Source organism: Ursus maritimus, unplaced genomic scaffold (genome assembly GCF_017311325.1).
Source record: "Ursus maritimus isolate PB19 unplaced genomic scaffold, ASM1731132v1 scaffold_1, whole genome shotgun sequence".
In the NCBI taxonomy this organism is placed as follows: domain Eukaryota; kingdom Metazoa; phylum Chordata; class Mammalia; order Carnivora; family Ursidae; genus Ursus; species Ursus maritimus.
Genome location: NW_024423343.1, coordinates 67160696 through 67304874, shown reverse-complemented (window position 1 = coordinate 67304874; position 144179 = coordinate 67160696). Strand labels below are relative to the sequence as shown.

At 38.0% G+C, this 144179-nt stretch overlaps 3 protein-coding genes across 3 annotated transcripts in view; all 3 read right to left on the bottom strand.

The window, feature by feature from the left end:
* Nucleotides 1-3518: 3518 nt before the first annotated feature.
* On the bottom strand, nucleotides 3519-8825 carry GCG (glucagon). The gene is made up of 4 exons (XM_008687029.2): nucleotides 8734-8825; nucleotides 7042-7203; nucleotides 5246-5383; nucleotides 3519-3666 (listed from the first exon to the last, which is right to left on the bottom strand). The coding sequence occupies exons 1-4, from the start codon at nucleotides 8823-8825 to the stop codon at nucleotides 3519-3521; spliced, it is 540 nt and encodes a 179-aa protein (XP_008685251.1).
* A 25688-nt stretch (nucleotides 8826-34513) lies between these two features.
* LOC103659507 (fibroblast activation protein alpha) lies at nucleotides 34514-104457 on the bottom strand. The gene is made up of 26 exons (XM_008687030.2): nucleotides 104333-104457; nucleotides 103919-104003; nucleotides 88855-88953; nucleotides 87837-87931; nucleotides 86602-86676; nucleotides 85061-85113; nucleotides 81581-81653; nucleotides 80783-80903; nucleotides 79721-79875; nucleotides 77627-77730; nucleotides 75355-75490; nucleotides 72110-72154; nucleotides 66044-66148; nucleotides 65875-65945; nucleotides 64027-64080; nucleotides 61955-62079; nucleotides 57822-57869; nucleotides 52403-52501; nucleotides 51855-51924; nucleotides 50921-51115; nucleotides 46077-46131; nucleotides 38373-38472; nucleotides 37245-37309; nucleotides 36671-36743; nucleotides 36335-36408; nucleotides 34514-34908 (listed from the first exon to the last, which is right to left on the bottom strand). Exons 1-26 carry the CDS (start codon nucleotides 104336-104338, stop codon nucleotides 34807-34809), a joined length of 2283 nt encoding a protein of 760 aa, XP_008685252.2. The 5' UTR covers nucleotides 104339-104457; the 3' UTR covers nucleotides 34514-34806.
* A 23124-nt stretch (nucleotides 104458-127581) lies between these two features.
* Nucleotides 127582-144179, bottom strand: part of IFIH1 (interferon induced with helicase C domain 1) — a 52514-nt gene continuing 35916 nt past the window's right edge. Inside the window, exons 6-16 of the mRNA XM_008687031.2 lie at nucleotides 142477-142687; nucleotides 141232-141449; nucleotides 139910-140026; nucleotides 137927-138050; nucleotides 137149-137421; nucleotides 136515-136774; nucleotides 133827-133976; nucleotides 132225-132386; nucleotides 128794-128984; nucleotides 128184-128277; nucleotides 127582-128085 (exon numbers count right to left, since the gene is read on the bottom strand). Of these exons, the coding sequence (XP_008685253.1) occupies nucleotides 127906-128085; nucleotides 128184-128277; nucleotides 128794-128984; nucleotides 132225-132386; nucleotides 133827-133976; nucleotides 136515-136774; nucleotides 137149-137421; nucleotides 137927-138050; nucleotides 139910-140026; nucleotides 141232-141449; nucleotides 142477-142687 (1980 nt within the window). The 3' untranslated portion in view covers nucleotides 127582-127905. The remainder of the gene's footprint in view (nucleotides 128086-128183; nucleotides 128278-128793; nucleotides 128985-132224; nucleotides 132387-133826; nucleotides 133977-136514; nucleotides 136775-137148; nucleotides 137422-137926; nucleotides 138051-139909; nucleotides 140027-141231; nucleotides 141450-142476; nucleotides 142688-144179) is intronic.

The following is a 144179-nucleotide window of genomic DNA, read 5'->3' as shown; positions in this document are numbered from 1 at the left end:
CACACAGTTAAACATATACATAACTAATAAATTCAACTTCGTTTCTACACTTACATGTCTTCTTCCGTAGCTTTATTTCCCATTGTCATCCCTTAGTTTGCCTTTTGAACTTAAGGGAAGATTAATTTTCTCTGCTTTTGACTTTGGGCATTCCTTTGGGCTTGACTCACATTTTCTGTCTTATCCTCCCCTTCTCCATTCATCTCAACCACATGGTAATTTTCTTAGCTGACTACTTCTCCTCCTTTGTATGAGAATATTCCATACTTCTGAAGGCTGCCGCTTAACTGGAACATACAGAGACGTTCTCAAGCTTTTGACTCTGATATAGTGAGAATACAGTTTCTAAACCAAATTTCAGTTCCAAATGGAGCCTTTTAAGTCATCCATAGGTACATGGGTTCTGGAGTGGTAAAGACAACAGTTTGCATACAAGAAAGCATGGTAGACAACCCCCATCAGGCTCGCAGGCACTCTCAATGCTCCAAGTGCTAAACCCACACCTCCCTCAACTCTACGCCTGGTCCCTGGCATGTGCTCCTTAGTGCAGTGTGTGAGAGAGCCAGCTCTGGTAAATGGAGTGCACTCAGAAAATCAGACCAGGGTCTGTGAGCAAGGGAGAAACCACAAACTGGAGCTGTAGTGCCACCTTTTGGAAAACAAAAGATAGGTTTTCAGTAGCCAGCCTGGTGAATCATAAGAACCAGAGAAGACACAAAAGCTTAAGAATTCTTCCACAAGAGGAAGTAAGAAGTGTGGAGAGAGTGTACCCATAGAAGGTCAGAGGAGCCCCTCATTTAATAGGACCAACAAACAATATATCCCTATATCCCACCTGAAGGCAACTAGTGAAAATTTGAGAGTCTATCTACTACCTTGAATGTGAAAGCGGCAATGCAGAACTTTAAAAGCATGAAGAATCAAGGACACCAAAAGATAATAATCGTCCAATTGTTGAGAACTCAAAGACACAGAATTCTGCAGTCTAGCTGTTAAATAATTCTAAACTGCTATTTTAAGGTAACTCAACCAGTTATAAGAAAACATGAAAAGACAATTCAACGAAATCAGGAAAGCAATAAATAACAAAATGAGAAATTTAGCAAAGAGACAGAAATCGTAAAAAAGGACAAAACAGAAATTCTAGAGCTGAAGAATTAGTGAATGAAATGAAAAATGCAACAGGAAGAATCTACAGAAAAGTAGCTACCACCATTTGTTAACAAACACAAAAATATAAAAAAGGTAAATTGTGACATCAAAGATATAAAAGGGGAGGAGTAAAAGGGTAGAGCTTTTGTATGCAATTGAAGTTAGGTTGTTATTAAGTTAAAATGGACTGTTTTATCTTTGAGATGTTTTCATATGAGCCTTATGGCAACCAAAAAGCAAAAAACTAGAGTAGATTTAACAATGGACAGATTTTCCAGACATGTAGTCAACTACAAAATGGTGAACTTGAACCGTACATTAGACTAAATTGACCTAAGACAGTTCTAGAACACTCTGTCCAACAGCAGCAGAATACACATTCTTCTCAAGTGCATATGGAACATTTTCCAGAATAGGTCATATAATAGGCCACAAAACAAATCTCAGCAAATTTAAGCAGATAGTGGCATGAAACTAGAAATCAGTAGCATGAAACTAGAAATCAGTAACAAGAGGAGAGCTGAAAAATTTACAAGCATGTGGAAACTAAACCACACATTCCTGAACAATCAATAGACCAAAGAAGAAATCAAAAAGGAAATTTTTAAAAAATCATGAAACAAATGAAAAGGGAAACAACACATCAAAATGCATGGGAGGCTGCAAAAGCAGTTCTTAGAGGGAAGGAGAAAGTGATAAATGCATATATTGAGAAAATCAAAAGATCTCAAATAAACAACCAACTTTACATCTCAAGATCTAGAAAAACAAGAAAAAGTAAGCCCAAAGTTGGCAATAGGAATGAAATAACAAAGATCAGAGTGGAAATAAATAAAGTAGAGAGCAGAGAAACAATTGAAAGACCAACAAAACTAAATGCTGTTTTGTTTTCTTTTTTAAGATAAACAAAATTGACTAAGAGCCTGTGCCCCCTCGGAAGGGTGCAGCTGGTGCTTAGCTCCAGCAGAGATTTGTCTTGTAGGTCTGATATTGCCTGACGATTTTTTTATTTTTTTTTAAAATAAGCCAGAAATCAATATGTTTATATAAAATACATCGACTTTTCAGTGTGCGCCCAAAATGTTAAAGCCCCGTGCCGCCATTCAAATCATGAAGCCATGTCCCGGCACTAGATTTGGCTCATGGGCTATGAGCTTAGGAAGAAAGGGTGTTTGGAAGCAGTGGGGTCACGAAGAAGACAGAAAACAGACAATGGTAAAGAAGCTTGAAAATTTTATTTATCTACCTTTGATATATTGAAAGCAGAGCACTTTTATGACAAACGTTTCAAGAGGAATGTCTCTTTCCTGTTGTAACACTGTGGCTACTAGTCTGCCCTTATCCTACCATTACAATGCAGATATATTGTGATTGAAATAATTTATATGTACAAATTAAACCACAGAAAAATAATTTCATTGCTAATGTAAGCAGGTTAGGGTATTTCATCCAAAATAAGAAAATGAGAGAATTCTGCATTTTCATATTTTAAAGTTGGTATTTTAGCAATATTTTGACAATGGTTTATTCCATTTACCATCTTTGGCTACACAACATTAAAAGAAAATTTATTTATTGGCGTGCAAAGCAATATGGTTTCAGAATACACCTCTTAAATTTACAGAACTTAAAGTTTCAAATATCCCACGTGGCCGGCAGGTGATGTGAAGGTGATCTTGAAGAGTGACATACTTACTTCCTAGGAATTAAAAAAAAACGGCAGTGATTTAGCATAGCTATAAGACTGAGATGATGTAATTAATTTATCCAGGAAATATTTCAGTGATTTACTTTGATAAAACTTGTTTGTCAATCTTTTCATTTTATAAATCCCTTACTCTTTTGAACTCTTCAAACATTTGCATTCAGAGATGACTTATCCTAAAGTTCCCCTATCAAGAAATATAAAGTTTATGAATAATCATAAAAAACGCTTATAACTTATCAAAATAAATGCTTAAGTTTTGGTGTTTAGATTTTTACTACGATGCTTATTACATTCAGTCTCTAATACCGTGTATGCTGGTATTTTACTTTGTGCTAAAGTGTCAACATATATAGATAGCAATTTTTAATGTGACGTTAATATGCGAATGACTTCGCATCTCCATGTTTTATTACTATCTGTGTTCTTAATGCCTTGTCCCTTGTTGACACTCAGGAAATGTTTTTGGAATAAATGGGTGAATGGAGAGGACTGTAATGGTCAAAAATGAATATAATAATGTTTTCTTAAATGATTCCTAATTTTGATTATATACCAAGAGACTAAAAAAAGACCCTCTCCCCGACGTCGGGAACAACCTGTAGCCTGTGTGATAATATTTATGGAAGTTTTGATGGTTTCAGAATTAACTAGAATACAGTCACCTCTCAGTAATTTTGGTCTGAAGCAGCCAGTTTATAAAGTCCCGGGTGGCAAGATCATCGAGAACTGTGTTCATCTCATCAGAGAAAGAGCCGTCGGCGTGTCTGCGGCGTAATTCTTCGACAATGGCGACTTCCTCTGGGAAGCTGAGAAGAAATTAAATAAGTTAAATAAGTTAATAAAATAAGTTAAATAAGTGCTTGGTTAATGTTTTAGGTAAGTCCTTACTGATTGCATATCCCTGGTAAGTCTCATGGGGACAACTGAGAAAACAGTTTCTATTTCCACGGGCCTACCAGGAAAAAGCATCACAGAAACTTCCATGTGGGAAAGGGAATGATTTAGGTAGGAAAGAGCAGAGCTGGGATCTGAGACCAAAACTATGTAGCGTCATGCCCTTTTCAATATTCCAGGCTACTTCAAAGATTTTAGTGTATTGGCAGCACAGATGTTATTACTGAGACTTAATTTGTCTATAATTCAGAAAAGTGTACTATGTCTCATAAAACTAGTGATTATTTGAACAGCCTTGCGACATGCAGTATGAAAGGATTAAAACTAGTCTATACAACAGTTTCTTTTTGAATGGTTTAGTATAGCAGAATTTTGGCATTATGACGTTAAAACACCATAACATATCCTCAAGTGTAAGCGACTATTTTACCATTAGTTTTATCGGTTTGGTCATTCATGTTTTAAAAGTCAGCGACAATACTAGTTTCCTTTTGTCTTAAGATCTCTTTAAGTCTCAGTGAGCTTGTTTTAAATCTCACTAAAAAAAAACAGAGTTGAACATGAATTTCCTGCCTCTCATATTTCAAATGTCAATCAAAATGATCAGGAGAAAATGAGATGGTTCAGGAATCTGTTTGGTTGTGGTAAGTTCCAAGAAAGTCCCAAAAGGCTTTAGCTTCATTTTCAACTTTGACAATTTAGTGGTTGTCTATATGACAGCCCTATTAAAAAATGGGCATATTGTTAAATCTATGGGTGTTTCCACCTCTCTGTACTTTGAGTGGCAATTCATTACACATCTTAAGTTTTGTTCCTTTTCGTCTTCATCACGTTTTTACCTGAAACCTGACACACACGTATATGTGATCCCACGTGTAAATATTTACAGTCAGACTTTCAGTTTTCAGCCCTATGTCTTCTTTTTCCTTATCTCTAGTTTTCCAGAGACAGTTCTAGTTTAAGCTTGTTGTCCTGGTACAGTTATCAAAAGCATTCTCTTTGTTATCAAGAGTGTCGTGGGTTGACAAATGAATACCTTAATTATTTTTTTTAAAAGATTTTGTTTATTTATTTGACTGAGATAGAGACAGCCAGCGGGAGAGGGAACACAAGCAGGGGGAGTGGGAGAGGAAGAAGCAGGCTCACAGCGGAGGAGCCTGATGTGGGGCTCGATCCCAGAACGCCGGGATCACGCCCTGAGCCGAAGGCAGACGCTTAACCGCTGTGCCACCCAGGCGCCCCCTAAATACCTTAATTATAACACAACTATACTAGAAGATGATTATTAATTATAAATATTATTAATATTTTCTATCAAAAATAAAACAGACTAGACTTTTATAGACTGTCTCCCACCGATTCGAGTTATTTCCTCACTTTGTGAGACTATACTAATTGCTTCTGTAATCCAGATCCATATATAGATAACTGTAGTCTAAGTTTTCAGCATCATGCAAAAAAAAAATGTTAAATAAGAATGTACAGACTTACTCTCGCCTTCCCCGGCCTTTCACCAGCCAAGCAATGAATTCCTTGGCAGCTTGGCCTTCCAAATAAGAACTTACATCACTGGTAAAGGTCCCTTCAGCATGTCTCTCAAATTCATCATGACGTTTGGCAATGTTATTCCTGAAAGAAATGTGAAAGTTAAGTTGAAGATCTGTCTCTTTAGCAATATGGTTCTCACCTTTAAGCAGTGCAGCTTTGGGTTCGGGATCCTATGTACAAGGGGCTTAGGGAGATTTGGGAGATGACGGTGGCCAGGGGATTATTCTGAAGCTACATTTATTACCTGGATCCAGGGTTGATGGGATAGGGCTAATAACAATTGAGGCAGGCTAAGGCCCCTCCACTCTACCCGGCATCCCATTTTCGCCTCCCCTGCTTGTCTGTGCCATTGATTATTAAAGCTGCGTTTACCTCAGTCTCAATATATGTGGGCTCTGCCCTGTGCTGTGCTACTCTCAAGCAAGGCAGCTGTTTATTAGTCCATATGGGGGTCAGAGTTAATGAAGCGATTCAAGGGAAAGTAAAGGATTATCTCAAAATATCATCAAAGGGACCACATGATAATGGATTAAAGAAATGTGTGATGGACCAGCCATGAGGAAAGCTAAGAAGAAGACTCCATTTCCCCCTCAAGGGTGTGCAGAGCTCTTGTGTAGGGGGGTGACTAGCTTCCCTCAGTTTCCCCTACATATATTGCCCCAGAAGGTTGATCTTAAACACACAACAGAAACCGCCTGAGAAAAAAATTGTTTCCCGTTAGTTAAACACGTTGTGGCATTCCCCTTCTAGAAATGAGGACAGTTGTTTTCATTTTCTCAAATTTGTGATTTCCCACATTTTGCCAATGGTCTCATCTGTAGTCTTTGGCAGGGACTTCTCCCAGTGTCTGCTCTGGCCGTGACCGCCATCTTTCCTGCAGCTGTAACTTCCACTTTAAGAACTTTAGGTCAACTACTCTGTTGCTCCTGTTTCTCCTGCTGGCTCTGTTCACTCTCTTGCTCTCACTTCCTCTCTCCCTTCTCTATTCTATCCAGACAAATCTATGCCCTTTTCCTGATTTTTAGATTCCTTCAGCTACTTTGTATGCATAACTCCCTTCCCCTTGTGGGCCACCCTCCAAAGAAATTGTGAAATTCCACCATCTCTGTGAAACCCTTGCGGATGATTTCCTCCAGTAGCCTAGATGTAGCAAAAAACCCAACACTGTCAAAGAAAATCCAGCATTAAAATGTATGCCTTATGATAGGCTTGTGTTCTTATTTGCCTTCTTCTCTCTCTATGCTGTGCAGCTAGGCTGTAATTTTAAATGTGTATCTTGGATTGTATTCTACAAGAAAAAGACTGCATCTGTTTCCATCCCTTACCATGATTAACTTCGCTAGAGGATACTTTGAATGTGATCACAGTCATGAGTTTGAACCCTACAAGGGAATGTTGAATTTGCTCTATCCTTTGGTCAGAAATTACATGCCTAACCTTGTGGCTCCACAGAAGTCGACTTCTGATTTTAAAGGGAAATGGACCAAGACACAGTTGGGAATATCATTTAAAGTCCATGTCCCATTGGAGGATAGGTAAGGGGATTGGAGGTGTGGAGGGGGAGGGGACATTCCGAGGAATAATACAAAGGACAGCATCATCAACCTTGAAAATGATCAAAATTGGAAGAGTTTATGGGCACGATTTGAGGAACACGATAAAAAAAAGCCAGGAGAAATTGTAGACCTATTTCTGTAACACATTTGTGTGCAACTTTTGGACCAGGTTCAGACCCTTACTTGTTCCTCTTGGTGCTCATCAACCACTGCACAAAATCCTGGGCACGCCTGGAGTCCAGATACTTGCTGTAGTCACTGGTGAATGTGCCCTGAGAATGGCGCTTGTCTTCGTTCATCTGATCCGGATCATTGAGCGGGTCTGTCTGAGGAGCTGGGAATGATCTGTGAAGAACAGTAATTGGTGCAAGTAAATCTCTCCCCAAGAGTAGAGTCACTTGAACAGCATCGTCTCCATAAAACGCTGCACTTCTGAAGCTGGAAGGCAGGTGCCTTGAGTATTTCAGTGGGTAGTTCAGAGACACCTTTAGCTTGCCATGGGAATTCCACAGTTTAATTGGAATTGAATACACTCTGATTCTGAATTCTAGTAGTAGATTTCTCAACTGGCTTCTTTTTTCTGAAATGGGATTAAAGGAGTCTTTTTTTCCCTTTAATGCATCTACTCATGATTATGCTCATAATGATGGAAGAGATCAATGGCTTCACTATTTTAAAAGAATAAAAAATTCCCGCCTGTTTGTCGGGCAGCAGCAGACTTTTGTTCCTAATTGTGTTTTTGCATATATTAATATAAAAAGCTAGCTCACTTACCTGGTTATATGGCAGCTAATGGTGGAAGAAAGACAATTAAACACTCAAAAAAAGACAAGAAAAAGTGGACTTGGTAATCTGAAACTGTATAGTGGATAATATGCATGCCAATAATCAACAGTTGGTTGGCATGGTAAATATGGGGAAATAGTCAATGTGATTAATACTCAGAAATAGAAATGAGATACTATTTTTACCTGTCAAATTAGCAGGGATTAAACACAGGGAAGGATAGTGTGAGAGAAGTATTTCTATACTGCTGATGGGAGTGTGTTATGTGTGTGACTTTTCTGGAAAGCAAGTTGGCAAGATAATATAAAAAATTTAGACTCATTCAAACCCTTTGACATAGTAATTCTACTACTAGAAATCTATCCTCAGAAAATAGTAAGAAACATAGGGGAAAATGTTATTTGCAACATTCTTTGTGGGAAAATTGGAAGAATTATTAAGTGTTCAATAAAGGAGGAATAGCTAAATAAATACTATACATTTATGAGATGAAATAGTATGCAGTCATTAAAGGTCATACATTTAATAGATATTTTTAATGATATAAGAAAAAAACAAATAATAAAAGAGAAAAAACAGTATCTGGGATATATTTATATACAGTGAACATAAAATACAGGAAAGTAATACACCAAATTTTAGAATTATGAATAGTTTTCTCTGAATAGTGAAGCTTGAGTACTGGAAAAAATTTTGCATGTTTTTAAAATATTTTCTATCATGAACGCATATGACTTTCCCAATTAGCAACTAACCGCTATTTTTTAAAAGGAGTAAAAGAGACACAAGGTTGGTATGAACAATTAAAATAATCTACTCTACAGTGTGGAATGAATGGATAGATGGGATCAGCTGAAGATTTCAAAGAGATAATTTCCCGTGTAACGAATTTGCAACATTGCCCTCCCCTTTGGTTATGAGATAGCACATACTCTGATCTATGCCGCAGAAAAGCCTTTATCACAGTGATACCTTGACCATTTGGAAAACGAACTAAGTATTTTACTGAGACCTACTCCCTGATCATAGTTTTTACAGGCTCTATTCTAACCATAATGGTATGTTAGTTCAAGTCTAGGGATTTAATACCTGGATTTCTCCTCTGTGTCTTGAAGGGAACGTTGCCAGCTGCCTTGTACCAACATTACAAACAATCCAGCCACAAAGTAAATGCTTTTCATTTTTGCTGCCTGTGGGAACAGTCAGGGGCAGGGGTTAGAGGGTAGGAGGAGACCAGCAACCATATTTAAACCTGTCAGATTAAATTAGTTCGTTTTTGACTAAGTAAATATTACAAATAGAAAGAATAAACTAGTCATCAATTTTACTCCGACAGTATTTCCAGCTTAATTTCAAATAGTGGATTATATTTTTCCCCAGATTTTGTTTGGTAATAAAAAGGATACAAAAGATATGTTCCACCCAATTAAAAAAAGAAGATATGTACCACCAACTAAGCTTTTTCATTAGTGCAGGACACTTGTGTTAATGATTAGAAGACTCATTTCCAGACTTGAAATTAAAAATGTCCATGATAAACATTTAAAATATCTACTGTGGATGATACGCTACATATGGTTAGCCTGAATGGCACCTTATCCATAATGCCACCCCCTTCACTATCAGTCTGGCTTTCAATTAATAGTCCTCCACTTCCAAGCATTTACATTATACTGCATTTCAACCATCTTAAAGCAGCCTCAGGCTACAACTTGGCATACCAGCTGTCGGTTCAGATGTATTATTCATTTATATTTTAAATAGTGTAACTTGGTCTAGACTTTGTAATTATAAAGCGACCAACAGATTTGAGGTATTTTAGGGTGCTTTGACCTGTTCTAAATTAAAGGGAAAAATCATTTTAAAGACAAGCAATTTGCAACAAGAACTAATGCTTCTGGCAACTTGAACAATCACAACTAAGAAACTAAGAGATCAGTGTCATAAAGAAAATTAATGCTTGCTTCTGAAGTCTTGAAGTCCCCAGGTTGTTTTATAATTGGACTTAGTCCAGGACATGTCATTCACTGCTACTGACACCCTAGGCCTGGTTGTACGATACACCTGGTTGCTTGTCTCCGCAGCTCAAGCAGATGCCCCGTGAAGCCATTGGATGCCAAGGCCATGATGATGCGGCGTGGATGGGGTGGGGATCAGTATGAATGGGGGCGGCGGCAGGTGCCCACGGGGCAAACTCCTCTAGTCACTGCGTGGAAACTTTGAGTCCGGTGTTTGTCATGAACTTCTCTCTGCTACTTTCAAAGACCGACCGTGTTTACTTTGAGAAGTGGGGATTTCAATCCAAGTTTGATTATGCTTACCCATAAATAATTTGAATGAGTATTTTTAGCACATGGCATTTGGTTTGAAATAAGGATTTTACAAATATTATCATTTTAAACTATCAATCTTTTCTTTAACATCCTCGCCATATTTACTATCTGTCTTTGGCACTAAAACACGGAGACCGTAGTTCCTGCAGTGGTATTTTTTTTTTCTTTCTTTGAAATATTGTCTTTGTGGAGTAAGTGGTCAATTAGACAAAGCAACACAGTAGGAATCACACATGCACCCTTCTTCATTCATCAGTATTAAGTTACTAATTAGGCATTTCGCTCCGCTTCAGCTTACCTAGTCGGCAAACTTGGGAAACTTTGTCACATATGCAGGTAGTGTCTTCTGATTATAATTCTCAACTGTAAATTCAGTCTTTGGGGAATTTTAAAAAAATTACAGCAAGCATTTCTTTTTAGGGTTAACTTACTGTTAAAAAGTCAGTTTAGTCCTAAATAATTCCTTTTTTGCAAAGTTCCAAAAGATTTGACAGTATTTTCTAGTATGTTCTAGTATGTCCTCTATAGGCAATAAAATGAGTTCTACTGAAAAGAACTGATTTTTAAAAATTTCATTCATTCATTTAGTGGAAGCCTACAGAGTTGTGAAAATTTTAAGAGTAATATTAAGTGTTTGAATACGACTACTGAGAAAGCAAATATTTATGTTATTTTGGGTCAGGTTCCTACTCAATAAGAGAAGAATTTTAATCACCCCCCTTTTGGTAGTCTAAGGAAAGAACCTGCAGTTTTTTAAGAACCACACATTTCTACTCAAATTTAAGGGAAAATATCATAACAATAGTATTCTTTGTACAGGAAGTCTTTTACGAAGATACACCTTAGACCTCGGCAAGGTGTCATTATACTATATCCCCAAATATATTGGTGTTGTAGGCCAAATAAGTACTCTTCAAATGGGTTGGCTCATTTCTTCTTATAGGTCCTTCATATGTGGGGCAAAAACACACACTTAATCATTTTCAGCTTTTGAGGATCTTTGCAAAATTGTTCTTTGTCCTTAAGAACTTAAATAGGTACTTTAGAACATCTGTTTTTTTCCTAAAGATATTTACTAAAATTTCATTTCAGAATGTGAACATTTTAGATATATTATTTATTATTATTGGTTTTTAATACATAGTAAGGGATTATTAATCCGTGGTTTTACGCAGTTCCATCCAAAGGCTTCCCAATCCTTGAGTCTATTTTTCTCGCACCAGATATGCTATGTCTCATTTATGAAGAGCTGATTTCATGGCTTTGATTTTGTTGATAGACTTATCAGAAATTTGAATATTTGAAAGATGATGTTGGTTCTGCTCTTTTAGAAAGCCGTAAGTTTTCATTGGTAAGGAGCAATTGCTGTTATAGCTTCTCTAATGGACACATTTCTGCTGAATTTAAAAGGCGCCTTCTGTTCAAAGTAGTATACACATTTATCAAACCCAAGGAAAATATTTATTTTTCAAAATGTTACCACTTATTTTAAAAAAGCAGTTCTCCTAACAGTTAAATCTTATAACAAGTGCATTGATTCGAATCTTTATTTTTCTTTCTATTTTATATCTTTGCATTGGATTATTTATCCAAGTCACTTTTCAGCTTCATGACGTTAAAATAAATATATGTAAATATATCTTATATCACTTTTTCATCTCCATTCTGCCCCTTGAATTATTAGCAATAAGGTATAAGATGAAATAACAGCTCTTAATTCATAATACTTTGCCCCCCTAAAAATACCTAACTGTACCCCAAACAGGATTGACAGTCTTGCAATCACTCCCTCTTAATCTTACCTTCTGACACCGTGACTGGAGCAGAGCAGGTGGGGAGAGAGCGAGCCCTCTTTGCGGACCTTTGGCTGTGCTGTGTCCTAAGCTCTGTACTTCTGCAGCAGAACGCATTGCATTTATATACTCTCCGCGTCGTTCAGACTCACAGATATTACGCTGACAATATAAATTTCTCATCTGTAAATAATGAGTTTTTGTTACAAACGATTTCACTCGCCCACTCACTTTGCTCATCTGCATTCTATGCTTACGTTGGGTGGGACCTCTGAGACCAGGAAACTGTATTTACTCTCCTGCTTTTTTTTCTTGTTGTTGGGAATGGAAAGGGCAGTTTGGAAATTCACCCTTCACTCTCATTCAGGCATGAAAATCACTTAAGTACTCTAAAGTGAATTCTGATACCGAAGGAAAAAAAAAAAAACCCTTGAAATTGCATAGTTTATGGCTAACCCCACTTTGAGCAGGGCCTCATTTGGGGGTCTTAGAAGTCCTTCCTTTTGCTGTTTAGTTATGATGCACTTATCTGAATGCAATAATCAGTTCATTCTATTACCTATCCAAATAATAAATCATTCACTCAACACATACTTAATAAGAATCTTCTCATCCCCACCCTATGGAATTAATTTGTATTATTTTGGAGGAGAATTAAAAAAAATGTATCAATTAAGACCTAATGTGTCCTGTTGTAGTAAATTGGATTCAGGCAGAAAAGATAAAGCAAAATAAGGATTAAACATCCAAGATAGGTGATGATAGTAGGACGGGGACTAGTATTTCTTTTTTCTTCTCATGGATATATGAAGACTAACTCTGTTGATAAGAGACCTGGACACCAATTCACGAAAGAAAGAATGTGGGGGAAACTCTTGACATGAGATGCATACTGTCACGTTTCCTGGGTTTCGTGATCCACCACTTAGGACTTTAATGGTCTATAGGACTTCGCAGATATGAGTCTGGTCATTTTAGAGAAAGAGAAGAATGCGAAATGACCTGGACAGGCAGCATAAGAACAGTTGTCAGTGTAATTAGATTTTTGGTCTGGCTGCTATCAACACACTGTGTGACTATGGTCAAGTCACACACTCTCCTTGTGCCCCAGCTTTCTCACCTGCAAAATGAGAGGGTTGGTTAAATGACTCTTGTAAGATAAAACTGTGACTCCATATGACAAAATCATTGCGATATCTCCTGGCTAGATTCTAGTATTTGACTACCATCAACCGCATGAGAAAGCTGATGACTTGTACGGAAGTAAATCATGGAAGCAACCGGAGAACTTAAACTCTTCAATTGTGAATTGGACCCAGTGTTGAATGTAGAGCCAGTTAAAGGCCATAGAGATCAGTTCTATATGAAATTGGGAGACCTCAGGAAGAGGGTTTGTGCTGGTGGTTACGATGGTGTAAAGCCACGCCGTTCAAAGTGTGGTCCAAAAACCAGCACGACCTGGGAGCTTGCTAGGAATGCAGACTCTTAGGCCCAAGCCCAGACTTAATAAGAATCTGTATTTTACCAAGATTCCCAAGGAATTCATGTGCATATTAAAATCTGAGAAGTATGGCTGCAGAAAATACCTACCTCGTTTTCTTCATCTTCTCCCCAGTGCTTGCTGCTGTTTTCACCTGAGGACCATGCCTTAGCACTGCCAGCAGAGGGGGCGAAAGAGCAGAGAAAGGTGGCCTCCTCTGGACAGTATGGATGAACACTTCGGGATACAGTAATGGCTTCAAAGTGTGGATTAGTTTACTATCAAATTGTTCTTCCCTCTTACCTCAATCCTCATGAGTATACTGGCTATATTTGTATTAATCGTTTGACATTCAGTTCTATTTTTTCTCTTTGCCTATTTGATAGATGTCTCTTCACCCCTCTGTGTCTGTCTTTTCAGATGTTATCTGTTTATGGAGCAGTCCTAAGAAGGGGGCTCTGTGGGGATGTATATAAAGCCCTTAACACAGCATCTGGCTTTGCTCTCCACCATATCTTACTACAAAACTTGTTTCCCTCCACTGCACTTGCTTTCTATTTTATCAGAAGGAACTGTCCCAAGTTCTTTGAGGAAATTTCCTCTAGCTTCATGTCCAGCCCACCAACACTGATTCTTGGCAGTCCCCAACACCACTAATAAGAACATTCCGAAAACGCAGAAGCATTCTAAGCCTCGTTGTACAGAGCTCTGTTCTCTTACTTAGCAGAGCAGAGCAGGCTCCTGAATGGACATTGTATAATCAGACATTAAGACAGACATCAGTGCAATTGTGGATTTGTGGATCTTCTTCCAACGACTGTCCCAACACCAGCCTCAATTTGGCCTTCAATTCCCATCACTGCAGTTATTTGGTCATTCAGATGTGAGGAAGAGAAAGTGGGGGTCCTTATATTTAAATGACTAGTGTTAAATAGTTTGTCTGGAAGCAGGGGAATTCTGGGATATGCCATCTAGAGTTCTCCCATCAGACTATTGGAGGTACCTGGTGGCTGCCAGGGAGCATTGCCCCATAATACTATGATATAGCTTCCTGAAAGATCAATTTGACTTGATATAAGTAATATAAAATGTAATTATTATATGGAGTAGTACAAAAATATGCATCAAGTTTTAAGGTAAAATAAGGTATTTATTCAAAGATTTCTTTCTTTCTTTATGATGCTTAGGACCAGGGATAACTTTTATGGCTTAAAAGCTATGCTGTTGCGTGAGGCCACATGTTTAGAAGGGCCCTGTGCTTGGCTTAATACTCTACTCTGATCATCTTGAAATTCTTAATAACTTTTGAACAAGGACTCTGCATTTTTATTTTGCCCTTGGCCCCACAAATAATGGAGTGGGTTCTTCTTAGGACCTCACCTGATGAAATCATGGAGTGTAGGATTTTTGCATGTTTATTTTCCTCAGCTCTTCAGAATAGTTGGATTGAAATGTTTGAGAATGGCAAAGATCACTACACTCTGGCAGCAAGACTATGGACAAGGGGATCTCTCTTGCATTGCTCAGGGGAGCACAAAATGTTACAGCATGTTTGGGGGCACAATTTACTAATATTACAAAATTACAAATACCTATAACCCTTGGCCTCATAAGGCTAAAGCACCATTCTGAACATCTGTCCCAATTTTATTACTACATATATATGTAATGATGTAGATACAAGGATCTTCGCTGCAGCATTGTGTAGAATAGTAACAAGTCGGAGCCAATCCAAGGAGCCATCAATAGAGCTGGGTTTAGAAAAAACAATGAAGAAGCTATTTATTCACCAATACAGAAAGACTCTAAGATATGTAGATAGGTGAAAATAGGGAGGTGCATTATGGATATCTAGTAGGCCACTTTTGTGTTAGGAGAGGGAATGGGACAAAACATGTTTATTTAATCATCACTGCATTTAAAAATAATTGGAAGAATGCACAAGAAATTAATGGAAGCACTTACCTGCGGGAGGCAGTATGGAACAGTGAGGTAGACAGAAACAAGGTGCCAAGAACACTTCTCAATATATACTTGTTGTACTTTGGGGTTTTTTGTCCACTTGACTTAATTATCTATTCAAAATGACAAAGAAATGCAATATAAAAAGAAGTGACAGCACAACCACTTTGGGAAGAGGTTAAACTTTAAAGCTAAATGAACAACTACCTTCTGACCTAGTAATTTCACCCTAAGAGAAATGAAAACATTTATCTACAAAAAGACTCATACAAAAATATTCACAGCAGCTTTCTAGCTGTGGCTAGAACTGGAAACAACTCAACCTTCTGTCAGAAAATAAAATAATAGACAAATTGTGGCATGGAATTTATATAATGGAATACTACTAAACAACAATAACAAAAAAAGAATGAAAAACTGGTACTGGCAGCAATGTGGATGGATTTCACAGATACTATGCTGAGTGAAAGAAGCTGGACACACAAAAACACTGCATACTGTACCAACTCGTTTTTAGAAGTTCAAGAACAGGCAAACTAAGGTTTAAAAAATCAGATTTATATAAATTTGACTTACATAAATTTTAACTAAAATAAAAAAGTTATATAATTTAAAAAGAAGGGGCACCTGGGTGGTGCATTAGGTTAGACGTCCAACTCTTGGTTTCAGTTCAGGTCATGATCTTGGAGTCCTGGGATCAAACCCTGCATTGGGCTCCACACTCGATGTGGAGTCTGCCTGATTCTCTCTCTCCCTCTCCCTCTGCCCCTCCTGCTTGTGCTGTCTCTCTAAAATAAAGAAATGAGATCTTTAAAAAAAAAAATGAAAATAAAAAGAGCTGTTGGTGGAAGTATAAATCATATTAGCGTGGCTGAATATTAATAATTGTTGAGTTAGCTGATTAGTAAACAGGGTTTAATATGTGATTCTGCTTATACTATATAAGTATGGAATTTTCAAAAAAAAAGTTAAATGAAAACTGCAATAAAATAAGTGTGGGGTGGGGCATTAGCACCTATTAATCAGTTACTTTGAAAGCTAACGAATTTGACCCTTTACCCTGTGGGACAATATCATGTGAAATAATACCCACATTATAATGGTCCCAGAAGAGGAAGAAGAAGAGAGAAAGGATAGAAAAATTATTTGAAAAAATAATAGCTGGAAACTTCCCTAAACTAGGGAAGGAAACAGACATCCAGCTCCAGAAAGCACAGAGAGTTCTAAGCAAGATGAACCCAAAGAGATCCATACCAAGACATGTTATAATCAAACTGTCAAAAGTTAAAGAGAAAGAGAGAATATTAAAAGCAGTAAGAAAAAAAAAACAACTTGCTATATACAGGGGAACCCCTGTAAGACAATCAGCTGATATTTCAGCAAAAATTTTGTAGGCCAGTGGGAGTGGCTAAAAGGAAATGTTCCATGTACACTAAAGAAGAATATATATTCTGCTGCTTTTGGATAGAATGTTCTGTATATACCTATTAAGTCCATTTGGTCTAATTGCTTTTCTCTCTGGATGGTCTATCCATTGATATAAGTGGGGTATTAAAGTCCTCTGCTATTATTGCATTGCTGTCCATTTCACCTGTTAGGTCTGTTAATATTTGCTTTATAGATTTAGGTCCTCCTATATTGGGTTAATAAATATTTACAAATGTTATATCCTCTTGTTGGATTGACCTCTTTATCATTATGCAATGCCCTTCTTTGTCTTTTATCATAGTCTTTATTTAAAAACCTATTTTGTCTGATACAAATCTAGCCACACCAGCTTTCTTTTTGCTTCCTTTTGCATGAAATATCTTTTTTCATCCCTTCACTTTCAGTCTGTGTGTGTTGTTAGATCTGAAGTGAGTCTTTTGTAGGTAACACATAGATGGGTCTTTGTTTTTTTTCCCTCAGCCACTCTACCTTTTCATTGGAAAATTTGGTCCATTTACATTTAAAGTAATTATCGACAGGAATGTATTTATTGTCATTTTGTTGATTGTATTCTGGCTGTTTTGTAGTTCCTCTTTGTTCCTTTTTTCTTGTCTTGTTTTCTTTCCCGGTGGTTTGGTGATTTTCTTTAGTGTTATGTTTGGATTCCTTTCTCATTGTCATTTGTGTATCTACTATAGATTTTTGCTTTGTATGTATGTATAGATTTTTATTTTGTTTCTTAACTAATTATTATACTTACAATTTTACTATTCTCTGTCTTTTAACCTTCATATGAAAGTTGAAGTTGAAGTGGACTTATATTTAAACTGCCCTCTTAAAACTATTTTTGCTGTATTCCACAGATTTTGAACTGTTGTATTTCCATTTTTATTTGTCTCCAGGTATTTTTAAATTTATCCTTTGATTTCTTTGTTGAATCATTGGTTGTTCAGTACCATATTGTTTAATCTCCACATATTTGTGATTTTTCTAGTTTTCTTTTTGTAACTGATTTTTAGTTTTATACCATTGTGGTCTGAAAAGATGTTTGAGACAATTTCAATATTACTAAGTTTATTGAGACTTGTTTTCTGACCTAATATATTATCTATCCCCCCAAAATAAGAGTTTATCATCACTAAAGTGACCTCACAAGAAATGGTAAAGGGACTTCTTTAAGCTGAAAAGAAAAAGCACAAACTAGTAACTACATATAAAGGTAAATATCTCACTGGCAAAGGCAAATATCTAATAAAGTTAGTGGATTAACCACTTCAACAAAACAAGAAAAATCTCAAATAAACAATCTAGCTCTACACCTCAAAGAACTAAGAAAAAAAAAAAGAAAAAACAAAGCACAAAGTTAGCAGAAGGAAGGAAATAATAAAGATCAGAGGAGAAATAAATGAAATAGAAACTAAAAAGACAATAGAAAAGATCAACAAACCTAAGAGCTGGTCTTTGAAAAAATAAAAAGAATTAGCAAACCTTTAAATAGACTCACCAGGAGAAAAAAGAGGGCTCAAAAAATAAAATCAGAAAAAAAAAGAGAAGATGTATGATACTAAAACAAAAGCGAAGGCACAAATAAATGGAAAGATCGTCTATGTTCAAGGACTGATAGAATTAACATTATTAAAATGTTCATAGTATCCAAAGCAATCTACATGTTCAATGAAATCCCTATCAAAATTCCTATGGCATTCCTATGGCATTTTTCACAGACCTAGAACAAATAATGTAAAAATTTGTACGGCGCTGCAAATGATATAGCCAAAGAAATCTTGAGAAAGAACAAAGCTGGTTATATCATGCTCCCTAATTTCAAACTATACTACAAGACTATAGTAATCAAACAGTATGGTATTGGCATAACAACAGACACATAGATCAATGAAACAGAATAGAGTCCAGAAATAAAATCACGCACATACGGTCAATTAATCTATAACGAAGGAGGCAAAAATATACAAATAATGAAAAGACAGTCTCTTCAAGAAATGGTGTTGGAAAACTGAACAGCCACATGCAAAAAATAAAAATGGACCACTATCTTACACCATATACAAAAATTAACTCAAAATGAATTAAAGACTTGAATATAAGACCTGAAACCATGAAAATCCTAGAAGAAAACACAAGTGGTAAGCCCCAATATCTTGGCAATGTTTTTTTGGATCCAACTCCAGAGGCAAGAGCAACAAAACCAAAAATGAACAAATAGGACTTCATGGGACTACATCAAACTGAAAAGCCTCTGCACACTGGAGGAAACCATCAACAAAACAAAAAGACAACTACTAAATGGGAGAAGATATTTGTAAATCATATATCTGATGGGGGTTAATATTCAAAATAGACAAACAACTCACACACCTCAACAATGAAAGAACAGCTCGATTTAAAAACTGGGCAAAGGATCCGAATAGACGTTTTTCCAAAGACATACAGATGGCCAATAGGTACATGCAAACATGTTTAACATCACTAATTATCAAGGAAATGCAAATCAAAACTACAATGAGATATCACCTCACATCTATCAAACTGGCTATTATCAAAAAGACAAGAAACAACAAGTGTTGGAGAGGATGTGGAGAAAAGGGAACCCTTGTGCACTGCTGCTGGGAATGTAAATTAGTGCAGCCACTAGGGAAAGCAGTGTGGAGATTCCTCACGAAATTAAAGATAGAACTACCATATGATACAGCTATTCCACGTCTGAGTATTTATCCAAAGAATATGAAAACACTAATTTGAAAACATGTATGTACCCCATGCTGATTATTTTTTTTAAGATTTTTTTATTTATTTATGTGACAGAGAGACAGCCAGCGACAGAGGGAACATAGCAGGGGGAGTGGGAGAGGAAGAAGCAGGCTCCCAGAGGAGGAGCCCAATGCGGGACTCGATCCCGGAACGCCGGGATCACGCCCTGAGCCGAAGGCAGCCACCTAACTACTGCGCTACCCAGGCGCCCCCGCTATGCTGATTATTAGTTACAATAGCCAAGGTATGGAAACAACTTAAGAGTCCATTGATAAATGAATGGATTCCACACACAATAGAATAAAGACATAAAGACACACAGACACACAGACACAGACACAGACACAGACACACACACACACACACACACACACACAAAGGAATACTGCTCAGCTATAAAAAAAGAAGAAAAGCTTGTCATATGTGACAACATGGATGGACTTTCAGGGTATTATGTTAAGTGAAACAAGTCCGATGGAGAGAGCAAATACCATATGATTTCACTTATATGTGAAATCTGAAAAACAAAACAAATGAACAAAGAAAATAAAAACAAACACAGATACAGAGATTATATTGGTGATTTTCAGAGGGGGAGGGGATTGGGGGCAGGTGGAGGAGTGAAGGGGCTCAGTTGTAAGGTAGTGGATCGTAACTAGACTTGTGATCACTCTGTAGTGTGTACAAATATTGAATTACACTGTTGTACGCTTGAAACTTACATAACGTTCTATACCGATTTAATCGTAAGGAAAAAAAAAAGAGTTTGACCCTTTTGTTACTAAGTAGGAGCTAGGTAAAATAAATGTAGTTTGGAGATACGGTAGCAACAAAACCTAGAGGTGACATGGTAGCCAGGACAGGACCTGGATAACAGAGAAACAACTGCAGGCAAGGCAGGGCGAGGGAGCCACCGTTCCCAGGTAAGGGAGTGACTGTTACAGCTCCCTCCTCCTCTCTCCTCTCCCAGGCCTGTCCTGAGAGTGCGCCTCTGCCTCGTTATATAAGCCTCAGGAGTGAGGCTAAAATTGCCTTGAGTTTGAGGTTCATTTTTGCTTCTCAGAGGTAATCCTCTCAATACACCATGTTCTTCCTAGGTTAGTACTCTTTTCCACAACAACGGTCCTCTGAAAACAGGTGTGAACCTACATAAATAAATAAGTAAATAAAGTATAATACATGAGAGAAAAGTTCACATTGAGGTGTACTTTTTTTGTTTTGTTTTGTTTTTTTATTTTTTGGGTTTTTTTTTTTAGCTTTGAAGAAAAAAGTATAGTCATTTGACCATAGCTTTTGACAATGTAAAAATTGAGCACACGGAATGGCATAATCAAACGTCTTTACCTGTTTATGAGTGACTTGATGGCCTCGGACATCCAGGGGCCGTGAAGGAAGAACTTGCAGGGGGTGTTCTGAGTTTGCCAGAAGATGGGAGAAGTATCCTTACTGAGGAACACTGAAGAAACAGTTCGTGACCCACCCATCTGGAAGGATTCAGAGGAAGCCTGCTGGGTCAGGGAATATTCAGTAATGAGACCACCGGACAGTCTTCCTGCCCCAAGGCTCGGAGACCCTGGAGAGAGCCCCGCTGCCAAGTCGGAGCAGGGGATTGTGTCTCATCACGGCTTTGCATACATTGATTTTATCTTTTGCTAGATCCCTGGTATAATGAGATGTTTAAAATTGTTCTAAGTTTCAGTTGTTATTTTTATTCATAAAGGGAACAAGAAAGAGAAAGAAAACAAAATCACATTTGTACAAAATAATCTTATCTCATAATTTATAAGCAGAATATATATTTATATGTATAAATACATATATATCATTGAATACATGTGTTATGCTTCTATTTTTCGCATATTGTAGCTATAAAAAACAAACCATATGTCATTACATTTATCCAACCTCTTGCTCATCTGGAAAGACTTTTTTCTTCAAGCTTCTAAGAGTCTTTAATGTGAACCAATTAAAACATTGCAATTTTTCAAAGGCTTCTGTAAAAGGAAGTAACTTCAGCCATTAGAAAATTAAAATTTGAAGTCTGTATCCTAAAAAAATACAGAGAATGCAAAATGGAGTTATGAACACTTTTTTCTATTCATTATGCCTTATAAGCAGACTTGCCCCCTGCCTGAAACTTGCTCAGTGCTGCCAATTCACATTTTATCTGATGTATTGTAAAGATATGCCCTGTTTTTTGGTGATATTAAAATAATAAAATCATAGAGTGGAGGAGAATTCACAAAGCCCTCTAGGCTATTATCCTATTTTAAAATGAAGTTTTATTTCCTTTATTACAATTCGTTGTTTAGCTCTTTCAGTCTTCAAACACAAAGAATTAATATCTACAATTTCATTTTGTAAGAAATCACCAAAAATAATTTGTTCCTGCACCTAGAAATAGTTCTATGGTCCAGAAGTCCTCAGTACTGTGCTCTAATCCCAACTCTTTCTTGCTAAAACGTAAATCATTTCTTTGTGGGCACATTATCAGAGGAAGTAAAGACTGATGTTTTTACTTTAATAAAAATCTTTTTCTCTTCATAGAGCCCACCAGAGTATTAATAGTGGGCCCTTTCTAATGCTGCAGAAAGATGAATTCTCCCCATCTCATAGATCTGGTTCACCATCAGTAGTATCCTTCTCCATAAACACTGATCCGCTAAATTCTGGAAGTCAAAGACCCTGACTCTTACACCATTTTTGGGCATCTTTCCTCTCAATACTAGGCGCAATGTGTAGCAAAAAATGCTATCTCAAAATTTGGTTTGAATTCTTAAGCACCGATTTGCATTTAATGTTTTTTCTGGGCACTTGTCCTACATAAATGTATCATGTAGGACAGTTGATGTTTATGAAAACAATCAAGTATAAATTAATTTCAGGGCTACATTTGACTGAACACTTGAAAGTGTCTCAGCCATTCCTTCTGGTGGTTACCATGTAGCACCAACCAATTTATTAGGTGATAACTTTTTTTTTTTCATTTTTCACCTGGAATTCATATAGTCTTAATTGTAGGCAATCAATTTAGAAAACAACAATAATTTGAATGAAATAGAAAATTTTTCTATTGTTTAAAGCCAGATTATTTTAGACTTCAAGTCCCTTAATATAACGGAAATAGCTACCAGGGACTGAATGCCTACTACGGGCAAAGCTCTCTGAATACATTATTGTCTAATTTTTATAAGACACAGTAAGTTAAATTTGTTTGACCCTGTTTTACAAATAATGAGATGGGGGCTTAGAATAGGCAATCAAGTTGCTTAAAGCCACATCTGGATCTGAATCCAGACCCCACTGCCGTTCTAGAGCAAGCCTGAAAAGAAGTGGTGGGAGTTCAGGCAAAATCTTGTTACCTCCGCAGAATCTGCCTTGACTACTGTCTGAAACCATTCACAGCTACCAGATGGCTAAGATAGCAAGACGTCTAAAGATTAAACAATTGGCAATTCCAGGTATTTTGTAGTTTAGCTTTTAAAAGTGTATGATTCAGTAGGTTTTAGTGCATTCATACTGTTGTATAACTATCATCTCTATCTACTTCCAGTACTTTTTCATCACCCCCAAAAGAAACCCTGTGTCCATTAGCAGTTGTTCCCCTGTCCCTTTCCCAACTCTTAATGATCACTAATTTATTTTTTTCTTAAAATTTTTTTATTATGTAATGTTAGTCACCATACAGTACATCATTAGTTTTTGATGTAGTGTTCCATAATTCATTGTTTGCGCATAACACCCAGTGCTCCATGCAATACATGCCCTCCTTAATACCCATCACCGGGCTAACCCATCCCCCCACTCCCCTCTATATATTTGCATATTCTGTACATTTCATATAAATGGAATCACTCAGTATATGGCTTTTTGCATCTGACTTCTTTTACTTAGCATAATATTTTCAAGATTCATCAATGTTGGGGCACCTGGGTGGGTCAGTCTGTTAAGTGTCTGCCTTCGGCTCAGGTCATGATCTCAGGGTCCTGGGATCGAGCCCCGCAACGGGATCCCTGCTCAGCAGGGAGTCTGCTTCTCCCTCTCCCTCTGCCTCTGTGCGCTCTCTCTCTCAAATTAATTAATTAATTAATTTAAAAATCATCAACATTGTAGCATGTGTCAGTATTTCACTCCTTTATATGACTGAATAATATTCCATTAAATATCTATACTACATTTTGTTTAACTGTTTGTCAATTGATGGACATTTGAGTTGTTTCCACTTTCAGTTATTATGAATAATGCTGCTGTAAACATTCAAGTACACGGTTTTTGTCTGGACTGTTTTTGGTTCTCTTAGGTGAAGCAGAATTCTAGAAGAGCTCTAAATATAAGAATTCTAGAAGTAAAATTTCTGGGTTATATGATAACTCTATGTTTACTAATTTGAGGGCCTTCCAAACTGCTTTCCAAAAAAACTGGACATTCCATTTTTTTTTTTAAGAATCAGATCCATAGTTTAGGACATGTTACACAATAAGATTTCACCCTTTCAAAGTGCTGCAGATTTCACTTTCTGATGAAAAAGCTGGGGGTATGAAAAGAGCATAGGATTCAGAGCAGGGCATAGGAGTGGGACAGGTGTTGGCAAGGAGAAGAGCCCGTTCTTACTGTTTTCCTGAAAATTTATGAGGAGGCAGGAATGGAGGGACCAAGAAGGTGGCAGGCTGAGGTTAGGTATTTGAAAACATTGTTTTGAAAGAGCCACTGTGCCTACAGCAGTTGAGCAAGAAGTTAGAGGACCAGAATTTAAAAGTCAGACAAGGGAATTCCTGGTATTTGAGATGTCTAAATGTTTGGATTGCTCATGAGGTGTCAGGTATGGATCTGTAATGACTGAAGGGGGTAGTGAATCTTATGGGTTTCCTCTCTTCTGTGTCCAGAGGTGTGGTGGTGTGAATGGCAACTGGTTAAAATAGATTTAACAAATTTTAATTTTTCTTTAATTGAGAATGAAAATATTCCTTTCATTAGCAAGGAAGATGGACCAAAATAAATATTTATAAAACACCCAAGAGCCTAATTTCCTGGAATATACTCTTCTATCGAAATCTTGAGTCTATTGATTCTAGAAATGACACCATAATTATTATAGATTACTTATACTGAAAATCTTTACAAATGAAGTTTTTTCAAACAGATTTTTATAAATTTATTGAGAGGAAATTCACATAACAAAATCAGATCTTTTATAGTGAATAATTTAGTGGCATTTAGCACATTCACTATGTTGCGCAACCAACCACCTCCATCTAGCACCAAAACTTTTCCATCACTCCAAAATAAAACTCTCTATTATTATGCAGTTTCTCCCCATTTCCTCCTTCCTCTATCCTCTGGCAACCACCAGTCTGCATTCTATCTCTGTGGCTTTACCCAGTGTGGATAGTTCATATAAACAGAATCATACAATAGCCCATTGTGTTTGGCTTCTGTCACTTAGACTGTTTTTGTGGCTCATTCATGTAGCCTGTATCAGTGCTTCATTCCTTTTTATAACCAAATAGTATTCCATTGTAAGCATCTGCCACAATTTGTTCATGCATTCACCCATTGATGGACATTTGAGCTGCTTCCCCCTTTGACTGTTGTGAATAGCGCTGCTGTGAAGGTGCTTGTACATATATTTGTTTGAGAACCTGTTTTCAGTTCTTCGGGGTATGTATTTAAGAGTGGAAGTGCTGGGTTGTATGGTAGGTAGTTCCATGTTTAACGTTTTGAAGAGCTGCTAAGCTGTTTTCCACAGCAACTGAACCACCAGCAAAGTGCATCCTTGCCAATGCTTCTTTCCTTTTCTTTTTTTAAAAATAGTCATCTTTGTTGGTGTGATGCGGTACTTCATCGTGGTTTTGATTTGTATTTCCCTAATGACTAAGGATATTGAACATCTTTTCATGTGCTTGTTGGCCGTTTGTAGATATTTTTTGGAGAAATATGTCTATTAAAGTCCTTTGCCTATTTTTAACTTGCTACTGAATTTTAAGAGTTCTGTATATATTCTAGATACTGGACCCTACAAATTATTATATATGTATATATATGCAACATATATGCAACATATATGCATATATATACATATATGTATATGTAAACATGCATAGAATACATATAAAACATAAATATCTAATATATACAAAATTCTTTTTCAAAAAAGAGTAAAATTTTAATGAAAAAACTTAAACATTTTAAATTACACATCTTAACAATTGTATTCATGGTTTCTATGACTTATTTTCTGGGAAATATGGCGCATGGATGATGGATTTTAAATTACACATCTTAACAATTGTATTCATGGTTTCTATGACTTATTTTCTGGGAAATATGGCGCATGGATGATGTGAATATTGAGTAGCTATTTATAAGTTTTTCCACAAGTTTTTACCACTTTGATAATGATAAATTCCTAATATTCATGCAAAGGAAATACCACGCGGAAGAGTCTAAGTCTGTATCAAAGAACTGATAGAAGGGTTTCCTATAGCGGGTTTCACTGGGCATGGCTTTTTCTCCAAAGATTATGTAAACAATATTTTATGGCTCCTGATACTGTATCTTGAAAAAGTAAATAATAAAAGTACTCCAGATATGCTGACAGTGCTTTGGCAACCCGGAGACACACGAATTTATTTTTTTTTTTTAAAGCATACGTTGATAGCTACCAACTAAAAACAGGGGAGAGATACAAAATACTTATTTTACATGGAGTCTTTTAAATTTTACTTTTTGCTTTTCTAAAAACCTAATCTGGAGAAATAAAGCCTTAGGTTTACACTTTCATTGTTCTTTATTTCTGGAGCCTCTGCTTTGGCAGCCTCAGTACTGTTGGCAAGACACAACTGATGCCAACTTGGAGACCATTCTTGTGCGATATTTTAGAAGCGTCCCCACCATCCTGCCCCCTTCTGTAGCTCCATGGCCATGGTGTGGGAGTTGGTAGGAGAACAGGTGTGGGAAGACACAGAGCAGGGGTAACATTAGAGAAAAGTCATCTAGAAGAAATACTGATGAGTGGAGACGAGGTGATGGGAAGATTGGAAAGCTAACATCATTCTGAGTCCAGACACGAATTAGATTTACATATTGGATGGCTTGCCTGTACATACACAAAATTTTACTAGGGCCAGAAACAAGATGCAAGCCCTGTAGAAGTTACCAAGTTATAGAGGGAGGCACAGAACTCCATTTTCAAAGCCACCCTGCAAATATTTACTTAAGCAGGCACTTAATGGCTACTTCATTAAGTGCACTTAAATTCTAATAATGACTGATAAGAGCACACTACCAGGGCTCTGTTTATTTATACTCTATATTGAACATTTGATTAATGATGGTAATATAACAAAAGAAAAGGCATTCCACATCCTCCTTCTGGAATGGTACGCCTGTATTACGTGGAGGTGTGGAAGTGGGAGGAAAACTATGGTTAAAGCCACAGAACCTTAGGTAAGTTCCATAATTTTACCTCATTCTCTGAAACAGAAATGCACATACTTTAATTTCTAATTTACAGAGTTTGGAGATTTAAATGGAATAATGTCTGTGGAGTACTTGGTATATAATTGAAACCCAAAAAAAAGGCAATTAAATTATTACTTAAAATAGAAATTGATATCCATAGGCCAAATCTGGCACACAGATAAGTTTTCTTGCCTCATAAATTAGTTGTTAAGAGTTCAAAATTGAGAGGGAGTTTCCATTTAAATATCCTTTTTTTTTTTTCTGGTTTCTCTTGACAAAAATCAAGCTGGGAAATAATAGGCCTAGTTTCCACATGGCAACAGTTTGAACCTGTGGTTGTTATGCCTTTAAATGTACTCACCAGCTCGCCAGAATCCCACACTTAGGTTACTGGAGACCTTGTTAACCCCCTCCTTGGTTTCCTTCATTCATTCTGACGGCCTGGCTGGCCTCAGCTGTTGTGTGGGATTGGGAACTCTACGCCGAGGCATCCATTACATTTGTCCAGTACAAGATTCTCAACTAACAGTTTCACTGATATCAAATCAGTCTCATCAAAAAAGTTAATGGATGGTGATGCTGATGACAATTCCCTTGAGAATGCTCTCATACCAGCATCAAGCAAGGTACCATGGTGGATCCCTGGTCTCACATTTACCACCTGAGCAGGGAGAACGCTTCAGCCACAGTGTTTCTAGGGGATCTAAGATTGTTACTCTACACCATCTCTTCAAATAGTGCCCAAGAGACCTGAGAGAGAGAGAGCTCTGTATTAAGAGGAAACAGAAATCCTCAGCATAACCACTATAATCCCAGAAGATGATGAGATCCAGAGGAGAAAAGAGTGAATTAAAACATGGGATTAACTTCTATTATCTGACCTATGGTTCTCAGTTGTTGGAAGATGATTTAAGGCCTTATTGCCTACTGGGACACAGAGGAATTCTTAGGTCTTGCAAAGCCATGAATCTAGCCCAATAAGTGCGGCACATGGAGGGAACAATGGAATGTCAGGAAGATAAGAAGCTTGTCAAAATCACAAGATTCAGAATTCAATTTTCTCAATTCTGTTTGGCAATCTTGCAGATACATAAGGCTACACTCAGTTGTATCAGTGAGACCCTAGAAAGTTCAGTTCACCCATGTTGAGTCGTCGGCTAGAAAATATGATCTAAATTGTTCAACTTTTGGAAGATATATTTCGCTGGCTTATTTTTGATGACAGCAGTTGATATTCTGATTTTAAAAGACTCAACCAACCAAACTTCCAAGGTTTGAACTTGTGACCTATCTAACCAGGAGATAGAAACAATATAAAGCATGGTATTCTTGTTTTATTAGGTGAGAGAAACTATTAGTACTTGAAACACATTTAAGATAAGATGTATTTTAAAAACTACTGTGGTTTTTTTTTTTTTTAATAAAAGCTGCTAGAGTAATCAATAGCATTCCAGAGAATTGTTTGACTTTTCCTGGTCTGTACATTTTGTGCCAAATTTCCTCAGTCTGCGGTGTCCTGGTGATTGATCTTGAAGCAGCGATATCTGGGATAGGGCAGTGGACTCTGTTCCATTTCCTGACCCAAATCATTTTTGTTTCATAGACCAACCTCTTTTATATCTCTTGCTTAAATTCATGTCTTTCCTAACCCCATTCTTCTGACTGTGGTCCACTTGGTGCTCAGGGATTTTTCTCTCTCTTTACTTTGAGGGGGAAACAGCAAGTTCCTATCACATGTTAAGTTCCAGAAAGGAAGTGATCTGTTTCCATTGTGAGACCACACATAAGGGTGCTAGTTTCATGGGCCCTTCTATCCACAAAACATGGGAACACATTTGGCAAATATTTACCAAGCTCCTCCTACCTTATTCCAGGGTTATCTAGGCCCTGGGTGCAAAAAGGTAAAAACACAGACAGAGTCACTACTCAAAGGGAGCTTATATTCAAAAGGGAGAAATACATACCAGATGAACACCATAAATAAAATAATTTCTGATGCTTATAAGTGCTATCGAGAAAGCAAATTTAGATAATGTAGTTGGGAGTCTCTGGTTATGATAGAAACAACCTTAGATCCTGTGATGAGACTGGATGGTGACACCTGAGCTGAGACCAGGATAACAAGCACAGAGACAAGTGAAAATATGAGAAAACCACATTCCAGGCCCTGAAACAGAAATGATACTGGCCTTTACAACAAAACAAAACAAAACAAAACAAAACAAAACAAAACAAAACAAAACAGAAAGGAGGCTCATGGGGCTGGCGTGTTTGGAGGACAATGGGAGCACGGTGGAGACAGGAGCAAGGTGGAAGATCTGTGCGGTACTTTGGAGGCTGTGCATGAGGCTGGGTGAGCAAACCATTTGTGTCCTTCAGCTGCACGTTTCCCAGGCAGTATGTCTTCCCCAACAGTGTTTCCATCGCTGCTGGCAAATATTCGACTCCTCAGACAGGTATTGAGATGTGGGGTTGAACAACTCATTTAAGAGAAGGTATCAAGGTTGATGAGCTTCCCTGGACATTCATGATTTCTATATTAGTTATTCCTAAAAGGCCACATTGTTGCAGAGAACATAGAGATTCCTTTATAAGTGATTAATGAGTCTCACACTTATACTAAATTCACTGATACGGAAAAGAAACTATTGGCTTCTGATTTAGACTATTAATTTCTTTTTTTAAAAATTTTAATTCCAGTATATTTAACATACAGTGTTATATTAGTTTCAGGTGTACAATTCAACAATTCTATACATTTCTCAGTGCTTATCAGGATAAGAGTACCCCTAATCCCCTTTACCTATTTCGCCATACCCTCTACCCACTCCCTTCTGGTAAACATCAGTGTGTTCTCTATAGTTAAGAGTCTGTTTTTTGGTTTGTCTCTTTTTTCTTTGTTCCTTTGTTTTGTTTCTTAAACTCCACATATGAGAGAAATCATATGGTATTTGTCTTTCTCTGACTGACTTCACTTAGGATTATACCTTCTAGACCCATCCATGTTGTTGCAAATAGCAAGATTTCATTCTTTTTTAATGGCTGAATAATATTCCATTATACATACCACATCTTCTTTATCCATTTTTCTATCAATGAACACTTGGGCAGCTTCTATAATTTGGATATTGTCAGTAATGCTGCAATAAACATCAGACTATTAATTCCTTGAAAATTAATTCATTGAAAATGCCAACTAAAAAGGGGTTTACTTTATATATCTAGCAAACTCTTACAAAATGCTTACTATACGTCTGATACTGTTAGTTCTATGAATAACAACTAAGTTAGACCTCCAAACAACCTTATGGGATAGGGACTATTATTATCCCCAACTTCATATATAAGGAAGCTGAAGCAGGAAGAATTTATAATGACTGAGCAACGTCACACAGCTAATATGTTACTGAGTTGGAATTCACACCAGGTAATCTACTTTTGTATCTGTGCCCTTACTTATTGAAGCCCACTATGTCTAAAATGAGTTATAATGAACATATATTATATTTGAAAGAATTGACATATGAACTATCTTGTATATTATTTGATAGGAAGAAATTTGTAATATTACAAAATATTTCTTCAATCTTCAGACAGTAACATTGTTTCTTTTGGTTATATAACATGCTTATACATATTAAGCCATCATTACTTTTTATCATTTCTCAAAGCTGGAGATTTAGCTTAGTGCTGGTGTGATATAAACACATTTTATGACATATTTAAAATTTCTATTATGACCATGAATATTGGAAAGGATGTCTCAATAACAAGCTGAATCTGTGTGAATGGATGCTAGTTTTTAACATATGAATGATTTTTCTACCATCCTCAATTTTTCATTAAGACATATATCTCAAAAATTTAGCCCCTGTAACAGTGAGAAAAACTTCTGCCCCCAATAATTAATGGCTAGCAAAGATGCTTCTGTCTTTGCTTGCCAATGGACAGTACTTAGGAAAGAAGGAAGATGAGTTGTCAAACCATGGTGCCCTGCCCTTTGCTTCATTTTTGCTCTCTCTTATTCACAGGGTATAGATTCTGTACAACTAAGTATGAGGGATATAATGCTGTACCAACAAGTATTTGTTAAAACACATACTGTCAAAGCAATTTTTTAAGTAAGTAGAGTAAGTAATGGAATATTAATTGGAGGCCAATAGAGTGAAATTATACTGTGCTAACCTGCCTAAGATATTACCTGTGTGTCAAAAAGAACAGTTTATGATCGGCATGTTAGCATCACATGCCAATAATCTGAGCAGGTGGTCATTAGAGATTTTGCTAGAAGCCAGATTGTTTCCCCCTTGAATAGCTTGGTAAAGTCCAACCACTTATTTTTCCCTGAATTAGAAATCATTCCCCTTCAAATTACTAAGGTACCTGTCCATAATGCCAAGGGAGTGTTTTAGCAGTTCTTTCACAAGCTGAGAATGATTCACCATGTTCAGAATTTTTAAATCTGTTTTATTGGATAAACTCAAAATATCTGCTTTATTGGATAAATTTAAAATATCTGTTAGGTGTCTTCTTTCTTCTTTACAAACAGCATAATTGAAAGCATTGTTTTGGTAAAATCTTCTCAGAAGACCACATAATCACCATTTAAATTAGTCCTAATTCATTTTACATTTGCTTATTTTACTGTTAACTTTCCCAGAACTGTAATTTTTTTTTTTACAATTAGAACATCTGAATTTTAATTACATTACCATCAAGAAGCTCATTAAAGTCACTTAATTGGCAACATTTCCAAAAAAACCTTAGCTGGGTTTAATATATTTTAAAGAGTTACTGTCAAAGTATAATTTCACCATTACAAACAGCTTGGCAACAACATTTGCATAAAGATCTGTCAGTTTCTGAAAAATGCTCAAATGTTGGGAAAATCAGATTCGTTAAGTCGCCTTTACTGAAACAGTCTAGAAATGGAGAAATTGTACATACATTCATCTTTGTAATACCCCTCACCCCTGCGGACCCAGAGTACTGCCAGGCACAGCATAGGTATTCAAAAAATGTTTCTTGAAGGAAATAATTCATACATTTTATGCTTTTGAGCAGACTTAAAAAAATTTTTTAAAGCCTCAATACAAGTTCGTTCATTTATGTTAAATTTAACAAAATACCCATTTTCTTACTACTTCTTTCTCATTCACACTAGGATATAGGAGATGGTCACTTAGAATTTTGAAACCATTTAAAAGAGCTCTAAGGTTAGCATCGCAGGACTAACATTGCAGATTATTTTGAGTTGATAACATTTTTTATGATTTCCCTCTTATACATATTAGAATCCGACCCCTGTATGACTGGTGTCATTTGAACTTTCATTGTAGTTACATTCATTTTTCACCTGTACAAGACTTCAAGTTTTGCCTATAGACATGTATTTTGTTTCATATACATGCATTTTGGGGGGGGTGGAGGGTCCCCTCTAGTACCCAGAACAGTGGCTTGCAATTACATTTGTCCAACGGATGAGGGAAAATCTCAAGTTTGTGATAGACGAAGCGTGATTATACTTTCACCGTCAGTTACGGTGTTGGGACACCCTCCTCCCCAAATCTCATAAGCAAGAATAAAATGTGGTTAAAGGATAGTTATTAGTACGATTTGCTTCCTACAAATGGAAAAGGTCAGATGTTTATAATCATCCCTTTTGGTTTGGTATTTTTCTATTAAATCTTTCCCCTTTGTAATTTATGTATCTTTTATCCTCCACACCAAAAGAAGAGTCTAGTAAAGCTGTACAAAATGTGAACATTAAAAAAACCCCAACTGCCTCTCAAGTTGCTGCCTTGCTTTTCGCTATATCCTTAAAGTCTTGCACAGTGTCTGGTATACAGACAGACTCAACAAATACTTGTTGAATGAACGAATAAATACATAAACACATACTGAATGTCTGAGGAGCACCTGGATGACTCTGCCTGACGAGGTCAGGGGAGGCTTTAGCAACAGTAATGTAGAAAAATGAATCTTCCACAAACATAGATGCATTCACTCATTTATCAGTCACTGAGCTTCTACCATATGCTATGTTCCAAGATACGGTCTGTGAAGATTGCTAGGACAGCACCATCCCATAGCACTGTATGTGATGATGGAAATGTTCTACATCTAACATCTCCAATGTTATTTTGTAGACTGCGGAGAAGACTGGAGGCTTCCACCTGGAATAATGGCACGTTTCGATTTGTCTTTTAGAAGTTGCCGCTGCAGCAGTGGAAACAGAGGTGTGAGGCTGGAGACCACTTATTGCATGTTGATATTAAACAACAGCTTTGCAGAATTCTACAAGGCAGAAAAGACGTGGAAGGAACAAGATTCTTATTCTTTGCACTTGCCCTGTTGTCCGCCTTCAGTATTAAGAAAGAACTTTGCTTAGTCTCCTCTCCCCAGCTGGAGGGAGTAGAGGATCAGGATATTTTAAGGACATCTTCTGGGCTCACTTCGGAGGCTGCTGCGGGCAGAACACAAGGGGAAGGGAATAGCTCCTCTCTGCCCCTCAGGGCATCGGCAGTGGCATAGATATGGGGAGGAGGGGCCATGGCCAGCCCTGAATCTGTGCGGGTGCTGCCCAAACTTCCTGACCGAGCACCCCTTCCTGACAGGTGCAGTGGGACTCTGTGGCCTGAGTGGGAGGCATGATTTCAGAAAGCAGTAGTGGAGAGAGCATTGGACAGAGAAATGTCTGACAATTCTATCGGAGGCTGTGGTCTCTGATTTTCGAGGCCCCTTCCTGCTATAACACTGCATGCCCGGATTGGTTCTTCCGGCTATAGGGCATGAGAAAAGGTGCAAGGGTCTTCTACCTGCAACTAGGAAGAATCAAGCTAGGGATGGGGAGAAATCTTCCAGAGCAATCTAGCGCCAGGAAACACAGGAATGAAAAGTGCCCTAGGGAGTGGCTTCACAGACACTTCCAACATTCATTTAAGAACTATCTTCTGGTGACCTGATCTTTTTTAATTCGGTGGCAGTCACAGAGATGGAAGGTGCCCATGACTTTCTGACTGATGGGGACGTTACTGGCAGAGCACCACCTTCGGGATCGCAAGCACTGTGGCTTTTTTTTTTTTTTCTTTTTCAAAATGAGCTTAGTAATGTCAAACTCAAACCCCAGAAAAATCTCGTAGATACGACACTTTTCCTTTCTAGCTGTGAATGTGCTTTTTATTTCTTTGTTTTGTTTGTTTACTTTGGTGCAGGTTAGCAATCTGAAGGCAGTCACCATTGCTGATTCTTGAAAGGGATACAAAATAGAAATGCTTCTAAATTTGAAGCGTTTATTAAAAGGAGCCTGAATTCAAAATTCTGACTTTATCCTTATCAAATGCTTTTGGCCACGTTGAAGAAATCTGGGAGAAATTAAATAAACATTTCTTGGAGGGCCAGCATAGAGTGCAAACACCAGGACTGCTCTCCAAATGCATCTCGAACTTGATTTCTGAGCAAGGCTTTTGCGTTCTCTGAACTATTCACTCCAGCATTTGGAATTCTAATTACAAAAATCCAAACTCTTCTAGATTCTTCTTCTCCATCACCACCTAACGTTACTCATGTGCGTGCCTAGCACAAGCGTTTATTTTCCGTGATAAAACTGGTAGCCGAAATTAATGCACACAGACAAAATAACAGCGCTTTAACTTCTGACTTTATTATTTTCCTCAAATGAACAGGTGATAAAACACTGTCTGTGTCCAAAAGCGAAAGGCACGGTTCCCTCTTCTCTTCTTTCAGAGAGTGCCAGAAAATGTAAACAATATTTGGGTTGAACTTCTGAGTCTTAATCTTCCGCCAGCCTTTAGAACATCATTCATTTGTTTGTTTGTACCAGGATTTAACAGCATAAAGAGTAAAACAAGCAAATGGTCTGAGGCATTTATACGAAGTGTTCCGACTGTGATACAGGCTTGCGTCTGTGTCGTTTTTAGTCGGACAAAGAAAAACACTGCTTTAGGAAGTGGGTCATGTGGGTGTACAAGTGCTTCGTGGACAGGCCGGATATGCCATGGTTCTGGTCAGAGTACCACTGAAAGGCAAAGAGCAGACGCGGGTGTCACTCCCACAGCCACACAATGCACCCAGCTTTGACTTTTTAACGCTCGCAGCTCCTGACAATTTCTCTAATATTGTGATTGAAATTCTACTTAAGAGCACTTAATAAGATAGCTCACACACAGACATTTAGAACAGGAAGACAATAAAAGCCTTTTATCCAACCCGGACTATTCTTTCGTATTCTTTGAGCTTGTCTTTTCGATCTTGGTGGCTGAGCTCTCACAATGGCCAGCCTCCTGGGGGACCAGGAGGCAGGCATGTGTTCCAGAGCTGGTGTGCTGGGTCTGTTGCTCTGCTTCTCGGGAGCTTGGTTGCCTCATTTGAAAAAATGAGGAGGTTGGATTTGATTTTCTCTGAGGCTCCTTCTAGCTCAAAAATTCTATGAGGCTTTTAGCCTCTGAATCCAATTCCTCTCTGCTGCAGAAAATCCACAACACATGTAACTGTGAACACCTTTCACAGGAGTTAAACATAGTATCATTAAAAACACCCAGGAAGATGACATTGTAAAACTTCATTGTTGGAGAGATGCTGGTGAGATGATTGTTTTCACCGAATAAAGGTGGACAGTGGTCATGATGGAATGCTATATGCCCAGAAGGTGAATTTACCTCGGGGGTCACGATAAAAAAGATCAGAAAAATCTCCCATCCCCTTTTGTAAATTATTTTAAAAAGCCCAATTTCCAAAAATGGGGTTTTCCTTTTCGAGGTTCTTGTTCAGGAAAAGCAAGTGAGGGAGAGCTTCTGCTCCCTGAAGAGGGGAAGCAGCTGTCAGGGCTTGTCACCCTTGCCTTGGTGACCTTCCTTTTCTCTCTGTTGTCATTTCCTAGTCCTTGTGTCACCCGGCTTCTCCAGCGAGCTCGTTCATTCATTTGCTCGGGGAACACTCCAGCTTCTGTGCTGGGCCAGGCTTGTGTCAGGCACTGAGAACACATGTAGGAAAGGGTTCTCTAACTCTGAGTGGAGCCGCCCGACTTCGGGAAGCCTCTGTGGCCGCTGATAACATTCCCCAATCACTCCTTACTAAATACATAGAATCTTTTAGCTGCTTTGGGACTCCCGGCTTTTGTGGGGACACTAAGCCTGCAGCAACACTATGTAAGCAGGATCACAGAACTCTTGGATGTTCGAGCTAGAAGATCATAATCTCACGGATGCCTTTATTTCATATCAGACTCAACTGGGATCCCCACAGGGGACATGGCTCGCCTCGTGTCTTTCAGGGAGTTCACGAAAGATCTAAGACTCACTTGCTAAGGTTTTGCCTACTCGACCCCACAGCCCTTGTGCCAGGTTTTTGTAAAAAAAAAAATAATAATACTAATGAAAAAATCAGATTCCTCCTTGGAGCTTAGGGTCTAAGGCCGCGAACAGGAGTAAAACGAAATTATGTACCATTGCCTGGAAATCCACTTGCGCACTAACCAGAGCTTTTGCAATCTGTGCTGAGTTTTGAAAGTGCACATTATCTGCAACAAAGAGAGAGAGTTAAAGTGCTGCTAAATACCAGAAAGCATCGAGTGACAAGGTGCCGCCTGCAAATGAACACCGACAATTATCTAGTCATGCGGTTGACATTGTCAGCAGTGAGTCATCGCACTCATTTGTGGAAATGTCCCTGACTCTTAGGTACTGACCCTGAGCACAGGCATAGGAGGATGCTTAATGTTTCTTAAACAAAGTGATGTTGGCTCAGTATTTTTATGTGTAAGAGTCTTGCTTAAACCTCACCATCTGCTGTTCCGTGGATGAGAAGATAGTCTACATTTCTGAAATATTCTGCTCTTGCCATCACAGTTGAATTCTGGAAAAGAGGAAAAATTAACATTTTAGTTGCTGCAAGTTCTAATAGAAAACTAGCTAAATCATTGTGCGATGGACTTAGCACCAATACTGAAATTATGTATTGCTTTGGTTGATAAATATTTAAGAGTCAGTGCAACACATTTTCATCATCATTTGCATTACTTCCATCTGATTCTTAGTTTGAAAAACGGGAAGTTTATGTGTCATATGTTACATATGAGTGAGACCTTAGGCATAAATGATGCCCGCTCAAGCTGTGTAGGGGTTGGGGGTGGGCAGGAGGATGGGGAAAAGGGAGGTGAGGGAAGGGAGGATGGGGAAAGAAAGAAGAGAATCCAAAGAGAGTAAATGTCTTCCTAGTGAGGTGTTTTGCAGCTAACAAAAGATCAGCGTATTTGCTTGGGGACCCAGCAAAAGTGAAAACTCTGAATGACTGCTTCAAAATTATTTCGCACGTTTGCAAGAAATCAATGACCTAAATGAAACAGTAAATGCTTACTTTATAGTGCTCGAGGTTATCGTTCTTTGTTGGGAGGCCCATGAATCGCTCTGTGTAGATAGATGCTATAAAATACATAAGAATATGCTGTTTACATGTGATATCGGTCATTTCATTAACCAACAAGACCCCTCGGTTTGAGAACTGCTCGTCCTTTTCCCCGCGGAGCTGCCGAGGAAGGTTCTTGCTTTCCTTTACTGTAACGCTCCACCCAAGACATTTGCTCTGCGATTTGCCTCAACAGGGCTAAAGAAGCAAAGGAGGAGACAGGCACAGCTAACATTAGAAAGGACTGATCTTAAGCTTTTTCTCTTCCACCCTTCCGTGGGGGGAATGTTGAGCTAGGGAGGACCTTACAGAATGGCCTCATTGTATTTTAAAAGAGATCACAAATGCAGCCACCTCTAGTACTTTTGCTGTTTTCTAAAGTAATCTGGGATGAAACTATGTGCCCCAAATCCTCCTCTCCCAACACACACACACACACACACACACACACACACACACACACTTTTTTTTTGTTTTCTGAATAAAGATTCTCTGCGAGTTAAAGTTGTCTCATTTCTACCCCAACACAGGGACAAGGATCTGATGAAGGCTAATTTTTGCACAATTATTTGAGTTAATTCCGAACAATCATCCTGCATTAATGTTAATCATAAAAATAGGCACACATGGGAGACGTATTTCTTAACAATTTTTTTTGTGGCTCTGGTTTCTGGAGCAATGGATCTGGCCGCTGCAAACTGTGGCTTGGAGGTGAATAGCTTGGCTCCGCCCAACTTTGCCTAAGATGTGCTTGCAGGCCAGTCATGCTGCACCTGTGCGCCTGCAAAAATGCAGACTTGGCTCTGGTTTTAAAGGTTTGGTTTAGCAGGAGGCACCAGGTTTCAGGGAGAGGATAACATACACTGGGTTTTGGAAGAGTCCTTCCTCACTCTTAAGATTTCTTTGATTGTTGCAACACGATTACAATGAATCACATAAACCACCTCGTTTATAGATTATACTTTCCCCAGTGAAGCTGGGGTGAATTTTACTGCATAATTTGTTTTCCTAGCAACCTCAAATATAGAGTAATTATGTGTTAAATGTTTTCGCAGCAACATTCATGAAATGTTTCCATACCGTAATATTCCCAGCTGGAGACAGGAGCCACTGCTATCCCACATTTGAAGAGACCGGTTCCTGAAGCAAGGGCCAGCGATGAAACATAGCCTCCATAGGACTGTGGAGACATCATTACAAGTCAGTACCAGGTTTGCTTTCAGAAAGTCTCCATCATCGTTTTACAGCAACTCTGCTCACAATAAGTACTGATGCGAGCCGGGGATACGCATGGGGTAGATTAAATGTCTATCTTGGCCCTTGGAAGCAAGCTCCACCTGACACAGCATTTCACCCCTAGTAAACTAAAAATACTTGGTGTTCTGATCAGAGCATGGTAGGGCAGTTTAAGAGATATTTATAATTGCAACTTTTCTGCCAAATTTTTTTCCCTCTTATATTTTTCCAGTGAGGACCTTGCCGGAGCAAAACCAGGATTTTACTTGAGAGAAAGGCACAAAGAAAGGAGATTATTCCCGAAAGGTAAAAACGAGATACTTCCCACAGTCTGCAAAAGTCCTGTAAGACAATACTCACATCTGTGTATTTACTTATTGGTTTTCATAATAGAACAACAAGGGAAGGACATAAGAACCTTTTGGAGAGTTGAAAACATGGCCAGAGTTTGTGTATAATGTAGTGTTACATATTCTGTTCTGAAGATTTCTGGCATAGCAGCTCAAAGAAGAAAAAGGCATTGGTGTCTTTAAAAGTCCTACATAGCCCCCCACAAATTTAATGGAAAACAAAGAAATGCAAGAGGAGTCACGGGTAGGGTTGGCTCTCATCAGTTTTCTTCCCCAAGGAATCAGGCAGATGATTCAGAAATGTGACCCTGATAATAGATGTCTGCCCATGTCATTTGGAAATTTGAAACTTTTCCTAAAAGTGAAGAAATGAACACAATAAGACGGCATCTCCCCCAGAAGTGAAATTTGGGCTATAGAAACATGCTTGAGAGAGATGCTTCTCCTGGGAATGTGGACTGAACAGTGCTCTGTGTCCTGAACCCCCCAAAATGTGTGGGATAGATCAGGAAGTGATTCTCAGTGCATATTCTTGCCCCAACACAGGAACATCCCCACAAGTCCCCAGAGGACAGTGGGATTTTTCCAACTAGGAATGTGCCTTGTATTTAGGACCTCATTACCACAAACCTCTGGCAGCCATTTTCCCTTAGGTCAGCAGAGATCATATCACCCTTTGCCACAGAAAAGTCAGTCTTTAGAGAGGGTGAAAGAGTGAGAGGGAGAGCTTTACAGAGTGAGAAACAGACAGGCAGACAGACAGACAGCCATGCTAATGAGGGCAGGTCAGTGGGAGGGGTCTATTCTTAACCATGAAATACACGGAATGGGGGATAAGCTAAACAATCTTGCTGAGTTCATGAGTTAAAGGAAGAACAAAATCTTTTAACTAGTGTACGGTCGTATGTGTCCAGTTCTGGGGAATTTTATTGAGGACCCTTGGCGACAAAACACAGAATAGAAGAGGCAGCTCCAATTATATCATGGCCTCTTTTTATTATACTTAGAGGAGAACTAAAACATGTTCTAATAGGGGAAAATATATTTTAAAAACGGAAGGAATCGTGGGTTTAAAAATCATTTTGGTAAGTGAAAATTTTCACTGATAAAAATGATTTGCTTTGATTCATAGGTTAGCGACGACTATTACTGAAATGGAAGTCCTCTCCTTCTTTCTTGATTCTAGGTTCAAATGAGAGGACAGTAAGCCTGAGTTAGAAATATTATTGTTTGTGGTTTTATTGGAAAAGGGGGTTCACTACAAGTAACAACGGTGGGTCCCGCTGAAATAGCATGAAGTGAGATTTGAAGTGGAAAGCATTTACACATAGTAAAAAGGGTTTGAACATTACTGTTTGAAATCTTACAAATTATTAACCTGTATCTACTCAGTGATTAGAGAGTAGTGCTGCACGAAATAAATGTCCGTGTTTCCAGGATGAATACGAATTGTCTCTAGGAATTTGTAAGAGCAAAACGAGTGTAGCAGCAGCAAAACAAAAGTAGGTGTTCTTTAAATTCTCAGGCAGCTTAGAAAAGCGATTCCTATTGTAGAAATGAAGAGGAAATAAAATAAACCCGCGTTGACTTTTTTCTGCTCTCCCATGGGTGGGGCTCCAAGGCAGAGTGGGTGGCTGTCGCAAGAACGGAACCCACGGAGCAGATTGGCCATGAGAATTCTAGAATTTTGTCCTTTGCACTTAGATGCCTTGCCATTTTGTTTAAACGAAGGATATCTTTAAAAACATTCTTAGAAGGGCACAGAATTTTGAGGGGTTTATAGAACGCTTTTATGTGAGCCATAATGCACACTGGAACATTTTACCGACAGGCAATAATAACGAATAGCTAACGTTTGTACGGCCAAGGCTCTTGCAGCCTTCTTGGAGGACCCACACGCTCTGCTTCCCTTCTCCCTCCTCAGATATTCCCCTGCTTGTCAGCTCTCCCCGTGCTGTCTGGACTCTCCAGGCACAAGCTAGCCCCGGGACTTTCACAAATGCTGCTGCCCTCTGCCTAGAACACTCTTTCCCTGGATACGGCCATGGCTCGCTTCCTCCCCATTGCAAGTCTTAACTCAGAGAGAGTCGCACCTGTCCTTCTCATCTACAATGCCCAACCCTGCATCACGCTCCTTCCTTCTTTTGTTTTGTTTTTCACCAGACAGCTCATCATCATCTAACATCCTATTCTTTGTACTTATTTGTCCTGCTTATTGTCTTTCTTCCCAACTGTTCCCAAGCCCATAAGGGTAGACGTTTTCATCTGTCTTGTTAATGAATGTATCCCCAGCACTGACAACGTGGCCGGGAACACAGAGGGGAGCAGAATCGATATTTGTCAAATATATCACTTTCCTGTTAACTCAGTTCATCCTCAAGGTGAGCCGGTGAGGAAATCATGGCTGCCTTTCACGACAAGGAAGCCGTGGCTCGGAGGGAACCAAGAGGGCTCTGGGAGTCAGGAAGCAGCAGAGCTGGGACTCAAAGCCAGGACACCTGCCCCTACAACCCATGACTTTCCTCTCTGTCCTTGTGCTGGGGCAAACCTCATCAGGCAACTTTAAGTTTGGAATCTAATGTAGTCTCATTAGAGGTGCATTTGTCCTACTTTTACATCGTTGATCACACATAGCAATTCAAATTGCTTATAATTAGTCACTGGAAGAGAAAGGAACTAAGATTAAATCATGAACTAATGCTTATTCAACACCACCTGGCTAGGCCTATATTAACAAAGCAAGGCCCACAAATGAGGTTGTTATTCTAATAATTTAGGCAAAACCCCTGCTGCTCTTCAATTGTCAGAATAATTACTTCAACTTTTCTTCACATAAACCAGGGTTTTGCAACCTCGGCACGGTTGACATTTGGGGCTGGAGAATTCTTTTTTGTGGGGAACTGTCCTGTGCATCATGGGATATTTAACAGCATCTCTGGCCTCGACTCACTAGCTGCCAGTAGCACTCCGCCAGTTGTGACAACCAAAAGTGACTCCAGACATTGCCAAATGTCCCCTGAGGGGCATAATGGCCTGGTGAAGAACCAGGTATAGCAGACACTTCCTAGGCCTGGTGCTGGCCTAGTGGAGATCTAATAAACAGCTAAAAACACAGCTACTGGATTTTGGTTTGTGTGAGCCAGAAGAATAAAAGGGTAAGATAAAAATGCCACCTCTCCCCTTCTTAATCAGGATTATGGAGGGAAACATAGATTTGCAGCTTATTCGCCAATTGACTACCAAAAATGTATGGGGTTAGCTATGGTATATGTCTCAGACCGCAAACCTGCCTAACACTGCATGGAAACAGATACTTCCTTCCTTGGTATGAAACACAATAACAGCTAAGTAACGCTCTTGGTCATTCTCAGTATCTTCCTCTTTCGCATCTCCAGTTTGCCCCAGGTCCCCGCTTATTATACTGGAAAACGGCCCTCGGAGCTCTGACCTCTTCCCACCTCCTACTTCTCTGCCTAAATTAGGCCCTTGGTATTTGTTGCCAATATTACTGCTCACCTAGCTCCTTAGCCCACTCCCTCCCCTACCTCAGGCCACCCTTCACCCCTGCCACCAAGAGTATCTTTCTAAGACACCAGTTCTATTCCTTATTGACTTCAAGAGCACATTTTAAAAAAGTATCCATGGAATCAAATACCTTTTGATAATACTGTATTAATCAAAATTTAACAGGATTCTTCACTGTTCCTTTAAAGAGCCGATATACACTATTATGTAGAATTCATGATTTACCAAATTATTAGACCCAGAGGACCTTTTTCCAGAAAAATTCCTTGGTACTAATAAGATACATTTGGGGAAACATTGACTTATAGGATTAAATTTAGTTTAAATAACATCATTGGTGTGTGGGATGGCCAAGTATTATGCTAAACATTTGAGAAAAAATTTTAAAAAAAGACAGTCTTTTTTAACATGAGCTTACATTCTCACGGGAGAAACCAATAGACAAAATAAAATATGGTAATTCCTAGAAGAGCAGTATAAAGAACTACTGCAGCACAAAGGAAGTCATATCTGAGTTGGGTTTTAAAGAATAAGTAGGAGTTTTCCATTTCGGAGGCAGAGGAGCAGAATGGAAGAAGAGGGACACATTGCAGGTGCAGGGAACGGGATTCACGAAAGCACGGAGCAAGGGAGCACAGACAGCAGTCAAAGTATTTTCATAAGGCATGGGGAAAAGTGGAAAGAGATGAGGTTACGGCCAGGTTGTCAAGCACTTTGCATGTAAGGAAATAAGTTTGGGCACCAGGTCAAGGTCAATGTGAGGCCTTAGAAAATATAGAAGCATATAAACAGGAAAACATCATAGTAAGAGTTGTGTTTGGGACAGCAACTTCATTAGCAACACGGCAGCTTGCGAGGTCAAAGCAGGAAGGCTAGTTAAGATGCAATCGGAACAGTTAAACCGGTACCACCCAACGGTCCACGGACCCAAAGAATCAGCGTGGGATCTTGTTAGAAATGCAAATCCTTGGGGCTCACCCTGGGCTACTGAATCAGAATCTCTGGTGGTAGGGCCTGGGAATTGTTTCCACAAGTTCTCCAGGTGCTGCTTATGTAAGCTAAGGTTAGAGAAGTTTTGATCTAAATTACATACAAAGAAATTCGAGGTAAAGCCCTGACAGTGGGGATGATGAGAACGGATTTGGATGTTGACAGAACTTACTAACCGATTGGAACATTGGAGTTGGGGAGCAAACGAAGTTGAATACGGCTCTGAATTTACTAATTTGGATGACTAGGTGTGTGGTGAGGTCCTTTAAGAAAGATGAGGACTTGTTTTAAGTTGGCTATAACAAGTTTAGCTTCTGTGGCTTAGGTTTGAGGCTCCAATCAGGCACTTGGGATAGATGGTCAGTGAGCATTTGAAACGTGGAGCTCAGAAGAGAGGCGGGGGCTAGGGGCATAGATCTGACAGTCATCACCATCTTTGAAATTACGTGGGTTTCCCCAAGGAAGTGTAAAACAATGAGAGTCACAGCCAGACCTTGAGAAACACTGACACTGAAAGAATGAATGGAGTATAATGATCATGGAGACACAGAAAAGTAAGAGAAATGTGTTGCAGAGCCCTGGATCGAGTCCATTCTCCTTTACGCAGTCTAAAAGGCCTCCTGTTATCTGGCTACCTCCCTACCCAAACTCCTTTCCTTCACCTTCCTCACTGAGCACCTTACACTTCTGAAGTACCAACCACGGCCTACTCATTGTTACCTCAGGCCCCGGGCAAGGTTGTCTTTAGTCTCTGGAATGCACCATTACGGACCTATCTTCACTACCTCACTCCTGAATTTCCCCTTAGGTCTCACAGCCAGAATTAACCACCCGGCTCCCCCACATTTTCCACTGCAAGATGTATCTGTCTTAACACTTGGAACATTGCTGAGCAATTGCTTTTTTGCTCTCTGTTTTATCTAATAGATGGCCGAAGCTATAACTTATTCATCTTTTCATCTTCTAAAGAACATAATACCAGACTTAGTTAAGATCCAATAAAAATTTACTACATTGGTGAAAGAATGCACGAGTCAGTGATCAGATGGTTGGTTAAATAAATCGTAAAGGACTGAGGAAAAAAAAAACCCAGTATAGTATTAAGGTCTTTTTCCTTCAGGATCTTTTGGGTCCTGCTGATTTAGGGGCTGCTCCGATGTTCCAACCATCGGCAGTTCACTTATTCCTTCTTCTGCCTGTGCTCTCAGGGTATACCTCACAATCGCTGCCTTGTTAGAAAGTAAGTAATAAAGGGGACCTAATATACTACGTCTTCTAGAAGCATTTGCATAGCCATGGTGAGAATCTCTTATTGAAGAATTTCAGACTGATATGGATGTATTTTGGGGTGCTGACTGGGTTCTTTAAATCATCCCACATCGATGGTTCTCTACCATACTAATACCAGGATGTTCTAGAAATGAAATTAAAAGTTCCACCTTATGGTTATTTCAAAGCCTGCAGTAAAAGCAAAGTAAAACTATAAGAGAAATGTTAATGATTATATGTAAGTGTTCAGCGCGAAATCGGAATCTTTCAAAAATCTACTTTAGGCAATTTCATAAAAATGGATGGTAGGAGAGATCTTATCTGAAATATTTCACTATAAAAATATTTCATTTATTTCCACCCATTTGAATTCCATTCTGTTTAGATATTTAACATTTGATAGTTTTAAAAAGGACCAAATGGCTTGAAGTAACAACTTTCCACAAATTCATAACAGCTCTTCATCTGGTCACTGAGCTGAGCGCGGAGCCGGAGCCTGCAGACTCCCTTCAATATTGGGTTTCATTCCCTCCATCTTGTGCAGGCCGCTCTCAGAGAAAACAGCCAAGAAAAACAACCCAAGCACAAACGGCTGCAAATTGACTTGCAAATGTACAAATTCAGACCAAAAAGTGAAACAGGAAATCTTCTTTGAAGGGTAATTATCATAATTTATAATGGGCAAACCTAAACTCTTTCCAATATTTCTCTAAACTTTCCAGTGACTTCATTGCCCGTGATTGGGAAGTTTTGCCACTTCTTTTAATGTGTATTTTGAGAACCGGCACAGCTCCTCAAACTTGGGCAGTTATCTTCATGACCTATAACTCAGAAACTAAATTGTACTTCTCTCCCGTTGGTACAAATTAATATTGGGTCTGATAAAATAATTTGATTACAAAAATAAAGAGGAAGAAAGAAAGAAAGAGAAAGAAAGAAAGAAAAGAAAGAAGGAAAGAAAGAAAAGAAAGGAATCAAAACAGCCAAGACATGACTGGGATAGGCTAGGTACTAGGGAATTTATATTTTAAAATTTCCTGTGATTTCAAACGTTAGCTTAGCTTTTCATGAAAACGAAATGATGAAATATAAAAGATATACATTAACTCTAAAATAACAAAAGAAATTAAACCTTTGATGACTATAGTTCCCTTCAGTAGACTCGAATAAAAAAAAAGTAAAAATGCATCAACTATGAGTTAATTTACTATATGAGGAAGAAATTAATGATTGGAAAAAAGGAACACTTAAAGCCACCACTTTGAAGCCTAGATGATCCAAACTGACTGTTTCCATTGACAGATTAGATGATGTTGCAACATTAACATTTCATGAGAAACCTTATAAGAGCACACTTTAGAAAATTATGATTGCTGAACTGAGTAACAGGCATAAAACATATAAAACAACTCACCCAGCCCCATATGGCTATTCTTTTTTCATCAATGAAACCCATTTCTATGAATTTTCTAAAGTAAAAGAAACAAATTTTTAGAATTTTAAGTGTGTACACATGACATTTACCTCATTACACAAGCATATTTGATCCAAAGATTTAATAGAAACGCTCCGTTTTCTTTGTTTAAACACATGCATAATAACACTGCACTTACAAATAATTAAAAGAATATTATCGTGTTTTCGGCAAAGGATAAAACGGATCCTTTAGACTCTACTGTACATCTATTGAGTGGTTCTTCCCCGGCTGCAGGTCTAGCATTCTGACTGTGTGAGTGAGTTACTTGGGAATCAGAGAGGTCAAGACCCAGGCTTACAGTAACACAGGAAATCATAGCACCACGACTAGGACCAAATTTCCAAATCCTCAGATTTTGGAAAAAAAAGATTTTTGTTATTGCTGCTTTAAATTTTATCAATCTTAAATGCTTAGATGTTAATGATAATCATCACCTCGTTTTGGTCACTTTCATCCACCAAAAAATATCCATCCCTCTCCCATTTCATACTTAGGTACCCTCAATTTATCATGGTATGGATAATTATATGTTTTAGGATATGGACATGATTCATTTGAGTTCCATCACAGAAGAGCCTTCCTTTGAAAACTATTTTTGAAAACAAGTATCTTCTTAGGAGCAAGGGACCATGCTGAAGGGTAACCCTTAAAAAGGCATGGGAAGTCCTCAGAAATGCAACCTCGCAAAGCTGGTACAAAATAGGAATGTGTTAGGCCAATGTATCCCATGCCTCCTTGAGGGGTGGTGTTCTAGAGCCATTGTGATTTATTTTGGGAATGGTTTGATAAATACTCGGGGAACTCTCTGAAAAACAGAAGCGGTGGAAGAAAAAAGCAAGGGGGATGAGCCATTGCAGAGACCCGGATGCTACAGTAACAGGAAGGAGGGGAGGAGAACAAAGTAACACACAGGGAGCCAGAAAAATACTTTTGTTGTTGTTGTTGTTCCCTTTAGTTATGTTAATGCCCTTTCTCCTTCTTCTCTGGAAGTAAAATGGAATGGTTTCATTAGTTGAATAATGGAGTTTCTTATAGGAATTTCACAGCAACCATTTTGCTCCTTGCATTGATTCAACATGCACGTTTCCAATGCACAGAGGAGTTGGGCAAATGCCCGGGACCAACAGATGGGAAGAAGTCCCGTCAGTCGCAGCTTACCCTACACCGATTCTGAGGGACACTGAGGAGTCTACGGGGGAGAAATGCAGCAGCAAATGGAAAGTTGCTACCTGTGTGGATGCTGTTCATGGTAAAACAGAGAAAATGTGCAGCAAACTGTGGCATTTCAGCAATTCTTCCATAAACTTCAAAAGCCAAATGAAAGGGGAGAGGGTTCACTTTCTTTGTTAGAAAAAAATCTTTCCACTAGTGCTGGAAGACAGTTCTGAGCCATAAAATCAATTTCGATTTTATGATCTCCCAGAAGCTAACAATCATATTGCCTTGCATCTGGGGTAAAAGCAAATAGCAGGTGATACATGGGAGCAGGAAATTCTTAACAGCTCCCTTCCTCGGTTTATTCTGGAAGGATGACATTTACTGGAAATGATAGTGCAATAGTTAACATGGAAATGAAACATTAACACTTAATGTGGCAGGACTAGGTTAAAGGTTAGCTAGATAATCTGAGCACTTCGGGGCCAACAAGGCTCCATAAAATTTACCTCCAAATTCTGAAGCGCTCTCAGATGGTTATAAGAAACATTGTTGATAATGTGGTGAAATAAAGAAAAATGTTAGTAACAAATGAAAAAGCATTTTGGAGGCTGATCTGAACTTTACAACTTTTCTCGCATAAAAATGGCCCTAGACTAAAGGTCAATTTGAAATCCTGGGGATCAATTATTATTCTGTTTTGGAATTGTTCTTATTGATACCATGTACAACAGTATGATATGATGTTTTCTCACCACCAACCTTCTAGTTATCGTGGGAAGTGTGGGAATGTCAAAACTGCCAAATAGACCCCAAATGAGTAGAACTGGCCCTGTAACTAACAAAGTTTTATGGGTCCTACGTATGTACCATTTGCAGGGCAGCCTGATGAAAGCAGCTCCCAGTTTCACTTATGCTTTGCCCTCACAAGCTTCTCCTCTGAAGCATTTTCTTTTGTGTGGTCCAAGTTGTGAGGTTGTCTGGCTGTTGCTGCTTTTTTTTTTTAAACCCTGTTTTGCTTTGTTTAAATCTATTTATTGATCCTGACCAGTATTTACTGTTGTTTCTGAATAGGTACACATGATTTCCTTTTGGTACGTAAAAAATTTAGCCGGATTGCATTTTATATGAGATCGAAGGGGACACATTTCATTCTTTCGTGGGAAGGTAATTTGAGGGGGACCATAAAGGGATGACAGTCCCAATTCCCATGTCAGACAAACAGTGCCTGATTCCTAAAACACTTCTTGGCAGATGTGTGGTTGAATTATTCCCAGGATTATCATTATAAATCTATCCTTTTTAGCTTTGTTTCCTCAAAGCATTGGGTTTCAAGGCGTCCCTTTCACTTTTGCAGAACGATGCTTTCAAACAAAGCCAGGCCAGCCCCAAATGCATCTCCACGGTTGTGTATATACTCTGCCCGGGCCACCCAGCCTCCCCTGGCTCACGAGGCTGTTTACTAGAAGTTCCATCTCACAGCAGTGCCATCCCTTCAGAGTGCTGGGGGTTTAACCTTTTTATGAAGATTGTAAGTGCACTGAAAGTAGAAATCGTAAGTTGCACAATTTTATCCAGAGTGGCTTGCGATGGCATATATTAATATTTGATCTGTTGTTGTTGAATGGCTGAGCAAATGAGTGAACATATGCCTGCTTTATAGCGGGAAGATTCCATCCTAAAAATGGCTCAGAGAAGGTAAAGGTGGCCAACTACTGCCTCTGGTCTATCTTCGATTCTAAATGCCAAAGACATTTATATTATTGTGAAAATTGGTACAATTTGTGGCTTCATGTCCTATATATTGAACATCAGAAAAACAATTTTTGTTAAGGCCTCTACATGGGTTTCAGGTTTCCATCCAAGAAACATGGTAAGAAGCTATCTGCGCTGTCTCTTGAGGTATTCTGAAATTCAAGTGCTGCGATTTGGGTAGTAAACAATACTCAAAGATGTGGTGATGTATTGTGGTCAGTGGACTGCGGTGATGGTGGTGGTGATGATGTTTGTTTTTTAACCGGTGCCAAAACAAACCACTTTTTAGCTCTACCAGCTTAAGAAAAGATCCCGGTGAATTACAAATGAGGTGTGATCTACATCTGGCTTTTGATGCAGTCCCAGGATTGCACGCTGTGTTTACTGCGTGGTTTAAGTACAAATAGATGTGACTCTCAGTGCCAAAAAAAAAAAAAAAAAAAAAAATCCTTATAGAATTAGGTCTGTAACACTGACAATGGTGTTCATATTTCCATCAAGGTGCACCGCAGTCTTTATGTGAGAAACTGATCTCTTGGTAGATTTTTCTTTGAGCTCTCTCCTCTATGCCTCTCCATTAGGCAGAAGATTCTCCTGAACAGGTTAATAGCAGACAGGCCGGAAATCTCCATCAGCAAGGAAGATGGAGCCTCCTCGAAACGAGGCATGAATAATGACTACAGACTGTGCAGTGTTCTTTAATAATCTACTTATTCATGTGTCAGATTTTACTCAAATAGACTGGTTTTAATTGAATATTGTATATAAGTGTGTGTATATTACTGTTCACAGAATGGAAGGAAAATTTGAAAACATATGGGTTATGATTACTTTTCTATTTTTAAAAATAATTACTTGTGAGTCTAAACTCTTCTGCTGTGATTAGAGACAAAAATACAGAAAAGTGTTGTCTGGGCCTGGCTCCTAGCTGTTAAATACAATCTTCATTGTGTATGCTATATTGAAATCAGTAGCTCTTAATGACATCAAGATGATAAAAGGAATTTACTAATGAATTTTCTAAATTGCTCTTGGCGGTGAAACACTGTTTGACCTTAGGCCATTACGCACACATATACATCCGTGATGAAGGGTGCAGTAGGCCTGCGTTAGCTTTTACATTTATAAACTGCTGTTCTCTAATTTCACATACCCATAACATAATAACAGAAACCCAACAACTATAGAGAAATATCCAGAAGAATCCTGCACAGTGTTTCTAAATAAACGATTTTGGTGACTATATTCTTTTTGTTTCAGAAAAGATGATGGAGACACAGATTATGGTTGAGAATGTAGCTGGGAAGAAGTCAGATTATGAGTCTGTTTTCCTTATGAATGTTTTCATAATATAATTTGTATTACAGAAAATGAATTTTTTTGTCAAATGAAAACAGGAAAACACTTTCATGCTAACAGCCGAACTTCACAGCTAGCTTAATTACAAAAGAATGCCTAGTATCTGTAAGGATATAGTGTTGATGAAATCTTGAGGCATTTCTAAATTTATGAGCTAGAATCCACAATGCTTGAGCAAATTCAGATGCCTACAGACCATCCCTAGAATTGTACAATTTTTTGTGTGTGAACCATGTGAATAAATGAAAGGATATCAGAATGACTGAAACATCAAAAGAGAGTTATCTGTCATTTATCACTATAAATCATGTTTCTACACATTGATTAGCTCTTTCCATCAGTAATTTTTTTTCTCATATTGGGCAAAAGTATCTCTTTAAGATTAATGGTAACTTTAGATGAAGTTAGGAAAACAGACAAAAAGAATTAAATCATTAAAGATGGAGAAACCCAACAGTGATTGCATGACTTTTGTTGCACATCAATTTCTGTTTGAATGAGAAGGTGCTCACCTGACAGCTGTGATCTGGTCCTCAACTTCATAAACACCCAGCTTTCGATATACTGCATACAGGAGTTTGTCACCTTGGAAAGCTGTTCCTCGGCCATCCACCAAGGCAATGACTATCCCTTCCTTACTTGCAAGATAAGAAATCCAATTAATAGCGAATACAGACCTTACGCTCTGACTGCAGGGACCACCGTACCTAAAGAAAAAAAAAAAAAGAATCTTGGATTCCTTTGTAAAACTCAACTTCACATCATGGCTAAGAATTGCCTTTAGTATTTCCCAGTACATTTGTATGATAAAATTTCAATAACAGTGGCATTAGAACTGGCGCAAAATCAAGAGAGGACCAGGCTTTTCCCAGAGGTTTGCTACAAGGAAGTTGTTTTGGGACACAGCCTCTCCTATTCCCCAAAACGGATACATCTAGGGTTGGCATTTCAAGGAATATGTGTGGGTTTTTCGTCATTTCTGCCACCTGCCACTTGCTAAAAGCAGGCATAAGATATACTAAAAAAAATGCATGGTGTTTTAAGCAAATTGTGTGTAGGTCAGCACTGATTTTGGGTGTGATTCCACTAAATGTATTCCATTCCCTTATTTCATTTCTAACTCACTTACATAAGACATTAAGATGATTTACAATATTTTTTGGCTGCAATTTCTCTATCTCAAAGGTATTCTGACACATTCGGCAATTTGCCATACAAAGGAAATTCAAGACAGTGAATACAAACCAGTCCATCTAAAATCCCCAAACTTCCTCAATCTATTTTAAATAGCCATATTTTATTTACTCTGATTAGTTGAGGAATATATAAAAACAGCATCAATAGGAACTGTTACCAAGGAGAATGGTTCATTCTATCTCATAAATGTGTATTTAATTCAACATATTTTCAGTAAATAGTTTTTACACCAAAGAAAATATTACATACACTTGAATTAGCAAGGGATACTTCTTTGATCTGTCAAATTGAGGAGGAAGAATCATCTTGTACCATAAAGCTTGGGGGAAAAAAAAAGAAAAATCTTCATTCCACTATATTCACAGCATTATTTATTTTCTTTAATAACAAGATAACACAAAATCAATTCATAACTAGTAAATTGTAAAAAATCAGGAATATATTTTAACTTGATTTTTATTACATATTTTTGCCAAATGTATAAATTACTAGAAATCTTGAGTTATTGTTTTTCTAGAAGCACACATTCTAAAATTAAAATTAGATAAACCACTTTTAAAAAAATATCAGTGTTGAAATGGAGCTACAGCAAAGTATAAGATCAATTCTATTTACAAATATATTAAAGATCTTTTGTGACACTCTATTGTTACAGTAAGATTGTTTTACTTAAGACCTTTGATATTATAGGGTTTGGACTATAATATTTACCCTATACCCTATGCTTTTTTTAAAAAAAAAGCAAGATAAGTGTTCAGCTTCATATTCATAAATAAGAAGTTTTTAAAAGATCTTACTAATGTCATCCACTTCAAGTTTCTCAATTTCCTCTTTAGGTAGCTGGATATTTCTCAAAGCATTTTCCAATTCTTTGTTTTCTTCCAGGATTCTAATTTCTTAAAAAAAAAATAAAATGTTCATTTTTAATTAATAGCGTTCCATGAGAAAAGTCCTTTCTTAAAATTCTTTTGGTTTTAATGTAGATGAAACTGAAACTGTATAAGGAACTGTCTAAGAAGTTTTATTGACAAGCATATTTTTAACCCAGCCTTTAAAGCAGTTATGAATTTATGAGGACACTAATCATTGCCTCCTGAACTGATCTTTATGTCATCAAAACACGTTTTTGAGCAGAATCACAGAGGCAACAGTGTTTATTCACCATATTTTCCGATCTTCAACTTTTCTAACAAGAAGCTATGACCTGCGTAGGTGAGTTTTTTTTACCATCTATTAAGAAAACAAACAAACAAACAAACAAACAAACATAATAGAAGTAAACTCTATATTGCTGAAACATCAAATTAAAATAGGGGTGCCAGGAGCGTTCATCAGTTAAGCATTCAACTCTTGATTTTGGCTCAGGTCATGACCTCAGGGCATGCTCAGCGGGGAGGTTGCTTGGATTCTCTCTCTCCCTCTCCCTCTACCCCTCCCACCCCACCCCTGCTCATACACACATTCTCTCTCTCAAATAAATAAATAAATCTTTAAAAAATAATTAATTATGTAGTCACAAAATTTCTTTTTAAATTTTCAATGTGTAAAGTTAAATACTCTTTCTGTGATTTATATATATATATATATAGAGAGAGAGAGAGAGAGAGGAGAGAAGGGGGAGGGGTCAGAAGCAGAGAGAGAGAGAGAATCTTAAGCAGACTCTATGCCCAGCATGGAGCCAGACACGAGGCTCCATCTCACAACCCTGGAGCCGAAATCAAGTCAGACACTGAACTGACTAAACCACCCGGGCACCCCAACATATAATTCTTTTTAAATCTTTTCCTGCTGTACTTAATTAATATAGGATATTCTTCCTTTTTTTGTAATTGAATTATTGCACATCGTATCCCTTCAGATCATTTTTGTCAAGGTGGTTATACATCTTTTTAGTGAAATAACAATGTATACACGCTATGATCTCTTTCTGTTTTTCACCTTAAAGGATCTTCAAAAAAACTGCTGCTTATATTTGAGCTTAATTATGTTTCACACTTTAATCTTTGAAACTGAACAATCCATTGATCTCCTGATGCTGAAGTTCGGTGGTATATGCAGACGGGTTTCTAGCAATTGAGGGCTTTTTGCACGTTTTATTTCGAACTAGAATTGATACTAGTTATCTTCTAGAGAAAAGTTAGGTTTTCATATACCATGTGGAGTTTGTCGATTTATTTTTCTTAAAAGAAGGTCTGGATGACTTCTGAGATATGGCAGTTTTTACAAAAGACATCCTGCGAACTTCTTGTTTTTGTGCCTTTTTAAAAGTGGTCCTTGAAGATAGGGAACTGGAGGAGTACTTGTAACTACAGTAAGTTTGCCAAACCACTTCCCTTGTAACTCTCAGTTTTCATATACTCATGGCATTTTGTTCCAACATGTTATATTTAATCTTAGAACAAGTATAGATGTTTTGGTATGAGTTGTATAAGATACATAATAAATTTCATTTTAACTTTGGATAATCCATCAGGAAAGAGATACTTGTGGCATCTTAAAAGTTAAAACCAAAAAAACCCCCAAAAAACAAAACAAAAAAACCCCCACCAAATATACAATTCTAAGCACAATGGAGCCAGTTTTTCATTCTCCTTGTGTGGGTTCTGTGTGTGGAGCTATTATGGTTAAAGGGAACCCTGTGCGGAGCAAGTACACAGAGTGACTGCATTAGAATTGCTTATTTATTTATTTTCATATTTTACTTATTATTATATTTATTATTTACTTATTTACTTTTATCATTTTACCAAGAGGTACCGGAAGTCGGAGACTATACACAAGTCTTGCCAAGTGGGTTAGACTTTGATTCCTCTATTCTTTTCTTGGCTATTGAACTTTCCTGATTCATGGCTTACTGAAATGCTGAAGTTAATTTATAAGCTTATTAATGCTCTATAGTCCAGAGAAGCATTTAGACATATGGTCACCTGACAATTTTCCCACCCCTTGGAGCAAAATGAGGTTTCATAGGACTGTCGGTGGTGGGGGCTTCTCTGTGTGGCTTTGCATGAAAAGCCTGTAACATGGAAGGGGTGCTACCGCCCAGAGCACCTTTCACCATACTTCACTCATCATTATATACTCAGTACCTAACATCCTTAGTACCTAGTACACGATATGCATGTAGTATGTGCTCTCTATTTATCGGTGGACTCTTCATTATGATGAAATACAAAAAGAAGAGTGATGGATCATGTAAGAATTGTTTGTTTTAATTATATTAACTACTATATGTTGCTCACTCATTAAACTATGTAAAGGATTTGTGGAAAAGCTGATCAATGAGGTCCTTCCATCAGCTGGGTAATTGTAACGAGCACCTGCTGTGCTGAAGCAACTAAGCCTCTGTTGGGATGTCTATGTCGAATGCCAACTCTTCTGGGTTTCTAAAGCACCTGCTTCAGGTCCCATGTTATTTTCGAATGACCTTACCCCACTTTGTCGATAAAAGGAAGCCATTGCACTGTTTTCTGCAATGTCTACAGACTTTCATACCATTACATTAGTAATTTCTTCATTCTCGCTCAGCACAATGCAGAGATGAATCTCCACCTGTCTCTGGACTCCATTTTTTCCCAGCTTTTTTGGGCACCTCCCTCCTTTATGTCTTTGACCCCTTCTGGTCTCCTAATATCTTCCATCAGCATTTAACCATGCTCAAATGTTTATTATCTTTCAAAAGCAAAATTAAACTTCTATCAACTGTTTCCAGCCATCATCCCTCTTCTTTCCTCCTCTCCTCAGGCAGACCTATTGAAAATATTGTCTTTTTATTTATGTCCTATCAAGCCTATCAAGTCTAAATTTGCTTCAATCTGGATCCCACCTCAGTTGCTCTGAAACTGGTCTGACCAAGCCAATGGTAATCTCCTTCTTGCTAAATTCATTGATTTAGAGCTGGTCTCAGTTCACTCTCTATAACACTTGACAAGAAGAGCCCTCCCTCTTTCCTGAGATCGTCTCCTCCCTGCATCCTATGATACCATACTCTCAAGGTTATTCTCCTTCTGTTCCCCTCTCTGCCTCCTTCATAAGTTCATGTTTCTCTTCGCATTTCTCATGTTGGTATTCTGCAGTTTTATTCCTACTCTGTGGTCTTATCCACTTCCATGGCCTTAGTAACCATGGATTTCATAAATTAAAGACTTCTTCTCCCTCAGCTTCAATCCAATGTCCAGATCCGAAACTTTGTCACCCTGGGATAGCTCCACTTGGATATCCCATTGGCACCTCAAGCTCAACATTACAAACAAAATCCATCATCTCCCTAAAAACGTTCTTTTGGCCGTGAATCCCTCTTTCAGTAAAAAGCATCAATATCAGTCCACTTGACCAAGCCAGACATCCAAGCAGCATTAATCCCTCCTTTCTATTTGTGAGTTTCCAGTACGATGTATCTATCATTAGGAGACATTTCCTAACCCCCATCCCCCACATACAGTCCCCTGCTTATGTGCTTTCCTGCTCTATTTCCCCCATCCTAATCGTTTACCCCACTGTATTACCCACTCACATGTTTGCATTCCCCATTGATCTATAATCTCCTTGAGGACATGGAATATACCTAACCCAGTACCTGTTCACTTTAAGGATCTAGTATCCAGCACAGTGTCTGGCTTAACTTGATAGGTGCAACAGATTAATATCTGTTGAATAAAGATTTCTGGCACCAAATGAAATGAAAAATGGGTGGAAAAAAACCTCCTACAAATAAATAGAAGACCCAGCATCGGCTCTAAAAGGCAGCTTATCTGGGAATTTATTAAAGATTTGGATTCCTTAGCCCAATCTAAGATCCACTGAGCTGGAATTTCTGGGGAGGGCCTGAGCATCTGTATTTATAATAAATATCTCTGAAGAATTTCATCACGAGGCGAGTTTGCAGAACTGTGTTCTAAAAAAATCGCCTTCTATTCGAGGGTTAGAAAACATATAAATACATATGAGAAATGAGAGTGACATGAGCACTGCACCTATTTTGTAAGTATTGGGTGAAGTAATAACACTTTTGCATGCAGTACCGAAATTGGTATCTGGCAGGAACAGGAGAAGGATAATAAGAAAGTGGAAATTCATGCTCTGAAAAAAGGGAGGCTGACCTTTAACAGTCATGATAAAATGGGAATCATACATTTATGGGAATTTCCATTAAAACAAAATCTTACAGATTTGAATGTAGTATTGCTTTAAAGTGTCTCTTACTCCAGGTTGAGATGAGCCATACTGAGAAATACAATCTTTTATTCTTAAAGGTTTTCCATTATTAGACATGAGGTAAAAAAAAAAACAAACGAAAAACAAAAAGGCAACTTCAAATTAAGCGAAATTCACAGTTCTTGCATTACAGTGCCTGTCCTGTCCAGAGCTTCTGAACTGACTCTGTTTTTCCTCGTTACCTTATTCTCACCTATTTTACTTGAGCCATTGAGCTCGCAGTCAAACTAACCCCAGAGCAGTCTCCTGACTTGTCACCAAAGCTGTCCGGGGAGGGTCACAGGCACGAATCCCGAAGTCCCTCATTGTCCCTCGTCTCCATCAACTTCAACCCCTAAGGTTGTTCAATAGTAAATCCAAAGACAACGGGGAAACTGCAGGGAGAGTATGGGGGCAATCACACACTTGGATCGCTCTGCCAAGAGCAAAGACGGTCATCTTTGATCTGTGAACTATTTTGAACCAATATCACAGATATGGGATGGAGGAGGTCTGTCTTGATAATGGTTGAAAATGGGAAAAGCCTCTAAATTTCAGGGATTTCATTCGTAGCAACAGTGTGATGTAGCTGTTAAGACAAAAAAGCCAGTGTGATCGTCACCCTCTGCTTTGAACTGGACTTAGATCTGGAATTTGTCTCTAGCTTGGGATGTTGCAAAAAAAGCAGGAATTCTTGTTTGGGAGGGAGGTTGTGCTAAATACCCGAAGTTTCCTTCCAATGCTAAGCTTCTGCCTTTTCCATAAGGCTGACTGGGGAAGGCAGCATGAAGCCCTGCCATCTAACTCATCTGTGTTATGCCAGGTTCCAACTGCAAATCATTACTAAATTACAGAGGATCAGCTTTGACTCAAAGAATATCCAAGTCTATGTGACAGTAAGTTCAATGACCACAGGAGTCCATCAAAGTTCCCCTTGTTGGTGTGGGGAAACTGTCTTGCTGTGTCAGTGTAACGTCACCGGAGTTCAGGATTTCTGCAGACAGTGCATACACGTGAGCGTACCTTGATCAGTGTGGCCGTCGTGGAGGGTGGAAATGGGGAGGCCTGGGCCTGTGCACAGGATGAAAACAAAAACAGGCTTTAGCTTTAAAACAACACTGAGTTTCCAATAAGAAACTGGTCATTTTGTTATTAGTGTCAAGCTCCAGTATATCTGAATTCTACAGCTCCTTTTTTCCCACGGAGAAGCAAATACCACCTTTTAAGTTACATTTAAACAACGCATGAGATCAGAGCCCAATCAAAGAACAGATGTGAGAGAAGAGTGGCCTGTGCACTTTTCCAGGAGTGATCCTGAATAGTCCAGCTCTACACAAACGGCCCCAGGATCTGCTATGGTCAATGGCCTCCTGAGAAGACATCATGTTGTAGGGGCTAGCGTTAGCTGTGTCTTTATTATCCAATAACCTCCACCAGCATCCAGATGATACTTTCAGTCTGGCTTCTTGGGTCAATGTTTGGTTTATTTTGGTGGGTGGAACCCAGCATCTTTTCTCCCCCCATGTAATTAATAAATGCAGAAATAAATATATATACAATCTATTACCTGTATGCTGTGGCAGGTGACATTCCCTGGGAAACAGACCCGGAAGTTTTGTGGCCCAGAGGTTTTTCTGGGGGTTGTATTAGGATGCTCGCTTCTGGGAGAGGAAGGATGGGGTGGTGAGGGAAGGTGGGCTTTAGTGCAGTCAAAATACAAACCTCAGCTGACCCCACAGGGAGCTCTGGAGCTGAATGGTCTGCAGAAGGGCCTCTAGGTACAAACAGGGCCTGCATTTATAGCCCAGATTAGAGCAGTCATTGGATGTGGCATGGGACGAGCGCGATTCCCAGGGTAGGCACTCAGCTGTGAGCTGTCGGCGGCCACCAGCACTCTTAGCAGCTGGCGAAATGAAGTGGGGGGTTCTGGGTGGCACCCAAGTGTCCACTACATATTACAGCATGGAACTCAGGTTCTCTGTGCAGAAACTGACCATTTTAACAAGGTCTACAAGTAATTAAACACTAATTATCTCTTACTTACTTGAACTATAGGATAAAATAATACCTGGAAATATACTTCTAAAAAATTTTTAAAATCTTTTTTAAGTAGGCTCCACACCCAGCGTGGAGCCCAACGTGGGGGTTGAAATCACCACCCTGAGTTCAAGACCTGAGCTGAGATCAAGAGAGGGACGCTTAACTGACTGAGTCACCCAAGAGCTCCTGGAAATACCCCTTTATAGGATTAGTTTGCTCTGGCAGTCGATGGGCTAAAAGAAACAACATGGAGGTGAGGGGTAGAAGTTCATTTGCACTTCTTCTTTCCTTGTGGAACATCATTTGAGTAGCACCCTGGATTCCAAGCAAGCTGAAGAGGGGGTAACCTATTTGATGAGTTCTCAGAAGACCTGGATATAAGTAACCCCTTCTTCTGCTCTGTTCCCGGCATCTTTCTGCCTGCTCTTGAATGGATCCTCAGTGCTCTAAGTGCCGCAATGCTGGGGCCTGCGGGGGCAGCCAGTGGCTGTCCAGTCGTACCCATATTTTGTAATTGTAATTCTGAGTAAACTTTAGAGGTAATAAAGCCAATATTTTAATTTCCTTCCTGACCCCTCAGGCTAACTTGGCAGTGAGGAGATTTATTTATTTATTAGGCCCTCTCAAAAAATAGTTCTTTATTGTGTGGAGTTTCAAAATTTTATAGAATTTGATTTCAGAGATTTTCATTTTGACCAGCTTTCCTTCAAAGTTATTAGAAGGGACAAACACATATTATGTTTTGGGTCAGAATGTAAGGAAATGAAGCACGAATCTGAATTTCCTGACTTTAGTCAACCAGCGTCCACCCTACGGAACTTCCGTGGTATGCAGCTCCAGTAGTGACAGCTAGCAGATCTTCTCTGGCCAAATTCTGAGGCAGACTAATGACTGGCCGCCCTGGATACAAATGGCCCGAGCGTGTGGTCGCAGGGGCATAAAAGCATCAATTGTCTGGAGTCCCTCCTTTGCATGACTTCTGTTCCATCAGCATCAGGAAGAGGATTTTTACCTATTTAATCCTATTATCTGGGATTTACTCACCATCTCTTGGAGAGTTTGAAGTTACATAATGAGGCTTTACTCTTAGTCCTAAAGGGAAAGATTTCAAGGTTTTTCTTATGATGGCTCAGTGACTCATTTTACTGGAGCTTCAAAAACACCAGACGATGTGATGCTTCCCACACAGTATATTTTTTGCTAAATGGGAAATTACCATACTGCCGAGCAAGAGTGAGTGTGGAAAAGTCAGGCGATTCAAGTTCTAGAAAGGACTCTTCCACCAACTTTTGAGGAGAGCTTAGTCTTTGCTTCCTTATCTTTTCAGTGGGCACTCAGACTCAAGCAAATATTAGGAAGACAAAGTGATATAAAAAGTGGTAGAGTGCTTTCTAAACGGGTTGAGGCATTGTACAATCGCAGAATGCATATAATTATAAATGAATGTAGGCAAGTGTAGGGTCACTGAGGTCTCTATGTAAATATGTCAGCATATGAACAAGTCTTTTGTAAGGCTTTGCAAAAGGCAATAGTGTTTTGATCTTCTTTACCACAAATGTTCATTCAACAATTATGTGTTATGCATAATTATTATGCAGTAGACATTTTTCTTAGCCTTATGAATGTAAAGATGAAAAGAAAGCAGTCTCTGCCTTCAGGAGAGAAAGACAAACAGATGACTCAGTATAGTTGGTTCAATGATACCACATGCCTGGCATGTAAGCTTTCAATACATGTTGCACAAATACATAGCTTGGGTTGAAAATTCTGCATATAATTTGAGAAGGACATTTAATATGCATCTTTAAGTGCCATAACCATGATCAGCACATACAGTCATAAACAACAATCTCTTGGCTTTTCAAAGATGTCATTGACTCAACATTTTGTGAAAGTATTGTATCAAACTGACATCCTGTGCCATCTTGAAGGGAGCATTTGGGTTAAAATGTTTATTCATGTCTGCAGTCAGTTGAGCTAGGGCTCAGGTTCTGGGGCCAGGGGATTGGGATGAGGAAAGTGGCATGACAGGGCAGCCTTCCTTCTGGGAAGGAAAGAAACTGGGGTCTTCTGCAATTGGTCAGGGATCTCCATCAGTGGAAGATTCCATTTGTTCTCTGAGTTGCCTTCCACTGGGAGTCGATACCAGAAACAGTGGAGTGGCATGTATTTTGTAATAGCGTTCTCTGTTTGCTGTTCCTCACCAGTGAAACTCAGAGATTAATTACGGGGCTGGGATAGAGAATGGAAAAGTAGATATTTCTCAAGTCCATTTTCCAAATCTCCATGATGCCTACCAAGACCCCAACATATTTCATTGATCTACTGATGCCTAACCTAACCTGTTTCATGGCTTGTCATATGTTCAAGATATAGATAAGCTGTTATGCATAAAATAAAATTATTTGGATAGAAATTATTAACTAAATGCACACACAGCCTAAAAAACCAGGAAGTATTTGGTATGTTTTATTCCCTATGACTTTTTAATATTTGAATGAATTACTTGTATTATGTTTCCCCAATATAGGAAAGACATGCGAGGTGACAAAAGTTGACTTTCTATCCTCACTGAAACTATAGAGTTCAAAGAAATATTGGCCTCCAAGGGAAGGAGTTAGCTTTCTGGGACATTATTCTTTTCCCTGGCTGGCAGAGTTTGACATTTCTCCAGGCAAATGGGGCCAAAGTCCAGCAACCATTTTAACAAAGAATGCTGCTTTCTGAGATAACTGCTGGAGTCTTGTTGTGATAGCGGGTAGATGGTGTTTGCATTCAACGTCAACGTCTCGCTGCTGCCGCACACAGTCGGTGAGAGCTCAGGATTTACGGTCAACACATCTCTGCTCCCACCCCGGCTCTGCCGCTTTACCAGCAGTGTGGACCTTCTGCAAGTTTCCCTAGTTCCTCAACTGCAAAATATCAGGATACAAATGCCCTCCTATCTTCCTTTCATTTTTTGCCCCATAAGCGTTAGATAAGATAACATAGGTAAGATCCCCATATATAACAAGTGCTCAATAGCCTGTAGTTTAGGACTGATCAGAGGACGGTGGTGATGAGGACGACAACATTGGCAGTGGGGTGGCGGAGCTCGTGTCGGGTCCATTACCTACCATAGCAGACAAGTGCATAGTACTTGGCGTAGTCACTGAAACTTGCTGTGTAATATTGGCACCTTTCTTTCCTTAGATGGCAAGTAATGCACTTTTTGCTTGGAGGATAGCTTCCAATGCTAATTCTAGAGGAAAATGAAAATAAAACTAAGCTGAAATTTTGAGATTGTATTTATCAAAATGTACTACTCCATGTAAAATGACTAATTTACATATTGACATCAAACCCACTCTATTTTTCTCTTGCCAATATCATTTAAAGTGAAGGGGGAATTACAGTATTTTGATGTAGCCTGATTTTCAATCATCTTTGCCTAGAGAGGCACAAGCCTTGAGAGAGAAGCCCTTCGGTTTCTCTGGGGTGGGAGAAATGTCTAACACCTTGAATGGGAGTGAGGTGACCACTTCCCATAGCCGCTCATCCCCTACATCTTACAGAGTGCTTGGCAATGCATAGCTCTCCATCTTCCCACCTCTCTTTCTGTACTCCCATGCAAAACATGCAAGGCAAGTCTGGCAGCCTCACCAGGAAAGGGGTCGCTGTTCTTATCATATATCTGGAAGGGGAAATCAGTCATAAGCAAAGTGGAAATAAAAACCATAGTTTTTAAGAGCCTCCTGTGCCTTTCATTCCTTTCTGAAGGAGGTTTAGGGTCAAAGAAGTTCTTCCTGGGAATGCTCCCCCCCCCCACCACATTCCTACACAAGCCAACCTGTACCTACCACGTCGGACTCACCCTCTCCCCACCGGAGCCTTCTGCATGGCTCCTGAATGGGGTGACTGGCTTTAATATACAGACTCCCAGACCTGACCCCAAACCCTCGGAATCAGATTCTCATTTGGGGCAGACTAGATGGTATGATGCAGAATGGGGTCAGGGTCAGAGTCTGTTGTGGCTGGTAAAATAATTCGCTGCTGCTCTGTTCCTTCTGCTGCTGCCCCTGACGTCGCCGAGCGCCTGGTAGAGGGGAGTCGGAGACATCGCTAACACCACAGAGGGAGTCTCTCCAATAGATAAAAGTCACGATCCAGGAGGGAGCAGCAGAGGAAAATCCCTTATTTCCTTGGTTACAGTTCACATTCATGTTCACATTTTGGTGTCATCTTGGAAATGTTAGGTAAGCAGTTAATAGTAAGGGGGTTAGATCAGCATGCCCAGGTACAAAAGTCTGGCTCTAAATATAACACCTGCCTCCTGAAATTGTGGGGATTAAATGAAATTACATATGTAAAGTAGATAAAAATGTGCCGGACATATAGCAGACTACCAGCCCATGGTAACTATGACTTTTACTTCCATATCCAGTGAAGGCTGTTGAGGGCTCCATTCCAATCACCAAGGGGACAACTCGACCAATTTAAACACTAATTTAAGATATTAATAGATATTAAAATATTAAAAGAAATCACATGATATGGGAATAACCACAATGCCTGGTATACAGTAGGGACTTAATAAGTGGCTGCTAAATGGATAAATGTCCTCAATTACCTCTAAATTTAGTTGAAGTATTTAGTATCATGTTTATATCTGCATTAGAATTTCTTGACTTTTTTTCTGAAAACATTTTGAGTTAGCTAATATTTGGGGGTGTACGTATTTTTTTAAAAGATTTATTTATTTACTTTAGAGAGAGAGAGAGAGAGAAAGTATGTGTGCAGGAGGAGGGGCAGAGAGCAAGGGTGAGAGAGAGAAACTCAAGCAGACTCCCTGTTGAGCCTGAAGCCGGAGGCAGGGCTTGATCTCACAACCCTTAGATCGAGACCTGAGCCAAAACTAAGAGTTGGGTGCTTAATCAGCTGAGCCACCCAGGGGCCCCAGGGAAGTGTATATTTTTATACTGATGCAGTATACAATATTCTCTGAATGCTTTACCTTGATTCATATATAATTTTTATTATATGAAATGCATATATATACATATATACACATACATACATATATATATAAATGTAATAATTTTTATTACATTTCAGGCTCTAAAAATATTCTATAAATCTAAAGGCCTCTGACAGATTTTCATTCAAATATTAATGTATAAAAATATTAGAATATATTGACATAAATTACCTATAGATATTTCTTCTTCCAGGGTAGCCTTCAAATTCATTGCTAGAATAAAACCTGAAAATATATTCAGAAGTTATTAAATAAGTATTGATCACTAAATGGCGATAGAATTGTTAGTACTAATACTAATAGAATAAACAATATAGTCCAATGTTCACTAATGAAACTATATTAATTGGCACTTACATAGATAAATCATTGCTGTTTATAACTCTGAATTTTATGTACTTACTCTGACTTTTAAATCATAGGAGAAAGATTAAATTATGCTGAATACTCCTTTTTTATTATAGGGATATTGATTCATTGGTTATGAGTTACACAAAATAAGGTAGGATATTGATTAATATCACCCCCTTCCTTACCCATGACAGTTTACTGATTTCTCTATGCTATATTAATTCTGTCCGTGATTCCGAAGACATTTTGAATTTATTTTACAGAAGCTCTGACAATAAGTGAATTTGTGGTTATAAACCCAGAAACGCTTCCGCACTATGAAGGGCCATGTTAATTTACCCAGATGCAAAAGAAGTCACAAGAGAACATACTCATTACTTAAGTATCTGGGTCCCGGTTCTAACCTGTCTTAATATAGCCATGAAGTGGGAGATCCAATTTAGTGGCATGATTTTCACTCCTCTGTGAGTTCGTCTGAATATCACGAAGTAACTGTCTTTTTTTTTTTTTTTTTTTCTTTTTGGAAGAGTATAATGGAGTGTAGAAAGTCAGGTTCGGTTACCCATTTATAATTCTTAGGACTGTTCAGTGGCCCAGGTGGGTCTATGTCTTCACTGCCATAAACACTTCGTTATTCCCAAGTAGAAAGAAAAGGTAAGAATGCAAATCACTCCTAGGATTGACTGTTCCTCTAAACCAGCATCCTTCCATGTGCGTTGACTAACTTCACATAACTCTGACCGTGGGGACAGTCACCTGCACTTGCCTTCCCCACATCGTCTCAAACTACCAGTGAATAAACTACTCCGTATCTTTTCCAAGCAGCCCCCCGCAGCTTTCCTGTTCCGTCAGAGGCTTCACGGTGGCCTTCATCTATCCTGGCACCCGAGTCCACTTGGCCTTTCCTTCCCCTTTCCCTTCACTGTCACGGAGTCAGCTGTCTTGTTCGTCCTCTATCTGTCCTCAAGGTCATGTACCCGTCCTCTCAGTCATTTAACAAATATTTACTGAATTCCAGGGCTGTGTCAGGCACTATGCCAAGCGCTAAGGACACAAGAAAAAGGAGGTATAGCTTTTCCCTCCCAGAGTCCGTATCTCACTGTTCTAGTTTAGGTCCCCATGGTTGCAGGCCTCGATTAGGACCATGGCTGGGTCTTCCTGCCTTTGGGTTTCTCCTACCTCTGTTTCTACTTCACAGTATGTGGTAGGAAGTAATTGCTCACAAAATGATAGCTGTTATAGATAATGATCTTAAATTTATATAACAGTGAATCACACACACACACACACACACACACACACACACAAATGTCTGTATCTACGGGCTGCCCTTCATGGACTTTGGAAGCTTGCTCCTTTCTTCGAGTGCTGAAGTGTAAAATTTGTGTTTAGAAGCAGTTGCTATTTTAAAAATTTTATACTTTTAGTTAATTATCTACCAAGTATCACAAGAGACATGACCACTTACTAAATATGCTTTCCTGAAAGAAATCATGTTAACTAGCTCTTAGAGAATGTGCAATCTTAATGAAACCACAGCTATCTGAACTAACCTATAGAGTAAGTCACCAAAAACGCTCTTAACGAAGGGGTGGTGCAGTATCACTTGTGTGTCCATCAGTGCCAATTAAAACCTGAATGGTGCACCATGCTTCATGCAATACTTACAGTGAATCCTGTGTTACTCTGAATATATTTATGGCCTCCCACTTGCCACTTGTAATTTGAATAGCATTTTCCTATAAAAAGACAAACATTATGTTGTGTGAAGCTGAGCGTTATTTGAGCAACCTCAAGTGAATGATCTTTGGGGAGATAAATCTTGGAAGGAACATACCACAGTGTCTTTGATATAGTGAATATGTTTGTAGCCATCCTTGTCGCTAAATATTTTGTAGTATGAAATGGCATCATAGCTGAAAACTGGTGTTGAAACAAAGAACTGAAAGAAATGAACAGAGGTTATGCTCAAAAGACAAACCAAACTAAAACTATAGATTTTTTTTTTGTAAGCAGTGGATAGTTAAGATGATAGGAACCAGAACGCCCTGCCTCCCCTGCCTTCCATCACTCACATCTGAAATTCCATTCTTTAGACAGCTTTTCTAGTGATTCCAACAGGCATTTGCACATTCCAACTGCTGCTTAATTGCTGCTACATACCCCTGTGTTTATAATGTTTAATTCGATTGACTGTCTATGCTTGGAAATAATGTGGTTTGAAATAGAGTGAAAAGAATCACGAGTGAGTGTTGGTATTTAGCCAAGTCAGACTTCAAAATGTGGTATTTGACCAAAGTGTGACTCATGAAGGCTGATAGTTCTTTTGATTTTTTTATTTGTCTGATGCCAAGCACCTAATGCCAGTGATTCAATGAAGACATTTTAAAGATGAAAATATCATGGCCTGCTAGCCATGGTTTTTCATGGTGGAAAGAAACTTCTAGAACTTCTAGACTTGAGGGAAAAATGTTACCCAGGACAAGCAAGTGGCAGGTTTACTCCTTGAGTTCAGGGAGCAAAGCAGGCCTCGTTGCCTATCTCTGACCTCTTCCCAGGGCCCCCACTTGCCACTTGCTGGGAACTGCTGAATGACCCAAGGAGTCTCTGACACTCAGCTTTCCTGTGCCCTGGAAACCTCTATATCCAGCCCCACCTCTATATCCAGAATGGTATACACAACTAAAACCCTACAAATGTTCTCATACCAAATTTTAACTAGTAGTTTCTCCATTAAAAAAAAATAGCCATTAACTGGACATAATAATAATAAAAAAACTCCAAAACATTCCTTTCAATTGAAAAAAAAAAAACCAAAAAATAGTCTTATATTTGTTGGCTTTGCTGTCTTTGGGTTGTAAAAGAAAGGCAAAGTGGTAAAATGGCTACATGAGGACAGAGCCGCTCAGCATCATGCCCAGTAGAGATTCCCACGGATAATCCCAAACCAGGTGCCTCTAACCAGAAGCACTTCCCCATAACAGTGAAACAAGTTGTTCCACTCCTTCAGAACTGACCAAGGGACAACAACCAAACTACCAGTATCTTTTAGTTGCTGTAGGCCTTTTTAGTGATGGCTCCATGTATGATCTGATAATTGATGCTTTTTGATAAAAAATAATGGTTATGATTACATGATATTAAAATGTAACTTACTTGGGTATGGTGTCTGTAGTGGTCTGAATAGCATTCTCCAAAATTCCCATTTGAACCCAGAACTCCCAATGGTGACTATTATGGACTGAATGTTTCTATCTCCCCCAAAATTCATATTTTGAAACCCTAACCCCCACTAGGATGGTATTAGGAGGTGGGAGCTTTGGCAGGTGACTAGGATGAGATGACGTCACATGAGTAGAGCCCCCATGAACAGGATTGATACTCTTATAAGAATCACCAGAGAGCTTGCTTCCCTTGTTCCATTCTCTACCATGCAAGGATACAAGAAGTTGGTGGTCTGCAACCCAGAAGAGAGCTCTCACCAGAACCCAACCAGGCTGGCACCCTGAGCTAAGACTCCCAGCCTCCAGAAGTGTGAGAAATCAACTTCTGTTGTCTCTAAGCACTCGGGCTATGGCACTTTGTTTTAGCCACCTAAAGGGAGGAAGATAATGACCCTATTTGCAGATATAATCAAGGTAAGAATTGAGATGTGATCGAATTGGATTAGGGTGGGCCCTGAATCCAATCTAGCTGGTGTTCTCATCAGAAGAGAGGCTATCACTAGACCCAGGGAACACGGGAAAGAAGGCTACGTGATGGTGAAGCAGACATTGGAGAGATGCAACTGTGAGTCAAAGAAGCCCGAGGACTGCCGAGAGCCCCTAGTAGCTGGAAGGAATGAGAAAGAGCTCTTCCCTGGAGGCTTCAGAGGGAGCAGGACCCTGCTGACACGTTGACTTTGGACTTACAGCCTCCAGGATGGTGGCAGAGTGAATTTCTGTTGTTTGAAGCCACTGTGTTTGTGGTACTTCGTTGTGGCGGTCCCAGGAAACTAAGTCTGAATCACTCTGGCACAGAACGGATGGCTTTCACCAGATGAAAAATGGAGTAGGGAGAAACTACCGTCTCCTTACACGATTCATTTGTTAGTTTCATTAATCAGAAGACAGCCTCGGTGGGATTTGGGGTATTGAGACTAATGCCTCTAAATGAAATTGAGAGTGAACTGAGTGAAAAAGAGACCCAGGGAAAAGAAATTCTGGCTTGGAATTTGGTGGCTGGAATTTCATTAGCTTAGGTCGTCATGACAAGCCATTCTTTCATGTCAGAATGAAGCTTTGCCTGCTTAGAAAAATGATGATATACCTGCTTCCTAGTAGCCACTTTACAAGGCCTCCCTCTCACTCCTCAGGGTGAAAGACGAAAACCAGGGCTACGTTGTCTTCACCGCTAAAATGGAACCAGGGTCCAAAATATTTTAAGGTGCTAGAGTAAAAACATATTCTCCTCACACCTCTGGTTAGTAAGGAGCTGTGAAAAAGGTTTTGTTCTAGATCGAGACTTAAAATTTCATTTTCATTGAAAAAAAAATCAGAGGGCAGAGTGTTATGTTTTAAGATATCAGAATCAGGCGAGCAGGAAGAATATCTCTGCTAAGCAAAGACTGTTATCTTCACCCCTTTTATTGCACACGCTGAAGACAGCTGCTTTAGATGAGCGGGTAACTTGGGTGAGCTAAAGAGAGTGTGAAATATTTCCGCCTTCACTTTCCCAGAGCCGAGTCCATCATGCATCCTGAGTTAAGTGCTTCTGGCAGCAAGTCACGCCTGGACCCTAGATAAGCGCCCATAACTAGGGGGTCCTCAGTTTTAACAAGGCTATTTCACAGCCCCTTTATCGTGCTTAGATTTTCTGAAAAATTACTCACCTCTATGTGCAAAGCCATTTCAAATATTTTACTCGGAAGGTAAGATTATTTACCACAGATAATTTCTTGCCATTGTTGGTGAACAACCTGAGGTCCTACTCAGCAGAGGCTGATGCCTAAACAGAGTCCACATTCAGTGAAAAACACAGACTTCCAAGCATCGAGTAGAAAACTCATTTTTCTGGCAACCAAATTCGGCCAGCTTCATTTGTGAAACAAGGAAATAAAGGCTTACTTAAAAGTTAAAAAAAATACAAACCCAAAACAACCCTCAGTTTTCTGAACAAAGGGGGTTTTGCCAACACTAAGGGAGGTGTAGTGTGTTGCTTACTTATTTTAAAATAATTTAAATGTGGCTTTGCACTCTAGTTGTGTGCTTTTAGTGCTTGTTCTCCATTTTACTACCTCAATACTAGATCCTTTGATTAAAGGCTTCTTTTTTTGTCTGTTCTCCACAGGGCAAGAAGAAATTTGTTTGAAGTGCACTCGTGGTTGTTATGTTTGTGATCAAATACTAAAGGAGATGTTAGGCTATTTGCCCCAAATTAAGACCCTGAATATCCCGTGCGGAGGACAGAAAGTGATAAGTAAAGCTATCACTGTTAGCCTGCAGCTAACAGGTGCATTGCTTTACGCAAGTCATTCTCTCTCACTCTGATTCACAGGCGGTTTCCAAGGGTTTTTCAGTTTAATTCTCCTTAATAAATTCTACAGGAACAACTTCTCTAAGATTGCTCTTTAATTTTATACTAATATGACTAGCCTGTACCCTTTCTCTAAAAACTTCATAAATATTCCTTGAACAAATGTCTGAAAGACATACATGTTTCTAGATTATTTCTGGGTAGCTTTATTAAGCGATTGGTTTGATTATAGGTCAAAAGACGCTATCCAGCATATTATGATGTATGAGTTATGAGCGTATAAAGTTGTGGCCTGACTTTCAAAAGACATGTCAAAATTTTATGAAAGACCACTTCAAAGCAGCTGCCTTGGGAGAATAAGAACTTCTTCTTAAGAGATCTCAGTGCAAAGATTTTTTGACGATACCTCTTCTGGTATTTAGAAAATTTACTGACTATTGGGTAAATTTTAAGAGATCGAGATGAGTACATGAAAAAGTACTTTTTCCCAATAGAATTCCAGAGCAACAGGTATTAAAATGATCTAGCACAAAATCATATGCTGCAGATAAGTAACCCGTTGTTGATTAGATTTATTTTGGCATGATTTTTTAAAAACGATTTTTGATTTAATGTAGGGAATCTCATCTTCCCTCAAAGGATATGCATGTGCCTCCACTGAGGGTATGTAAAACAATGTTCTGTGGCTTTAAAAGGCAATTAATTAATTAATTGATCTATTCATCCAGCTCATGTTTGCTGAGGTTGCAAGGTTGGTGCTGTACAGATTGTAAAAATTGATAAGATACAAATGTTGACTCTAAGATGCTTATAAATAAGAGATTTCAAAAGATGCATTCTAAAATATTTCAGAGTGTTTTGAACACTGGTAGCATTTTCAGAATAAATGTGTGTGGATTCCTAAAATCATGTCTTTGAGAAGACTGTTGGTATCATTGTTTATCTATTTGTAAAATCATATCATTCATGTTATTCTGTAGTAACTCCAAGCTATGTTATCATCATGGAGAATACAACCGAAGGAAGTCTTCAAGAATTCTTCTTTGCCTTCATTCTTTACTGGAAATTTTGCAATGGGAGTGAACTCATAGATTAACTCCCCCTTTCTTCAAGTTTTCAAGCAATGATCTAGGGATTACCTTTTTGGAAGATGAGCTTCGGATTGACCAATGTTCCAAAAATTTAGAAATTCCTGTCCTTTCACTGAATACTCCTGATTTTTCCTGTGTTATTTAGTACAGTGGCAAAGAGTGAACTCAAATAAGACTTTCCCATTTTTTTCTCAATTACACATCTATCCTTGTTGCCTTGCTATTTTAGAATGTAACTTAATGTATATAATTAATAAAGTAATAACTATTCTCAAGTTAATGAATAAAACTGAAATATCTTCAACTGAAGACAGAGTAAATACATGTAAGCTAATATTGTTAAATCCAGAAAAGTGTACAACAAAGAGTTTTTAATACTGAAGATTTCTACTTTGCAATTTACCTTCTTTCTACCCACCTTAACTTCGATTTTTTATGAGTTGTCATCTTACAATTGACTCTGAAGTCATTATTGTCCTTGTATCAGGGGTTAATATGTTAAACCAGGTCCTAAGAGTTTCCTTTTTCTTTGCATGTGCCACTCAGAAAAACTGTGTGTGTGTGTGTTTAAATCCAAATGCTAGTTGAATTCAATATACTTGTAATAAGTGGCAGCATTCACACAACATTCACTTATTCTTTGTCCTGTTGTGTATTCTTCATATGGGCTATTAGACAAAATTGATAATTTTGTAAAACATGATTTTTTTACACTAAAAATTCTCACAAATCACAGAATAAACCTATCCCCAAAACTCTACAGATAAGGGATCACAAACCACAACAAAACATACATTTTCCTATTTGATATCACTTAAAAACTGGAAAAAATATATACTTCATTTATTCATTTCAGTTTATATAAAATTTAATAAGAGGTAGATTGTCTTTAAATGACTAAGAATACCAGCGTATTTGGTTCTTCTGGCTTCAAATAGCTAATAATTATTATTTTAAGCTGATCAGGAATTGTGATCCCTTTTGAAAAATAATCTTTTTTATTTGTTTAATAAGAATATTAATTAAGAATAGCAGAGTGTCAATTAAAAAATTAAGGTTGGAACATGAGGAATATGATACGTTCTCAACAGAACTTTAAATACACAGACGTTGAAATTGGCACAAAATTGCTGAAAGGATCACCACTTTTGTTGTTTTGGTTTTGTTTTTGTTCTTTACCTTGTTATTTTTTCTATGAAACAAATAGGGTCAGTTTGGATACATTTGAAATAGTCCTTTGATAGCTGAGAATCTGTCAAGTGACATTAAAATACAAGGAAAAGATAGCAAAATCATACTCCACCAGCCCATCCAGTTCTGCTTTCTTCTATATGCTCCTGGGTCTAAAAGAAAGAAAGATCACATCAAGCATACTGTTAGGAGAACAGTTTTTCCTAAATATAATCTGGGCATTTGAACCAGTTAAGTGCTGCCTACTCAAACTGTACTATTGCTAATTGAGTAACTTCACACTTCAGATGACCATATTCAAAATCTTGTACATCCGCACTATTGCAACCACATGAGTAATGTAAGAGCTGGATCTTTCTGCAAACCTTCAAGAATTCTGGTTTAATTTTCCATGAAGCAGTGCCTGGAATTATTACATCTGTGGAAGCCTAGGACAACCCCAAGCACTTAGCGTCACGTAGCATTTTACAGTGGAGTTTAATTTTTTTTTCTTAGTCCTATTAAGTAGGTAGGAATTTTAAAATGTGCACTGGATCTTATTTTGGTGTATATTTTAGCATAATACAATCCATCATTTATTGAACAAAATTTAGTAAGCTTAAAAGGATGAATAGGCTTTCCTAGACAAATAGAGAAAGAACATTCTATGTGAAACGAACAACACAGAGACCAGGCCAGCTTAGTAGACCACAGGTGTGGTTCAATAAGGCTGAGCGGAGGGTGACTACTGAAAAGAGTTGAAGATGAGGAAAGATGCAGGGGTATCAGAAACATCCCGGAGAAATTCTGATGCCACTCTAGGAAGTTTGGACTCCCCCTCTGGGTAAATTCTTTGAAGGATTTCAAAAATCACAATTTTGAAAATATAATTGCGAACATAATAGAGAGAATGGATTAGAAGTGAGTAAGATCGAAGGAAGTGGAGAGATCAGTTGGAATGCTATTGTAATGCTTGGGAAAAGGATGATAAAGGCCTACATCTAGATATCGATAGTGAGGACAGGCCAGAGAAGATGTAGCCAGAGATACTTAAAAGTTCAAATCCTCAGAATAAATTTGAGGGGCCAATGGTAACCAAAACCTCTGGTATAGATAAAAATCACCTAAAGAGTAAGTTGAGAGTTGTGGCAAAGACTATAAGATTATCAGCAATCATTTTCTCTTTTTGCTAGGACTACAGCCGGGCTCCATTTCCCAGGCCTCCTTCCCATAAGATGTGGTCCTATGATAAGTTCTAACCAATGGTGTGTGAGCAGAAGTGACTCATTCCACTTCTAGGCCTAACCTATAAAAACCTCTTGTGCATGATTCTCCATTCCCTTTTCCATCCCCCAGCTGGATATTGGTGGTCAGGTTTGAATGACTTTGGACTAACCTTGGAAATCACTAGATAAGACAGCAGAAATGCCATCAACCTGAGCACCCCATCTCCCACCCCTCACCATTCCCCACTCACTTGGACTCACTAGTAGGTGGTTACATGAATGTGCAAAACATTTCTATTGTCTTAACCCACTCAATTACTGGGAGGGTTTTATTGCTGTTATAGCAGTTAGCCTGTCCTGCGAATACATTAATTTGGAGAATAATAAGATTTCCAGAGAGCAGAAAAGAATTGCTGGAAACAAAAAGAACAGTCAGTGAAGAAGAAAGAGAACCATGAGTGCGGGTACTGTCATAAAAATCAAGGGAATAATAAATCTTAAGGCACAGCTTTGCTGTCTAACTCAATGTTTTGTTGTTCTTAAATCAGAAAACGTGTTCCACGTACTTACCAAATTATTTGGAAACAGAGGTTGTTTTGAAATCCTAAGGTTAATTAAACCTGGTATTCTGAATTTAATCACTGTTTTGGGCCATAAAACTAAAGCTTATATTCCAAGGACTTCCACATCTCCTTGAATAAGCATCTTATATACTCTGTCAGTTTGGATTAAAGTTGTCCCTGATTTTGATAAATTAGAATTTCAGATTCCAAAGCAATTGCTGTTTTTAAATGCCTAGGTTTGAGAACTAAAAATTGTATCTAAATGACTGATCTTAGAGTTTTAAACTAATAAAATTAAAGCAATAATTCGTCATACCTAGATTCAATACAAACATTGAAGATATATTCCTCCAAAGCTGATTTATCAGATGAATGGTTTCTAATTAACTACCACAATCAAATTTATTCTTTTCTCCCCCCATGCTACTGCATTAAAGCCAAAATCTTTCTGTTTTGTATATCAAAATATAAATAAGATAAAAATAAGCTTCTAGCATATTCCATCAAAATTAGTCAAGCTTCTTACAGGGTAGTGATTTAAAAAATATTTTTAGCCCGAGTAATGTTGACTATTATAGTCCTGATATATTTCCAAATAGATTCATATGACTCTTTTCTTGCAAAACATAGTGTCCTAATTTCGAGATGGAATTTAGTGATTTACTTTGATTGCTCTGTGCTTTTTTTCTTACTTTATAAAATAGGTTTGTTCTATATTTGGTTTAATGAAACATGTCTTCATAATTAGAAGTCTTATGAAATGTATCCATCAAATTTCCTATTTAAAGAAAACATTTTGTATTTCTTAGTCTTTAATATGAGTACTTATGAACAGGCTCATTTTAAAGCTTTTAGATTGCTGAAGTACTTGTCTCACTCATTAATTTAACAGATTATGTTTGGATTTGAACAATAGAAACAATTAAAACTCAACAATAAATCTATGCCTAATTTTCAAGTTTTTTTCTCCCTAAAATTAGCACAGTATGGAATACTCTCAAGATAACAGGAGAGCAGGATAATTTGATCCGATATTTCATGTCATAGTCTCAATTATCTGCTGTTAATTTTAAAATGGGAATATTTGGCTTTCTTTTGATAATATCCATTTCCTTTGAAATTTTTATTTTTCAATTTTGACACTGAATAGAACATAGCACCATTTGCATTTTTTCTTTCTTCTTTTTCTTTTTTTAATAGAACACATCTATTTCCCTAATACACCCATCTTATTTTTTCACCCTCCTTATTTTGTTTTTTTTGACTGCCAATCCTTTTATCTCAAAAGGATAGATCCCCGTCCTAACTCAGAACCAGACGCCTTATTTCTCCAATGTTACACTGTTTCAGTTAGTCTTTTTCTCCATGCAGTCTCAGTGCTAAAGTCATTCAAGAAAACAAGGGGTATCTTACTTATTTAATAAAAATAGTGGACTGTGAGTGAAGAGGGAGTTTTTTGCAAAGCAATCAAGAGTTGAATGCTGTAATTCTAGCCTTATAATACAAAATGTTAGCTACAGATAAGTCCCCCCTCATATACTTTCATCTTCAGAAATAAACCTCTGTGGTTTTAATATAACCTACCTTTGGACAATCCCATGTCTGCCAGCCTTCCCTGAAATCACATATAGACAGAACTGAAACATTCTGGATTCTTTTTAGCCACTGCAAGCATATTCGTTCATCAGTAACCCATGTGAGCCAACTGAAGTAATAATCACTGCAAATAAAGCAAAACAGGGAGTCACAATCATAAACCAGTATCACATCAAATAATTTAAGTTCTACTTTCTAAAGGATGCATTTTATTATTATGAAATATGTATTCCATAGATAAGGAAGGTAAAATTTTCCCTTCTCTACAGAGAAGGCTTAAATATACTTGCTGAATTTTATTTTATTTATTTTATTAATTTTTTCTTTTTAAGAGAGAGAGTGCACATGAGCCCAGGGCAGGGGAGGGGGCAAAGGGAGAGGGAGAGAGAGAATCTTAAGCAGGCTCCAAGTGCAGAGCTTGATGTGGGGCTCCAAGGCATGACCCCGAGATCATGACCTGAGCCAAAATCAAGAGTCAGATGCTTAACCTACTGAACAACCTGGGCACCCCATACTTGCTGATTTTTAAAGAACATCTATAAGGGAGCTCATTCATCTAAATGGAATTATTATATGCTTGGGTTTCTTCTCATTTTGGATTTTTACATCTTAAGTAACATTTTAAGACATGAGGCCAAGCTATTGGTCAATCTAGAGGGGAAAAGCATTAAACTGGTGATTTTTCGCAGGTAAACTCAATGTTTCATTTTTTAACTAGTTGAGAGAACGCCCAGCGTGGTAAAGGCCCATCTTTCTCTCCAGGCAGGCTTGTGTTGGAAGCCGGGTTTTAACTGTGACCATGATCAGGGGTTGAAATTCAGGTTTACTATAATAATCAGAGGTGATGTACACTAAGGAACCCAAATGACGCTCGGCACGTCGTTGGTGTCACCGAATGGCAACAATTATTACTCGGCTCTGAGGGTGAAGCCGCAGGTAGAGAGCATCGATGTAATTAAACCACAGAATTTTGGACATTGATGTTTAAAAGAAATCCCAGAACTGGAAGGGTCTCTGGCTCAGATTCTGCTTTTACCTCCTACTAGTTATACTATTTAAGGCTACTTACTTAACATATCTGTGCCTCTGTTTCTATATAAAATGGGAATAATAATATTACCAAACTCAAAGCTTGCTAGAGAGTTTGTGGAGAGTGCTTAAGGTTCTTGAGAACTCTGCCTGCTCCATGGTGGTACTGAGAAAATGTTAGCTCTTCCTATTAAATTGTTAATATTTTATAGATGCCCCAACAAGCCCCTTGACTCCTTCTACAGTACCCTTTCTATCATTCCATTTGCCTCCTAAGGAGAATGACACTTCAAAAGAAAAAAAAAGACGTATTTGGTTTTAATCAACTAGATTGGGGTTGGGGGAGTAATGGATCATCCAAAAAAATAAAGCCATTTTCAATTATCCACGAGTGGATTCACCCTGGCAGGACACAGCAGAGGTCTCTGCTGAGGTTCTTTTCCCTGTTAGTGATCAATTGCTTGGCCCTGGCTGACTCCCTTTCATGGGGCAGCAGGAGAGAAGCCAAGCCGTGGCCTGCTAGGGTTCGGGAGGTAGTAAGGAGGCCCACCAGGCAGGGCGTAGGGGACCTCTTGCCTCTATCTGCTCCAACCAGAATGACCACAGAGGACTGAGGGAGGGCTGAAGGGTTGCTATAATCGGGGCTAATCAGCCAATATCTACATAGGGCACCATGCTGGGGAAGTGAGACCGCTTCATGTCCCTGTCTACCTATAGTTCACCCCATAGTTAACCCCAAACAGATAATTGGACACCCAGATAATTGTGGATAGACAGCATCCTAGTAAAAATAAAATGCTAATATTTGGAGAGGGTTGGCTTATCTTCTCTAGTTTGTCATGCGTATGTGATCAAGCACGATCTATAAACGCTGGGCTGGAGAGAAAGCAGACCTGTGTTGAGAGAAGCCATGCTGAGAACACATAGGAATTTAACTACTAGCCTACTGATCCCAGGTTTACATTCACTCCTCTGAGGGAGCCTCAGACTGATCACTACGATCATCTTTATCTGTGTGAAAGAGGCTAATATTTTAAAATCAACATAAGAAATGTGTTTGTGATTTTTTTAAATTTGGTTGTGTGTTTGGGTTTGCATGCCAATTTTATTTATTTATTTTTGCTTAGAGTATACACATCATAAACTCACTAGAAAAGAAATGTAAATCCCAATTAAGAAATTTCAGTGTTAAAATTCAGTTTAAGATAGGAAGCAGCTGAGTTTACTATACCTTGAAGCTATCATTGCTGGAACTGGCACTTCTCTGGGACCCACATGCTCAGGATAAGTGGTATCGATAATAAATAACCGAACAACAGGATTCTTAGCTCCAGCCTGCCAAAAAATTGGAGATATATATATATATATAAGCTCATAAAATTCTAATTATCACCACCATATTAAAGACACTTTAGGAATTTTATAAGCTAATGATATAAAGTATATTACTGTTGAAAACATTCTAATTATAACATGCCCAGGAATCTCATTTCAATTTTACTTGCACGGCAATTACAAATATTGTGTCAACCAGAGTGAAAAACACATATTTTAAGTGATTAATGAGGGAGCTTTAATTCATAGGGAAAGAATACTTTGGATATGAAAATGCAGTTCTATAATTGATATTATCTTTTCTGACTTTCAAAACAGATATGTCCTATTATTATTATTAGGATAAGTATAATAATCATTTCTCCATGTGCTAGAGGGAGTGTAGAGGGGAGGACAGTGTAAAGAATAAATAATGAAAGATACTCTTTGCCTTGCACCCTGTAATTTGGTCTAGGACAATCATCACTCAATCTCCTAGCGGTTACATTACTACTGCTATCATTCCCCCAAATTAGGGAAATGTCACCTCCAAATAAAGTGCCCGTGGAATTTGCACTTTTCTTGTTTTGTACTTTCTGTGCTATTATACACCCTAAATTTACATGACAGTGTAGTTCACACCCAGACAGCTTCTTAGAGTTCCTGTTATTTTAACACAGAAAAAGAGAGTCTTATAATTGTTAAACAATTTAAGTCCACGAAGTTTAGGTTCACAGCCTTAAATGACTCCATGCTGTTTGGATTTATCTAAAGAACTGTCCAGGCCCTCCTCTGACCTGTTTCCCTGTGAGATTTAGCTGGGGCTTTAGGCTTCTTTCAGGTCGTCTCACCTCTCAGTCTAACATCAGATGTTTCAACAACTTCGGTCTTCAAGGAAACGTGAAAATTTGGGTTCCAACTTCTCTGCCAGCGTCAGTCAGTCCTCAGTACTGGGTTCCTCCGTCTCTTCCTGCTCCCTTCCACCCTCCTAAAGACCCAAGTTCTTTCACATCTTGGGCCCCAGGAACCACACCTCTTGCTTCCAAATATCTCCAGCTTTCAGACTTTTTACCCAGCCATTGAGGGGTCTCCTACCTAAACATGCATCTCCTATACACTGCCTTTTCTCAGATGACTTTTAACATAAATTTTAGACTATCTGCTATTTTTATTTCTCTTACCACAATCACTTTGACTCGCATCAAAAAATACTTGTGCGTATGCACATCTGTCCATCTTTGTCACATATAGGCACCCACTGGATCCATCTGTAACAGTGTTCTCTTTCGCAAGTAAACACCATAGCGACTAAAGAACAAAGAAGTATTTTCTAAAATCACTTCTTGTGAGAGAGGACGATTTATGATTTGATTTGATCCCCTTTCAGATTTTTTGTCTAAATCAAATCGGGATATGGTGCTTCTCCACCGTGACCTTGCCGTTCTCCCACTACAGACATGGGGCTGAATGAAAAGTGTGTACACTGAGAATTCTAGAATGGTTATACAAGAAACTTTAAACTCCACGTTTAATTCCTCAAGGAAGAAACTAGGCTTACAAACCTAACCTACCTTGTATGTCCAGAAAAGATCATAACACATGCCTGTTTCTACCTGACAGGAACATCAAGTTCAACATTTGTATTTTCCATTCTAGTTTGCATTTACATGAGAATTCAAGAGGGAATTGCAAAACAGAACTTTACCCTGAATTTGGAGCACGAAATATGAAAAATTAAAATTAAGTTAAGCTTGTTTTTCCTCCATAATCTAGACCATATGTTTTTCAAAGATTCTGCGATGGATTTTGCAAAGACTACTTCATCCAGCACAACCAGATGTCCAAAGCAACAGACGTCCACATAAATAATAGAGCACAGTACAATGTTTGCCTTACAATGCACAAGGATAAGAAGCTCTCCAAACTTGTTGATCCCACCTCTATTCATGGTATTGGTTGCTCATTTTGACACCGGAGAAATGGAAGCATCTGCTAAAAGTACTCAACATACCTTTGGGTATGGAATATTTATTGTTCTAGGATATTGTTCATCACCAAAATAGGAATAGGCAATAACTGGTATCTCTGTATCATTAAATTCTGCATATGCCAAAAATTTTCCATTAGGAGACCACCAGAGAGCATATTTTGTAGCAAGCATTTCCTCTGAAAGACAAATACAAGCATGTTAATTACAGTTATAACTGACTCTTAAGATCATTGTAAATGCTTCAAAATACATTGTATTAGCCATTTATTGACTGAAATAATGTATTTAATGTGGATGTAACATATCCCAAAATTTGGTTATTAAAAAGGACAATCTGAGTTTAAAGAAAGAGTTTAACCTTATACCTCATATCAAACATCAACCAGTCTTCTTACGAATTGGTATTAAATCAGAAATGTAATTATTTAAGTAAATTAATTAAACATTTCAACAATAAGTAACCTTTTCCCTTTGGGACAGCTTCTGGTTTTTATAGTCACCTCAAGTAGCCCAAACAAGGGGAACTGTAATTATATTACAGAGTGACATAAATGTTGGAAGATGACTTTTTATCCTAGGAATATTAAAAAAAACAATAACAACAACAACAGCTCAGTTATATATTTTTTAGTAAAGGCAAGGACTACAAGACCTTTTAACGTCCAGGTGAGTCCTGGATCCTACATGACCTAGAGAGAGGACACAATTCACGAAAGCATCAAAACCTAGGAATATTTCCCTGCAAAATTACGTAGATTGCTGTTTCGTTTTGGAAGAAGCTTATTTCTCAAGAAAAAAGAAACCTGAGGAAATGTACTAACATAGCATCTAAAGACCATATACTCTTGAAATATAAATTATTACTACCACTTTATAATGCTTATGAAAATAAACTCTCCCAGGCCGATTATTAGATTTTGCTCTTTCAGAACAGGCTCACCCTGTTCCTAACCTGATAACAGCTTTCAGAAATGCCACCATTCATCTCAGTAACATACCACTCATCTCCATTTTACTAAATATATGCAATTATTTTTAATTAAAAGCCTAAAACAGCAACAGTAGAAAAAGAATACAGCTTACCTTCATACACCCAGTCTGGGATTCCATTGAATATTTTATTTTCTTTTCCATTATATGTTATTTGAAAAGGTGGGTCTTCTGGTCTTTGTTTCAAATAGATATTGTTTTGATAGACATATGCCTAGAAGTGGTGGTAAGTTAGTTAATAAGGAGAATTCCATAAGAAATACAATGAAGTCTGTAAATTTGTATGAACTATTTACCTAATACCTGCAAAATGAGTGGTAATCCAGATGCAAAAAAGACTCACAACGAAAATATCGTTTTAATAGGTCAAAAAACCAACCAACTCACATTAACAACAATTATGATTTTTGAAGTCTGTATCAAATAAAGCATAGAGTCTACTATTGTATTTGTAGTTTTATTACCCAAATAAATAATTGTGTATATTAACAGAAAGTCAAATAAATCTTTGAATATTAATAGCTAGCCAGATCTAATCTTTATTTAGAGTCCTTAAATAAGAGCTTGGACAAAATTTCATGTTGTCTGAAGCTAGTCTGGGAAACTTGTGAAAACCATATTTTTCCTCAGCTTTCTGGCACAACGCATTCTGGCTGAGTATGAGGATAAAGTTTTTGACTGCGATATTTAAAGAAGTCTATCCATGAGCTTGAGATTTTGCGGAATTCTCAGATGAGTTTCAATTTATCAAAACTCTTCCCGTTTTTAACCACTAAAATAGTCATGAATTTTTTTTTTTTCCTTTCAGGCAGGGAAATTTAACAAAGGCCAAAATCAAATGGCTCCTCTTTTATTTAAATGATTAAACACTTCTATAATTTAAACACTTACTAATTTACTCCCAACAGGCGACCAGCATAAATACTGAATTGGACGAGGAAGCTCATTTCTTCTTATAAACTCTCTAGAAGGAAAAAAAAAGAAAGAAAAAATAATAATAAACCTTGCTGTTCAATGAAAAAAACATCTCTGTAAACAGAAAAAAGTAAACAATAACAATGACGGATCATCCCCTGCTTCTTGAAACCTAACAGAAAGAAGGTGGTAGCAATGGCACTAGACACATTGAGTAGTAGTTGGGGTTCTTTACTAGTTACTTAAGTCACTTAACTTCTCCGGGTCTCAGTTTTCTGACGTCTATATTGAGGTGAATTAAAGATTTATTAAAGATTTATAGGCTGTGAAAGTGGGACTGTTTCTAGAAATTATCTAATGGAACCCCCTCGTTTTATAAAAAAGGAACGTGAGGTTCGAGGGATATGACTTTTTAAAATCACATCACTGGTTCTTGGCAGACCCCTAACTAAACTCAAGTCTCTTAACCCTCAGGACTGTAAAATCTGTACACATCAGGCTGAGATGGTCGATGAAGTGCCTTCCAGCTCTCAAATGCTATAATTGTGCTGAAGTTTAATATGTACTCTTCCACATTCTCATTTACAACCCCCATCTCTGTGAATGCATATGCATTTCAAATTTTGAAAATAAGATGCCATTTGACAATCTCCCCAGGGATCTGACTTGAAATCAGAAAAGGAAAGGAACATCTGATCTCAAGCTAAACTGAAAAACAGATCATACACTGGGCAGTATGCCTTAAGCTTGCAAAGTTCTCCACCCATGGGGAAATTTCAAATATCTTATTGGCCCAAAATCTCACTTTGATTCCTAGAGTCGCCCTGCAAATACTCAATTGACTAACTCGCACTGTGGAGCTTTTGTAGTTCTTCAGCAAGAATGTGCTCAGATTTTTACAAGTGCTAAAGAGTCATAGGCTGCCGTGCTTAACTTTTGCCTATTATCTTCTTGAAGATTGCATCAATGGTTTTGTTAAGAATGTTTTTGTAGAGACACAAAACCAGATCTGCCTCCAATGTATAAATTGAGGACCCTGAAGAAAGACTCTTTGGCCTCCCCCTCCAATAACTAACTTTAACCTGGATCTAACATATGCCTGACATTTCTACTTTTCTCATCCTTTTAAAGTTTGGACACATGCAAAGGCTTGTAACACACATTCCTTTGATGTAACTTCTTCAGTCACGGAGCCGGAGGCCTAGCAAACCATGAGGGAACATGGGCAGGTCAGTTTTGATGGGGGAAGGAGTAATGCCCCTGGAAGAGAGAGGCCACCGGTGCTGCAGTGAGAATCCTGCCTGCCAGAGGATGGTTTATGAGCAGCAGGTGCCGGGAAGGGCCAGAGTATATTAAAAGACATGAGGGCACAGGCAAAGGAATGATCCGGAAAAGAAAACCTTCTTCACCTGGGTACAGTTCTGTGTCAAGCCAGGGTTCACGCTACCTTGACATTGTAACACTGTCTTAGGTTTCCATATGCTGTGGAGTCATCTATCCAAGCATGCAGACAGCACCAAGCTGAAAATCTCAGTACACAGTCTCTTCAAGACTGGCAAGTCACCACAGCTGCCATTTTCTGTTTTCTAAATAACTAACACTATGAGAGAAAGTGGAGGAGGCTGCTTACAAAGGCTGTCATCTCCTCAGTACTCCTTCCCATGCTTGAAACCAGAAGTATCTTCACTTGCTCTGTGGTAGATTTTTATAGACTCTTCAGAAGCACATAGAAAACTTGGAATTAGTGGTATTTGGTCTTGCCTTGAATCTCAACATATTTGTCATCCCTCACTTCCTAAATTATGCTATATTTACCTGACCAAAAAAAAAAAACAAACAAACAAACAACACAACAATCTGGAAATTAGATAGTTGTGCAGAAGAGAAAGGAAGAAAGAAAAAAGGAAAGAAAGAAAGAAAGCAAGTGAACAGTGGTATGACTAAATTCACTGCACAAAAGCTAAATATTTAAAATGATTCTAGGCCATAAAGCTTATACAAGCCATAATTAAAATATTAGTATCGTCATCTTCTTTTGCAATGCTGTTCTATTTGTTGAACCTCAACATGGATAGGACATGGAGAATTTCAAAATGATTAAAAGAAAAATAAGGAAATGTTTAAAGCCTTAAGAAATTGTGTTGAAAGAGTAAGGTTTTTACTTCACTAGTTTCAAGTTTTCTTGAGAGTAGGGTTAGTGCCTTGAGTTCATGTGTCTCTCTCCTATATATGCTTTTCACATAGTAGGTGTTCAATAAATACTTTTTGAATTTGGTGATGATGTGGATACAGACAAGAGAAGGGCTCAGACTACATTAGGTAAGATTCTACTTTATGTAGAGCTCCTTTTTTTCAATTTGACAGTTTAAGATCAGAGCTATTCTTTTCTGAACATTTAAAACAAGTAGATTTTTTTTTGAATTTTTGTGCTCTTGCTGAACAAAAGAGGAAATAGACCATAAAATTTTTCAATACCTCTTCAAGCCATATAATTATTTTTCCCTTTTATATAACAGCAATAAGATATCACATTAAGATGAGTAACTAAACCAATTCATTGTCCATACTTAGAGTGATTTTTCTGAAGTGTAAATCTGATCATGTCATTTACCATTTAAAACCCTTCAGTGATTCCCTATTGTCATCAGAACGACATCTAAACTCTTCTTAATGGTTTCCTCATTATTATTTGGCCCCTGCTTCCTGGCCCGGTCTCCTTCCCCACCTCATGCCACCTCTCACTAGTCAGCACGCCCTTCTCCAATTTCAACTCAACTGACCTACTTAGTTTCTGGAACACTCCATGCTCTCCCTTCCCTTCGGGTCTTTACATGTTATTCCTTCCGCCAGGAATTCTTCCACTAGGTCTTTTGCCTACCTACTCACTCCTTTTTTTTTTCTTTTAAATTGCAAATATTTCAAATAGTTAAACATTACAAATAAAAAAAGAAAATAATGTAATAGATGACAATCTACAACCTAAATTTAAGAAATACTTACATTTTGCAATTTCAAGAACAATTAATCTAAAGACAATTAATGGAGTATGTATTCAGGTGCAACAAATATTGTATCTCCTTCCCTCCTGCTTCCTTCCCATGAAGTATCTACTCTCCTGAAAGTAGCGTATCATCCCCACGCCTGGGTTTGTACTTTCAGTACATATGTTTACTTCCATAAATGGTATGTTTATAATTTGGTGTCTAAAGTAGGGAAAATAAAACTGCACTGTGTGTAAAGTTACAAAATATTAGTCAAATAAAAAGAGGTAAATACTCCTTAACAGTATTTCCTTCAATTTCTTAAGTTTTATGGGTACACATACACTTAAGGAAGTAAGAAACAAAGATCAGTAACAAGACAATGTAGTCTTAACCTCAAATCAGAATTTGGATGGAAAAACTATAGTAGATGTAAGTAGTATGAATAAATAGACATGCAATCATGAAATTTTACCCATTATTGAGGTCGTAGATGTGATATGTTGCTGTGTAAGAGTATCTCCAAAGCTGTCAGAAAGAAGACAGACGATGACAAATTACGATTCTTAAAAAGCTTATGTTAATAATGTATAATCACAAATCGTTCAACTCAAGTGTCAGAATTATAAAAGGACAATTTTCACAAGGCACTAGGAAGGATATGTTTCAATTCCAAAAGAGTCTTCGTTTAAAGAGTCTTACTGTGGACTTTTGTGCTGTTTGTCTAAGTTCCAGAACTAATCTCAGCAGTGATTCAACCCTCACTCCATAAAAAGCATATCCGAAGACATTTCTTAATATAAAAAGCTTTTCTTTGACACACTCTCTCCTAAGAATTTTCCCTTTATGCTTTACCTTGATTGAAGTGAAACCACTATGATCTCCATGGCCATAAGGGTTACCCTACACCTGAGTTCATGACAATGATACCCTCTAAAATTAGGTAACGAATTTTATTCAACACAGAGTTTTGTTACAAAATGTTTGCCTTGTTCAAAGGTAATGCTTTTTAAAAATAATAGAAATTAGAAAATAAATAGAAGATATGTAGCTTATAATCCCTCCTGAAAAAAAAAAAAACTGCTCTTTTTCTCATTAAGTATAGTTGTTCTGTGGTGGGTGAGTAATACAAGTATTATTTTTTTGTTTCTTAAAAGAGCTTTCAAACTCTTGGCAAAGAAACTCTGACTGGTTGAAACATGTCTTCCTAAAGACTGCTAGTGACCCGAACTTGGTCCATTGGAAAATAATCAGCAGACAGAACAGCAGGGGAGAGGAAAGATTAACTATTCATTCTGTATATTAAGAGAGTTTTACATCTCAGATAGGATATGAAAAATGGCAGTTAAAAGGTTGTCTATCTAAAGGTAATTATTAGAAGTTTAATTTGATAACAAATTCTTTTGCCTTCTTGCAAAAAAAAATAATTATCTTGAAGTTATGTAAGTAGAAAAATACAAGATAATTAACTTCCCTCTACAACTTCATTCAGGTTCGGGAAATTAAGTAAGGGTAAATGGTTATGGTTTGGTGGGATACTTCTACTCCAGGCTTTTGAACCACAGATTTAAACCCTGGTCTATCACTGCCTGTATATTATCTTACTTGAGCAAGTGAGTTAAAAAAGCGACACCTTGATTTTCCCATTTTCAATAATAATAAACTTTCATGAGGTTAAAACATGTAAGAATTAACTAACGATTTATGAAGTCAAATAGCTTTAGAAATACAAGTATAATTCTCCCATTTCTGATAAATATCGGTGCCTCGAAATGCAGTCCCCCCTCCCCACAGAAGACAGTAGTTTCTACTACTGGATGATAACCAGACAAGTACACAAAATTCTAAATTATTTGTATATGTTTTAGTTATGTTTTGGGGATTCATCGAGAACCCACATTAACTTCTTGACTATTTAGACATAAAAATATATTCTTGCTTCCTCTTACTTTTATAAGCCAAACTGCAGATTAGTAAGAGATATAGACAGATATACCCAAATTAAATTGTCCATACCTTTGAATAATCACTTTCTAGATATGCAAATTGCCGATCAGGTGATAAGCCATAATTTGAAGCATTCACGCTTTTCTGGAATTATAAAGAAGTTGATTAGAATACAGACAAAAAAATACCCAGAGCCATGTAAATGTGTAGTTCTAAAAGGATATCATACAACTGATATACTCCTACATACATATGCTTTCAATGCAATTTTTAAAAATGTTTACATGGTACTTACTGTATACAAAGAAATTTATTAAACACTATGGGAGGAAGATGTGATAAATAGGACATATTCCGTGATTTCTAGAAGCTTAACATGTTAAACTTGAAAACAATGTATTGCAGATTAGAAAGTTCTATTAAAGAGATATAAATATAGCATTGTAAAAGCATAAGAAAAAAGAAGTGTTTAAATCCAAATGAGCGGATCATTGATTGTGCAAAGGAGGACAGTATCATCTGAGCTTGATCTTAAAATGTTAGCAGGCTTTTGAGGGCGGAGAAAGCAGGAGGCTTGAGAGCTCGGGAGACAGAACAGCATGCACCTACATTTCATAGCTCTTGTTTCTTGAGCGCGTATTCCGTGTTAGGCGCCGTCCTACCACATTCAGATGTTGCATCACTTACCTCTTATAGTAACCCAGAGAGGGATTATTCTTCCTACTCTTTAGAGAGAGAAAATGAGGCACACCGTGGCTGGTGTAGTGAGGAACCTTATGTAGCTTTCCATAACTAGGGAGTTGACAGAACCTAGAGCCTCGGTTTGCCTCATGTAAGGACTGAGTTCTTGACTTTTGTTTCTTTTCTTTTTTTTTTTTTTTTTAAGATTTTTTATTTATTTATTTGACAGAGATAGACAGCCAGCGAGAGAGGGAACACAAGCAGGGGGAGTGGAAGAGGAAGAAGCAGGCTCCCAGCGGAGGAGCCCGATGTGGGACTCGATCCCATAACGCCGGGATCACGCCCTGAGCCGAAGGCAGACGCCCAATGACTGCGCTACCCAGGCGTCCCTGAGTCTTGTTTCTTGCTACACTTTGTCCACAGAGAAAGAAAGATGCTAGGCGATTGAGAGGAGGCAAGGACAAGTTGTCTAGTGTGACTAGAAGAGAGAATTTGAGAATTTAGTGGGAGATGGAGCCAAGAAGGCAGATTGGGTCCAGATCAAGTGCGGAGATTTTGGACTCGGCCTTGATCAGTGAAGAGATGGCGAAGTTTTGGGGAGGAAGATGTTGCCAGATACATACCATGGTGGCATTACTCAAAATGGTATATGAGTCTCCTGTTTCAATATTGTAATATACTATATCATTATCTGTAGACTGATGAAGATATTCTTGTCCTTTAAACAAGAAGGAAAACAAACTTGAAATGATCTCCCTTAATAGGAAATACATTTATAAGAAAGAGAAACCTCTCTTATTTCATAGATCGACTTTGTTTTTCTTCCCTGTCCAGGATGGTGCTTTGTCAGATTTAAAATAATAAGTCGACAGTGGAAGGGAGAACAGGATGCTCTTTTCTACTCTCCACAAAAATGCCATATGTAGTAGTAGCTGCCCCAATATGACCAGTCCGGGGTGCTTGGGAATAAAATTTTCTCTGTGTTACAAAGAAGATAAACTAGTTTAAAATGGTATGTTTGTTTTGCAGCAAAAAAAATACATTACATTTGGGCTGTGTTTGATTTAGTTTAAAACCCATTTGATGTGCATTTTATTAAAAATTAAAATATTCATATTTGTTTAGTTGTCCTTAGATATAAACTATAATGTCATAAACATCTCAGTTCACCTTATTATTTGTTTGATTAGACTCCTTTGGCAACTTCCTATTTTTGAAACTTATGTGAAAACATCAGTTTTATGGCCCGGGAAATATTTTTTTGTCAGGGTGGGATTTGTCCATTTCTCAGATTATCCAGATTGACAATGGAATTTCTCTTTTGGTAAAATTCTTATGACCTCTCCTGAATAGGTGCATATCTCCCATTTTTCAGATTATTCTAACAATGCACTCTCAGCTGTCACTCTCTTGTTGAAACTCTAACCGGCATCATTACTATTGGGTAAATGCAGTCCAAATGGTTCTGTCAAAGGTGCTTTGGTGGCCATTTGACTTATCTGAATAATTGTTCTTTCTTTCCATTTCAATTGGTATGGCTTCAGTTACCATAGAAAGATGTTGGCACTAAAAGTAAAAAAATAAATAAAAACACACACACATTTTTTAAAGCCTCAAAAGGTAAAGAAATAATTCATTTACCTGAAATCCAGTTTGGGAAAAATGTTTTGTAGGTAAATGTTCCATTTAAAATATCCTTCAGTGTGAGTGCTCTTGTTGTACTTCCTTCAGAGTCATGAACTTTGGGAGAAATGGAAACATTATTACAAAAAAGATGATTAATAAATTAAATAAATCCTGAGCCTGTCTCTCCTCTGTTCTGTCTCATGTCATGAAAAGACCTGCTGGGGCACCTGGGTGGCTCACTGGGTTGAACTACCGACTCTTGGTTTCTTCTCAGTTCATGATCTCAGGGTCCTGGGATCAAGCCCCAGGTGAGGCTCTATGCTGAGTGTGAAGCCTACATAAGATTCTGTCTCTCTTTCTCTGCCCCTCCCCCCTTGCATGTGCATGCTCTCTCTCTCTTTCTCAAAAACACAAAGAAAAGAAAAGAAGAAAAGAAAAGAAAAAAGAAAAAAGAAAAGACTTGCCATTGCTAAACACTTGGCTTAAGTCCTGTCTTAAGATCTGTGAGTATTATTTCCTTGATAGGCTAATGAAGGCCTAGAGGGCCAGTTTGCTTGCCTGAGAGGACTATGAGGGTGGCCGGGAGGGCCGTGCTGAGCAGCCAGGATGCTATTCAGGCAGTGCGGAGTTGTCAGAGATTTTTTAAAAAAGATAAGATGATGATCGCACAACTCTAAACCTTGCAAAGCTGGGATTGCAGACTAGCCTAAAAACCTAGTGTTTCAAGCAGTTTATTGTGTTTTGTCCCCGATGCTTGGCTTGGATTACTCCTGGTGTAGCTGCAGCATATTTTAGCATCCCCTTTGGTCAGAAGCCATCAGCCCAAATCCTTACCTTCAGACCTCTCAAGAGAGGAGACATCAATGAACCTAGATAATTTCTTATCCTGACTGGGCCTTTTTTAAAGATAAAGTGGGCCAGAAAAAAAAAAAAAAAAAAAACCCACAAAAGCAACATCATCTATGCAGATGATCGTAAAAATTCTGGAAGTAGAGGTTTGCCATATCAAACCTCACCTAAGGTAACTCACCAACCACAAGCAAATTTCACCTATATTTGGATCCTCCGAAACAATTGTGTTTTTCAAACATGACTCTATTCTCAGAACACATTCATTATAGAGCTCCGAAACAGTCAGATACGCCAGATGGGTAGTATGGCAACCAACTTCCAATCCTCCTTCACATCCATATTGCCATTCTCCATCCCTCCCACCCTACCCCTTCTCCAGGCCATCCCTTACAGAACCAAAACTTAGAAAAATGTCCTCAACCTTGAATAGCATTTGTGAATCTGGTATGTGCCCATGCAAAAATAAAACTGTCGAAGATGAGAACTATAACTTCTTCCTCCTGCTAAACTCTCTCCTAGCTTCCCATAACTCGTGGGATAACGACCAAACAGGTTCGTCTGAACTGTAGGCCCTAGCCTGTCCGGGATGGCCCTCCTGTCCCTTCTTGCCTCTCTCTCGTTACTTTTTAGACTCCAAACATACTGGGTTTTCTGTTTTTCAGATACTTATTTCTTTCTCCAGGGCTTCTGCTCCTTTTTCCACCTTCTCCCCTCTCATTGCTTCTATTCAGACCCTAATGCTTAATATAAAGTTCACTTCTCTGGGAAACCCCTTCTGACCCCGGTTTAGATCTGTTTCCCTTGTTATACATTACCACAGGCCATGTTCTTTTTTAAAAAAGCATTTGCCTTGATTTGTCACCTTGTATGTATTTGAGTGATTATTTTATTTATATTTCTCCACCTTCCACTGTATTCTCAAAATAGTCACTGTAAGGCCAGAGACCGTGTCTAGTTTTGCTCACCATCACATCCCTAGTATCTAGAACATAATAGGCATTTAATTAATGCTTGTTGGATGAATGAATACATGAAATGAAGCATGGGTGGATGGATGAATGGATGGATGGTTGGATGAGATTAATCCTCTCTTTTTTACAGGATCATTCTACTACTAATATCCTGTAGGGCTTTGGTAAGTCAATCCCTGGCATCACAGCTTACCCACCTGTAACAGTATAAAGGACTGGACTAGAAAATGGTGATAATACTTCCAGTCCCACCACACTGGCTTTGGAAATTCAAGACGCAACATGCTCTATAAGCTTATAATTACATAAATGTACAGCCATGTGATAAGAGTTAATTGACCAACTGGATAATAGCATCTTCTGCTATTTTAACTGATTCACACTGATGTATGTATGCTCCATATGCTTAATTAGGACCCTGAATTATTTTCTTCATTTACTAAAAATTATTCTGGTGGCTACAAGAACGCAGGTGGCTGGTGAACCCCTTTGCAACTAGACACTAAATAATAACACTAAGTTTTTCTGTTTTTTAGGATGTTTGTCTTCTTATATTCTCTTTGAATTCTAAGTAAGGTTGTACGTGCCATACAATTATTCATAATAAAAGTTCTTCTATTTAATTAAATGGTCTTGTGTAAGATTTATACCACTGATTTTATTTTATTTATTTATTTAAAGATTTTTTGTTTATTTATTTGACAGAGAGAGACGGCCAGCGAGAGAGGGAACACAAGCAGCGGGAGTGGGAGAGGAAGCAGCAGGCTTCCCGTGGAACAGGGAGCCTGATGCAGGGCTCAACCCCAGGACCCAGGGATCACGCCCTGAGCTGAAGGCAGACGCTTAATGACTGAGCCACCCAGGTGCCCCTATACCACTGATTTTATAATTGCTATTCAATGAATAAAAGACCATTTTACTACAATAACACTAGAATACTTGTGAAGTATTTTAATTAAATTTTACTTAGCTCTCCTAAAAGTAAATTGCAATCTGTTTCTAATATAGCTAAGGGGAAATTCTAACACTATTTGCGGTGGAAATTACTTTCCTTTTTGAGATACATTTAATTTATATCTACATAATCCTGAACATATAGATGAAAAAAAATTTCGATTTAGTGAATCCCTTTATTGTGAATGCCAAAAAAAACCCCCTCCTAGATAATTGCTTTTTAGAAAACATTTTTGATTTTAATTCAATAAATAAATATAAGCTTGGTGATTTACTTATTTGTTTTTATTTATTTACTTTTTTGTCTAGCATAAGTTATGCTTAGATTATGGCTAATGAGTTACATAATAGATTTTCCTTTTTAAATATCCTTGCATATAATTTTCCCTACTTGCAATTATGCTTAACTGAGAAATTCATAGCAGTTAATCTTCATTTCTATAGAAGGTTAAATTAAGCAAGCTAATTGAAATGAAACATTTAGCTCTATGCTTGGCACATGGTAATCAGTGAATAAATTTAGCTTTTGTTATTATCATAACTTATAGTATTCTTTCTGTATTTTTTCCTTTTTAAAAAATCTGAGTATGGTTGACATTAGTTTCAGGTGTACAACCTAGTGATTCAACAAGTTTGTACATTCATTATGCTATGTTCACCACAAGCGTAGCTACCATCTGTCCCCATACATGGCTATTACAATATCACTACGTTCCTTATGCTGGGCCTTTTGCTCCTGTGACTTATTCATTCTATAACTGGAAGCCTGTATCTCCCACTCCCTTTCACCCATTTTGCCCAACCTCCTACCAAATAAATATTCTTGATCAGAGATTCCCAAACTAATCTGACCGCTGGAACTGTTTTGTTTTTAAATATCTACTAAAATCACAGTAAGGGGGGTTCCTGGATGGCTTAGTCGGTTAAGCATTTGCCTTCAGCTCACGTCATGATTGCAGGGTCCTGGGATTGAGCCCTGCGGCAGGCTCCCTGCTCAGTGGGGAGCCTGCTTCTCCCTCTCCCTCTGCCTCCTGCTCCCCTTGCTTGTGGGTGTTCTCTCTCTCTCTGTCAGATAAATAAATAAAATCTTTTAAAAAAATAATTTAAAAAACCACAGTACGGGAAATGCAGTTTCAAATTAGACTGGTAGCGTATATAATTAATGTTCACTTTCATGTTACCATAATGAAATTCATCAGTTGTGCTTGAAAATTTTGGTCACTTTATAGCTCCACTACTGAAATAGCACAATTATAATCATAAACAGAGTTAGTACTAATATCACATATATGGATAAATAAAATTTATAAAAATTAAGAGTTTCAAATTATTTTGAGAATGCCTACTCATTTTCCTTTTCATATCATGAACAATCATGCTGATCCTTGTCAGATTTCTCAAAAAGATTTTAGGGATTTGTTATTTACTCTGTTAGCACTTCGAATTCAGATTACCCGGAAAGTTACATTAAAGTGTATTTAATATTATTTCCTAGTTAGTCATTTATTTTAAATGGGTGCATAGTAGCTAGAAATGCCAATAATCTATTTATAGAACTTAGCATATGTCCTATTATGACTCAAAATATCTGAAAAGCATTTTTAAACTTGTATTAATTATACTACTAATTATTATAAGGATAATAAGCCCCACCAGCACCCAAGAAGTGATGAGTGGATGCACAGAAAACATATCCAGAGGAGCTAGTTATATTGATGTGGAAATAAGTAAGGTTCATATCACAGATTTAGGGTAGGCAACTGTTCTTAACGTCGCGTGTGGGGTAGCCAGGGCTCGAAAGGTGTGATTTTGCCAGAGCCAGGCTGGGATCAGTGCAATACCAAATCAAATGGGAAGAATTTAAATTAGGTATTCTTTACTTTCTCCTGAAAATGACCACATGTTCATAAATGCAATGGAGTAATGTATCTGTTCTGAGAAGCCGCATTAGGTCACATATTATGAGTTATGAAACATGAAGTTTACTCAGAATTTCTAATCCAAGCTTTGGTTCTTTGTACATCTAGAAAGACCATAAACATAATTATGTTTCACTACACTATCAGTGTTAACCCCTGTATCAGCTACCAACAGAAATGACCTTCCATTGGGCTCTATGAAAATGCCATTGGCTTATTGCTGTCTCAATACTTACCTAAATTTATTGTACATGAACTGTTTTCATCTCTATATTCATGCGAGTTGTATAAAGCATAGGTCTTCACCCATGATAGCAGTCTGTATTTGATTTTTCTCACTATTATGTGCCCAGTAGCCAGGACGGCACTTGGCATAGAGTGGGAGCATGATAAGTATTTGTTGAATGAAGAAATAAATCAACTGAACAGATTTTATGTTAACTTACTGTCATTAATTCTCCCACAAAAATATGCCTGCCTTTACTCTTTACCTTCTTGACCACGTTGTGAATTTCATGTAAACACTCTTCTACCTGGACATGTCTTCATTTACAGAATGTATAAAAATTTAGTCTTTGGAGTCACCTGGATTCCTCCAAATTGACTGTTTTTTTGAAAAACAGATTCCTAATCTTTATCTCAAACCTATTGATTTGGAATCTCTAGGCCTTGGGGCCCTGGTAGTTTTTATTTTTACCAAGCCCCTCAGTTATGATTCTGCAATTTAGTGATTTCACTGAGTCTACTTGATTCAGTGAGCTCCTGTGCCTATCAGTGGAATCGCTCCTTGCCTATAAACTCCTTGTGCGTGGGTGAGGCTGGCTTGCATAGAAATCCATACCTCATAGACACAGATACCCTATAACCAAGTGTTGATCATGGCTTGAAAGGAATGTTAATGGTCTTCCTTAACATCTATGCCCCTATTCAGTCCTCTTGCTCATTGTTTTGAGGCTTTGTCCAAATGGACACTTGTTTAGGTACTTTTCCTCTGCTGATCCTTGAAGAATGAAGAAAAGGTAAGGAGACTGATTCTGCCCCAGATTGGATTAAAGGAAGATTGCAGGGAAAGCATGGAGGTCATTGTTTCCTCTGTGTGTGTGTGTGTGTGTGTGTGTGTGTGTGTACATGCAAATCAGTATAAAGTGTCACTCCATGGCATCGATCACACTAAAGAAGTTCCAGTCACTTGAAAAATATTCCACTAAGAGTTATTGAATGAATAAATAGATTTGCATGCCCTTTTCCAAATAATGTTTTAATTTTGAAATACAATCTTCTGATTATTTTGGAAGTTTACTTTTGACATCCATAATTTTTAAACTTTAAATAATTAAACAGAAGCACAAAAGAATTCTGAAAGCATATCTCTCTTCTATACGTAACTGACACTCACTTGATCAACACTTAATTCCTGATAGTGCCCTTAAATTCGGTTTGGCCCATCTTTAGCACAAGTTACTCATACACTGCTTAAACACTCGAATTAACAGTACTTTATTTGCATTTTCAACTTCTTAAAGCAAAGCTGAAAATTATTTCAATTACAAATCCAAGAAATTACAATTCACAGAAATGATTCATAAGTAGTGATTCACTATTTTCCTAATTCTTTCTTAAAACTTGGTGTATTCATTATTAGGATTCTGTTTCTATTTCTGCCATTTAATTTTCCAGTCCTGAAAAATTGAGAGTCAGTGTCGGAGCGGAGGCATCTGATGTTAGCTCTAATATTCATCGTACACTAAATGAGAAAATATGGTTTATTAAGTGGGCACACAAATAGCCGGCAGGCCATTTTGTTCTCACTCTCGAACTTGATTGGGAAGCGATGCTTATGAGCCACCTCAAGGAAAGTGACCAGAGCTCCCAGGCACACCACACCCATGCTTCTGGGCGCTCTGCAGAGGTGCCGTCTGGGAGGAGGCATCACTTCCAGTCATCACATCGCGCGGAGTGAGCGCCTCAAGGGCAAGAGTAGAAAATACTAGGGTGTGAGATGTTATTTACAAACTAATATTATACTCCAGCAAAGGCTGACAACTCCGAAAAAAAATAGATTTGAGGCATCTTTAAACCAGTAATAATTTACTAAGTTCTTATAAGTAACAAGCACACTGCACGCGTTGGTCCCGTTAAATACTCACAGCAACTCTTTGACATGAGTACTATTATTAACACCATTTTACAGATTAGGAAATGGAAATCAGAGAAGCAAAGTCACTTGCCTAATATATAACAGAGATGGGGTTTAAATCCACCCCATCTGATCTTAGAGGCTGGCATTTTATTACTCTGCTGTGATTTAAAGCAAAAGCGCACGTCAAAACAACAACAGAACAAAACAAACACAGAAATAAGGTGAAGAACGAAGCAACACACAAGAGGCTAGAATAATTATACCTCAAAATGCAGGTTAAGAGAAAATGAGGCAATTTGAGCTTCGTCAAAGCAGAGAGGTCACTGAAAAACATAGTAGCTCCCAGTTTCTGAAAGCAATTTTCCATGGTTCTCTCTACAAATAACACTGTACAATGTTAAGTCAAAGGAATTGTCAGGTTTTTTAAAGTCCATTTGTGGATTATGTGATTGTCGTGCTATGTTATTTTTATTAGGGCGTTTTTTTCCCATGATCTCTAAAGCTTTGAAGATCAGCAGATATGGTCAACGTAATGCATAAGAACCGCACCAGTAGACGTCATTTGGGTGACCCTGAAGGTGAAAACAAACTTTGTCTATTTTTGAAGGCTCACTCAGTCTCCTTTGCCAGCTCAGCTTCCTCTAGTCTCTACTTTAGATTTTGGTGTGGCTCATACTGGTGTTCCCTGGGGTCTGAGGAAGAACTTTCCTCAGACATTTCATTCTCCCAGGATTTCTATTACATATCCTTGGGCTGACTTACCTCCACCATCGCTGCCACACCTGACCCTCACTGGAATTCTTTTCTGGATTCCAGACCTGTTTATTCAACCTCCTCCTTAACATCTCTGCTTGCACATCTCTCGGGGATTTCAAAATCAATATGTTGAAAGCTAAGAATAATTCCATGCTGTCCCTCCAGACTTCTCTAAGTTAATGGCACTATCATCCATAGAGTTCCTCAACTCAAATACCTGGGAATTATCCTTGACCTCCCTTTTTCCTTACTGCCTTTGTCAATCACCCAAGCCTGACAACTCAGTCTCCAAAATCTCTCTCTACTCTGTCTGCTTTTCTCCATTTCTACTGCACCCCCAAGGCCAAGCCATTTCTCACTAGGTGGACTACAATGGATGCCTAATTGCTCACCTACAACTTCATTCCTGGTATTTCATTCAGGTTTTTATTTACATTTTCCTAATGACTAATGACGTTAAGTATCTTTTCACGTGCTTATTGGTCATTTGTATACTTTTCTGGGGGGGATGTCTATCCTTTGTCCACTTTAAAATTGGGTTATTTGCCTTTTTCTTTTTTTAAAAGATTTTATTTATTTGACACAGAGAGAGACAGCCAGCTAGAGAGGGAACACAAGCAGGGGGAGTAGGAGAGCAGGCTCCCAGCGGAGCAGGGAGCCTGATGTGGGGCTCGATCTCAGGACTCTGGGATCACACCCTGAGCTGAAGGCAGACTCTTAATGACTGAGCCACCCAAGTGCCCCGGTTATTTGCCTTTTTGTTATTGATTTTTAAGAGTTCTTTATATATTCTGGATGCAAGTCCCTTATCGGAGATATGATTTGCAAATATTTTTTTCCCATTTTGTGGGTAGTCTTTTCACTTTCTTGATGGGATCCTTTGTAACCCCAAAGCATTAAATTTCAATGAAGTTCAATGTATGTACTTTTTCTTTTGCTGCTTGTGTTTTTGGTCATATCTAAGAAACCATTGACTAATCCAAGAACATGAAGATTCATTCCTATGTTTTGTTTTAAAGACTTTTATAGATTTAGGGGCACCTGGGTGGCTCAGTAAGTGAAGTGTCTGCCTTTGGCTCAGGTCATGAACCTGGCGTTCTGGGATTGAGCCCCATGTCTGGCTTCCTGCTCAGGAGGGAGTCTGCTTCTCCTGCTGCCCCTCACGCTCATGTTCTCTCTCTCTCTCTCAAATAAATAAATAAAATATTTTTAAAAAAGACTTTTATAGATTTAGCTCTATCACATCACTTTTTCTACCAAGTACAAAATCATAATCGGTATGAAAAAATTAACTTTAGGTACTAAACAATCATATTCTTTTTATGATTAATAGAAATAAAGGTTAGGAACAGCCGTAAGTTATTCTGTTTTTATTATTTCACAAGGATACTAAAACGAAAAGTAAGTCCTTTGCTCTACATATAAATACGGAATAAATTTTTAAAAAGACTGATTAGTACTTGATTATCTTATGGAAAGATCATTTCAATTTGTGCCTACTGTGTTAATTATTACAATATATTTTAAAACTCATTTTGCCTGTCTCTGCTTCTTAAAAACTTTTATCCCGGATTACACATCCCCGATTTGTGCTTTAGAATTTTTTGTTCAAGGTGTGTGTATGACTAGATGTTCTTGTGTAAGTTGTAACACAATTCGCTTTGGAAATCAGAGACAGGTAAACTCCTCTGCATTATGGGACTCATCCAAAGACAGGGATTATTTTCTATATTATTTAGAATTTGGCAAAACTTGGAGAAAGTTTGCCAAGATTCATCTGTGATTTTAAAATCCAAGTGCGAATTACGGAAATATTATCTGCAAAGTTGATTTATTTACACTCAACTCAAAAGCTCCTTTATACCCATGAACTTTCTGAACCTTTTTCTTCAACCCTTCAGGCTTCCCCAGATTTCCTCCAAAAGAACAGTGAAAAAATAAGCTTAAAACTCTTAAGATGTTTGAGGGAGTCTGTTTCACAGTTCTGAATGTTGATACTGGGAAAATTTCAAGCCTTAAAAACATATTCACATCTCCTTTGAAGGTGATTTTGTCTCACGTGTATCTTATTTTACAAAAAATGATGACTGACATTATAGTAGTAATAATAATAATAACAATAACAACAGTGGACTTCTGCCTAACATGCAGACATTCCAAATTATATTTCTTCTTGCAAAATATTGATTTCTGTTCTATCTAAATTGTCTTGGTTTCAGATACCTCCTAAAATGAATTGTATAGGGCATTACCTAGCTAAGTAAATAATCGTTACAAATTTTTTATTTGTGTGTGTATAATCGTAAATACATATGGATGTACACATTTTCCTGTGTTAACTTGTTTACATAACTTGACCTCACAGCTATCATTCTCTTTTGGGTTCCTTGAACTCACTTTCCTGCCTCAGGGACTTTGTGCCTGCATTTTCCTCTGCATTGAGGATTTAAGCTTGCATTGAGGATTATGTCCTTCCTGCCCTTAAGGTCTCAGCTCAAATATCATCTCCGAGAGGCCTCATGGATGAGCTTCATTACAGACTGAAATGTGTCTCCCAAATTCAAAGACTGAAACTCTAACCATCAGTGTGACTATATTTGGAGACAGTGCCCTCAAGGAGGCACGTGATCAAGATCACATAAAAATCCTAAAGATGGAGCCTGAATCCAGTATAACTGGTGTCCCTATCAGAAGAGGAAGAGGCACTAGGAGTACGTGTGCATGGGGAAAAGGCTGTGTGGGGGCACAGCAAGAAGGCGGCCATGTGCAAGCGAAGGAGGGAAGCCTCGGAAGAAACCAAACCTGTCTGCTCCCTGATCCTGGACTTCCAGCCTCCAGAACTGGGAGAAAATAAATGTCAGCTGTTGAAGCCGCCAGTCTGTGGTATTCCGTTCTGGCAGCCCTGGAGCCCTAACACAACCCTCACTCTAGCTGTTCCACGTAACACTTTAAGGAATTCGAAATACCTTACGTATTTGTTTACTTGCTTATGATCAGACTGCTCTTTCCTAAGGATGGAGACCTTCTCGTTCCCGCCCTACACCAGTGGCAGTTATTGGAAGGTGCTTAACAAATAATTGTTGGACAAACAGTCGACATGTCAGGAGCCACAGCAGACTGGACATTGTGGATCTTGGATAACTGTAGGTTGTTTATTTCAGGCTTTTCATATCAAGTAGATTGTTATTTTTAATCCTGGGAGGAATCATATACCTCTTCCAGTCCAAGGGTTAAAAATCCAACTGTTTCGGGGCACCTGCGTGGCTCAGTCAGTCACGTGTCTGCCTTTGGCTCAGGTCATGATCCCAGGGTCCTGAGATTGAGCCCCCCCCCCCGGGGGGGGGGCAAGCTCCCTGCTCAGCGGGGAGCCTGCTTCTCCCTCTCCCTTTGCCCCTCCCCCTGTTTGTGCTTTCTCTCGCGCATTCTCTATTTCAAATAAATAAATAAAATCCTTTTAAAAATCCAACTTTTTCTAGAAATCAGGCAGATTTTGTAAATGAATGTGGTATCTTGAGCACAATAACATACCGAAGTTGTGGGATCTGTGGCCCACTGGAGAATGCACTGCCCAGCTAAAGATAGCTGCTCAACTATTACCATGGACCCAGTGCTGCCTGATCTAATATTTAAAGAGGAGTCAGAAATCTAAGATTTTTATGTGAAGTCTTCAGATTTTTAAAAATTAGCAACTATATGAATGTGTATAAAATACCGCAAACCCGAAACAACAGTAAAAGGCAAACTGTTTAAAGGTAGACAAAGGATTTCAGGGAGATCTGAGGCTGGACTTAAATGGTTCTCCTTCCACTGAGAGGTACTAGAGGCACTGCCCAGGAGAACTTCCAATTTCTCCCCATTGCATCCCCCTCTTCGTTTTCTTTTCTTCAGTTTTATCCTCTACCCCCGTCTCCAACTTCCTTTATCTTCTCCCTTTTTTCTCTCTTGCTTTTGCGTCAGAGCTGCTAATGTCCTGTATGAATGCCTTGCACACAAAACTTCCTGAAAAATATTTGGTTTTGAACAAAGGAGGTGGGGGTTAGGAACAGGAATGATACCCAGGGGTAAAGACTCCCTACTTTCAGAATTGAGAACGTTGTTGAAATGGGAATACATCACACAGTAGGGCTTACTTGCCATCTCTGTGTTTTATGTACATTAGGATGAAGACCACAACAAAATCCTAGCTGTCATTCTTTCAGCAGCTACTTTATGTTAAATTGTAGAAAGATAATAGCTAATATTTATGGAGCATTTGCTTATCATCATGTGGGGAGCTCTACACTCAGGAGAAGTCAAGGGGAGGGCCATTTGTGCCTACCTGTCCCCTCAGACACAAATTTCACAAACTCAGGTCCAGGAATTCAGAGACGGTAAATTGTGAGGCAAGGCCATATAGAATTTACTTTTGAAATTCTGGAACGTCTATCGCTTTCCAATTCCCGTTTTTGGTGTGATTATGTTTATCTCATGAAATCTCTTGAAACAAGATCTGTGCATTTGTCTTTGGGGTTGGCAAAAATGAGGGGAAGTTGTGGAGGTTAATTTCTGTTCTTGGCCTGGTTGCATCTTCACAGGGGAAGTGGAGTGATGCTTCAGAAGAAAAGAGAAGATGAATAGAGGCAGGAGAATAGAAAGGGCATCTATGGATCAGGGGTGGGCTGAGGCCAAGGGGGATGGCCTGGGACTAAGGGATAGAAACCCATATGTGTTTCCCATTCAGTGAAAATAAAAATGGGAAATTTTAGAAGTTTCAAAAAAATTGTCCCTTATTTTTATTATTATGTGGGTGATCTAAATGGATTATTTTCATTTCACTACTACATTTTCCTATTTGTTTCTAAAATCCTGTCTAATGCCTCCACAGCTCTTTTAGAACTGAGGCCGGTGTTCCTGGGACCTTCTCCCTGTGTGGAAAAGTCCATCTCTCACCTTCTTTCACTGGGATCTGGTGGGGAATGGCAGAAATCCCCTCTGGTGGTGATGGCCATGCCTCCATAGTGGGTTTTTACCTTGCCTTTCACAAGGAAATCTAGACCACTGCACCTTTGCTTCCCCGGCAACTGACACAATGATGGGCAGGTCACTGCTGGGATTTACTTCAGTAATAAACAAAAAAGTGAACCAGGGTTTCTTAAGTGGGTCTTTGTTTCTCAAAGGAAGACTGTTTTTATGCTGGCGCAGAAATCCTGGGCTAAGAATATGAGGGCACCTAAGGCCAATGTGAGGTAATGGGAATTCTGAGGAAGTGTGAGAAGGCTAACTGGAAGCTAACTTGGCGTTGAATCCTCTGTTCCTCCTTCCCTTCTCCTGCTTTAGTACCTTAGATGCTATTCTCACCAGGCACTGGGCAGAGGCGAGAGTGTAGCTCCGGACCTGGTATGATTAAGGAGTGGGGTGAGAAGGAGGTCAGAAGGATCCATTTTGAATGGATTAGCATTCAATAGGTCAATTGGACTTAATCAGCTCTCTGACAGATATTTGTATGAGGGAAATATGGCCCAGAACCTTTGAGGTGAGACACTGGTCTGAAAACAATTTTAACTTGAAAAACCATGAAAAATATGGAAACAGACACACATCAGGGCTGCCTGTACACAGACGTGTGGGAAGGAGAGCTCCAGCCCTGGTCCTGCTCAGGAAATGGGGCAATGAATAGTCCCATGTACAAGTTATTCAAGTGGCATTCTGACAAGTTCCACAGCCAACTTAGAATAGATAGAGAATGATATTATAGATAGAAAAGATACAGTTCTCAGCTTTTTTTTGTGATTTTTCTGTTGCTCAATGAGTAATAAAATTTCATCTAAAGTTTAATTTGATTATTTGACTCTTTCAAGAAATTACTTTGCCCTGAGAATAATCCTGTTGGTTGAAACAGAAAACTATGCTATAAATGACAGGAATTCTATAATATATGTGGTTTATGACATATATTTATGTGTATAAGATACGTGGCTAACCTTGGGAGGAAAGTTAGGATTGAGATTGTATATAGTTACACAGATTTCTATGTGTTGTATACTTACATGCTTTTTAAATGTGTAACTATAGTATGTTTCTCATTAAAAATTATGGTTTAAGTTCCAAAGTGCCCATTGCAATCCAATCTTGCCTGTGGACATGGGGTAAGCTCACAATAATTTCCACACACTTTTGTTCTCAGAACACTGATTTTTGAAGGAGCAAAATGTTAATTTCAAGTACTGATGAATTTCTTTCCAAACAAGGAGTTAATTTTGAATGGATCAGCATTCAATAGGTCGATTGGACTTAATCCGCCATCTGACAGACATTCGTATGAGGGAAATATGGCCCGAAACCATTGAGGTGAGATGCTGGTCTGAATATAATTTTAACTTGATAAACCATGAAAAATACAGATGCCCACACACATCTCAGCAGCCTAAGAGTCATCAAATGCCAGCAGATAGCAGAAATAAGGACTCAAGATTAACAGTGAAGATAGGAGAACACTGCTTTCATCTTATTGATTAACTTCTCCATTTTGTAATTCTGTGAAAATCCCACTAGCATTTGAATTTTTCAACATATTTTTCTATATTTCATTTTTTAAAGCAACAGATCATTTTTTAGCTAAAGGCTTACCATTGGTCTTCCTGTACTGTCAGTTAATCTGTAACCAAAAATATTTCCCACTTTAGCTATCATAAGCTTTGAACATTTACTAGTACAAACTTTCCCCCTTTCCCTAGACCCCAAGGCACAAGAGCTGTTTTTATTGTAATTTTCTCCTGTTTTAGAATTTGAGCTTCTCTTCATCAACTGTTTCATAAGAACCTATTCCCCTAATACCACTGGATTATTTGTGGACAGAGTCTTAATTCAAATTCAGACTAGCCCCAATATTAGCTCATGGTATCTTCCGTCTTACAGCAAATTGAGATCAATGTTAATCTTCTAAAAGGATCAATTTATCACTAAACATAATGCTTGCTTGATAATAGTCTAATCTGATTTTTCATTGCTACTGCATCTAGAACAGCAATTTCACCTTTTCTGTAGCTATCCCTGGGATCTCTATTGGCCACTCCCTCCCTACATTTTTGGAAAGTCTCATAATACAAAACTCCATAGGTTCTGTTTTGACTTTTCCATTGTTACTTATCTTACTTTCCATAAGACAATCCAATAATGAAAAGCAATGTTAGTTAAAAATATTTTCTCTAAAGGCCTGTTCAAACTTGCGATTTAGCAGATATCGTGGGGGGTGTGGGGGTGATACGGAATAGTGCTTAGGTTTTTCTATTGCTGAAGTAATACTGGGAATCTCTTCCTACTCGTGCCTTAAATCCCTCAGTATCTCTGGTTGCTCAACAATGTATCTGTGAGCTTATATGTCTTTTTAGAAATAACAGACTTACTTTGGGAAATAAGCACTCAGGAAATGTTCACTCGCTTGTGCCCATGCATTAGTGCACTTTCCGAGCTATCCTAAGCAGATAGAGCAAATCAGAGAAAATTCTTACCTCTTGAAGGACGTAAGACAATGCACATCACCAATAAAGCAAGCAGAGCAGAGGTGGCAACTCCAAATACAATTTTTAACCACGTCTACATAAAATAAAGAAAATTGACATATACGCAGTTTCTGTTAAATAGTAGATATGGCAAGATTTTGTTTACACCTAAATCCTATTTCTCCCTCCCCACAAAGCCTCTGATTGTTTTCCACTGATCTGGCTATAATTGCTGGAATTCTCCCAGCTCTGCAAGGACAAATGTTTCTACAGTATATTTAGAACAATCTCCCAATCCCAACCCACTCCAGGAAGTACATACTTATGTACAAATCCTCACCTTCTAAACAATAGAAAACTGTGATCGAACTCAACTTAGCCAGTCCTCCTTCTTTAGCAATACCTGAGGCTGCATATACTAACCTTCATTTTTCCAGATGTTTTTGAAAGTTAGCTAATTCTGACTTCAGAGCGTGGGTCACCGGATCTGTGAAAACCGTTGAAAAGAAGCAAGTCTGTCTTCGGAGTTGGAAGCTGAAGCTAGGACAAGGTTTTTTTCTTTCCACGGACTTTTGAATACCGTGCCAAATTTCAAAAGATTTCTGTAAAATTAGAAACAGATTTTGGGGGCGTTCTTGGCCTTGAAATGAACTGTGAGTGGCTCAAGGGAGGTTTTATAGCCTTCTCATCCTTGTAAATTCTACACCAACATCTGCTTACGTTGACATACAGAGGTTTTAGGTTTTTTTTTTTTTTTTAACAAGTTCGGGTTTATGTTTCATTTTCTTCTAGAAATCACTCACGGATCGCTTTGGCAAATGATTGCATTTTGTGTAACCCTTTTATTTGCAACCAAAAGAGAAATTTAAAATAGTGCAACCTCCAGGTATGCACAATATACATTATCTATTTTTTAGCAGAGGAAGAAAATTAAAGCCATATAAGATTTTGTGAGACATACACCACATAACTGCACATTTTTCTTCCTCTGGGAGATTATGAGGTACTTGCGGACAGAAATGTTTTTCTTTCAGCACAATTTCTTTGTCCATATAGCACCATATGCACTTTCAGTAAATACAGAAGTTTAAAAATTCAACTGTCTAAACCCACGACTGCTTTACTTTAAAGAAATAAAATGCCATCTGGTGAATTTTAGTATGGGTTAGGTGTGTATGCACAGGCCAGAAAGATGGAAAGATCAGGAAGAATAATTTACCAGCAGACCTTTGGAAGAATGGAAATGGCTTTGCAAAAGTGGTATTTTTGCTTCCATATCAGAATATATTCTGAGAGAGAAGACCATTCAGTAATTATAAAGCCTCTAAAACAAATAAAATAGCATTAGAAAACAGAGGTAAGTCTTAAGTGCAATTTCATTTTGGCTAAATCCATATAATTCCAAAGCAACTGGTCAACCTGATGGATCAGAAAAAGTGATTGACTGAATTTGTAAAAAATATATACATACAACAGTTTCTTGGAGTATTCTGGCTGGTTCAGTGCAAGTCACTCGGATAGATTCTGTGGTTCCACATAAACACAATTGTTCACCTACTGTGTCTTTTGTCTTTCCACTAATGATTTTCTTTTCTGGAAGTTTATGATGTTCTCAACCTGACTAAAACAAACTTCATGGCGACATTTATTTCATGGGTTGTTCATGAAAGGTCACGAGGGAACAATACTGAAATCTGTTGCTGTTTGCTTTAACCAACTGGTCTGGCTAACATGGGAGGCTTTCTCCAGCAAACAGCAGGAGAGTGGCTTGCGAACTTCCTTTCAGACATTCTCCAGACATCCCTCCCTGAATTCCAGTCTTATGAAAATTCTGTTGAGGAAAATGAGTCATTAAGCACTTACTGGCAGAGAGATGTAGCCACCCGGTTCTAGATGAGCCTCCCTCTTTGGCAGTTGATGGGACCAGCTTTTTACAGACTGAAGCAATGATTAAGAGTAATATCCAGGTTATGCTCTATACTTGCAGGCATGTCCATTGATCGTGAGATCCTCAAATCTGAGATAAAAGCCACCAGCGAGGTTCCAAATGAACAGCTCCCGTGTGGGTCCTCTGAGATTGATTGCCTCCTTTGGAAAATTCACACAGCATGTTCTCTGAAGTTCTGTCCCAGGCTGCCAAAGCCCCAGACTCCACGAGTACTTTTTAGTGTGTTAATTCCAAGACTTCACATTCTGAAGAGTGACTGTAATAAATGATGAGGGTGTAATTAAAATGGATACTATTCGCTTTAGCAATTAAAAATGCACCGACATGTGTCTGGTCTGAGTACCATTTAGGATTGCAGCCAAGTGTGGGCGTCCACAAGAGACTCATTTGATAGATTCTATAAAGAAATTGGGGTGCTTTAAGAGGAACAAATTTAAGTTGAAACTGTTAGTGAGTGGAGGAAATTTTGAGGCTGAAATATGTTTACTTAGCTTTGTTTATTCTTTTCCTTGGAAGGTTGGTGATTCAAATTCAACTTCTGGAAAATTCTTACTGGTTTAAACTGTTTTTAGAAAAATGAGACTGACTACAGAAGTAAAGATGTCAAGAGTTTTCCATGTGATTCCATGGGTTAGGCACATGCTGCTTTAACAGAGCTTCACATGTCCATCCCTCTGAGATACTGTGTACGTGTTCTAGCTTTCATCCAAACAGAGACTCCCACAGAAATTTGGATCCTTTTAATATTACAACATCTTTACTGGCTTTTTCTTCTTTCAGAGTGAATATGAAAATGCTTATGCTAACATTTTTTTTAAACATTAAGGAAACTGACTACCATTCTTATTTTATACAGTGAATCAACATCCAATCAGCATGTTTGTCAGGAAAATACCTATGAATAAGCCTCAGCCTGTGTCCTCGGGGAGCTGACTTTCTAGTACAGGCAGGACAGGAAAGTTCTTACATATTTGTTTCTTTTCCCTTTCTGGAGCTCGGGCTGAGGATGAGCCTCAGGCTGGGTTCATCCTTAGTAGGAAAGAGACTCGTGATTGGCTGCTGACTTCAGCATGGACCCAGGAGGAGAGTCACGAAGTCCACGATACCATGTTTGTAAGCCATAGAGTAGGTCTAGTTTTGGTCAGGACCGGGACTCTTTTCAGAAAGTGACTCTGGATCTTATCAACGGCAACAAATATGGCAAGTATGACTTTGGCCTATAAAAAACTAAGAGCAAGAATTAAGATAACAGAGGCTCAACCAAACTCTCCCCAAAGATGGGCCTCCTAAGGCTTATTTTAGAATATGACTACATTCTGGTAAGCCCACTGGGAAAGTTAACTATAACATAAATCTTTAGCTTACTAAGACAGATTTCTAGAACTATTTAGCAATAGCCACTGTGTGTCTGCCAAAAGTGAGTTTGATTTAGATGTTTTCCTAGAAAACACATCCAGTGATATACTTGTAGAGAGTGAATGGGGTAAGACCATGCTGAAGGGATAAATAGGGATGCTGTCCTTTTATTTGGGGGCAGAGGAATACAGAAAGAGAGATACATCTATGAACCAAAATCTAAGACTAAGGTTATTTAAGGACAAGTGATGGGTAAGGGGTGTGAGGGCAGAAGTGGAGCCAACATAAGCCTTGATTTTTATAAAATAAGAATTTGCTCTTAAGAAGGCCATGAGTGCCCATCTGATTCCTCAGATTCAATAAATATTTCCAGTTCAGTGATATATTCAAAGAGCTTTAATACATTATTTCATTTAACTCATAACCAAAACCCATTTTACCGATTAGGAAATGGAACCCAGAAAAAATTAGATAACTTGCCCAAGATTCCAATAGGACCCAATGTTAGCATATTACATTGTTTCTCTGTAATACCTCCTGAAGCTGATTCAATAGTAAAAATATTTTTAATTTAATTGACATCTCACTGATTTTCTATTCAGAGATATTTTAAGGGTATGGTGATAGAATCATTACCATGAAAATATGCACAATCCTCACATCTTCAGAGAACGTTGTTATACATGTCTTAAAAGGCCACAGTCTCACTCGACAGGAATAGTGTCCAAAATATTAATTTGGTTAGAGTTCTGTTACAATGGGGGTCTGGTAATCAGAGCAATAATTATACACTGCCTGGGATTAAAAGGTCTTCCTCCAGGGACTTGTTTGAATTAAGGAATTCAGCAGAATCCCATCATCAAAGAGATTTTGAGGTCGAAGCTAAAGGATTCCTGAGATCTTCAAAGCTCATAATAGCTATCACATAACTATAGATCTAAAAGAAGTGGCATAACAGTATCAATGAGAATTGACAGGTTTAAATCACTTTTTGAATCTGGTCTATTTCCTAAAACCGCAATTGTTATGTAAGGGAGAATATGAGGCAACATGCCTCCGAGTTTGTAATTGGTACCTACTGCCTTATTAGATGTTATAATTAGATGTCAGTGGATCTAAACATAATAATTAGGGCAAGTTCTCCTTGGATGTGCAGAGAGTTAACAATCAAAGTTGGATTAGGAAAAAAAAAACATTAGAGAAAAAACTCATTTCTTTGGGTGCCTTGATGTAGCTTAAAAATGTAAATATTACATCCCTCGGAAATGCTTCATCAAGAAAGACTGATTAAATGGTATAAATTGAATGTGTAAGTATTTTATGTATGTTAATATAACATTATATTTCACTGTTTTTTCACTGGTATTTCATTTAATATAATTAGAGAATATTATTTCTACTGACTAACGTTTATTGAATACTTTTATTGAGCCTGACTCTTTTCTAAGCATTTAATATATAACTGTCTCATCTCATCCTCAGAACATTAGTACTATCATTATCTCATTTTCAAGATGAGGACATGGATGCACAGAAAATTTAAGCAACTTCTTCAAAGCCACACAGCTTCTGACTCATGCCATGTGGGTGGTAGAGATAGGACATGAACCCAGAAGGTCTTACTCTATAAGAGAATTTGATTGGTTCATGTTTAAGATTCTGACAGGAGAGTAAATTATAGGTTCAGTGATGTGAGGTGTAATTGAGGCTGGATCTAGCAGGAGGTGGAACAGAGGAAAGAAATTAAATGGGCTAACAAGCTGCATATATTGACGAGGCCAAAAGCAGGTGTCGTAGTAGTAACTGAATGATAGAGTGGGAATTAAAAAAAGTTGTTACCAGAAAGCAGCATGTTTCAATTTAAGATTCGAGTCCAAGGCGCTGACAAGGGCCTGTATCCTGCACAAGATACAGGGGTAGGTGGCGGAGGTGGATGGAAGGAGTGAAAGTAACTAGAGATGCAGTGAGAGTCTCTGGTGTCATTTGGGAGGTCACTTAATTCACCTCAAATTATGATGATACTTGGGGAGAGGGAGAAATACCCTGAGTCACAGTCTAAACATTTTATAAAAGAGTTGAAGAAATTTCCAATTCAAGATGGTAGACTGAACATATAAATCAATTTCTTTGCCTTCGGAACCTCCATTGGGCTGATTATAAAGGCAGGAAAGGATAAGGCGTGCAACAATGGAGGGAATGGAGAGTGTCATCAGCGGATGAAGCAGAAAAGAGATAGTGACTGCCTGGGACACACCTAGAAAGGAACTTCTGTGGAACAGTTCTAGAACCGATATGGCATCTACCACCGAGGATAGGAGAGAGAAAGGGGGTTGCAAGGAAGGGCGCTAACTGTTTGGACATCCATTCATAGACTCTTCTCCGGATGCAGAACAATTCTGCAGTTGAGCTTTTATTCCAGGCAAAAAAAATTAGGAGATTTCATTTTAAGCTGTATGAAACTCTTACTGGAGGCTCCTAGAGGGGCTAGCTGGGAGTCAGTGCAAGAGAATAAATCCAGTCCTCCAGCTTATTGGCTTCCCAACCTCTTTTCCTTAAACAAAACCTATCGGCCAACAAGCCCTGCTTGCCTAGTAAGGTCTCTCCATTCTTACCTCACTCTTACATCTGCTCCAAAAAACAAGAAGCAGTAGACAAGAATAAGATCTTTAAAAAAAGAAAAGGAAGAATCAAAACCCTAAAACGAAAGAAAAAGTTAAGACACTAAGAAGAATAAATAGAGAAAAAAAGTCAAGGAAAATAGAAAAAGTGACCATGGAGATAATTCTGAGAACAGAAGACAATCTTTAAAAAAACTTGAATTCAGCAGTTGCACTTCTGGCTATGAACCCAAGGGAAATGAACACAGGATACCAAAGAGATACCCGCACCCCCATGTTCATTGCAGCATTATTCACAATAGCCAAGATACGGAAACCACCTAAGTGTTCATCCACGGACTAATGGTTAAGGAATTGTGGCATATCCGTACAGTGGAATATTATTCAACAATAAGAAAGAAGGAATCTTGCATTTGCAAAAACGTGGACCTGGAGGGCATTATGCTAAGTGAGATAAGCTAGACAGAGAAAGACAAATACTGCATGTTATCACTTATATGTGGAAACTAAAAGGAAAAAAAAAAGAGGGAAAAAAAGTCCAACTCCTAGAAACAGAGTAGAAAAATGGTTGCTGGGGGAAACAGGGAGAGTTTGATACAGAACACAAACTTTCAGCTCTAAGCTAAACTACGTCTGAGGATCTCTGTAAATCGTAGTGACTGTACATGACCACACTCTGCCGTATAATTGAAATTTGCTCAGAATAGAACTTCGATGTCCCCGCACACACAAAAGATAAGTGTGTGAGGTGATGAGTGTAGTAATTAATTAGATGGGAGGAATCCTTCCACAATGTACACATATATCAAATTACCACAATGTACACTTTAATATTCTCACAATTTTACTTGTCAATTATACCTCAATAAAGCTGAAATGAAAAACAAAAAATTTAAAAAGCTTGAATTAGCATCCTCAGTGACATTCACCTGGATGCCAGTTTATGAAAAAGTAACATTCAAACTCTCACATAATAAAAATATGATTGCCACGTTAGAAAAAAATCATTCATTATATGTTTTTGGAAACAAAATTGAGGAAATCTCTCAGGACAGAAATACAAGATGAATAATATGATGGAGGAGATAAGAGACATAGAATATAAACCCAGCCAGTTCAATATCCAATTAGTAGGAGTTTGAGGAAGGTCAAAGAAAGCAGAGACAGAGGGGTTATACAGAATAAATACAAGAGAATTTCCCAGTGCTGAAGAAGAACACATGTCTTTAGGGCCCACAAAATGCCCAGCACAAAACATGAGAAAAGACTCATACCTAGACGTAAATGTGAAATTCTAGAATATTAATTTCAAAGAGAAAATTCTGAATTCTTCCGGAGAGGAGAACAAGTCCTCTACAAAAGAAGCAAGAATTAGGCTGACAACAAACTTAATATCTCCCAACCAGATGCTGCAAAATGACAGAGCACTGTTCTCAGAGTTCTGAGAGAAAATGTTCGTCAAGCTAGAATCTACCTAGGCAAGAAACCAGTCTAACATGAGGATCAAATAAATACAATTTCAGAGGAGTGGAAACTCAGAAAGCTTACACCCCAAATATCCTTTCTTAGGAAGAAGTGTATTTCGGCAAAGTGAGGGAGTGAAGTACTACAGTCACCGTTCAGAAGAGAACAAAGCTGAACCAAGAAATGGAGAATCTGGTCTTTGGAAACCAGACGCTAACAGTGTGAGCGCCTGTCTCTTGCCATTTCTTAAGTCAGATCTATTCTTTTGAGTAACTATTTTTTTTCTAAGTTGGAGTTGTTTTTCATGCCACTTATAAACAAGAGTCCCAATAGTCACATAACAGATGGAGGCGGTTGATGGAATGTAAAAGCGGAATCTTAAGAACATTCTCTACTGATCAACATAAAAACTACTATTGGACCCACAGAGGATGAAACATAATCTGACCAAACTACTTAGCTCAAAAGCAATACCTACATATTCACTATAATTTGAGTGTTTATTGGTTTTAAATTTTTATAATTCACTATGGACAAATCACGAAAGTTTTTTTGTAGTCAGAAATTATCAATCAAAATTATTTATTATGTGTATATGAATAGAATTGGATTTACATAGAATAGAAGTTGGAAAGTGGAGGAGGATGAAGAAACACAGAGGGAGGGGCAGGGAAACTTCCGCCCTCATCTCGCAAAGCAAGCAGTTGAGAGATTTCATCTCGGATGACCAGAATAAGAATTGTAGTACACATAACAGGTTTTGCCTAGTCACCTCCAAATAGTATTGAGGACACATTGTAGGAGGGGAACATTTACAGTAGTAGAAATATAGAGCCATATGATTTTTCATATAATTTCTGAAGTTTAAAAAATACATCGGCAAATTCATATGATGGATATTAGCAGGTCTTCTCTACTAGGCAGTCTGATATAGTAGTGAACATCCGTGCTCAGTATCTTTCCCCCACTTTTTGGAACATTTGTTCCATGGCACAATAGAATAAATGGGTAAAGGGCAAAAATAAAGTTTACCAAGGCACATCTACAAATTATAAAAATGTAAAACAAATATTAATAGAAATTTATAAAATAGGGTATAAACTGGGTGGCTCGGTTGGTTAAGACTCCTTCTTGATTTTGGCTCAGGTCATGATTTTGGGGTCCTGGGATTGAACCCCAGTCAGGCTCCACGTTCAGTGTGGAAGTCTGCTTGTCCCTCTCCCTTCGCTTCTCCTCTCCCTCTCTCTCTCTCTCTCTCTCTCTCTCATCTAAGTAAAAAAATAAATGAAATCTTAAAAAAAAAAGAAATTTGTACGGTACTGTTAAATGTTGCTAGACAACAAAGAAATGCAACGTAAAATACAAAAATGAGATATCTTCCATTTATTGGATTGGCAAGGATTTAAAAATGGCAGCAGGCCCTCTCATGATCAGCTGATAGTAGAGGAAAGTACTATAAGCATTCTGGAGTGCAGTTGAGGAGTAAATATCAAAAATATGCATTCCCTTCGGGGTGGTCATTCTACCTCTGGTAATGAACCTTAAGGAGGACATTAGATATGTGTACAGAGTTGCCAATACAAGACTATTGTTGAAATTCAGTTTACAATATCAAGAAACTGAAAACTATCTAAAAGCCCATCCAGACAGAATTAGACAAAACCATATGGAACATATCAAAATGAATGATGTAGGTCTACATTTATTGACACGGAAAGCATTCATAATCTCTTGTTTAGTATGTATAGTATAATCCCATTTTTGTGAAGAAGAGGCAGGAAAAGTTTATGTAGGTATAGACATAATAGAAATTCTGGAAATACGTGCTTCAGAGCATTGGGTTCCCAGGTGGGGTGTGGTGAGCAGTCTTTCTTGGAAGCAGAAAAGAAAAGGAGAATATTATCTGCAACATATTTAATATTTAATAAAAGCCACCAAAATCAGTCTGCTTTTTTATTACCACTGTGTCCAGTAATTTTAAACAATTTTAGTGATAAAATACTCCTTCCTCCTGAAGCAGACCACTGCACTCCCAGTATACCCCACACCTGGTATGCCATTCCATCATGAGATCATGACCTGAGCTGAAATCGAGAGTAGGAGACTTAACCCACTGAGCACCCAGGCACCCCAAGAAGCAGATTTTAAAACAGTAAAGGAACTGGAAGACGAGACAGAACTTTCGGTAGCACATCTCATGTCACATCATTCAGGAACCTACCAACTGCTATCATGAGTAAGACCAGGTCTCTCAGGTTTTCAAGAGATAAATCCTATGTTATCACAAAAAAATCACTGGCCTTGACGTGACATCTATATAGTCTTCAACCTACCCATAATTTTTTTTTATGTATCTAGTAGATGGTATCAGGAAAGATAATGATAGCCATGATTTATGGATGAGAAAATAAGCAAGACATTACCAACACGGACTGAGGTTCTCATTCAACTGTTATCGTCTCAATGAGGGTGAATCACTCATTTAAAATTGACCCCCCTCAATCTCCAGTTTTGTTTTGTTAGTTTACCTGTCTTTTTTCCCATAGATTTTACTACTTCCCAATATCCTATAATCTGGACATATGCATGTATTTTTTCTACTGTTTATTCCTCTTTCACACATATATGGCTCCATTTTAGTTTGTCTCACTAATTTATGTTAAGGATATAGGAGCAATGCTTTGGATAAAATAGGTGCTTAATAATATTGCTGTCTGAATGAATGAATGAATGAATGAATGAATGAATGAATGAATGAACGAGTGATACAGATGATATGAAGCTCACCTGCTGCTCACAGGGGGTCCAAGCTAGATAATGCTCAAGGAGAACACCTCCAGGTGTGACCAGTAAAGGGTCAAGCTCATTATTGTTAAACAATCAGATATTAACCATTGTTATCTAACTATAGTCATTTAATCCTTGTGCTACTGCTTAAGTGTGCCTTTCAGTTTTGTTCATTATAACACGGAGAATTAGTAATAGGACACTTTACTGCAGCAATTCAGTCATTTTCTCCCGAGAACTGAGGAAAGATTACCAGCTCTTTAGGAGAAGTATCTGTTTTATGGATTAGTAAAGTGGAAATAAGTACTATTCCATGTCTACTTCTTTTTGACATTCTAATTAGAGAAATTTCAAAGAACACGTAATTTAATCAATGTTGTGTTCCACTCTGATAATTTTTCCAGTAACTTGTAGTTTAAAACACACACACACACACACACACACACACACACACACACGCATGCCAGAATTGTGGGCCTCTTTTCTGACAAGGGATTTGCCATGCTCTTGGTGAATGGCTTGGCGTAACAAGATTTGAATGGCGAAGCCCAGCTGATGTAGGCAAGGAGTCCTGTGGGTGCCCGTGGGCTCTGAAAAGCCTGCGGGGCTGTCTGGACCATCAGATGTCTCCTCATCCAGGTTCGCACTGAGGAACCATCACAGAGGAGGGAGCTCTAAAGAAAGATGAAGGAAGCAGTGGGCAAGAGAAAGGAAGAGCAGAAGGGGGTGGATTCCGTGGAACCACACAAGCTACTCAGGCATTAATTTATTGTACCACAACATGATGCCACAAAAACTGGCTACAGTGAGGCATGAGCTCAAACCCACGATGTCTCTCTTGATGATACCGAAGGCTAAAGAAACTTTTTCTGTGATACTGAGGTATGCTCTTTTGTTCTTTAGTAACTTCATTCCCACTATCACAGGAAAAAGGAACAACATTCCCTTCGTCCATATAAACTTCCATCTCCTATTGGAAGGAGGAAGAAAAGCCCTTTGTTGAATGCAGGAGGGGCCATGCTTGACTGCAAGTGGGCTTGCTCTAGTTTTGCTTTTAATCAACTAAGAGAAATAGCTGATGTGTATTACTACATACTCTCAAATATATTTTCAGGGCCTGAAATATGACTTATGCCAGAATCTCCTTATCACTGTAATTCCCACAATTTGTCCTTCACTAAATGTGAGGTCCCTCCTTTGAAAAACCCCTGGTCACTGACCTCTCGGTGCTGTGTATTGAGTATCACCATTGTGTCAAAACTAATATTTCACAGAAGCACAGAAACTTCCATGGCTTCAGTACTTCTAACATAAGTATATCTTAGTTATACACACAATAAAAATACTCAAGAAAAAACATATTTTCTGGGATACTTTAGGAAAATACCCATCTGCTCTACAATTCTTTTCTACCACCCCTCTGAATTTTATCAAGACCAAAGAGACAGCAAGATTTTTGAAGAAAAGAAACATTGCCTACCTTATATCAGATTCTATCCAATCTTTTAACTTGAACGTATAGGCTAGAAAAGTTTTTCTGGAACCCCCAAAGCACTCTAATCATTATATTGCTACAGTCTCTGTAACAATTAAATAGTAGAATACTTCAGATATTAAACCAGTCACAAAAAACTTCAGTAGGAGACCAAATGAGAGATGGAGAATCAATGCCTCTTAACTCTCAATTCACATCTAAGAACTGACTACTTCACTTTATTTATGGGACTTACGATGTAGAGGAAATAATGGGAAGGGTGGCTTCGTTCTTCCACTTTCTTGGGTTCTAATGGTCTTACCTATAACAATACTCAATGCATTATGACTTTGTAAGGTCTGGAACAGAACCATCAGTCATGCTGTGCAGAATGAATTGTCATTAACCTGGATGAATATGCATGTATGTGTGTGTGAAAAACAGAAGTATGAAGTCATCAAAGAAGGCTAAAGCAGAAATTGGAAAAGCCAACATTCCCCAGGAGAATAATCTTAGATATTTGAGAGTCAAAGACCTTAACGTGGCAGACAAGTTCAAGTTTTAAGACGCGGGGGAATCTAGATTTATCTCTTCAACAGGATTGATTTTCCCCTTTTTGTGCTTCAACCCAATGAGGATTAATCCCATTTTTGACGATACCTTTTACTCAGTTGTCACTTTGGCCTCTGGGTGAGATGTGATATAGGAAAAGAAAGATAGTGAGAGTGAACCGACATGAAAGAAAGGGAGGGTCAGAGAGAGCTCTGGCCTTGTTCACTTGTGGAGAAGTAGAGTCATAATACACAGAAATGAACCAAAGCCTGACTCCCGCTTTTCCCTCTTCTCCCTTTAAACACTGCCTATAATTTTGTTTTTGCTGAAGAGAGCCTACTTTATATTGTCTCTTAATGGAAACAGGTTCTGAGGTGGAGAGATGCAAGCAAGATGTAGTTTGTGGGTGGGGTTGGGAGTAGAGAGAGGTTGCTCTCAGGAGATAGCACCTATGGGGATGGGAAGAAGGCAGAATGGGGCGGGGGGAGGACACTGACCTGTGGAACTATTGCAAAGGAAGCCCAGTCTACCCTACAGGGGCCTCAGGAGTTGGGATGGCCCTTCAGAGTTGTCCCAAATGGAGTAAAGGGGGACAGGCTTGTGTCTCCTCATCCGTCTGTGATTTGGCTTCAGGCCACCGCCAAGAGGACATAATCCTAGGGAAGACAGCTCTCCATAGCTTAGGGTAATACCCAGGGAAGGAGGCAGTGATGAGCTTTCAGCAGCCATATTCCCAGGCCGAGGGGGATGAGTGCCCTGGCCCCGAAGAGAAGATCTGCGCAGAGAACCATGGTGTTTATTATGTATTTTTCAAAAGTAATTGTTTTTATCAGATATAAATATATGCATGACTGCAGAGATAAGAAGAGAATTAAGAAAAAAAAAGAGTATTCGAAGTTAGGTAGTAACTTGCAAGAAGAAATTGGAACTTCATGTTTAAACAGCATTTTCTCTATATCTATCTTAAAAAATAATTTAGAATTGCTCTATTCACTACAGTGGCTACTAACTGCATGTGTCTATTGAACACTTAAAAATGTGGCAAGTCCAAATTGAGATGTGTTAAAAGTATAAAATACACACCAAATTTTGGAGGCCTGATAGGAAAAAGATATGAAATATCTTATTAACAATTTTCATATCGGTAACATGTCAATGTAATATTTTAGCTATATTGAGTCAAGATATATTATTAAAATTAATCTCACCTGTTTCTTTTAACTTTTTAATGTAACTATTGGCGAACTTTAAATTAGTTATGTGTTTTACCTATACTTTCATTGCACAGAGCTGGTCTCAACTAATCTTAAAGTCTGACAAAGAGGTCATTATCTCAGGCCACAGCCTAAGACAGAGCATCATTGGAAAGGACCACAGAATGAGGAGTGCAGAAACCTCCGCATTCTCAGAAACTCCCTTCCCTGGCCTTTCTACAATGGCAACCCCAAAGCACCTAATTTGGTTCTTGAGAGACCAAGATAGCACCTGGGTCTATAACCAGTTTGCCCCGTTGGTAGACTGAGAATGGAAGGAGGAAGTGGCCATCCTTCCTGAGAACCAGAGCCTCTGGGAAGTGAAATGCTTGCTTTACTCACAAATTGGGAGATTCTGACTCATTTTAAACCCTTTCCTCAGGACGAGGGAATTATATCCACCACAGTTCAGTGATCAGTGTGGGTGGATTAGAAAACAGCTGGAGCCCCGGGAGTCAGTTCTTGGGTGCAGTGGACTAGTTCTTCCGTATGCCGGGACTACGACCCGCATGAGGCATTGGATGACAGCCGAGCAGAAGCATGAGTCATAATGAAAGAAAAAGAACGTAACTTAAAGAAATTACTTGCAATTTGTTTCTATCACCAACTGTGCTGTACTTTTATATTTATTCTGTTTATTGCCATCAATTCCATACCAGCCATAATTTCTTCAGCTCGTGATTTTATTTCAACATCATCCAGAATCACTCATTCCTTCCACTCTCACTGCCAATAACTAAGTCCAGATGTTCATCATCTCAGACTCAATGGCTCCAACTTCCTCCCAGTTTTTCTCTCTTCAATATGATTTAACTTGCTAACCCTTTGTAGATCATCTTTTCTCCAATACGTTACTCTACTGCTCAAAAAACTAGAATGACTTCATATTGGTTACCCAGTCAAGCCCAGATTCAGTTTAGTACTCCAATAGATATCCGAAACATGTTCATTTTTCTTCTTCCTTATTCCTTCACTTAAAGTATACTTCCTACTCTTCCTCCCTTCAAAATTATTATGAAATATGAACATCTAATATATATAAGGCATTCTTCAAATTCCTTACTTGCTCTAATTCAGAAGCTTTCTCCATTTATCCCTGACTTTTCTGAATTCTATAATACCTATAATTTGTATACCATATGATTATTGTATGCTCATATTTCTTTCTGATTATTTTGTGCCTATAATCATTGAACTCTCAACCAACTGGTCAATTTCCCAAGGTCAGAGTTTACATCTTATACTTCAAATCAGGAAAAGAAATTAATATCTACTGAAAGTTTTCTTCGTGTCAGTCACTGTAAAATGTGGTCAACATTTGTTATCTGGAATTCTCTGTAGCCACTTTTCCTTGTGTGTGCTTTCCCTTCATCGTTTCCATGTTGCCCTGCCAGACTGCCCTGATGCCAGATACTTCAACTGAAGTGTGGAAGTAGCAGATTTACTGGTGCTTTGGGACAATGATGGTGGAATTTCCAGTGGTAATTTCTACTTGGGCTGTAGCCTTCTGCCTTGCTCCTGGGATTCCCTCTTGCTTTAACATTCTCTCCCTCCCTCTCTAGTTCCTTCTAACTGATCCTGTTTTATGCAAAAAACAGTTTAGCTATTTCTTTGATTCATTTGCCAATGGAGCTATAAGGAAGTCTCATTTTCAAAAATAAGCACACACATTAGGGGACTTCTAAAACAAAGATCGTTCTCTTGCTCTGAGAGGTATTCTGAGAGTGTTGAGTCATTAAAAAAATCTATTATAAAGGCATTTTCTCATTTAATCCTCTCAACAATCCATTACATGGTCTTTTATATAAGATAGGAATTTGTGGTTCAGCTATTGGCATTATAAAACTGATTGTTTGGATTTAGGAAATGAAAGAATCTAGTTACGAAATATATTCTGTCTTGTTTCTAAGTTATTTGGTTAGAGAATCGGTCAGATGCATTTGAGTCATTTCCTGTGTGAAATACAATGTTTATACATAAGAGTAGCTTGATATTTGAAAATTATAACTTCTTGCGAACTAACTCTCATATTTCTTTAGATATGATTGCATGACTGAGTCCAGTCTGGTGGGAGAAACCACAGAGTAATTTGAACAGGTAAAATTTAATATGAATAATTATTAACTATAATGGGATTGGAGTAACAGAAGATTAACTAATAAGTAAAAAGAACTCTAAAGAATACAGAAATAGGGGCCCTTGGGTGGTTTTAGTTGGTTAAGCATCTGTTTTTGGCTCAGGTCATGATCTTGGGGTCCTGGGATTGAGTTCTGCATCGGGCTCCTTGCTCAGCGGGGAGCCTGCTTCTCCCTCTCCTTCTGCCTGCCACTCCCCATGCTTGTGGTTGCAAGCCCTTTCTCTCTATCAAATAAATAAATAAAATCTTTAAAAACACCAGGAATACAGAAATAACAGAGATCTGAAGCAGCCACTTCCCTTGTGCCTGAGATAGACAACCCAAGGCTGAGATACAGACATTATTGGAGACAGCAGCCATAGGTTATTGAAAGCAAAGAATTTGCCAGGGTGCCACTGGAACTTGCTGGAAGTCTGTCTTCTGGAGCTTGCTGGAAATGTGCCTCCAAGTCCCAGGGAAAGCTGTTTATGGGAGTGTTTGTGGAGACACTGTACACGTAATTGAGGAGATGCAGCAGCTGGCCACTGAGTACTGCTGGCTGCCGTGCAAACCCCTGGTGCTGGAGAAAGCCACGTGTCCCACAGGAACTGGTTGCTGGAGAAGCCACACACACTTGCGCAAGTTCGCCACGCATGCGCACCAGAACTAGGAAGCAAAACCCTTTCTTTCTGCATTGTTTCTCCAGCACCCTCTACAGGCACAGTTTAATATCAACGCCAGCTGGCGAAGCAAAAATACTCAAAGGGCCCAGATGCATGTGTAGGGACCAGATAAAAAAGTTGAATTTGGAGATGACATGTAATAAATTGATAACAAATAAATACATTCACAAAAAAATTTCCCACTTTCCAAAAAATTCCCCACTTTCCAATGTATACTTCTAAGGTGGAAAACACCATTTGTGGTTCAGACAGCCATAAAGCCTAGGATAAATGAACAAAGAGAGGAAAAGAAATGAGCAAGTAAAATCATGTTGAGTGGAAGAGTAGGGGATATTAAAAAAAGAATACGGGATTGTTTCAGAAAGATAATTTTGAGGAGTTTTGAAGAGATGTTGATATTGGGCTTCTTCCAAATGCAACTCTGTGCTGAGAGATGTCATAAACAGGACCAGCTTTATTTGGGGAACCCTAACATTTTAAAGTTTTTCAAGTCCATCAGACTTTTAAACATTCTGATTTTTTTCTTTAACATATCAAAGAATAAATACAACAAAACTTAGTCTTATATCCCGCACATAAGTATTTACTAAATCATTGGTGCTATATTTATTGTTTCTTAATCAGCCAGTCCTGATACTGCATGGTAATCCTCTTACTTAGTTTCTAATTAGTCATTTTCCATTCATCAAAGCATGTTAAAAATCCTGACTGCTTTCCTTAAGTCCCCATGTCCATCCTCAAATCTAAAGCCCAACTTGGCAGGTAGTCCAGTGGTTGATGTCAATAAAAAAACCTCACCAGCCTCCTACTTTCGTGCCTTTCCACTGTATCTTTTATTCATATTTATTTTTCCTGCTTCAACAGCAGCAGAAGCATCTATCCTTCTATCCAATCTTCATCCTTTCCTTTCCTCTTGATTTCATGTTATGCCCTCCTCTCTCCCTTTGAGTCTTGACTCTCTCCCTGTTTCTTGGCTCTTGTTCCTCAGCCTGTAAACAGGCTTAAAACTTTAGTCTCCCTTTCAAAATTTTCTGCTCATCTTTTTCTGTCTCTTTTTCACAATACCCATTTAGAGATCATCTATGCTTATTGCATCCATTTGCTCACCTCCCAAAACTCACTCTTTGTTGAAGACTGTCTGCCACGCCTGCTTGGTAGATGCCTTCCTTGGCCTAATCACCTAGTGTAGTCAAATTGTAAAACATATTTTAAATTAAAATATGTTATATTATAACATTGTAAAACATATTTTAAATCTTTTTAAAAAGGACCTTAGTCACTGGATGTTGTGAACAAAGATGGACATGGTACCAACTATCCATCCTTCCATCTGTCCCAGACCAAACAATGGCTGTCTAAACATTCTTTTCCTCAGATGGTTATGAGGTAGTGTCCTTACCTGGGCCAGAGGATGACTGCTGGGCCAGATGCTGAGGCCTTTGTCTAGGAGAGTGATGGAAAAATAAGATTGAGTCTCAAGACATCTTTTGACCAGGATGGATGTGGCCAGAGCACAGGCATCTCACATTCTCTCCCACCTCTGGCTCCATCTAGAGAAGTTTTGACCTCTTCTTTTGACTGTTAGTTACATCAGAAGCTGGCAACCGTTTTCACCAGTGTATTTCCATCTCAAACCCTTATAATGGAGCTGAACCTTACTGAGACTAGTGTAACTGTTTTATCGTGATTTGGGTAAATAAAGCTTAGTAATATTTTTAATCAAATGGCATGTTTATCTGTAAGATATTTCAAACTTATTATATACTTTGAACAAAAAAATATTTTATTCTAAACAGAATTAAGATGACTTTTCCTTTTCTAACTATATTTGATGGTAAAATTTTCTTTTATGGATTTACCAGGTGTTATCTTTTTTCTTATCTCTAGGTATTATCTATCCTCAACTCCCCCACCCCAAAATGGGAAAACTCTAAAAAGGACTTTGAAAAATCTCCTGGACATGCCACAATCCAAGGCAACCTCCATCTTCCGTCCCTTTTGGAAGTAATTCTCTCCTTCCCTTCTCAGTCTCCCATCCTGGTATTTATGAACATGGCTAATCTCTGTAAGTGAATCCTAAAAGCAAGATCCTTATGTTACTCATTATTGAGTAAAAGATTCTCACTATTAGGTAAAAAATCTTGTGGGCAAGAGCCTTATTTTACTTATTAGTGCCTAAAACACAGTATATTATAAATAGTAGGACTTAAAAATATTTATGAATAGAAAAGAAATAATTGGTCATTTATTAGATGTATGAATATCCCTCAGTTAAATTTGTTTTTCCTTCTTTGTTTTTATTTCTTGGTCTATGAGTTATAGTGTTACTATTTTTTTAATCTCTTTGCTTCTATTCCATTTGGCTTCTTTTTTTTTTTTTTAAGATTCTATTTATTTATTGGACAGAGAGAGACACAGCAAGAGAGGGAATCCCAGCAGGGGGAGTGGAAGAGGGAGAAACAGGCTTCCCGCTGAGCAGGGAGCCAGATGCGGGGGCTCGATACCAGGACCCTGGGATCATGACCTGAGCCAAAGGCAGACGCTTAACAACTGAGCCACCCAGGCGCCCCTGGCTTCTATTTATTCCCTTTTTACCTTCATTTTATCTTCTTTTTCTTCTCCTTCACAGAGCACAGCATATTACATGGAATGACATGTTTTGGTTTGTTTCTTGCAGTTATTTGAATTTTGCATTTTATCCCAAAATTAATGAGTGATAAAAATAAAACACTGAACTAAGTTGTCCATTAAAAAATTTAGGGCCTTAACTGATCTTTCTCCAAGAGGTTAGTAGCTTTCAATAGAAAAAACCATATAGTCTAATGAAACACAAGAAACATCATTCTTAGAGAAAGATCTGGGATATGCTTGTCAAATGAGGCAAATCCCTTGAAAGTTGCAATTTTGAGCTGAACAGGTTATCATAATTATTAGCATAAATTGTGCAAAGTACAGTCATGAAATTATAATCCTGGGTAAAATGCTAAGAAAAAAAAGTAAATTCAGCAGTGGAAACATTGGTGTGGTATTGAATTGATACTAATCTCAGGTGGGCACCCCTGTCCCAGATAACATAGCACCGTATCAGTTGTTTTGGTCATTATAGTGCTATACAGATCTTTTCAGCTTGATGAATTATGATCACTTTATGGCCTGTTAAGGATTCAAAATTAAAGAACTAACCATCCAACAGTTCACTCGCCCTATGTGTTTACAATAAAATACAAGCATATTGGTAAGAGACAGCAGAAGACAGGGGTTGAAGGAAATATTTAAGCTGAAAAAATGCTCATCCTTGGTTCAGTATTATTTTATCTACACAACTGAATTAAACACCTAAATTTCTTTTGTAAGTGTCAACATCATGTCCATTTATGAAATTAGTACATAAAAAAATAATATACTTCATCAAATATATTCAACTTAAATAGTGGCCCAAATGAAGTCTAACAACTGCATGGTTAAACATTACTTCCTATAAAGTCTGTTTCTCTTCCCATGGCCCCACTTAGGATCTGGACTTTAATTTGGATTTAAAAATTATGAACTAATAGAGCTCACAGCCAATTTCATCTTCAAATGAGATGCTTACGGGATGATTAATTTCATGTAAAGAGGAACTTGGTAATACTCTGTGTGGAAAATATCTTAAAAAAACAAAAAAAATATCTGCAATGCTTTCCATCTGAATTTCCTATTTTGTATCCTATGATCTGAGTAAAAAGTAAAAAGTTTAAGTATTTAGAAACAAATAAAATCACCATTTGTATTGATCAAAAATTACCATTGACATGCTACAGCCCAATCTCTCTCTCTCTCTCACTCTTTTTCATGCAATTGCTGACCAGGTCAGTACAACAACATTTCTTGAAGGTAAAGACAGAATCTAATTAAAATTATATCTACATAATAGACCTTGTAAAGGCCTACAACCACTTAACAAATAAGTGTTGATCTTTTTATTTACATTAATACCCATTTTTCTGCTCTGCCTATGGATCTGGACATTAAGTCTTCCTTCTAGGGACACAGAATAGCATATTCATAGCAATCATGATTCATTGCAGCCATCACTTACTTCTTGGGATAAGCTCTCTAGGCTAAATGTTGGATGTGGGGGCTGTATGTATCCTACTTATTATCAAACCTAGGTCTAAAGTTGACTATTTTTATGCTCTGCTTACAGCTGTTCTGTTACAACTGCTGCTGCTTTTCTGGCCACTCTTGCTACCAGGTTCTAAACTTTAAATCCCACTAAAATCCCACTAAGTGTCAAATGCCAGGTATGTTCCATGCAATATCCAAATTCTCATGGCAGTCCCTCAAGGCTGGTTTTAATTCCCATAGTCTCGGAGCGATTAAGTGACTTGCCCGAGGTTCCAAACCCAATTACGTCTCAGTCCAGGCTTTCCCCATAAAAACCAGATGTAAAATTGTATATCTGGTATGACAGATGAAGGAGAAATTCACAAACTGGAGGAGACTGACATAGCTTATAGCGATTTTAAATGAACTTTATAACTCTTTGAAGGAAATAAAATAATTTTCTTGTCTTTTTCTTTATTGCTATGACTAATGTAATCTTTTATCAGGTTTTGGAAACAAGCACTTTGTTATGCTCAGGGTGAGTAAACCTTACTTCTCCTGCATGTTCTCTCTGTTCTAGTTTTGAAAACACGAACTGTGCTAGATGCTGGGAAGTGCCACGTGGGTTCCATCTTTGAGGAACATAAAAGATGTCTGCTGGAGAGATGGCAAAGAAGGGCTTCCAACCATGTGCAAAGACACACTGTTGAGAAAGGATCAGGGTGCCCAGAAAAGACAGTGGTGATATCATTTGGCAGAAAATGTCAATAATCAGAAATACCATATAATATACAAAACAAATACCAAAATAAGCACTTTACTCTGGGGTTGAACATTGCTACTACTTTCTCACTCTTTATTGTTCTTTCCCATCTGCACATAAGTATGTTCGAATTTCTCACATCTGAAAAGCAACAATGATGGGAAACTTCCAATCCTCTTTGGCTTTATGTTCAACTAAATTGAAAACACCACCAGAAGCCTTCTTTTCCCTAAGGCCTAACACTCTGATATATTAATTTGCAGAGAGAAAAATATTCACCTCTCTTACAGTGTTTTATGCTTTCAACATCTGCTTTTGGGACATGCACTCGTGGTCCTCTGGAAAACCACTTTTTACTCATGTAGGTGCTGCGTCAATGCTTCACAGGCAAGATGTCTGTTTAAACTGTAAATTATTGTATTTTAATTTCATAAGACCTGAAATGATCTCAAACTTATGGTATAAAACCTTTACAATCTCCTACCTACAAGGTTGGCCAATGATCTACTGACTTGGAAATGCTTGTTCTAAAATTTCCTGACTCTTCCAGGCTTTTCAAACCTGCCTTGAGACACATGACTTCAGCCCACGTACCTGTCCTGTTGAGACCCCTGCAATGCCCTTTAGCAGACATGAGGTACCTTTGAATGTGTCACGTGCTTGCCAGGTATTTAGCCCACAGCTGATATTACCACAAGTCATTAGACAAGGTCTTCAAATGAAAGCAGTCAGGGAGCCAGAAGCATAGACGAGGGCAATGCTAGAGTTGTAAGGGACCTTTGACACCACTTAATCCAGTTGCTCATTTTCCGGGAGAGGAAACACAGGACCTGTGTGAGATGAGGCTGCCCAAAGTGCCCCAACCAACTGAAGGTTTTGTGGGAACTAAAATTAGACCTTCCAACTCCAAGCTGGTGTCTGTATGTCATGAGCATATTCCGTAAATCATCCCTGAATATTGGAAGGATTAAACTGTTCAGTAACGCTCAATCAAAATGCTGCAATTATCACATGCACCATAGTTTGAGTTTTCAGGTATCATCACATGTTAAGTTTTATACTATTTAAAACACGTATTTTAAAACTTTGAGGTAGAAATAACACTTTTTTATTGAAAAAAATTACTGGAAAACACAGATGAAAAAACCTGATATTTGTTGACACCTCAAAAACAGTCTACATATGTTACAGTAGTACATTTAGCTATTTTATGCATTTGGTTTCCTGCATAGTTTCCAAAATGTTCTAGAAGACAGCAATACTTTAAATGGAGTCAGCTGGAGTTTTTAAAAGTATTTTAAGAAAACCACAATCTTCTTTTGTCCTCTTGCATTCCCAAGAGCTCTGATTGGTTGATATTCATCTTTGCTTGGTTCTTATCAACAAAAGCTAATGTTAGACTGAATTTAATGAATCCATCAAAACCACAGAAGAATTTTCTTTTCACTCCCTCCAACATTTTGTTTCTCCGTCGTCGTAGGAGGTAACACTTTCCATGCAACAGACCATCCACATAAGTGTGGGTTAAAATGGTCAGTTGTGGCTCTGAGTCAATCATGTGGGTCTTCGTGCGAAAAGAGGCTACTTGTCTACTGGGAGAGTGTTCTGAAGGCTGGGCCCTGTGTCCATCTCCAAATGATCATACTTAGTTCGGAAACACTGAAAATACCACAGTCACAGAGAGGTTACTCTTCTACCTAGTGTTAGGGACAAGTGGAGGTAGACATTTTCTCTTTATTCTCTAGTAACATCCAGCATCTGCTCCCTGCTAAACCCTGGGTGAGCCCTAGACATCTCCACTGACATGGTAATCTTCCTTGAGCATAGTGTTACGTTCATGGAGGGAAAGCTGAAAAATAAGCCTTAAGTTACCTGCTGCTGCTGCTTCATAATACCTCACCTTTTAAGGTGCTTCATATTTTTCAAAGTGGTTTCATAGGTACACATATATCACCACTTACTCACAAAAGCTGGACAAGTGGTGTGAGAGGCAGAATTCTAACATGGCCTCCAAGATTTCTGCCTGTTGGTGTATATGCCCTCAAAATCCCCCCACTTTGAGTGTGGGTAGGACCTATAAATATAATGAGATAGTCACTCCTGTGATTACAGTTAAGATTTTAGCTTAGCACACAAAAGAGAGATTGTCCTGCTGGCTTTGAAGAAGCAAGTAGCTGTGCTATAAAAGGCCCTGTGAGCAGGCCACGTGGTGAGGGCAGCCCTAGCTGCTCAGAGTGATCCCCAGTGGAAAGCTAGCATGAAAACAGGAATCCTCATCTTCAGCTGCAAGGAAATGACAGCCAACAGCCTGAGAGAGCTTGGAAGTGGCTCTTTGCCCAGTGCATCCAGATGAAAACATCACCTGCTCCACAACTTGATTTCAGCCTTCTGCGGCCCTGTGCAGAGGACCCTGTCTGGGCCTCCGACCTACAGAACATGCAATAATCAAGGGCTGTTGTTTTAAGCCACTAAGTTTGTGGTAATTTGTTGTGTAGCAATAGAAAACTAATAAAAGGAAAAGTACATCATACTATAACCATTTCACCAAAAAGGACACTGGTTCAGAAAGATGAACTGATTTGGTTAATTTTATTTTGAAGATCAGTGACAGGACTGAAAGCGATACCTTGGACCCTCATTTATACTCTAGCATTCTTTCCACATATTATAATGCTCCACCCTAGTGAGTATTACTGCTGGGTATTCTTCACCCCTGCCCACCAATGAGATAGATACTTGAAAGCATATTACATTATCTTCCACTATGCAGCTCAACACAGAGTAAAGCAATGATTTTATTAATTCTCACATCAGTTCTGGAGTATAGTAAAAATATTAATCAGTGTCATATTAAATATTAAGTTGAAAGTATTTTTAAAGGTTCTCAAATCAAATGTCAATCCTCATCACTACACAAACAATATTGTGAATAGTCAAGATCGGGAAATGTGATAGGTAATTCTACCCACTTTTTGTATTGTTTCTTTGGCGTATTATTTTTGAAAACCACTACAAAATTCTTTATTTTGAGACAAGGCAAATCTAAGCCTTTGTGCACCATCATCGTCCCCCAAGCCTGAAAAACAAAAGAGAGTGAGAGGAAAAATTAAATGCACATTCAATTAAGAATTCCTTTTGGCCAAAGTAAAAATAAGCCCACAGCAATTTACTCACTTGGCCACATTTTTTGCAGATAATCTCGCCATTTGTTTGATAGTCTGCAAATTTCTTTCGTAGTGCTTTGTTTTCTCTCACAATGTAGAGTTCCCTAAAATTATCAAGAAATAAAAAAAAATCTCTGAGAATTTGCAATGGACAAGTATGCAGCCTATGGGCACATGCTGTTGGACCGGAAGCCTATCTGCAGGCATGCGTATCCCACATCTTATCCCTTCCCTCCTCTTGCCCCTGTAGATCATCAGGCAGATGCCCTCTTTCCACACACACCTCTCAAGGGTCATGTTGCCTTTGGTGGCTTCTTCTAAGTCTGTTGATTATTTTAATGAGACTTAAGTTGTCCAAAATTCTGAGAACACATATAAATATACACCAAACTAATGTGACTTGGATCAAAATGGCTTTGGGTCTTACACTTCTCCCCTCCCTGCCCCCGTGCAATATTTGAAAAAAATGACATTTGAAATGGGGATATAATGTGGGGACTAAAAGAGGGGAAGTTCTGAAAAATAATGAGTCTCATTTGTACTATTTTGGAAGAACATTCACAGCACAACCTACTTCACCTCTTATAAAGAAACTTAAAATTGAGTCTTCCTGGACGTACTTGAATACTGGCGTCATGTTGACGTGGTGCATCTTCTCAATGACATGGATATCTTCTCCAGAGCAGGCTAGCACACTGCAGTTTTTGCAGAGGAAATTTATTAGTGATGGGTTTTCCTTGTAGTGCTTTGCAATACTTCTCTTGATTTTCATTTTCTTTTCCATTATACTTTGCATCTGTAATTCCAAAATCTGCATTGATGGAAAAAAAAAAAAGTTTCTCTTTTTTTTTTTTTTTTTTTTTCACAGTTTGACTGAAGTAGTTCTCCTGGAATTCAGGGATCTTAGATAGTTATAAAAATATACACTTGGTCATAGTCTAGAAATAAAAATAATGAGGTGATCCCCCCAAACAACTTTGCATATAATCCTTCCCTGTCTGTGATCAAGGAAATGTGGAACGCTCAGGTGTTCCGAAAACAACCTATTCCATTTTAGACAAGTTCTATTGTGAGAAAGTCCTTAGCAATATTCCACAAAAAAAAAAAAAATTGCCCTCTAAACTCTCTCCCTCACCATTAGTTTTAATTCTGTGTCATAAAATAAGTCTAAACCTTCTTTTACATGGAATCTCTTTGAAGAACAAGCACTGCTATTACATTACCAATAGTCTTCTCTTACCTGTGATAAGCCCCCCAGTTTCTTTAAGCTTTTCTCACACATTATAATTTCTAGACCCTTCGCTATCTTAGTCAATCTCCTCTTTACACATTTGTGGCAGGAACCACTGGTTTCCTACCCAGTGTCCATTCTTCCTGGGAACAGAACTATAATTGCATCCTGGGTGGAAATATGCTAGCTAAATGACTACATTTCTAAGCCAGTGGTCAATGAGACATAAGATATTGAATAGGATTTCCAGAAAGGCTCCTTAAGTATCAGCTAGCTGCCATTTGCACTTTTTGACTTTTCCATCTTCTTCCTTCTTCCTGCCTAAAATGAGCATGTGACAGTTGAAATACGAAAAACTATCTTTGACCTAGATAGTGGAAACCAAATACTAAAAGGGCAAGAAGAGAGACAGAGAGGAGTCTTGGCTTCTTTATGATGTCATGGAGCTATCATATGGGTCTAGATTGTCCACATTTTTCTTTAATGAGAGAATAAGTCCTTAAACCCCTGTATTCCAGGCCCTATGGTTAGTGGCACAATTTATTTCATAACAGAAACTACGTAGAGACACAAAACTTGAGATAGGCACTGGCTAGTTCTCACACCTATACAAATTCACAGCAGGAAAACCTGGTTCTTAAGTAATTTACCTCCCTCAGATGGCAAATTTATATTAAATTGTGGAAGAAGCCATTGTTTTCCTGAAGGCTGAGGGGAACTTTTAGTAAAAGTAAACTATCAGTGCTGATGAACAAAGCTGAATGATCCATCTCTGGCTCTCACCTCTGTTTTGGGCTTTGATTCAAGATAGCCATATTTAGTACAAAAAAGAGAACTAAACCTTGTAAGCAACCCACAGGCGATATGATAATTTAATCGGACAAGTACAAAGACTAATGTCCTGTAAATGATAACAACGTAAAAAATTGAAGTATTACATTTCCCAAAAGTTTAATTAGGTTGTTCTTGCAAGATATTTATAATTCTGTGAGCTGATAAAAGATGATTTGGCATAGGACCACATACATGGCGGGCAATCAAGGAATGCCTATAGGTTTGAGAGGAAAGATAAAAATAAATCTAAGGTTAGCGTGTGGGTATGTAACCAGGACATCAGGAAATAAAGGATTAGTTCCAAAATAGTAAAGAATATGAAACAATTAGAGGGGTAAAAAAATAAAACAAAGCATAAGAAATATATAGGAGGCACAGCGGCAGTCGAAGTCTAAATAAAATGTAACGATGTGGGAAAAGTTGTTGAGTCATTGCTAGGGAAAATGCTTCAGATCTTCACATTATTTCTAGAAGTTTGATTTAGAGGCTTTCAATTAGGTACAAATTCTGTATATCACATGGAAAACAGACCTCACCTTCTGTGTCAGTGCTCACCATTTATTAACGGCTGCCTGAAAATTGTGTTGAGAAGGATTCTTAACTCAGAAGAAGGTAGTGCTGGGACCTAGTAGTGATGCCTGCCGTAGACATGTCTGGCGAGGGAGCCAAACAGAATAGTAGTGGAATGTGCCCCTGCATCATTGCCATCCCTGCTCTGAGTTTGTCAGCCTGGAGTAGCTTTGGGAGGGCAGGTCTCTTAGCCAAAGGAAAACTAAAAAGGTAGTTGATTCTGGGGCCCCCAAAGAGACTATATCTTACCGTAGACATATTCTGGAAAATTTTGACTCATAAACTCTGGGAATGTCCTAGAATTTACCCAAAACACCTGGTCTTGAAATATCAATCTTTGAAAATGTCCACTTGATTAACTTTCCAGTGACATTATTTGGCCACAGATGTTTGATCTGACATTACCAACTGTTTGGTTTGCCTTACATCTAAAGGGGTTTTAAAATATAAGTTTGTGTAGAAACCTGGCCAGGAAACCTTGGAGTTGGTTATAGCAATGCACACCAATTTAAAAGCATCCCTTTCGTGAAACTCTATTTAGGGTAGAGCCAATTCCAATGTTAAGAAACTAACATTCACACCCATATGCAAGGGTGTGAATTTTCTTCTAAATGGATTGTTTGCTATTATAGTAGTTACAGTCTTTAATTCAGTGGTATGGGGGATTTCCTGAAATATTGTAGAAATGCATTCTTCCCTCACTGCATTCCTCTTGCAGCTCAAATGACTCTACACTAGTAAATTGAGATGCAGCCGGATGACATATTATGTATTTTCTTATCGTTCAGATCTAGCCTCGATGTCGCTCCTTTTAAGAGACTTCCCCAAATACCCAATCTATAGAGTATTCATCTAATGACTTGTTTCATACTGTCTTATTCTAATTCTGTAATATTTATCCTTATGTGATGCATTTCTTGCTTCATTTTTGTTTCTTGTTTCTCCTCCTCAAATCTCATTATGTATGCTCGAGAATATAAGCCTCATGCAGCAGGGGTCTATCTGCTTTATTTTCTACCACGTTGTCTCTTTCTAGAACATTGTCTGGCACACAGTAGGCACTTCATAAATATTTCTGGAACGAAAAACTTGTGCCCATACAAACAGATTGAACCAAACCAAAATTACCAGGTTGCTCTGAATGGGTGAGATGTACTAGTCTTTCTGATCAAGGGCAAACTAAATTTATATCATCAAAGTTTACAGTTGGTTTCACTGGAACGGCAGCCTGACAATTTCTGCCCATCATAGATCTTGATTCTTTGTATATGAATCTGGACTAAGCACAGCTCATCCCAACTGGAACTTAAAATTCAGCACAATTTCTGTCTTGAGACAGCCACAAAGCTATCAACGGCAACCACATGCAGCTACTTTAAAGTGGAAAATAAGTTCAGAGAGGGCCAAAAATAATACCTTACGAGCATACTCCTCTGGGTTCATATTCTGAACATGGTCTATAGCTTTATACATCATTTTCTCTCGGAAATCATTAACTATCTCGCGTTCAATAACTCCTGAGTTACTGTGGGCAACCAGGACGTAGGTGCTCTCATCAGCTCTGGCTCGACCACGGGCCTGAGAACATAGAGAAATCAAGTAAATGAAGGGTTATGCCTTTCTGTGAACGCTCTCATTTTTGGCCTGGAGTGGTATTCATTGCTCCGTGTGCCAGCTTTCAAGTAATTTCTCTATTCTCGGTAAAGTCAGCTATTATCCATTTTTTGAAAGTCGGTTATTTGAAATTCAAAATGCACTTTAATGAACAACGTTCTAGAGCAATGATAGTTAGGTCAGCACCCCAACCCTCAAGACCCTCAATTACACAAGACCATCCTGTCCACCCTTTTCGTTCCCAGGAACCTTCTCGCAACCGTGGGAACCAGCATCATTGACTTGGACTGGGAAGGCACTCCTTGGCCTGGTAGGAGGGATGGATGGAAAGAAGGGGCATCTCTGACCTTGACACCAGGGCTGTTGAGAATGCAGTTCAGCTCCTGGTATCTACTTTGGATTTTGAGCATATTTCCCCTTGAAAACATGCTCGCAAGGTGGTAAATTTCTATCGTCCCCTTTAGAAATTGATATGTAGGTACATTCTGAGTAACAGAAAATGTTGTGGCCTGGCTCAGGAACCTAACTATCAACTCTAATATTATCTGTATAAAAATGCATTCGGTGTAATAAACTGCTAACAAACTAACTCTTGAAATATAATTATTTCCTAATTTGGTGGTTATCTGGTTATCTTAGTCTTCCACACAAGGATACAGTTTAATGTATTTAAAAAAGAGATTTTAGTTAATGTTATAGGAAGAATATTATTTATATTAACAAGCATGACTCCCATACATACTCAATGAAAGGTAACAATTATATCATGAAGATAGTGTAAGTAAGAGATAAAGTGAAATTAAATAGAAATTAGGACATTTGGCCTTTGTTTTGCAGGTATAACTCTGCCTCCCCCAACATATTATTATGAAAAATTCCAAACACACAGAAAAATTGCAAGAATAGGGAGGAAAATGCAGAAATAGTACAGCTCCCTAAGGTGTGGGCATATTACTTTGTCAGACACTTTAGGGACACTGCACTTCAAACTCCCGGTCCAGCTGGGAACTCACAGATATCCTAGATTAAGGAGGCCTCTTTCTCCTCTTAAGGATGGGCCAGTGTCCTGTTTCTAGAGCCTTGGGACACAGAAATAACCACCAAAGAAGAGTTGTTTAGAAATACAACAGTTAGCTGTTGTCACGTGAATTAAACGACACCATAAAAGGCAGTAGTATGCAGCTCTTCAAGATTTCTTTTTCTTTTAATTGAAGTATAATTGACATATAACATTGTATTAGCTTCAGGTGTGCAATATAATGATTTGATATTTGTATACGGTGTGAAATGATTTCTTTTTTAGAAGGAGAATGCACATATTTTTAAAACTACTTGTGCTGTTTTGCTAAAAGAAAACAAGTACCACAAAATCAAAAATTAACATATTAGAGGTATTAAATGTACCTGGACCATGGCTATTTCGTTAGTGACGAGACCATAACGGATAACGATATTACATTCTTTAATATCCAGACCTTCTTCTGCCACTGTGGTAGCGATAAGCAGATTTATTTTTCCTGTGCGGAATTTACTAATGACTTCTTTTTGTTCATTCTGTAGAAACAGTTTAATAAATTAAATTTTGTGATGCTAAACACATTAAAATCTTCTAATTAGCAGAAGAAATAATAAATTGCAACTGGTCAGTGCAAATCAAAGGATTAGATCATACACGGATTCACTGCCATCTGTTTTTGGCATTGAACAAAGACATGATGGTGAGACAACATTTGATTTCCAATCTGGGATTACCACACAATAACAAAAATATTTCCATCATCCAGTCTGGAAGTGGGAAGACCATCATTTATGCCAAGGAAATAAATTGATGGGTGACATGGGAGGGAGGAAAAAGGAGATGCTTTCAGTGGAGAAGAGGATAAGGCAACGAGAGACAAGAACGGGCTTTGCTTTTCACTACATTAACTTCAGAATCTTTAATATTCAGAAAATAAGATTTGGTGACACTTTTAAAGGTCATTGAATTTTGAGTCACAGAGAAAATAACAGACTCTATGCCACATCTGGTCACTTTAAGAGTCGCTCCAGCAGGAAACCTATGGAACATGTCTGGAAGGACATGTGAGAAACGGAAAACGCTGGCTGCTTCCAGGGAAGGAGCAAGAAGACTGGAGAGCAGTGCCTGAACCTTATTAATTCTCAAAGAGGTAAATATGTGTTCAAAGAGAAGAGTAAATAAAAATGAAATAATAAGTTACTAAAAACATAATTTTTAAAACTATAATTAAATGAAAAAACTCTGAATTTTAAAACTATTTTAATATAAGTAAAGAAATTAAACAAGCTCTCTGGCCCTGGCATAGGAGTGGGTAAGCATAAGCCTAGCCCGATAGGGCCAGTGTGGTTTTGTCCTCAGACTCATCAAAGCTGTTGGTCCAGTCGGCCTCTGGTGCACATTTATGCTATCTTCTATCCCCAAACATTAAACAGAAGCATTAAACATTAGACAAAAATAAACATGTCAGACCAACAGTATATTCTCCCACCCTCCTCCCTTTTTTCTTAGAGGCACTGTGTGTCCTTATTTTGACTCCTAAAGGCTGGAGAATTGTGCAGAAAAGCCTCTCTCCAGTCTTCTCTGATAATTTCTCCCTCTCGCACTCATGTCCACTAATAAAAGCTTACATGTCTTTAGATTTTAGCAGATGTCTGTGCTATTCAAAAGAGTAACTTTAGGGGCGTCTGAGTAGCTCAGTCGGTTAAATGTCTGCCTTCAGCTCAGGTCATGATCCCAGGACCTGGGCTCCCCCTCCCTTTGCCCCTCCCCCAACTTGTGCATGCTTGCTTTCTCTCTCTCAAATAAATAAATAAGATCTTAAAAAAAAAAAAAGAACTTTAACAATGAGAATTTCAGACAGAGTTAGACCCTCAAATCACATAAAGTAAATGCCGACCCTTCTCCCAATGAGTAAGTTCCACTCTGTTCACAAGGGGAGGATGTGGGGCATAAGGAAGGGGCATGTAGTCCCCAAATCTGAAATGGCCAAGGAGTAAAAAGTAGTTTAACAACATACTTTCCTTTTGTACCTCACCTCTTTTCAAAGAGGAGCTCAGGCCACATAAATCCAAGTCATAATACTAAAGCTAAAACAATAGATAATTAAAAACAGGAGTGGAAGAATATATATGCACTATTTGTAAGGATTAACATAAAGGCAGTGAGACAACTTCAGTTTTGCCTGTGAGCTTCCTGAAAGCTAGGGCAAAAGGAAACAAATTAACTAAACCAGCTTTAATCACAAAGGACGACGTAAGATCCTCACCAGAGGAAAACATTGCTTTCTTTCTCCCGCATAAATTTTAGACCAACTTTAACTTAGTACATGCAGTGAGTATATTGGGCATTACACTGTAAAATTTCAGAAGTTGTTTTTTTCAGCAAACATTAAAACAGATTTAATTTGCTCCATTGGACTGAATTTTGATGACCATGACAGAATTGGAGTGTCCCCTTGTCCAGCAAGACTCAAGGTCAGTATGACTTCAAAAGAACAATTTATTCCAACAAGCCATGCTTGTAATGTCTACAAGTGCCTTTTATCTCTCCCATGGGTTTTACTGTGCACACGATAAGTAGTGTAATGAAATGAAAACAAAACAAAACAAATCTTAAAAAGGAAAAGAAAATCGCTCATAGTCCCAAATCTCTAACACATGAAATGTCTTCATTTTTCCAAGTTGCCTTACAGATCTCATCCTATGCAAACATGTTCTACATTTTTTTCTAATTATAATGCACATATTTTTGTGGGGATTTGATTTTTCCACTTGATATTATATTGTAACCATTTTTTTCCATTTTGTTACTAAGTTTAAATGTCAATCATTTTTGCAAAGGAAACTCAATTTCGAAAGTTCCTCCGAGTACGTGAAAAAAGTGACTCCTAACAATGCTTAGCTTGTCAGACACCAGAGATTAGACTGCTACTCAACTCACATTTTATTTTAAGACCAACAGTTCTATAAAATTATTTGTGGGGTGGCAAGAGAATTGATGGAAAAAAAAGACTACAACTAATTTGGGAACAGTAATAGCAGCATAAGGAAAGAAATACAGAAGGATGTTTTCACCTGCGTCATGGGCTTGAACTCACTGCTGTGTCCAGCTCCAATCAGATGATGGGCTTTGACTCCTACTTCTGCAAATTTTTTATTTTCAGTAATCCACTGAGAAAGGGCATATGCACTCTGTCGTGTTTTTGTGAAAATTATTCCTCGGGCCGATTCTTCAGTCCTTGTATATTGTTCCATTATGGTGTTTCTTAATTTGATCAGCTTTTCATTTTCATGTTTTGGGTTTTCAGCCAGCTTTTTCAACATTCTCCTGTTTTCTTTAAGAAAGAATTATTTTGAGTTATAAAACATGTGAATAAATTACACTGGGAGATTTTATGTAATGAGATACTAAGATGTAGTTGAACTGCAGTTGATCTTGTGCTATCTAATGATCAGGCCAGCTTAATAAACAGACGTAGTGCGGTTTTGTTGACAATAAAACCAGATGACCAAATGACTTATGGTGATTATACAGTTCATGGCTAATCTGAGCCCATCAATTGGAAAGAGCCGCAATATGAGTGGGATTTCTTTGTTCGTAATGAAAGATGATTTTAAGAGGGCCTTTTGGAGAGCTCTTGAGAAGCAGCGGGCTCACGCCAAGAGGAAATGCACGAGAGTACGCAATCAACATAACATTGATTCTTACCGAAAAATAAATCCATGAGAAATCTATCTGTCCTATCCAGGCTCAAAGGTTTCTTTACATCATCTTCATCTTCATCACCATCACCATCCTCACCACTCTCATCACTATCATCTTCTAGGACTGCAAACTTCTTTTCTTTCTCATCATTATAGAAAGCTTCAAGGTGATTATATGCATCAATCGTTCGAATTGTGTCATTAATTTGTAGGGCTTCATTGTACTTCCTCAAATGCTCTGCACAAACACGTTCTTTGCGATTTCCTTCTCGGGCAGCTATGAAAGAATATGTTACGTATAGTGAAATCATGGTAGAACACACCCCTTAAAATTGTGCTGTGTACTTGAATACGTCTGTGATACCGACTCCAAATCAGCTTCACGTTGTTTTTGGGTGGGCAAGGTAAGTCTCAAAATGTGCCTTGAGCTCTAAAAGTTTTGCAACCCCTAGACTGGCTACCTGAGCTCTGGATCAGCAAGAACACAGACCTGATCCATGCTGACTCAGGGGAATGGCATGAAAAACATTTCAGTTGAGTTTGCATTTGGAGACAGAAACCTAATATTTATCTCAATATGTTAAACATACAATAAGTGAAACTGGAAATAAAGAGAAAATGGACGGATTGCTGCTTCTTTAGAACGTGTTCATCCTTGTACTACTTCGAACACAGAAACTCCATTAGATAGTCCGTTTGTTTTCAGTTTCGTTGGGAATATATCATCTGAAATCTTGACTAAACATGGAATAAACTAAGTGTTAGGTCAAAACCCAAATTACCTTTTTTTTCCATTTGAGTGGTCCATTGTTCATAGGGTTGAGTTCCAAAATCTGACATTGGACTCATTTGGCAAAAACTTTGAATCTTGTTCATTATTTCTAAAAGTTTATCTTTAAATGGATCCTAAAAATAAATTATACACTTATTCTTACATGTTTATATTATTAAAGAAATAACATTATCTTTGTTAAAATAACTCCCATGTTATCATAAATTTGCTTCAGAATCTTTGTCTAGACAAAGAAACAAGTTAATCTCTGACTACCTCTTTGTACATTTATTTTTTTATCAGTAATCCACCCTTAAGCCATCCACACACCAACATCATGTACCACTGCTGGAATTTCCATTTTAAAAGTTTTACAAAAATAAAATTAAAATTAATGAATAATATGCAACTTGAATGCTAATAGTAATTTAAAAATATCTGTATTAAAGCAATGCCCCCATTATTTAGAAAGCCTGCAATGTAATTTAAGAAACATTCCCTTTTGAAGAACTGGTTTCAGTATTATTTCTACCAAAATAAAAAGTAAATGGTAGACTTGTAATGAGCAATGTATGGAAGTGCTGAATCTCTATATTGTATCCCTGTAATTAATATAACACTGTATGTTAACTAACTGGAATTTTTTAAAAAGTTAAGAGATAGAGTTAAAAAAAAAAAAAAACCAGACACAGAAGAGTGCATACTATATGATTTCATTTATATAAAGTCCAAAGTCAGTCAAAACCCATATTTGGTGTTAGAAGTCAGGATAGTAGTTATCCTTGGGGGATGGGTGACTGGAAGGAGGAATAGGGGTTTTGGGGGTGCTGAAAACGTTCTGTCTCTTAATCTGGATTTTGATTATACAGGTGTGTTCATTTTATAACAATTCAGCAATTTGTACACCTATGAAGTTGTACTTTTATGCATGTCTGTTATACTTCAATAAAAAGTATATCAAAATTAAGTAAGTTAAAAAGTAAGACAGCAACTTCTTTTAAAAATATATCCTGAGGTTTTGTGGGGTTTTAAAAAATGATTATGAGTAGAAATATCCATTTATATTTATTAAGTAAAACTGAATAAGTAACAAGAAGTGAAGGGAAATAAAGTATATTCAGATGTTCTGGTTCAGCTGGAATAGATAGTAGTCATCTTCAGAATTCCAAAAGATTCATCTATGGAGATTGGTCAGTAACATTGGGTTAGGTCCTACTGCATTTCAAATACAATATTGTCTATTACACATTCTTCATGTCATTTAATCCTAACATCCTATGAGGTAGATTTTCAATGATTATACTAACTATCAAGTATAGAGCTAAAATTTATCATACTTTTTATATTTTACAAAAGAAAAAAATTGACATAATATACTGGTCGTAATGTCCAAACTAACACCATTGGTTTTTATAATCAGTGAAAATACTCATTGCGAAAGTACCATTAAAGTAAATATTTTACTTTTTTACCATGTCTGTGTTCTCTTAAGAAAATAAATATGCAAATTAGGTAGGATTCCCATTATCATTACCAACTGTAATCTGGTAGCAATAAAATGGCTCTGCGAAATGTCAGAAAACCGGTGCTGGAATTCACAAGACAGTAAAAAGAATAAAACGAACTACAGTAATCCCTCTAGTTTAGCTATACAACCCTCTCTACCCTTACCCCCATGGCTCACATGTAGTCAAGCCACTCTTCATATAAACTGGAAAACTAAAAGAAGGTTGGAAGAGAGAATTCACAGCAGTACTTTGTTGCCTAATAATTAAAAAAAGAATAAAACTGTAACTTATTTTGCCAAAAATTTAAGATAATATTCCTCAGATGGTTGGTATAAAATAACCTTTGCATCTTTCAGTTGAGTATGGTATAATGAATTGTTGCACACTACATCAAAAACTAATGATGTACTATATGTTGATTAATTGAACATAAAAAAAACAAAAGAACAAAAAAATCTAATAAATATAAAATTTTAAGCACATACTTCTCTGGTGTCATCTGCGATTGCAAACTTTTTGCATGGCTCTTTTATTTGGTCTTTGAGTTGAACAATATTTTCTTTTACAGTTTTAATGGTACAAGCATCAAGATTGGCACATATCTGGAAAAGAGATTTTTTTCAATATTCAAATATGTACTTTTCCTTTTCAACTGATTCAATGTAGAATTATTTTTCATATAACAAGTAGGGACCATGAGTAAATATAGCATTTTAGTATTGCTTTACTGTGGATCTGATTAACCAATACATTTATCTCAATGGACTAAAAAGAAGTTTTCTAAATCTTGTTGGTGGATAATTTCAGAAAAAGAAGTGTATTTATTTTCATTCCTTAAATTCCATTTGCCAGCTGGAAAAACTGACATGGAAACAGTGTAGCAAATTACAGAGATCAGCAGAGAATGGTTATGAGATAACTGTATTACGTAAGACATTTTAAAGGTCATCTTGACATCCCTGGATTAGATTATCACCCTCTTTTATATATAATGAGGACAATGTAAAGCTAGGAGCAGCTAAAGCCTGGATATGCCTGGATCTAGACTGATGTTAGTCCTTAATCCCATAATAAATTGTATCTCGGAACAAATAATTGTGCCTCTGTCTGTTCTACATGATTTTTACTGAATTCAACCCAAAGTAAGGGACTTAAAATATAAATGCAATTACCTTAGTGCCAACACACTTCTTGGGTTACTCTGAATTCACTTAACACGTGAAATCAACACTAATACTTTATGTAGTGTTACCTTTTGGGGTCAGCTGACAAGTAGTACAACCTCAACTAAAGATTCTCATATGTCCATTTTCTCATTTAATGTGAATTACCCAGAATCTGAGAATCACATAGAACAAAAAAGGCACAGAAGAAAATATGCAATTTTGAAACTCATGGAGTATTATGAAAATTAGAAATTTTCATAGTTTGTGGATATTTCTATATCAAATGGATCATCAAGTTTAACAATAGGAGTAGATATTTAAAATAAGGTATTTCATTTGTCCCAATTTTTCATTGATTCTATCTGCACTCCATAATTTTTGTGATATTTTTCTGTGCCATAGTAATTTAAGGCATATTACTGTTTTGTAAAAGATTGAATATATTTACTTTAACTAAAACATATGGATTTCACTTAACCGATGATCGCAGAGTACCTTCCTTTATGCACTCCGTGGCACTTGGACCAAATCTTACTCAAAAAGCCCAAGAAGCACTGGCATTTGCTTTAGGGTTTTTTTTGTTGTTGTTGTTGTTGTTGTTGTCATTGCTATTGTTGTTTTACATAAAGTTAATGGCTTACTTTTAAAATGTGTTCCTTGGCTTCAGCTTGCTTTTTGGCTCCTCCAACACCTGGTGAAGCCGTTAGTCCTAGTATCTGAGGTAGGGGAATCACCGGTTTGCATTCTTTCTTGAGTTTATTGTTTTTCAACTTCTGTTTCAAGTAACGCCTCATGATGTTATTATAGACTGCTTCTTTGTTGGTGTGATGGCATTCATCAATGACGATGAGGGAAAAGTCTTAAAAGAAAATCCAAGTGGTTCATTTGTCCATACCAGCAACGTAGAGTGAAAAAAAGTACCTTAAATGTAGTAAACTGAACTGCCACAGGGATGTCTTTTCTTCAGCAGAATCCTGGCACAGACCTCTCACTTTTTAAGAGGGTAATGTGACTATGTTAGTCACCTGTACATCCAGAGGTCCATTTATATTAATTATGAAACTATTCTTGTTAGTTATTATCCCTATTTAAGAGATTAGTTTCGGAAAGTTTATAAAGGTAAAAAGTGTTAAGGGGTGGGATTCAATCCCTGCCTTATTCCCCAAAATTAATAAGGATTACACTTTTGTTCTTTAATAAAACATTAAATTTTAAGTTGATGAGGGTTTTTTTAATGTCAAATGAGAACCATACCATTTAAACAGAGATCGTTTTGCCTTGTTTTAACATTGCATTTAATTATTACAATGATTATAATGATTATTTATACTTCTTTCTCTTTCTCTCACTTTCTCTTCCCTTTCCCCACAAAATAGAAAGAATTGTATTTAATTCTATGGAAAAGATGGCATATCTAACAGTGTCCATTAGCATATGAAAATATCTTGGTACCTAGAAATAAAAAGTAAATGGAAACTCCAGTGAGTGCCTGATTTAATACTGCATTCTTATGTAAATAAAGTGATCTAATTAAAAATGTATTATAACTTTTGTGTTTTCCCAAGAAAGTAGAAGAGTTTTAATGAAAACTTAAGCAATGCAAGACAATCTAAATCAGAGATAATCTTTTTATTTTTGTTTTCTTTAAGTAGGCTCCACACACAGTGTGGAGCCCAACACGGGGCTTGAACTCACGCCCTCAGACCAAAACCTGATCGGAGATCAAGAGTCAGACATTTAACCAATTGAGCCACTCAAGCACCCCTAAATCAGAGATAATCATTTTAAATCAGCATTTTCAAAATTATTTAACTAATACAGCCTCTGTATTATTGTCAATATTACTACTAATTCTTCTTTTTCCAAAAAAAACCACTTCAACCAACCTGAAAACTGGACACCATCATCTTCTCCTTTTTCTGAATTTAAAAGAGAATTTTCAAGGATTTGGGCTGTACTGATGATAACATCATAGGTTTTGACAACTTCTGGAAATGATATTTTCAACTGGGTATCACCACTTAATCCAATTGTATGATACCATTTCTTCAAAAATGGTTCAAACTCTTTGCGGAAGAGCTGTTCAACTAGTGGCACCTTTAAAAATGACAAATTAAAAAGAGAGGGAGAGCATGGTCAAAGAAAAAGGAGTCCTACTATGTGGCAAGCATTATCAGAGGTGTTTACATTATCAGTTAATTAAGCATAACAATCTATCCATGATTACATTCATGAATTTGTCAATAAACATTTACTGAATGCCTATTAGGTGTAGACATTGTATCTAAGACATAACGATGTTTAAGATATGGCTGACAACTTTGAGAAACTCAGTCTAGCTGAGCACATAGACTAAGACTAAACAACAAAAAACCACAAATTATTAAAACACAGTGTAATAATTCCCTCATAGAAATACATACAAAGTGACAGCAAAGAGGCAGAAGTAACTGAGTACTCAAAATAAGGGTTTAGAAAGAATTTTAATCTAGTAAACCATGGGTCAGTGACAAGATGAATTAAAACCAAGGCTGGATAAGAAATAAATTCTGATTTCACAGATCAGGGCCTGGCTATAAAGGGCTGTGCGTACCATGCAGAATATTTTACATTTAGTGTAATAGTTCATAGGACCCTTGTGAGTTGTGTTTAGTGTTGATTTATTCCTGCTGTTTGTTTTGGAATGGGGCCAGAGGCAACATGCCTAAAAATCTGAAGGGAGCAGAGAACCAAAAGTGAGGAGGTAAGACACTGCCTAGGAGAGCAGATGTGAGATGAAGGGATAGACCACTAAAATAGCTTTGGTGGCTGAGAAAGAACAAAAGAGCAAACAGATTGACAAAATAAGTGGAAATCTTTCAGAGGTGACTGGCATTACTGATGGGAGTATGTTGGCATTGAGGTTACTCAATGTAATTGGCGATTCACAGTATCTTTGCATTCACTGGCAAGTCAAAATGCAGGTCTTCATGAAGACCCTGACCGGCAAGACCATCACCCTGGAGTTGGAACCCAGAGATACCATGAAGAATGTGAAGGCCAAGACCCAGGATAAAGAAGGCATACCCCCTGGCCAGCAGAGGCTCATCTTTGCAGACAAGGAGCTGGAAGATGGCCACATTCTTTCTGACTACAATATCCAGAAAGTATCAACCCTATTCTTGGTCCTCTGCCTGAGGGGTGGCTATTTAATTCTTTTTTTTTCTTTTTACTGTGTTATGTTAGTCACTATACAGTATATCATTAGTTTTTGATGTAATGTTCCATGATTCACTGTTTGCATATAACACCCAGTGCTCCATGCAATACGTGCCCTCCTTAATACCTATCCCCGGGCTAGCCCATCCCCCCAACCCCTCCCCTCTAAAATCCTCAGTTTGTTTCCCGGAGTCCACAGTCTCTCATGGTTCGTCTCCCTCTCTGTTTCCCCCCCTTCATTTTTCCCTTCCTTCTCCTAATGTCCTCCCTGCCATCAGTCTTGCATTTACACTCCCTCGTGATGGCATTACTCTACATTATAACCATTTGCTATTTAATTTTAAATTTAAAAATTAAATTACCACTTTCAGTAACAGCTGAACCTGTTGAA

Excerpts from the sequence above, each read along its gene's own strand:
- GCG (XM_008687029.2), bottom strand. The coding sequence starts at position 8,825 with ATGAAAAGCATTTACTTTGTGGCTGGATTGTTTGTAATGTTGGTACAA. Across the intron at positions 7,204-8,733 it reads GACACAGAGGAGAAATCCAG|ATCATTCCCAGCTCCTCAGA; the intron begins GTATTAAATCCC and ends TGTTCTTCACAG. Across the intron at positions 3,667-5,245 it reads AAAGGCCGGGGAAGGCGAGA|CTTCCCAGAGGAAGTCGCCA; the intron begins GTAAGTCTGTAC and ends ATTTCTTCTCAG.
- LOC103659507 (XM_008687030.2), bottom strand. Across the intron at positions 85,114-86,601 it reads TAGAAAGTGATTATTCAAAG|CTTTGGAGATACTCTTACAC; the intron begins GTATGGACAATT and ends TCTTTCTGACAG. Across the intron at positions 77,731-79,720 it reads TAAATATTCCATACCCAAAG|GCTGGAGCTAAGAATCCTGT; the intron begins GTATGTTGAGTA and ends ATTTTTTGGCAG.